At 33.5% G+C, this 144179-nt stretch overlaps 2 protein-coding genes across 2 annotated transcripts; both read left to right on the top strand.

The window, feature by feature from the left end:
• The first annotated feature begins 29159 nt into the window (after nucleotides 1–29159).
• On the top strand, nucleotides 29160–135039 carry LOC105208478 (uncharacterized). Its single transcript, XM_011178348.3, has 12 exons — nucleotides 29160–30278; nucleotides 69629–70088; nucleotides 79586–79691; nucleotides 94565–94796; nucleotides 95366–95513; nucleotides 108516–108695; nucleotides 115288–115427; nucleotides 115580–115787; nucleotides 129286–129501; nucleotides 129972–130204; nucleotides 133038–133176; nucleotides 134511–135039. The coding sequence occupies exons 2-12, from the start codon at nucleotides 69821–69823 to the stop codon at nucleotides 135029–135031; spliced, it is 2391 nt and encodes a 796-aa protein (XP_011176650.2). The 5' UTR covers nucleotides 29160–30278; nucleotides 69629–69820; the 3' UTR covers nucleotides 135032–135039.
• On the top strand, nucleotides 135032–142706 carry LOC105208479 (ras-interacting protein RIP3-like; the record flags this gene model as incomplete). The annotated part of the gene is made up of 2 exons (XM_011178349.3): nucleotides 135032–136109; nucleotides 136772–142706. A coding segment is annotated over one exon (1056 nt), but the record flags the coding sequence as incomplete, so codon positions are not given.
• Between the last annotated feature and the right edge of the window lie 1473 nt (nucleotides 142707–144179).

Raw genomic sequence — 144179 nt, 5'->3', positions numbered from 1 at the left:
ATAACTTTGAAGTTGTAGATAATTTCGTTTATCTGGGAACCAGCATTAACAACACCAACAATGTCAGCCTTGAAATCCAACGCAGAATCACTCTTGCCAACAGGTGCTACTTTGGACTGAGTAGGGAATTGAAAAGTAAAGTCCTCTCTCGACGAACCAAAATCAAACTCTATAAGTCGCTCATTATTCCCGTCCTGATGTATGGCGCTGAAGCGTGGACGATGACAACATCCGATGAGACGACTCTTGGGGTTTTCGAGAGAAAGGTTTTGCGTAAGATTTATGGTCCTCTAAACATTGGCAACGGCGAATACCGCAGACGATGGAACGATGAGCTGTACGATTTATACGACGACATTGACATAGTTCAGCGAATAAAAAGACAGCGGCTACGCTGGCTAGGTCATGTTGTACGGATGGAAGAAAACACTCCAGCTCTGAAAGTATTCGATGCAGTACCCGCTGGAGGAAGCCGCGGAGGAGGACGACCTCCACTCCGGTGAAAAGACCAAGTGCAAAGTGACCTGGCTTCACTTGGTGTTTCCAGTTGGCGCCAAAAAGCAAAAAGGAGGAATGAGTGGCGCGCTCTGGTGGATTCGGCTATAATCGCTTAAAGCGGTTCCTACGCCAAATATATATATATATATATGTTATATATATATATTATATGTTATTTTTGTTCAGAATTGTTTGACATTTCATCGTGGAAAGACTAACGCCCGAACAACTGTTGCGAATTGTTAAATTTTATAAATTCACGAAAAAAATTTAAAGAATGTGTTTCGTGCACTTCGCCAATTTATGATCAACATAATCGGACCACTGAGCCATCACCCATCTTGAGGCCCAGAATTCATTATTGGATAATATTCGACCGAATATACTGATTAGTCTACGTCCAGTACGCAGTGAAGAAAATATATCAGCCGTAACTGAGAGTGTACTCGAAGAACGTGGTGAATCGAATCGGCAGCAACTCGGACTGACATATGGAACGACTTGACGCATTTTACGTCGAGATATTAAATTGAAAACGTAATATACAACTTGTGCAAGAACTGAAGCCGCTCGACCTACCCAAGCGAAATCGCTTCGCTCTATGGGCTCTTGAAAAATCAAGAAGATCCGGCCTTTTCAAAGATTCAAAACCCGTCATTTCATCCAAAAAAAACAACGGTTTGGTGTGGTTTGTGGGCCGGTGGAATCTTCGAGAACATAACTGTCAATGTCGACCATTATCGCGCCATGATAACCGAATATTTGGTTCCAGCAAGACGGTGTCACTTCGATCCCGCTTCGATTCAGTCCTAGAAGCAAATCATCACGCGTTTCATTCGCCAGTTACCGGTCGAAATTGGACCCAACGGAAGGACCTTCTGAGATGTAGCCACGGCATATATTTGAAAGAGATATTTAAAATAAAATAAACGCCAAAGAATATTCTTTCGAATGATAATAAACATACCCTAATAAATTTGAATTGTATGTGTTTTTTTAAGTAGGGAACCTCGAAATTGATCACCCTTTATTACATGTACTTCAGATTATACCTGAATATAATATTATTATCTATGCTCTTTCAGGTGCTGTATTCGAAGGCATAACATTCCTTTAGATTATTATTTTTTTGAACTAAACTCATTTCAAAATTTTTAGGTACTTAAGACAATATATGCTTTGGCAGGATTATTAACGCTAGGTGAATGTTTTATATAGATAAAGGTAATAAGGGCACTACAGGGCATTATTTTTTTATTTCAGCCACACATTCAAATCGACTCACTTGTACTTTGCTAGCGGTGTTATGAACTTGAATGTTGCTGCAATGCACTACTTATTATCCACACAAAGTCTATCAAACTATCGTGGCTGTCAAAGTCAATGACGATGAACTGTAATACATTGAAACTTTACTGGCTGATGGCAAGTTGATGTGGTTGCATGCCGTTGCTACTCTAGCCATTTGCTGCAAAAAACCAAAGCAGCCGTTTTCCATACGATTATCACCACTAAAGTTAGCCCACATGGCAGCAGTGATACCGACCACTAAATGTGGTTAGGTCTAACGAAATTCCGGATGTTTGATCCGTTCTCCAACATTTTTCAAACGCAGCTCTTGTTGCTATTATTGTTGTTGCTGCCATTGGCTTGACTGCCACACTCGAGTAGCGCCCACAGTGTTGATCAGTGATTGCATTGATTTGCAGCGACTGCCCGTGAGGACAAAGTGACGTGACTGGAGAATTGTTGAGCTGAGGGTTACGGTTACGGCCATCGTACGCATCACAGCGCGTCATGTGCGTGCGGCTGTGCGTGCCTAAACCCATACTGATGTCAATTAAAAATTCCATTTGAATAGCGAAAAATCGGATTTTGTGGGCGCCACACAAACTGCTGCATGCGGCGCTGGATGTGCACTAGTGGGTAAAGCAAAAATTAAAATAAGCCACCAAACAGTTGAGCTTTCAATGGCGCATGTACTACGGGAGGCTGCTTTTAGTAACGGTAGTAAATTACTGGCATTGAAATCCATTTGCGCCCTATTGCTGCCGTAAACAAGCGCTCTAAGTGAGGTGATGCCGTTAGACGTAAGGGAATTGCTGCCTTTTCATAAGCCAACTATGCGTCCACCTTTGGTGTTTTATAATTTTTTTTTTCGGTATGAGTGTGCTTTTGACGTGTTGCAATGACTTCTAATGATACAGTTGCATTGAAATTACACCTTTGAAATTATATAACGGTATTTCTAGTTGATGCATTTAATAATGTTGCTGCCGAGACCAAATGTTGTAATATGTAGAACATTAATTTTAGAATGAAAATTTATGAGTTCTGGTTCCACTGCTCAGAAGCATCATTACCATTTCTCTGTGGGATTTTCTGAAGTTCGCTGAAAGTTTTGTAAAGTAAGGAATATATATATAATTCTCCCTTAAGTTTCAGCTATCAAGCTAATTTACTCTCACAAAAAAATACATAAAATCCAAAAAAATTATCTTTTGAAAACAGTCTAACATCTCATGACCTATACTCCTTCAACACCAAACATTTCCACTCGAATAAAGAACAGGAAATAGCGGAACGTTTTGAGACCTTCCGGCTTTATTGGTGTTTTGCGTTTAACCCTTTGACCCACCTCCCCCATACATTTCGAAGCGCAGTAAATGGTTATAGAGATCTATAGGAATTTTCAAAAAGGACGCTGCCAACCACGCCAGGGAGACAAAGGAGTGCCCTTAGTATCTAGAATATTGCTACAGCCAGCGCATCAATTGAAGCAGACCCAAATCAGTCTCCCAAAGGCCGTTCTCAAGCGTTGGGCATCTTAGTGACGTCGTTGTGGCGATGACGATGCCAGGGAGACAAAGGAGTGTCCTTAGTGTCGAGAATATTGCTTCGGATAGCGCATCAATTGAAGCACACCCAAGTCAGTCTCTCACACGTCGTTCTCAATGGTTGGACATCTCTGTAACGTCGTTGTGGCAAATTTTTCGAAAAGATCTTGACCTATATCCTTATAAGATCAAATTGACGCAAGAACCGAAGCCACTTGACTACCAGAATCGTCGTGTGTTCGTGAATTGGGCTGAGCAACAACCTGAAAATGATCCGGGTTTTTCCTCGAAAAATAGTCTTTTGTGATAAGGTTCATTTCTGGCTGAATGGATCATTCACCATTGAATATCGAAAAAATTACGATTGGCACGTACTTCTTTCGTGATGATCAAAACCGGTAAGTTAGTGTGAATGGGATTCGCTACCGCTCAAGTCTATGGTCTATGCCATCAAGCCAGCGACGATTGATGAACTTCGTACGAATATCGAAGTTGTTTAATTAAAATTGTCTTTTTTCTAATCCATAAAGAATAATAGATTTTTGTCTCATCTATTATATAGTTTGGATGTAGACTTATGAAACAATTTATAGCATAAAGGTTGCTCCGATAATATAAGTCCTTCGTCCAAATATTCCGAATGGTAATAAGAGGTGATGAAGTTCCACAAAAACTACCAATTAATATTTTGCCGGTCGCCTCTGCCGAGTTTAGAATACGATTAGTTTTGAAGGCCAGAAAAAACTATGATTTTGACTGAATTCGTTTGGTAAAGTCGGCGAAATCAACATCAAAATTATTCAAAAAAAAAATTAATATTAGCCGTATGAAATTAGTGCCTACAAAGAAGCCTACACCCGCTGCCACAAACGATTATGTATGGCTGTAAGCGTGGAAACCCTACATGCGCCCGTGGAAATTAGTACACCACACAGCCGCGTTTTTGTTATTATGCATTCGCACCGGAAACGGATACAAATGCGCCATCGTGCGTTCTAATGAAGCTAGGCATGCTTACAAACCGCACACAGCAATAAGCAACATCACACACACGCACAAACACACATACACAACTACCGTTCTCGTGCTTCTGCGTATGTAGAATGCTACAAATGTCTGCTTCGCAGCGGCGGCAACGCCACATTAACGCATGCAAATTTCGTTTGTGTCGGACGACGGGCGACACGAAATGCAATGCTGCTGCAAGCAGTTTCATTCACTTTGCAATTGCATGTATGCCGCGTAACGGTGCTTTGCTGATTTTGCCATTTCACGACTTGATTGTTTTGTTGTATTTTGATTTTTGTTGTTGCTGTTGCTGTTGCTGTTGCTGTTGCTGTTTTTGGCCTAACAACATAATAACCCACACTTTTGTGACATGCCCTATGTAATGTTACCATAACGGTTGTTATTGTTGTTGTTACAGTTGCTTAGTCAAAAATCACTGTTAAACTGTAACGTGCGCATTTTGTTCATTGTGAGTTTAATTTGCGATACGTCAGGAGCAGGATGTAGACTGCTGCTAAGCAGTGGGATTTGAGAGTTGCGTTGTGTTACAAATGATGGAAGTGGACGCAGGCTATAAAAACTGGCTAGCTTTTTTTCGTATAAAAAAGTTGAACAAAAGCTGTTGATTTAATCTTTTGATCATGATCCCTCCATCGATCAATATAAACATATATAGTTATAGACTTTAGATCTCAGCAGCTACTCGTGAGTATTAAGTGTGCTTTTATCTACATACCTTTCAACCTTATTTTTCTACAATAAACTTACTTCAAAACGTAAGTATCCGTATCTTTCCTCATATACGAACCTACCGTTGGAACTTTGTTGTCTCAGTTCTTTAAGTGACAAGCCCTCCATCCTATATTTAACACTGATTCCGAATTCATCTATTGTAGAAATCAAAAAAATAATATAAAATAACTTTTAAAAGTTAGTGGCTACAATTCTTCGTTCTAAGATCGCTAATTTTTGGTAAAATGGTAAAAAGGAGAGTTCTTCAATTTCTAATGATACTAGCTGTGGCACATCACAAAATATCGAAGTATGACTCCAATTTCAACACGTCAAATAATGAGTTATGATTGCATTTGGTGATATTTGAATAATTATATATCTAGTTTAGACTACCGGAATAGTGTTGTGAGACATCTATTAAGAGTCGGCAGAACTGTTTAGAACTGCATAATCAGTTCTAATGCTTTCTGAATTAGATATTTAGCTAGCATTTAGAATAAAAGGGTTGTTAGCAACCTTTTAGAGACCGTACTTGCCTTTAGACTGGAGAATAACGAAGGTAGATGTCACAAAATTTTTCCATGTCAGAATAAGTTTGCTAAGCTTAACGGAAACATGTTCCTTCGGGAGTATAAATATTATTAAGGTTTACTGACTATTTCATAAATGTTTTATTTATGCTTAATAAAATAAGCAAGTAAGGAAAGGCTAAGTTCGGGGGAAACCGAACATTTTATACTCTCGCAATTTATTTATTTAACTTTATTTATATTATATGGTACACAATTTGACCCTCATATTCGTCATATATATTGTACTAGCAGACCCGGCCACACGTTTTTGTGGCTAAGGTATACATTAAATTAAGTTGGTCCAATCTTGGCTTCGGCGACGATATTGATTACTCGAGGTTGATTTATGTTACGCAGCATGATTACAACTCACACTACTTTTAATTGCAAAGTACAGGCAATTTTAAATAGTTTGGGATAATTGACCAGGATGACCCTGGTTAGTAGCTGTGTCAACTCTCTTGGACCGAAATTCTAAATTGTCGCATTAAGATCAAAGAGATCCTTGTTTTTTACCACCAATATAGGTCATTCAATCAGTCATATATGGTTATCATATTGAGGTTTCATGTCAGGAAACCTTCTCTTTCGAGTCAATGAAGTGAAAGAAATCTGTTGGAAATGCTATTAATCCATCGAGGTGTCAACTGCCAACTATTTCTACAATCGCAATTTGGTATGCAAAAACACTCATATGTTAGTTGTTAATTGGCGATTCTTTATGTGTCGCCACAAATTAAATGATTTTAGGCATGCGATTAGCCCGTCAGTAACAGTTGATCCAGGAATAATTGGAAGAGTCTGGCGAAAAACACCTACTAACAGAATCCTGGCTCCACCAAAAACGTTCATCGACAATCAAGATCTTTTAAAGTCCTGTGCAGTACCTCCAACGACTTCTTGAATATTTGGAAAATTTTCGTTAAAGCGCTATTTTTGACGATTTTGCTGACTGGTGTTTCGTTCATTTGCAATTTAGGAGTGAAAATGAGTGAAATTGGTTCTGGAATTACATCAGCCCTCATATACTATATATGATGATCTTCTATTGGACTTTATGTCGAATATATAGGTAAAATTGTGTGTTATCTTAATAAAATTACATCAATAAATTGTGAGAGTATAAAATGTTCGGTTGGACCCGAACTTAGCCTTTCCTTATTTGTTACAAATTGTTTTGGGCTATCGACACAACCTTATACAATTGAACAATAACAAAAATATTTTAACAAAGCAACAATGACAACCTTCAAATTATAATTTTTTGTTTTCTCTTTTATATTTTTTTTTATCATTTTTATATCATATTATTATCACTTTGTTATATCTTCAATCGTTTTCGCAGCATTCGCGATTAAAGAAAGTTTTTTGGTATTTTTTTTACATTATCGGAGTTTTGGTAAGGAACCCCATTTTTTTTTAACTAAATATAGCCTATGTCACTCAGGGATAGTATAGGTTTCCAACGATGAAAGAATTTTTCAAATCGGTTCAGTAGTTTCGGAGCCTATTCGACACAAACAAACAAAAAAACAAACATTTCCTCTTTATAATATTAGTATAGATAAAGTCCATTAAAGTTGGGAACCATAATATTGGTTAGAGCACCGAGGTCCTCATGTTCGATATATGAGGCCTTGAAAACCTATAGTCCGATTTTGGTAATTTTTATAATGTGGCTGCCACACTATAAACAAAGTTCTGCACCGATGTCTTCACTAGTGCTTACTTTATATATTGTAAAGTAAACGATTCAGATCGTCTTCAAAGTTCTGGTATATAGGAAGTAGGCGAATTGGCCTATTTTCACAACATATCATTGGGATGTAACGAAACTATTACAAACCAAGTTTCATTGAAATCGGTCGAGTTGTTCCTGAGATTTGGTTTTTGACCCCTAAGTGGGAGATGCCACGCCCATTTTCCATTTTGTAAAAAAATCTAAGTGCAGCTTCTACCTGCCATTTTGTATGTGAAATTTAGTGTTTCTGACGTTTTTCGTAGTGAGTTAACCCACTTTTAGTAATTTTCAACCTAACTTTCGTATGGGAGGTGGGCGTGGTTATTATCCGATTTCTTTAATTTTTGGACTGTATTAAGAAGTGGCTAAAAAAACGACTGCAAAAGGTTTGGTTTATATAGCTTTATTGGTTTCCGAGATATGTACAAAATACCTTTTTGGGGTTGGGGCCACGCCCACCTCCCGAAAAAAATTACATCCAAATATGCCCCTTCATAGTGCGATCCTTCATACCAAATTTTATTTCCATAGCTTTATTTATGGCTTAGTCATGGCACTTTATGTGTTTTCGGTTTTCGCCATTTTGTGGGCGTGGCAGTGGTCCGATTTTGCTCATTTTCGAAAGCAGACAGACATTCGGATTTGAACTGCACTCTTCACCCTGATCACTTTGGTATATATAACCCTATATCTAACTCGTTTAGTTTTGGGTGTTACAAACAACCGTTATGTGAACAAAACTATAATACTCTCTAGCAACTTTGTTACGAGAGTATAAAAATAAAATACATGTAATATGGAAACTAATTAGGTATAGTTCAACGAATGATATCACAGCTTTAATGGTAAGTAGGATACGTTATGCTAATACCTAATCCAAATTCTGCTGTTCTAAAATGGCGAGATCATTCGATACAAAGCTATTGATTTTTTCGGCATTGAAAGGAATATTTTCAGCTAAATTTAAAATAACTTCGTAACTTCGAAGTCGTAGATAATTTCGTATATCAGGGAACCAGCATCAACAATACCAGAATCACTCTGCCCTATCTCGACGAACCAAAATCAAACTCTACAAGTCGCTTATCATTCACGTCCTGCTTTATGGTGCAGAAGCTTGGACGATGTCAACATCAGATGAGACGACTCTAGGAGTTTTCGAGAGACAATGGAACGTTGAGCTGTACCAGCTCATGTTGTTCGATTGGCCGAAAACACTTCAGCTCTGAAAGTGTTCGATGCAGTACCGGCCGGAGGAAGCCGAGGAAGGGGAAGGTCTCCACTCCATTGGAGAGACCAGGTGGAGAGCGACCCGGTTACACTTGGGATCACCAACTGGCGTCGAACTGCGAACGAAAGAGAGATGTGGCTACAACCGGCTACAACGGTTTCAACGCCAATCACAAACATACAGATTCTAAAAAAAAAATTTTGTTTACACCAAAAAAAACTTCGGAGGTGCCAAAAATTAATGAGTTTCTCAACTGCTGCAATGATTATGGTAGAAAGTGTAGATAAGTAGGAGTGCAGGCCACATAGTTTATGAGCTCAATTAGCACTAGATGTGCCATTTTGAAGCAGTAATTGTAGACCCTTATGATTCTGCTATCACGTTTCATCTTTTCGTACAAAGCATTTTATGCTTTCGATGAAGCGCTTATATCCGATATGCTTTTAGTAGACATCCAATTAAGGTTTGATGCCTGCTGAATTCCAAGTACCCCGTGTAGGGTCTGCGATGAAATAAGAATTGACATTCAACTTCGAAATGGTACTCAGTTGTGAAATACAGAAAATATTTGGAATGTCGGCGAACTTCGCAAAAAAAAAATAGAGGCCTAAGTTTGTAAGTTGGGATCGAGTGCTTCTATCTCTAGAATATATGAATATGTAATCAGTTATAGGATTGTGTCTACTTATAAGGTCAGAAACTTATTGAAAGCATTTTTTTCGACTTGCGTACATACAGTTTAATGTAGATAAACGTAGCTCACAGGATCAACCCGCGCATACTTTATGATATTTTCATATTATACATCTTTGTATTGTGTGAATTATTAGCAATTCTTTACATGATTTTACGCATCACTTTTAAAAAAGCGGGTTTTAAAATTAAATTTTTAATTATTTTAAAACTTTTCGTATTTAAATATGAATTTGTAGATACTACATTTTTTTGTAATCCATAGCGCTTTCTACAAATCACGATTCTTAAAACTAGGATTATCACATAATCCTTTATAGATATTTACTCATCAAAATATCAATAAATTTCTTCGTTAGTATTTTCCTACAAATCTCATGATGGCTTCTTTATTACTTATGTAGTGTATGTTTGACTAATACACCTTTCTAAATAGGCGCCTACCACAACTGTCCACCATATGTGATTCGCATGTGCAACACATGCAACCAAAATGTGACAATTATGCGCAAACAAACATGCAGCGGACGAACAACTCATACGCATGCGCCTAGCAAAGTCACAAATAACAAATCAATGAGTAACATTTTCCGGAAATTGAAAATTGTTTGCATAAAAATAATGCAAATAACAAAAATTCACCATTTGGAAAGAATTTATTTTTCCTTTAATCCCACAAACAATTTGTCATGCAACGCAAATGGAGTTGTACAAATAAACAAACAAACAGCCATACAAGCAGCTAAATGCACATGTTGCTGATAACGAAGGTGTGTGTGTGTGTGTGCGCAGAAACAAAATCAGCTTACAACAGCTAAAGATAAATATAAAATAGCGCAATTGATCGATAAGCAAAATGTTTACAGGCGATAATCTGCACATGCAGACAATCATACAAACACACATGTGAATTGCCGCATGCCAATGCTTTAGGTGCGCGTGCAACAAAGCCGACCGACCATCCATCCATCAGGCGGGCAGTCAGTCAATCAGACGCTTGATCGCTGAACGCTGGTCGTTGAATGGTTTCGTTGAAGTGATCATTGCATCCGTCCGGTAACTGACGAGCTGATTTGGTTGGCTAACTGACTTGCTGAAGTGACTACCCTGTAGGAAATTTTACTAGATGAGCGCTGGGTCGAGTCTTGATCACTAAGATTCAGTGTTAAACAGTGTTTGAGGTCCTTTTTATGTTTGAAAATAACATTTCGGAGACTGCGTATAATCAATTCTTCAATGATATAGTTTTGGATTATATATACAGTGATCTCCGCTTAGATTTAAGTGCAAATAATCGAAATCAAAAGTTCTTAGATTAGAAGTTCTTTTCTTAGATACTTTGGCCAGCTTCTTCACTTATTTGTAGTTATCAGAAGTTTTGAGACTATCCATGTCTGTTTCTGACCGATGTTTCTACTCTCTAACACTTGTCGAATCGAACAAACTATAAGACCAAGCGGTTGTACCTCTTTATTGAGGTGTCCATCCTCTTTTGAATCGAATTTGACTTCCCTACTTTATTGTTGAGTTTAAAGCTATAGCTCGCCAAAGATAGCGAGCAAAAAATTGACTAATCGAAGACGGCTATTATCAGCTCTAACTTATCCTCTCCCTACAGGGCACCATTACTCACATCGCATATGCATTCCCACATGGCTTCACTCACTCACTCACTCATTCATTCATCATCGCCTTAATGCCGGCGGCTATTTGCATTGCGCATGCGCAACAACAATAAACGTAGCGGCACAACGAAGGCGTTGCGTCGCCAATCGCAAGTGCGTTTGCAGCCGTTCGCTGTGCGCACAGTTTGTTTACATTTACTCATAACTTTATCAGCGGTTGCATTTTAAAAATTGTTTCCTTTTTTCCACCTTTGAAGTGTTTACTTTACTTTAAGAGTTCGTTTTTGTTTCTTCATAGCAATCATAAATAAATATTGGAAATGTTAGAACATATTTTTCTTGCTTTTAATATAAAAGTTATGCATTGCTTGTTGTTGTTGTATGCACTGTTATATATATTGAATATTGTACAGACATTTGTTGTACTTATCGATCGCCTAGATAGCATTTATGAGTGGTTAGACAAACATGCAGTCTGTCAATATAGCAAGTCAGTCACCCGCTTACAAGCAGGCAGTTGCGTTCTTGTCGTTCTTTGAGGGATTGGTGTCGATGATTGAGGTGTTGACGTGACAGCTTGGAGGTCACCGACGTTTGTGATAAGATTTCCTATTTGCAATCTATATGCCGCCATGGTGTATTAGTTGAAGCGGTATGGCTTTAACTTGATCTGGACTTTAACTCAACCCCGAAGAATGTCAACTTTGATTTCTCTTATAACTATCGTCTTTTAGTAAAAGCAATCATTCCTTCAAAACCTGGAAAACTAAGAAAGGAGAGACTGAAAAGGATACGGGTATGACTTTGCGTTTCCACTATCCCACTCGAGCTATGCCAACGATCCTCAATAAGAACTAAATATTATATCGATGTTGTCTGTTTAAAAAAATTGTTTTCCAAAATAGCCTGGAAAATTGGTTTTAAAGGTTATGGGTATAAAAATCAGTTTTAAGACCCATGTTGCGTTCTCGATATAATATTTATACTCTCGCAAAAAAAGTTGCTAAAGAGAGTATTATAGTTTTGTCCACATAACGGTTGTTTGTAAGTCCTAAAACTAAACGAGTTAGATATAGGGTTATATATACCAAAGTGATCAGGGTGACGAGTAAAGTTCAAATCCGGCTGTCTGTCCGCCCGTGCAAGCTGGAACTTGAGTAAAAATTGAGATATCTTGACGAAACTTGGCACAAATATTCCTTGGCACCATAAGAAGATCAAGTTCGAAAATGGGCAGACCATTGCCACGCCCACAAAATGGCGAAAACCAAAAACACATAAAGTGTCATAACTAAGCCATAAATGAAGATATAAAAGTAAAATTTGGAATAAAGGATAGCACTAGGAGTGGGCATATTTGGATGTCATTTTTTTGGGGAAGTGGGCGTGGCCCCGCCCACAAATCGGTTATTTGTATTTAACTCGCAAACTAATAAAGCTATATAAACCAAACTTTCTGCAGTCGGTTCTCTTACATACCCCACCACACACCATGAAAATAGTTGAAATCGGATAATAACCACGCCCACCTCCCATACAAAGGTTAGGTTGAAAATTACTGAATGTGGGTTAACTAACTAACGAAAAACGTCAGAAACACTAAATTTTGCAGAAGAAATAGCAGAAGGGAGCTATACTCAGATTTTTTTACAACATTTAAAATGGGCGTGGCATCGCCCACTTATGGGTCAAAAACCATATCTCAGAAACTTCTCGACCGATTCGAATGAAATTTGGTATATATTATTTTTCTGACACCCTGATAACACGGACAAAAAATGGGCACAATCGGTTCACAACCACTACTACTTTCCTTATAACTCAATTTTGAAATCCATCTTATTCCTTCACTTTATAATGTAAACATAAGGAACCAATGAAGATTACGGAATAAAACCTTACACAATTAGTGCATATCATCTCTGGCTTCACTTGTGAAAAAATTGTCGAAAACGGACCATAACTTTTCAAGGATCCAGATATCGAACATGTTGAACTCAGCGCCTAAGGATAAATTTTAACCGCAAATATGTGTAAATCTCTCAGATATCTCAATTTAATTCAGAGGAAATTGTTTTCTTCTAATAGTGTGTCTCTGTTCCAAAAATTATTAAACTCGGGCCATAACATTTCCATATACCTCATTGTAGGTTTTTCAAAAGTATCTTCTCCTAGCTCCCATATACCTAATTATAGGTTTTTCAAAAATACGGTAAGCTTTATTCCGCATATATGTATTGGTTAAATTTCTTCAATAAATTGCAAGAGTATAAAATGTTCGGTTGCACCCGAACTTAGCCTTTCCTTACTTGTTTTTTCGTCAAATCATGCGGCGCCCACACATCAAGCTTGTTTGTGTATCCAGCCTTCTGCAGATTTTTTAAAATTGTTTGGTGACTAACTCCCATCTCCTGGGCGATATCACGAGATGCCACATGCCGGCCTAACACGAAGTTTTCCATGATTTGATCGGTATTAGTCGTCACAGCTCTTCCGTTGGCTGGCTTATCCATGGTGTCCTTTTCACTCTACTCGCGCTCTGTCGAAACCATTCCTCCACAGTTCGAAGTGATAGAGTACCATCCCCCAAAACATCATTAATCTCACGCAACGTTTCTCTAGCGGATTTGCCTTTAACAACGGAAAACTTTAAAATAGCGGAAATTTCGTTTGTTTACACGTCTATAACTGTTGATCGCAATATCCAAACTAATCATGCATAGCGTTGTTTTGTAGGTTATGTCAAGACCTTTCAAAGATGTATTGTATTGCCAGATAGGAGCCCTGTAGTGTTTTATACATAGCCGCAAAATTCAAAAGACAAAAAGGCCAACCTATATAAATCTAATTACTGAGGTTGCAATATAATTTAAACCACAGTGAACTCGCTAGTGAATAGTTTAGATTTTAACTGGGTCAGTCATTTCCACACATATTCTTATATGAATAATCATAACTAAATTTTTTCCCAACCATCCGAACCATGCAAATCCAATCTATTTCCATTTCGCCATCGCAATTAGCTGGCACAGTATGCAACATGGCTAAACGTCCATTCACTTAGTTGCAACATCACTTCTTTTTCATTCATTTTTCATAATTTTCCATTTGCCAACACATGCAACTACAACTTCGCGCCAACTAACGGCAAAACTATGTACACCCACAACGGAGCTAATATCAACATCGATATTACTAATAGTTATAAACGGCATAACCCACAACACCAGCTAGCCATTACAACCGCTAACGTTGGTGTCGTCGTCGCCACCGCAGTTGCTTGCAGTTATATTTAATGAAAATGTGCCCCATGCTAGGCCACAAATTAATTATGCGCTCATTAAAGTTTCGAGTGTAAACAAAACTAAAAAGCGAACATTCGGCCAATAACAACACTAACAAGAACAACAAAAACATTTTATAAATGTTAAGCAGTGTATTAAAGACAACAAAAAAGCAAAACAAAAAAAATGTAAACAAAAGTTTAAACGAAATACCTACAACGATAGCTTACAACAAGAACTAACATAAATATACACTCGTGCAGTAATCATAAATGCAACAACAATGCAACGAGCAGTTTATTGGCCTAAGTTGAGAATTGTTGCATCACGAACATACTGGTGAAGATTATGTTAGATATCGAACAGTGAATTGAATATGAATTGGAAAAAAATAATGATTTCGTAAAATGAATTTGGTATTAACTTGCTTTGTGTTCTATTTAGTTTATCTAAACATGTTAGAATAATAAGTATGTAATGGCAAATTAATTATATTTTAAGTCGATCTAATTTTATTCTACTTAAAATATACTACCGGTACTACCTTGCATAATATCGATATTAGACGACTTTCAATGTAACACAAATAATTTTTTGATTGTAATTTGAGAAACATTTAGTCTTTCCTGGAATTAGAGAAAAGCAAGGTACATGAAATAGACTTCAGTATACAGGGATCGTCAGTAAAAATTAGTCTATAGAGACCATAAGACAATCTCAAGAAGATAGGAATCCTAAGAACTCAATTTTTCTAAAAAGCCCAACTGGACATATGTGAGACTCTCTTTTCAAAACGATCGCTGGTAAAAAATTAAAACCCTCTTCCACATTCCGCACACAATCTTTTCAGATATAGTAAGACATAAAATTTATTCCAAATAAAAATAAGTTCATAAGATTCAGCTATCTTAAAAAGAGAGGAATCATTAGAACTCATCTTAGTCATCGACCAGACCCTCTTATTCATAACGATCCCTAAAACTGTCATACCACATTGGACACACAACCTCTTTAGATCCCGTAAAATGCCAAGTTTATTCGTAGTAATAATGGGCCGTAGAGTCCATCTGCGACCTTCAACTTATCAGGAACAAGAACTTATAATTTGTACAAAAATAATCTTCCTGAGAGACAACATCCATTGAGTATAAAGACTCTCATGTGGAACCCTCAGTAAAAACCAAAATATGTCGGTTTTTCTCTGTGAAAATTCAATATTATTTACCGCATATACACTCCTAGCACTTGTACAGTCGTCAGATCCTTCTGGCCTAAGGTAAATCGGGATCCACGCTGTAGGGTTAAACATTTTACCGGATTCCAGCTGCAGAAGTTGCATGGATGAGGATGAGGTGGAATCATCTTATCACTTTCTTCTGGAATGTCTCGCCTTTGCGAGATCAAGAAAAATATTTCTCCGATCTCACTTTTACAAACGAGCACGCGAAATAGCGAATATAGAAGTTAAAAATCTCTGCGAATTTGTAGTCGGTTCAGGCCTACATGTGTTTCCCTTTGGGAAACTGCCTTACAACCTAATATCATATGTTATAAAATAACTGCCGTATCGCTCCAAATTATAAAGCTATAAATTCTAAGTTTTACTCGTGAAGTAGATCCCCCACTTTTATTACTCTGAAAGCTTCCATTAAAAAGGAGAACGTTTGGAAAACAAAATCAAAAGTTTCAAGCTGAGTATTCCGATCTCTGCATATGCAGAAAGATCTCTTTTGGACAGTTTTGAGCGTTTTATGATGCTAAAAATCTCCTAATATATCAGAAAGACTCTTACGATTCAGCAAAGCATTTGGAATCTGTTACAAAATTCTTGAGTCGGCTAATGTAAATTCTAGCCAATTCGCTAGGTTCGTCAAAGGTGATACTACCGAGGACTTTCAACTTCAGTCTGGCAAAAGCTGGACATTAGTAGAGGATTAGGTGATTCCACATCGCCTTGCTCCAAACAACTTTGCCATCTGCATTTAATTGGATCCATAGATTCACCTCATGTGTACCTAATGGTCAATGTTCAGTAAGTAGGTTTACGTCGCACCGAAATAGTCCTTACTGAGAGGAAGCAGTTCGAAGGACCTTTTTCGCTCCACTCATCTTCATCATAGATATGAACCTATTTGACACGGCTAGATTGGTGTTGGAGTATTTTTGCCTTCGATTGATTCTAAGCGTCCTCAGATCAGAATTTGTTTTCTTTTCATTGCACTTTTAGTACAGTCTACATACTAAATTTATTGTACCCTTGTAACAAATATATTTTCTCGTTGCTAATATTTGGCTTGGCAGAAAGGCTTCATTAATTAGTCTTCATAATTAACATTTGGGGCTTAAGCTCTCTTCCACCGCATACCAATTTTCAAACATTTTTGTTTTTAATATTTCAGTAAAAAAAAAACTCAAATTAACGCGCCACAGACCGAATTGTTAATAATTTATTATGAATTTAATTCGTTTTTTATTCATGAGCACAATTTGAACCCCTTCTCCCAAGTAGCGACTACACAAAGAGACTTCCCCCCGAAGTCCACACGCACTTTTCTTGCAAAATGTTCAAAATTCTAAAACGCCACCGAAATGTCAATTGTACAAATATAAATGCTGCCACAGCCAATATAATGCCATTCATAAGCCATACCGAGCACAGCAACAACAACAAACGAGTTCCATTAAAAAGTTATTGTCAAATTCATGCGAAAAATTTCGCTTTCAATTCACCGACAAACACACACAGAACTCTGTAGCGTACAACGAACATGCTTAGTCCATTTAAAGCGGCGCCGCACCCCTTCCTCCGCCAACAAATGCTATAGAATCTCATAAATATTCGGTATTTGTAGGTGCTCATAAATAGCTGCAGACAGCAGTGTGCGTATATCGAGTGTGTAGGTGAGGTTGCGGGTAGAGGCGCATACTTTAAAATCTGCACAAGCGCTTGAATTCGAGATTAATGATTTCATAAAGCGTGCCAGCAAGGGAAGGCGTTTGAGGATGGCGTGGTGTGTAGAACATAGGTGACTTTGAAGGGTAAGGAGGCGCTGCTTGTAGCTTGCTTGATAATATACATGTGTGTATGTATGGATGTGTTTGAAGAATGTGGTAACTGACATTGGCATTGCCATGAATTTCGCAAAAAAAAAATTACAAATTTTTATGTAATAAATTTTTTAACATCAAAAAGTTATATTTTTTGTTTTCTGTTTTTTCATGCTTACAACCAGCGCACGTGCTCGTTGTGCCAACAATTTTATATAAAAAATACAAGTAAGTATATCTGTAGCCATATGCGTGTGTTTTTGGTTCGCAAGAACGGTTATGTGATTGCCTGACGGTCCGTCGTCATTGTCAACCTCAAGCCGTAGAGTGCCATAGCTCATGTGAAGCCCATGGAGCACGCGCACATATACATACATCTTCTCTCCTTCCACCATCAGATTCCACACTAGATATTATTCTCAGCACGTACGCACACATATCAATTGTTACTGTATGCTGGCACATTCAACAGTTTCTGGCGGCGCAGCACAATTCGTTTATGCATCTGTTTAATTCACTTTCAACGCTGGCTGGATTCACTTAGTGCAGCACACCACCACCGCCACCACCCGCGCTGTCCACACACAACAGCGCACCGTCTATAAGAATGCATGATTGGCTGGCTGACTGGTGTAAGTAAGTATCTTGTAGATTGTAGACGAAATTAAGTTGATAAGATGTCAATATAGGCTGTAGCGCTGCTCCTGCTTCCTTTTAACCTACCTACTACGCAACAACAATAACAACAACTACCACTATCGTTGACAGCAGCATGGCAACAAGGATGTGTTGTTGTATTTCTTTTTTTTTTCTGTGATTATTTAACTAACATTATTTATGATAAGCCGTCAACGTGCCACTGTCTTTCAAGCCGTAAGCGTAGCTCTTAAGGTTTCTGTGTACGTGTATGTATAGCGCTTATGAAAGTGAATCTGTTTATGGTTTCGTATGCAGAAAAATAAGAAAATAAATACATACAAAATATAAATATCAAAAAATACAAAAAAAATATGTAAAGTTGTGCTGTAGCAAATTTTGCCATCGCCTTTTTAAAATGCATAACCGTCTTTCAACAAATGCGCACAATTCGCTTGTTTTCCTTACTACAATGCTGATAGCACTGGGAAACTGGTAGCAGGCTCAGCAAATAAGTGTACCCTGCAGGAATGTTGGACCTTTTGACTGTCTTAAAGTACCTTCTCAATTTCTTTTTTAAAACAAATAAAATTAATAATCGATAAAACTATTCTAAATCCAAAATCATATTCGGTAGACCCAACAATTCTGGTTTTTTTCTTATCTAAAATTACAACTTTAGCGAAAGTGTTCTAACATCATCATCAATATAGCACTGGGTATCAGTTTTGGCCGCGTCCATAAGCCTTCGCCAGTCGTCTCTGCATTGCGTACGACGACGACAGTTGGTGATTTCAAACTTCGCCTTTTCTTCATCGGCCGCCAGTGGGTACCGTATTGTATATTTGACGCGCTGGAGTGTTTTGTTCTATTCGACTCGTCATTCCAACGAATCCGGTACTCACCTGCTCCCATGCGTAGCGGACAATAAATATTCCGGAGGAGTTTTTTCTAGACCGCTCTTAAGGAGTGGTCATCATCCGTGCATCCGCGCCATACATCAGGACGGTTATAATGAGTGACTTATAGAGCATTACTCTGATTTTGCGAAGAGGGCTCTGCTTTCCAATAACCTGCTGAGCTCGTGATAGCACCTGTTAGGAAGAGTAATCCTCCAATTTATTGATATGATTCTCTCAAAAGTAAGTCCGACAAGAAAGATTCAAATGCAGTACTAGATCTGAAAATGGAGCTACAAGTTTTTATCGGGGTAATCAAAATGATATATTAAATAGAGTACAACCAATAAGCGAATTCTTCAACGATCGTCCTGTGCGACTTTCTATCACATTTTATAAGGGTTCGCTTAAACATAATGCTCGATATTCTATATAGCTGTTTGTGTTGACAACATTCATTCAACAGTTTGGTTTGGTCTTAAAAGATTGAAATTTTTTAAAAACAAAAAAGCTTCGATCAGAATTATTATATATTCTAAAAGCTGTATAGATTTCATTAAAATCTTCTGAGCGGTTTTCGAGTTACAGTTGTCACCAGTTCAAAAATATAGTTTTGAGAAAAAACTAAAACTTACCCGAGCCTTTTGGAGTGCCCGAACGCTCTTAGTTATTTATCGAATAATTCGAAAAGTAATTATCGGATCAACTTCAAATTTTCGGAGAATATTTTAAAAATATTACACTTAGGGGAAAAGCAAAATAGTGATGTTTTGAAAGTCCTGAGTAGTAATCATGGCGTCAATGTTTCTACCTATTGCTATTTCAGAATAACATTTTTCAACTTTTAAGATTTCCTAGTGGGTTATAATTTGAAATATGCGCATACATTTATTCGATAAGTTTATGTACTTTAATGTTGACAGCTGTCAATAGGTTAGTTGATTTAGGTGCGAATGTGTTCCAATCTGCTACATAAACAAATTTGGCAGCAAATTAATAAAGAAATATTTTTATTAGCGATAAATAATTTTCGTTATTTTATCTAAAATACAACTTCATTCAATTATGTAATGCAAATGTAGTTATTGGTACAAGATTATCTTATTTAATATTTAACAAGATTTCTCATTTGTTTCAGGGTGGTCGTTTTATAAGTAGCTACAAGTATTACCTTTGAATCCCTTCTTAACTCTCTTAGGTTTCTTTGATAAATTTTTTCTTAAATTTAAAACTTTAAAACTTATGAAAAACTGTTGTTCCCACAGCTTCTTGTCAGAAATAGGTGCAATAATTACGGATCCTTTACAGCCTGTGTGATAACTTTCCGATATTTAATAATTGCGTATGCTGAAAACTTCACAATTCTACTGACCCTCGTCCTTCAATTCAACAACATGGAGTTCACTTACGCTGAAATCCGCTAGAGAAACGTTCCGTGAGATTAATGGTGTTTTGGGGGACTCTATCACTACGAAATGCGGAGGAATCGTTTTGACGATTCAGAGCGGGTGAAAACGACACCATGGATAAGCCAGCAGGCGGGAGCTGTGACGACGAATACCGATCAAATCATGGAAAACATCGAGTTAGACCGGTATGTGGCATCCTCGCCCAGGAGATGGGAGTTAGTCACCAAACCACTTTAAACCATCTGCAGAAGGCTGGATACACAAAAAAGGCGACGAAAAATGGATCACTTACGACAATATCAAGCGAAAACGGTCGTGGTCGAAGGCCGATGAATCGTCCCAAACAATGGCTAAGCCGGGATTGACGGTCAGAAAGGTTTTGCTGTGGGTTTGATGGGATTGGCTAAACTCGTCCATCTACTGCGAACAACTGGACTGCTTGAAGCAGGCGATCGACTAAAAGAGTCCAGATTTGGTCAACAGGAAAGGTGTAGTGTTCCATCAGGACAACGCCAGGTCACACACTTCGTTGATGACTCTTCAGAAGCTACGGAAGCTCGGAAGGTATCTTCGTATCCACCATATAGCCTGTCGCGCTATGATAACCACCTGTTCCTGTCCAAGAGGACACCCTTGGTGGTATAAATTTGAACTAAAACGAGGCTTGAGAAAAGTGGCTGTCCGAGTTCTTCGCAAATAAGGAGGGGCTTCTACGAGGGGGGTATTATGAAATTGCCATCAAGATTGAAACAGAACGAAACGGCGCATATTGGAACTAAATCCAAAAAGCGGAATTCTCTTTTCGTTATACGACAACATAGACATAGTCCAGCTAATAAATAGACAGCGGCTACGCTGGCTAGGTCATGTTGTTCGAATGGATGAAAACACTCCAGCTTTGAAAGTGTTGAATGCAGTACCCGCTGGTGGATGAGGGAGACCTCCACTCCGTTGGAAAGACCAGGTGGAAAGCGACATGTTTCACTAGGTATTTCTAGTTAGTCTTGGTCTGATCAATGATAAAGTATTCGTTAAAAACGATTAAAATTATACTATATGCCATATTAGGCAATTATCTACTGAGTGCCCGACTACCACGTCGTGAGTTTTTGTAATAGGGGAAAAAAAAGATTTCGAATGAATGGGCTTTCAAATACTAACATTCATTTTACGATCGCTTTAATCTAGCAGAGTCCTCCATTTGTCATATAGGCACCCGCACCAATCAAAAACCTTTTCCTCCATTAACTAGCAGAGCTCATATTTATAACGGGTGATTTTTTTGAGGTTAGGATTTTCATGCATTAGTATTTGACAGATCACGTGGGATTTCAGACATGGTGTCAAAGAGAAAGATGCTCAGTATGCTTTGACATTTCATCATGAATAGACTTACTAACGAGCTAACGTCGAATTTTCAGTGAATGGGCCCTAGAAAAGTTGGCAGAAAATCCGCTTTTTTATCGACAAATTTTGTTCAGCGATGAGGCTCATTTCTGGTTGAATGGCTACGTAAATAAGCAAAATTGCCGCATTTGGGGTGAAGAGCAACCAGAAGCCGTTCAAGAACTGCCCATGCATCCCGAAAAATGCACTGTTTGGTGTGGTTTGTACGCTGGTGGAATCATTGGACCGTATTTTTTCAAAGATGCTGTTGGACGCAACGTTACGGTGAATGGCGATCGCTATCGTTCGATGCTAACAAACTTTTTGTTGCCAAAAATGGAAGAACTGAACTTGGTTGACATGTGGTTTCAACAAGATGGCGCTACATGCCACACAGCTCGCGATTCTATGGCCATTTTGAGGGAAAACTTCGGAGAACAATTCATCTCAAGAAATGGACCCGTAAGTTGGCCACCAAGATCATGCGATTTAACGCCTTTAGACTATTTTTTGTGGGGCTACGTCAAGCCTAAAGTCTACAGAAATAAGCCAGCAACTATTCCAGCTTTGGAAGACAACATTTCCGAAGAAATTCGGGCTATTCCGGCCGAAATGCTCGAAAAAGTTGCCCAAAATTGGACTTTCCGAATGGACCACCTAAGACGCAGCCGCGGTCAACATTTAAATGAAATTATCTTCAAAAAGTAAATGTCATGAACCAATCTAACGTTTCAAATAAAGAACCGATGAGATTTTGCAAATTTTATGCGTTTTTTTTTTAAAAAAAGTTATCAAGCTCTTAAAAAATCACCCTTTACTATTTATATATTTTATGAATTTACTTTACAATTAAAGTATACAAAGACATTCCTCAAATAAGTCCAGCTATTTCCAAGGAGTGTAATATTTATATTTACACACAGTATCAGCTATGAGTCTATATATCTATACTATATTTCTGAAGTATTTGTGCTTGTGTCCAATTATTGCTCACTCTATTGACTCATATAATCAATAATATCCACAATTTATTGTGTGTATATCTCGTGTTGAATATGATTTTTTATGATTGCAACGCAATGCAGTTGTCACCAGATATGACACATTCAATGGTTGCCACTTCAAAATAACAAAAACAAAACTAAAAACAAACAACAAAAAAGTGCTCACATATTATTTATTACAATGTCATAAATTGGGAGAAACAAAAAAACAAAAACAATTTTTATGTATGAAAAATGTAGCGAAAGAAAACAATTTGAAGAACTGTTGCGGGTGATGGTGTGGCAAACGTAATAAATTTCAAAGCGTTGTGTATAAATTAAAGTGAAACAACAACAAAAAAAGATAACTAAAGAATTTTACAACATTTTCATTTGGAAAATTGAAACCCAAAAAAGAAATATGAATTTTTTTTAACGAAAAATACAATATGATTTTATCGCCACATTTAGACGATACACGAACAACAACAATAACAGTGCAACAGCAAAATGCATTCCACACACGCCACTTCAACGCATACAAGCAACTGGCTATGCCCAGTGGGACACTTTAAACATTTTCACGCTTATCACACCATAAAAATGCAGCAACAACAAAAACAGTTAAGCATTTAATAACATTTAAAAGCCGACATAATTTTATCGGCGTAAAAAATTCTTAAAAAGTAATACCTTCAACATATACATATGTTTGTGTATAGATAATTATGCAACGCGTCGAGACCAACTGATCTTACAAGGCGACAGCGGGCGAGCGCGCATCCGCGTGCGGCAGCTGACATGCGCGACGCACTTAAGTGCCTCTAATCCGCACTAATGCGGACGCCTTTATGACAAGAAGCGCCACAAGCGCGCAAGGCGGCGTAGAGCGGCAAAGCAGACGACCGACGCGTTAGTTGCCACGCGGCCGCGGCTGTGGTGATCTTCAGTCGACCGGTTGGGCGACCAGTTGGCCCCAATGGCTAAGTAGATGAGTGAGTGGCTGAATCGATGACTGCCTCGTCGGCTGACTAACAGCTTACCTACATATATGGCGCTCGCGGTGAAGCTGTTAAATACAACGCGCTTTGGTGAACGCGCTGATAAGCGCGTGTGAGCGCACAAAATTCACACGCGTCGCAACAACCGGTTGCCGCTATTTATCGGCATTTAACGCTAAACTCATACACGACACATGCATATAAGTATACTCAACAACACTTCACACTTACCCACCAGTGAGTTGGAGCCGCGTCCGCTTAGCGGCTCCCATATGCTACGCGTTGCGCTGCATTGCCTTTGCGCACGCACTTCATCGCTTGTGCCTGATTGACTCAAATCTTGATTAATGCGCTTGCTTTGCACAACGATTATCGGCTGTTCATCAGCGCATTGCTTGTCGCGCGCACACACATACACACCATTCACCATTGGTCCGCCATCTCGTTTGTGTGTCAGTGGTTGGTGGCATGCATAATGTTGTTGCTTTTGTTTTTGCTGTTGTTTCTTTTTAGTTTAGTGGCAGCAGCTGCAGCGTACAGTGGTGGGCTCGTCGCTCGAATCGATGGCCAAAGTTGTTGACAGTCAAATGGGACAATATTGTGACAGGCGCAGATCAATCTGTGCGATTAAGATTTATGAGATCAGCGCGTGTATATATAAATGTATATATAGTTTATAAGTGGGCAACATGTTGCTGTTGCTTTAGTATAGTTTATTGCATTCGCCTGCAGTTTGCAAGCTATTAAAACAGTATTTATTTTCATTGCAGCCGTAGACATGTTGTCTCACTGCGTTTATTAGAAAGTCTTCCACTTGGCACGCATTCTTTAAAGTGGGGCAGCTCATATTTTATTTGGATTTTGGTTGGCGTTATTCGTAATTTGGGAATAGCATGTCACCTGTGGCTGTACGAGTAAAACATCAAAATTGTATGGCAATTTGTCGAAGTTATTTCGCAAGAAAGCCATAAAATATGAGGTCTATGTTAGGTTAGGTTCAGAATTTAGTTGGATATATTTACTTCTACTAACTTTCTAGTAACCAGAGTTCGGATTTCTCATTTTATAATTCAGGTTAGATTTAAGACTCCTTAAGGCTCGTGTTCTGTCCCCAACCAGATTTTGGGATCTCTCATTGAAACAAGCGATTCTTCATAGGTATATCGCGGAATGTAGTACAACTGTTTGAATTTTTTTCCAGAGTACGAAGTCGACTGAATTGATGGAACTTAATTTGGAATACAAGTTTTAACATATATTTCAGAGATCATCTAAAAATGCAATCTTATTTGGAGGTACTTTCAAACTTAAACAGATCTCTATTAACTGACATGAATCACAAATCATGAAGTTTGCTTTAATTTGTATCAGATAAGGTCCTTCTTTTCATGTGGGCTTCTGGATTTATGTATTATTTCAGACTTTAAACTATTCATTTTACTAGAGGAGCATACTTCTTTGCCTGGGATTGACAGGTCAGCGATGTTGATCTCCTTAACTCGACAATAAATTCATTCAATCATTCATTCAGTTGTTATAAATCTCAATAGGAAACAACATATATGAAATTTTTTTCTCTAAAAGTGACAGTTGCTTTGCTCCCTAAAATCTTCCAAACTACCAAAGCTATATAAACCAAACTTTCTGGACACATTTCCGTGTGGTATTAAATACATCATGAATATGGGAGATCTCGCAGAAGAAATATTGAAAACTACTAAATATATCAATATATAAATCGAGAAGCAATGAAGATAATCGTCAGATTAAAACTGTGTACAATTACCGCATTGGAGGTGTGTTATCGGCCATTCAAAAATTGTCGAAATCCGACTATAACTTTTCAAGATCAAAGATATCGAATCTGGCTAATTTGTTACCGAAAATATCTGTAAACTCTAAAAATTTTATAAAAAATCACAGCTAAAATTTTTCTCCTAATACTGTGAATTAAAATAGCAGTATAACTTCCCCTAGCTACCATATACCTAAACACGATCGGTTAACAACGATGAGTTTCTATCGTATAACTCGATTCATATATTAGCAAAATTAAGGGATAATATCATATTGGATATAGTAAAATAGTAAAAGAGTTAAAATCAGTCCTGGAAATACCATACCAGCTCATATACGATGTACAATGGGTTCGAATATATGGATCAAATTGTATCTTCTTTTAATAAAATTAAATAAATAACTTGCGGGAGTATAAAATGTTCGGTTACAACCAAACTTAGCTCTTCTTTTCATATTTTATTTGTAGCATACCTTTCTTCTATATAAGTATGGTTGTACTGATTTTCGCTTTGGTCTCTCAAGTTGTGTTTCTTCGTAATTATTACACATTTTCAACTTAAGACTTCAGTTCGTAAATTGTCGAGACAAAAAAATGGTCAGAATTTCGGCATTCTGTCACAAATATTTTTGTTTTAATTTTTTGTTGATTCGTATTGGGGCTAGGAATGAAGAATTCGTATATAAAGAAATATAAATTCAATTTCGCGACTTTTTTAGCATAGTGCTGGCTCAACTTGCGTTCTCCACCCTGGAAAATCAAAAACAAGTTGAACGGAGGTACTTTGGGTAGCAACTTAACAATCTTGTACTATTCGGAAATTGATTTCGATGGTGGACGCGTGCTATTCAAGAAATCATGTTCCGACCAAAGCCATCAACTCTTTTTTCTAATAGACCTTAGGTTAGGTTTAAATGGTTCTACAATCCTAGCCTTAAAAGTTCTTTATCCTTACGTTATTATCTAGATAGAACTCCTCTGTGGATAGGCACCCAAACTAATCGTGAAGATCTAACAGGTATCGACTGAAAGTGAGGGTAGAGGGTAGTCTCGCGCGCATAGTCAGAGAGCACTCAATCCCAGAGTGATTCGTCACTTCATTGAAGGATGTTATGTACATAGACCTTAGTTCATATTTAAAAAGTTGTTAATAGTGATACCTTTGAGCCCTCAATTATTTTTTTCTGTGCCTTCTTTGATAAAGCGTATAACATTTTCACCAGTTATAACTTGCTATGGTTCTTGGTTCCACCTTTTACGTTACTCGTTATTATCTTCGACTGCTCCAAAGATTTCAAAGATTGACATGATTCTGCTCCATAACTTTATATGGATGATTATGAGCAGTTTTGATTTGAACAACCTGATTAGAGACGCCTTTCGATGCCTTACTCTATATACTACAATTAAAGTATTGAAAATGAAATAAAATGTACTGATTAGAAAAAATTTAACGAAAGTTTAAATAAACCAATAAAAAAATTCACAGACTTTCTGTTGAATGCGCAACAGGAAAACACTTTATCTAGCAGAGTAATACGCAACTTTATTTGAGTGGCATTTATCTTACGCTGTTTCTCACGATTCCAAAATGTTTCTACTGCAAAAAGAGAGAAACTTAACGAAGATAACTCTTATACGACGGATAGATAACGGATTTTAAAGTCAAAATGTTGTCGTTTAAAGAAAAACTATATTGAAGTGGCTGTTAGCTTACAGTGAGGTTAGTAATGACTTAACAGTGCATGAAAATGTTAAGTACTTCTGTCGCTAGCATTGCTGTATGAAAGGCAGATGAGGTTAAATTGAAACATTTGATGTTTTAGAAAATTTATTAGTGGATATGCTCACTTAATTACCTATACTTAAATATTAATATTCTTTAAATCCACATATATGGTGCACTGAACTGATCATTTAATATTTAGTAACTAAAAAATTTAACTGTAAAACTAAATTTAGTGACTTTATATTTTATATAATTTATATTCTTTTTTACCGCATAAACACTGCTATTGGCATTAGTTCTATCTCATACAGCCCAGACTAAATTTAACAGCTGTAGGTGAAAGATTATGTCTTATGTTATTAAATGTTAAGCATGGCTAACTTAACATTCATATCAAATACTGCACTGTTTACAACACAGCTAGGGAGTTAAAGCACTGTAAGCAGAATATATACCTCCAAATTTAACTGTAAATAAAAACTAGAGAATCAGCAACATTTTATTTACTGCTGTAAGCCATCTAGTTAAATAGACGCTGCAAATAACGCACAGTTGCTGTAATATCAGAATTTTCGTTAAAATTATTTTCGTTATGCTCTCTGTTTTGGTTGCTCAAAAAATGCAGCTGAGCACGCATGCAACAGCATCGTACCTGTGCGGCTAACTACATACATATGTAAGAGTATATGTAAACACACTGTTGTGATTACTCATACGCTGTAATGGAGAGCAAACATTTCCGGAAAATTGTGTGAACACAACGCAACAATTCCAATAGGAATACATTTGTATTAATACGCTCACGCTCTTCCGCTCCAATTGCAGTGAAAATAATCCAACCAACTGCATTTACGCTCCACACGAATTGATATACAAGTGGTGCTCTCAAGCGCCCGGGAGCGCTATGGTGCGTTGTGCTGCGCATCAGCGCCTTGAACGACAACAGTCAACCACCAACAACACTCGTAGTAGAACAGTAATCCCTTTAACAGCAACGACGACGGTGTCGTCACCAGCCACCACCATCATCGTGCAATAATTTACGTTCAGCATTTGTCTGTATGTGTGTACGAGTGTACACATCGAAGGGCCATCGTGCAACTGTAGCGTAACTGTGCAACGAATGGTCGCACAGTCGCAGCCGAACACTCTACGGAGTCAGAACAAATTTTGTAGAAAGCGCGCATAAACGTCTTGTAGTACCGCGAAGTAAAAGCCGAACGTACGTTTGTTTGTGTGCTACGTGGTGTGCCGTCAAAACAACGGTACTTTTTGTGGATTATTAATTTTCGTGTACAACAACTCAATGCAGAAAATCTGAAGTTGTTGTGGTGTTTTCCAAACATTTTTGTTTTCGGTTTTCTCGTGCGCGTTTTGGATCGTACTCTGTGCGGATGTGTGCGTGTACTTCCGTCACATATCGCAGTTGACGACGCGTCGCGCAAAACGAACTTTGCATATTTCGACGTAGGATTTCCGCAAACAACGCGCGTACATTTTTCTGTGTGTGTGTGGGCAAACTGAAATGATAAATGGAAATGTTTTGCGAAAATCACATAACTAAATATAAGTAAAAGTGTTTGAAGTTGAAAAATAAGTGAAAAATTCGTTTTCGAAGACCAAAGCAGTGTTTGAAATCATTGAATTGGAACTTAAATGAAAAATGCTAAGGCAGCTAAAATACGTTGAGACTACGACGACGTTGTTAGTGGGCGCAACGTTAGGAAGCAACAAATGTGTTGGATAATAGATTTGTTTTGGAAGAAAGAAATTTTGAAAGTGCTGAGGCGATTTCAAAGCTAATATACGCAATATAGTGAGAATTTCTAGTGTGGAAAAAATTAAAAAAAGTGTATAAAATTATAAAAATAATTTTATTAAACATAAAATTATTTTATTATAAAAATAATTTTATTAAACAAAAATTCAAAGTGTTATATGAAAAAAAAAAAATAACATAAACAAAAATTGAAATACTGAAACTAAATAACAACAATTGCTGTCATTAAGTACTAAAAAAATATTGCAAATCTAATCGAAGAATGCTAAAAAAATATTTTATTTCAAAATAATCCAGATCTCGCATATTGAATTATGCATTTTACTGTTACTTTCTGTGATGAGTTTAAGTTTTGAAATAATTTCGACGAAAAAACCTAATAAATAACTACGAAAAGCAATTTATTTAGTGAAAAAAAAAAAATTATTGGAAATTTTGTTATATAGAAAAAAATGGAAATTGTGTTATATATGAAAAAATAAAAAGAAACAAAACGAAAAACAAATAAAGTAAAACTCGAAACACCAAAATAAAATAAAATCTAACTGTGAGTCTGTAATACAGTTACAAGCACATATCAAGCAAAAAATAAAAATAAAAAGATAGTATTAAACGGCAAGTGAAGAAAACAGATTTTTCTAATAAAAATAAAAGCAAGAAAACAACAACAAAATAAAAATAATTAAATTATATTAAATAATAACAGAAATAACTCACTTAACAGTAAGCAATCTATGCAGCTTTTACAACAAAAATTAAAAATAAAAAACCAACAACAAAAATACACTGCGCTTTGTATAACTAAACTGCTGTGACAAAAATTTGTGGCATTTATTTTTAAAACTAAAGCAAAAATTGTTTCCATACAGTAAATAATAAATTTGCAAAAACAACAGATACAACACCTAGTTCAACGAAATACAAAAAAAAAAATTCAAAAAATTTTCAACCCACTTACAGCAACTCACAAAAGTGTGTGCACCGCGCAATTTGTTTATGCGCTTGCTAGTAAATTTACGTGTTTAAGCAATTAAAGCCAACTTAAAGCCGCGCACACCACAAGCCTGCCGCGTTGTAACCAACCAAACAGCAGTGCATATCTGTGAAATTGCTTCATTTTTAATTTACCAACTGCCGGCAAAAAGTTAAACACGCAAGCGTGTTAAATTTTTTTTTGTTTTTATCATCAATAAATAAATAAGTGTGTGTTTAATTGTTGTTGTTTGTGTAGAACTTTTGCACCGCATGCATTTTTAATAGATTTTTACACTTCAACTGCTGCAAAGTGCAAACGTGTGGATTCAATAACGATTACTTGCTGTGTCTGTGTAAATAAGTTGAAATTTGGCGCACAACAACAAAAAAATAACAACAATACGTTACAGGTGAGTGGTGATTTTTGTATTAAATATACTTATGGTTTATGATGTATGGAGCTCATCTACCCACTGGCATACTTAAAATGCATATAAATTATTTTTAATTAATTAAAAGAAGATTGGTCTTTATTGGTGCAGAAATCTTGAAATGTTGGTTTGTTGGTCAGAACTTTGTGCATATGTATGTAATCACAGATTCGTGTATGAAGTGATTCAAAAAGATTCATATAGTTGTGTATTGTGATCTTCAAAAAGTTTGTTTCTTTTAGCGTCAAGTTGATTGGTTGTGAAATGAGTTGTTTAGTAATTAGCAAATAAATTTGATATTTGTTTTTCTCAATATTACAAAATCAAATGTCTTGTAATTCGCTAATTAAAAAATAATAAAATTTTTTTTCTGACCTTGCCGAATGTAGGACATCTTTCTTCGCTGATATCGAAAATATATACACATCTCGCGCGTTTTTTGAATTTTGATGAGGCATGACAAGTTATCCAATAAATAAATCCAATTAGTGAATTCTCTTGACATAAATTTCAATCTGTAAATACAAATAGTTTTCAATATTCATATTTCGAATACATATTCGAAAGCAGATTTTATGTATTAATTAAAAAATTATTAATGTTAGTGGTGACCTACCTTTCTAACTTCAAATAAATTATAGAATATTTTGACGAAATTTCAAAAATTTATCATACGCTAGATTTAACACTGAGTTTAGAATAAATTATAATATAGCTTTTGAATTATTTGATTAAAATTTTATTGATGTATTTAATATGAAATGATGATGAACTTTTTTCAAGTATTTCGTAACAAAAATTTTAGTGAATTGTATGAAAAATACAAGGCCTGTTCAAATAGTAAAGTGAATTTTCAAATTTCACAATATCAGTTTATTTACCTAAAAATTAGACATGTTTTGCGTGTTCGGCGATTTTCTGCTGTTTTTTGACCTTGGCTCCACTGGACGATGTCATAACCATACACCCATAATTTGTCACCGAAACAAAAGTCAAATTGTCCCATTAGATACATTTATAGCTCTTATTCCAATACTTATTGGATCTTTTACAAAATTAGAGTCGTTTTTTCAAAATATTATTTAATATATAAAAAGATTTAATATTTTTCTAATGCCATGTAAACAATTTTCAATAAAATGTTGAAAATAAATTTTTGGTAGACAATGAAATATAGGTTCATAGCTGCTTAAAATTATATAAGAATTAAAATGGCGGCATACTGTTATTTTAGTTATGTTCTCCAATACTCTTTTTCCTCAGATTTTATCAGTGCAATATATTTTGTAAAATGTCGAAGCTCATAGATATTTCAGAAAAAATTATCATCGCGCGGTAGGTAATAGTTTGAAATCTCCCAGACAGAAAAAGCCAAATTTCTTGTATTTTATAAATTGATCTTTAACTAGTAAATTGAAAGCTATAATTATATATCTGAAAAAAAAATACAAAATAAATTATAATTAAATAAAGAAAGGGTTTGCCATTCGTGAAATAATGTCAAGAATTTCAGTTTAATATTACTTATTTTAATTACACATATTTTAAACGGAAGCTTGTCAAAACTAAAACAAAATAAATATTTAATGTTCTCTCATCCTGATTTATAGAGTCAATATAATTTAAAAATGTTAAAACCTTACCAGGATAAGCTCATATAGTAATTATAAAATATTTCAAATAATATTAGTACCTTAAATTTTTGAATTTCAATATGAGTAAATTGTAGATTTTTCCTCAAATAAATTTAAATATTTTATAGTAAAAAAAAGTTAACTAGACTAAAAAATAGCATATTGTAAGGCAAGGTATACCGCAACTGATTTGACTGCAAAAAATAAGTGTGATTCAATAATTTTTCTCCAGTTGCTCAGGAGGGAAAAGACGTTCAATTTTATGGGTAAGAATTAGTTTCGCTAAACTATCAATACAATTCATATGGACAGTGAAAGAAATTCCATACATTTGTGGAAGAAATAGTATTCCCATATTTCATACAAAATTAGTTAAAAAATAGATAATAACGGTTGCACTCAAAATTTATTTAAATGACAAACAACTAAAAGTCGAAAATATATTTTTTAAGCTTTCCTAAGGTTTTTGAAGATGATTCAAAACAATGTTTAGCTTCACACTTGCGACATCATTTTTTTAAAATCATAAGTCAAATAGTTTTTTTTTTTTTTAATTTAGCTGTTATTTAATTCCGTATTAATTTATATTAATATTTTTATCTACTTTCAAAAATCATCAACAACTTTAAAAATACAAAGTCAGTTCCCATTACCATTGCTCTTGCTATTTTTTTAAGAAAAGTATCCCCATTCACTGCTCCATACCTGCACAATTTATTTCGCACAAAAAAAACAAATTACCTCCACTCAATACATTTCATATTTATGCCTGCAAAAGAAGCCTCCTCAACAGCACTATCTTTAGCAAATTATCTGCGAAAAAAAGCATTTAAACTACAAATTATGCATGTACATGACACCGTTGACTGTCTAAGCGGAAAATCTTTGGCAGATGTACATTTAAGATTTGTTGACTAAACGTTGATGCCTACGCATTGACATCGCCGCTTGACCTGCTTAATGATGAAAGAATGATAGATAGCAACAAAACATAAGCAAACAACAACAAAATCTACCATCCCAAGCATATGCATGCGTATGCCACATTTATCTGATCGGACGCTACGCACAAATTAAGCGAAATTACAAAGGCATCATAAATGCCGCCGTGGCGCTCCCTGTACCGTGCCGCCACCGTTGCAGCAGCGAACGCATTAATTTCTTTATGTGTCCACTGTGTCTGCCAGTCACCTTGCCGCATTCATTACAGCCGAAATGGGCGCACATTTGAACGCATTTAATTCCTGTTTTTTGTTTTGTTTTGCGCTTCATTTGCGTTCACTTCATTTGTGCGCTCGCCTCTACTACTTTGCTTTATCAAATACAAGCAATCTTGTTGCGGCTGCTGTGTAGCCCGAAAATTGTCCAACTTGAAATTTATTTATTAATTTCTGCTTCTTCTTCTTCTTCCTTGCGCTTACTCAAGTTGGCCATACCACTTGCCACGACCCAGCACTGTCGCGTTAACTTTTTAAGTTTATTGCTGAAAAAATTATGAGCAGGTAATTATGTGAAAAATTATGTTTGACAATTAAAATTCTTCACATTTCCGTCTGCCATTGCCATGTGCTTGCATATGCTTGACTATGGTCGGTTTGGTTTGGCATATGGCACTCAGCGCTTTGATCTTCTAATGTCGTCGTTTTGGGTCGCAGTGACGACAAGTGACAGTAAAGAGCGTGTGGCAAGCAGTTAATAGCATAGTGTAGTAGAGTCCACCATGTGGCAGCCACAAGCAATTGTAAGTGCCCCCCTCATTTTGGCGTTTATTGCTTTTTTCCCAAGACTTTGCTGCGATTTTTTATTTCAGTTTTTTTTTAATACAAACATACACCCATTTTCCACTTGCTCTCCACCGTTTCAATCACTTTTGGTATGCTTGGCATTTATGTGTGGCTGGCATTTGACGTTCGCTGCTTTCTTAGCATATTCTGTTTGTTTGCTTATTTCTTGTTGTTATTATCAAAACAGATTTTGCTCTATAAAACAGTGTTGAAATCTCGTAATTTTCATCTTGATTTCAGTCAGTTAGCGTGAAATTTATTGATGATTTGATTTGCTCTTCATGCTGTATAATGATTTTTCAATTTCGTTTAACGGTAATTTTTTGCTGTTTTGGGTTTATTTCGTTTCGCAGAAGTTCTTTTAAGACAGTTTATGAAAATTTGGATTTTATTTTTTGTTTGTAAATGAGTGTTGTTGGTGTGGTGGATGTTTTAAGTGACTGAAATTTCTAATTAAATCGTTAGGCCGTTTCTAGATCGGGTATAAATTCAATTATAATTATATATAGTTATGTTTTAATTCATACTATTGATTTTAAAATTCATTTATTTTTGGAGAATATGGTTTAAATTTGGTTTAACTGAACCTTTTAAAAACATGTAACTTTACATACTTAATTGGATATTAAAATCAGCACTAAATAAAAAAAAAATATTTTTTTTTGCAATTACTGCTGCCTATTGTTCGGAAAAAATTGTTAACTTAAAGTATTTAAACAATTTGCCTATTTTTTTTTACGAATTGAATCAACTAGTAAATCCTCCAACTCAATGCATGTTAAAAAGTGGTTAATTGAGTTAATTAATGAGCTTTCTGAAGCGCTTTTCATTACATTAAACACAATCAGCGAGTAAGAAATGTTTCTTCTACTAAAACAAAAAAAATTATTATACATATGTGTATAAATTTTTTTAATGTCAATGCAAATAAACACTTGAGTGCCACATATTAATAGAGATAGAGCCTCAAATGCATAATTTTCGACTTCACCGCTTATTATCTTAAGTCATTTATGATGTTTATATTAAGTTCAAAATGTTCTACACTTTATATGATTTACATTTATATTTACCGCAGATTTATGATCGCTTATATCTTATTTAAAGTATAAAGGAAAGATAGAGTTGTAACAAATCTTCAAATAGTAATATATTGCCTAAGCGCCCGTAAAACTTAGTAAATCATTTCAAAACCTAAAATTTACAAAGCATTTAAACTCTTTAAATTAAACTGTTTTATTTGTCTAACTTAGAGAGTGAAAAACTTAAAAAAATGGTTGGGTTTTAAATGAAAAACATATTTATTTTATTTTTATTTTATTTTATTTTATTTTATTTTATTTTTTTTTATTTTATTTTATTTTATATTATTATTATTTTATTATATTTTTTTTTATTTTATTTTATTTTCTTTCAGTTTATTTTCTTTTATTTTATTTTATTTTATTTTATTTTATTTTATTTTATTTTATTTTATTTTATTTTATTTTATTTTATTTTATTTTATTTTATTTTATTTTATTTTATTTTATTTTATTTTATTTTATTTTATTTTATTTTATTTTGTTTTATTTTATTTTATTTTATTTTATTTTATTTTATTTTATTTTATTTTATTTTATTTTATTTTATTTTATTTTATTTTCTTTCAGTTTATTTTCTTTTATTTTATTTTATTTTATTTTATTTTATTTTATTTTATTTTATTTTATTTTATTTTATTTTATTTTTTTCTATTATATTTTATTTTATTTTATTTTATTTTATTTTATTTTATTTTATTTTATTTTATTTTATTTTATTTTATTTTATTTTATTTTATTTTATTTTATTTTATTTTATTTTATTTTATTTTATTTTATTTTATTTTATTTTATTTTATTTTATTTTATTTTATTTTATTTTATTTTATTTTATTTTATTTTATTTTATTTTATTTTATTTTATTTTATTTTATTTTATTTTATTTTATTTTATTTTATTTTATTTTATTTTATTTTATTTTATTTTATTTTATTTATTTTATTTTATTTTATTTACATACCCCACATCTCCACTTTTTTGTTTAGAATAAAACCAAGTCAGATGCGCTTGTGCGGAAAATTCGTTCCGCCGCTAAACGCGTGGCATTGAAGTGGCTAATAAATAACAACAACATGGTTCACTAATACCCAACAACCGCAGAGAGACTCGATATGCAAAACACAGACTCGACCATGGCTTTCATGCGCAATATTAAATTCTCTGTTTTTTGCCTGTTTGCCGGGAAATATTTGAAAAATATTAAAGCCAAAATTTGGAACAAACACAGCGTTTCGTTTGGGCACTGTTGGCTGGTCGACAACAACTTTTCCAAAGTTGCTTTCCATTTATTTTACAATTTTCTTGTAAACTAAATCTGTATCTGTTCTACTTTCCAAGTAGACCACTTTTGCTTTCAACCTCACACCCAAAGGGTAGCGCATATTAAAATGAGCACAAAATTACACTCAAAGCTTTTCTCCTGGCCTGTAAACAGCTTCCTGCGCCTTCTTCGCCCAATTTCTTTATTTATATTTTTTTCACATTCTCACTGCATTGTCATACGCTGTGCTGCTGCCGGCGTCGCCAACCTTCACGCCTTACTTGCTAATGAAGTTGACGCGCAATCAGCGCAGCGCGTGCATGTGCTTTTTGTCGCTGTGATTTTTGTTGATACATTTCCAGTTTGTTTACTTTTAAAGCAAAAGCAAAAAAATACAGTTAACAAAAAGCACAAGACAGATTTTCCACAAACGTGCCGGGCTCTTATATGTGTGATACAGCGCTTCTTCAACAGCTTGCTAGCTGAAAACAGTTGGAGCATCACTTACAACTGTTATGTTATGGTGGTAAATATGTACATACATATGTTTGTATATTGTTTGTATGTATTTTGTTAAAAAGTATGTTTTCAGTTATGGCAACTTCTGCTACTTATCTGCACTTCGCGTCTGCTCGTACGTCTCTAGGCCATGCCTAGTGGATGCTGAGTGTTTGTTTGTATGTGCATACATATGTAACTGCTATCTCCTGCCTGCTCACTGATATCTGCCCTGCATTTAATTTATGTCAACTGGCATATAAATTGTCCGTTGTTGTTTTTTACTTTTTTTCTGTTGCCCAAATAGGTTTTTTAATTTCTTATGTGATTTTCACATTGAAAATTGGTGTCTTTTCCATCAAATAGTTTTGGTTTTCTGTAGCTCATTATAATGATGATAATTTCAAGTTTTACTTTTGATATAAAAATATTTTCAATTTAAATTAAAAAATCTACATACATATATTGAAATTAGAAAGATTTATTCTTCAAAGTCCCAATTTTTTTTTAAATAATATTTAAAAAAATAAGTTCAAAATTAAAAAAAAAAAAATATCAAAAAAATACTTTATTAATATCAACGATTGTTAAATACAAAATTTATGAAAAATAATTAATTAATTTTGAATTTTTAGAATTTAATGATTTATTTTAAGGTAAATTTTGCAAAAAAATACAAAAAATTTTAAATAGGTTTATCTTATGAAATAATTTTAATTAATATAAATGAATATAGATGTAGATGTTTGCTTTATATTAAAAGTAAATATTTTTCAAGATTATTTTGAAAATTTGAATACTGAAAAAATATTTTCTCCATAAAAAAAAATCGATAAATATATTTGGAACATTTTTTAAAATCTTCTCCAAATCTTCTTCTCAATATAAAAATAAAATAAATCATTAAATTACAATAATGAATATTAAAAAAATTAATTAAATAATAGAAAAATAATTACAATAAAATAGTAAAAAAATAATAAAATTTTCTTAAAGAAACTAATTTTTTTTATTTAAATATATAACGGTACTCAGATCTTAAATTTGTTAAAATTCTATATAAGCTTGAACAAAAATTTTATTTATTCCACCTATTTGTTATTGTATTTGTTACTTTAAAAACGATTTCGGAAAGTATTTTGTACCTTCCTATACTATTCTCTTATACACTACCTTATTGTTGTTAGTGTAACATTTGTTATATTGCATATGTTACACGTTACGCCTATCATAATTTTCGACATTTATAATTAATTAGCGCACAAAATGTGCCAGCAGCATCAATTACAATCAACAGGAATACGTAGAAGTGAAGAAACGAAATTTACAGTGCATGTGAAAAGTAGTGGGAACTCTCCTTATAGTTTAAGAAATTTTATTTGAAGAGATTTATTCTTGATTTATTTGTAGATAGAAACACTGATTGAAAAATTTTCCAAAAAATAAAACAACAACAACAAAGCGAATTTAACATAAAACGACTAAATATATAATATTGAGGTGAAGGTAAAAAATGTTATGAAGCTAACTTAGTTGGATTTATCAGATAGATATATAATATTGAGGTGAACATTAAGAAATATTATTAAGCTAATGTAGTTGGACTTATCAGATAGATATTTCTAAGTAAATTAATAAAAATAATAAGTAATATTAAAAGAATAATTTTTGAAAATTTTTTTTTGACTCCTACATCCATAGGGTATATTACAGCACTCCATAATATTAAAACTATTTTTAAAATTAAAAAAAATAAATTAAAATTATACATTTAACATATCCGAATAATTTTCTTGAACACTGTTGCGATAAAAATCTCAGCCACAAGTTCTACAGAACACAGCAGTTGACAAGTGCAACTTCCTACCCTCACTCATCTGACTCCACCTTGTTGGCCGACTGTCACAAATGATTTCATTCCTTCCTTCTTAACTGCGCTTGCCGCACAAGCCGCTCACCTTTGTCGTTGCTACTTTACGCGCCACATGTGGCCGCCTGCATGACTGGCGCTACGCACGTACTAACACACGTACAGCTATTTGGCACACATACAGGTGCAGTGCGCCGTTGTCACTATCATCAACACGACAATTGTTCGTTGCACTGCGTTGCTGGTGCTGCTGCCACCTCCAACGCTGCGCACAAATAAATCTGCATGCGTCTGACGTTGTCGTACGTTTGCCAGGCACACACACACATACTTATGTAACTTATTGTTTCTCCGTGTGTATGTGTGTTCAGGTACATATTTGCTTTGCTGCTGTTGTTGTACAGCATGCTATATCGCTATTGGTATCTTCAGCTCTGCAGTTGGGCTGCGCATTGCGGAGATTTTTCTCCTCAAATCATTTTATATGCATTGTGAATTTGTTGTTGCTTTTTATATATCTTGATTGTTGTCATATGTTTTGTTGTTGTTTTTATTTTTATGCTGCACACGTTTTTTTATTTTTTAACTTTGTTGTTTTCTTACCTCCATTTCAGTTGTCTTTACCTTTGCACCTTTTGCGCTGCCACTTTGTTTGTTGTAGTTGTTGCGTTTAAGTTTATTACCTTTATATTTGCTTGTTTATTATCGTCATTTCGCTTGGGTGCTTGTAAATTTTTCATCTACTTCTACATGGCATTGCTTCTACTGCTGGCTGGCCTTATTTCTATGTTTATGTGTGTGTGTTCTGGTTCTTTCATGTTTTCATTTTTTTTGTCTTTTATCTAATTTTTATGCATTTGTTAGTTTGTTAGCGCAATTCTCTGTGTAATTTTGTGTTTTGTGAAAAATCTCCATTGCCTGCCTGTTGAAGGAAAATTAATTTTAATTGCCGGTGTAGGTTGTAGGCTCTAGCGCTCATATTCTTTTTATGCTCTTAATATATATGGTGCGCTTAATTAGTTGGCGCCACATTAGCGTACACAAACAACATCATACAACCATACTATTCTTCATAGGTTTTGTTTTGTAATTTGTCTTATCACTTTTTTTCTAAATTTTTTATGTTTTATTTGTTTACCTTTCGACTTTATTGCTTTTCATTTATTTTAGCTTTAATTTTGTATTTAACTCTTTCGAAATGCAACGTCGATTCTTTTATATGCGCCAACAATACCGCTAGTTTGGCTTATTGACAAATTGCATCGTGTTGCAAGCATTGTTTGCCGCTTAACTGTTGCAACACGTATGCTAATAAGCAAACTGTATGAGTTATAGTGTTGTATGTTGGAGTGAAAAAATAACTTAATCGCCGCTTTAAATCTGTGTAAATAGTTAAATATTTGTTCAAATTAAATCTTCTATTGTACGTCAAAGCGTGACGATTTACTTAGCGCAATTAATTTTGTATTGTTGGTAATAAGCGTGACAGTTTGTTTAGTGAAAAGCATGGGATTGTGTAAAAAAAAAAAATAATTTGTATATATCACTTTAATTATTTATTTTATATGCACTAAGCCCAAAAATATAATAAAATAAAATTAAATTAAATAAAATAAAATAAAGAGAAATGAAATGAAATGATATGAAATAAAAGAGAATAGAATAAAATAAAATTAAATAAAATAGAATATAATAGATTAAAATAAAATAAAATTAAGTTAAATTAAAATAAATAAAATAAAATAAAATAAAATAAAATAAAATAAAATAAAATAAAATAAAATAAAATAAAATAAAATAAAACAAAATAAAATAAAATAAAATAAAATAATAATTAAATAAATATACACTTTTAAATTAACAATCTTGGTAAGAAAATTTAGCAATGCAAAATATTATATTTTTTATTAAATTGTTCAAATTTTGAAGTTTTTTTAAGTATATTTTTGTATATCAGAAATGTCCAACTAAAAGCCTATTGAGAAACTTCCACCCTTTCCCTGAAAACCAGTCAAATTACGCAAAAGCTTACGAGGCATAACTACTTGAAAGTTATAATTCGCTTTTGCTATAATTACGCACTTTAGCTAAACACTAATTAAGTGTATTACTAAATTAACCGCAAATATTGTTGCGCCTGAGTGACCATATTTCATTGGCTAATGCTGTAGCAACACCCAATAAAGACATAGACGCCCTTAAATTATAGAATTGTTATAATATGCTTATGTAATCATGAACATTAACAGTTTTGTTTAAGTTTTTAATAAGCTGTGTCTAAAAAAACCACAAAACCACACACATATACACAAACAAAGACAATTTGTGCGCTTATTGTTGTAAAAGCTATTGTGAGCGGAAATCTCATTTTTCAGCTACTTTCAAGCAGTCATAACCAGCAATTAACCCCGGGGCACAAACGTACTTAAGTGTACTAGAGTGTGTGTTTGTATTCTCTGGGGCACATATGATTCCTGCATGCAGTTATTTGTTAGTCATTCTGTGTGCTTGTTGTTGGCTTCCCCCACAAATTGTTAGCTTGTTCCAGTTCAAAGAATTTCATAAAGCCCATTGTCGTTGTACCAACAAAAAAAAAATTACCAAAAATAAGCCAAAGCACATACTACAAGTACAAACCATATAGGGCTTGAAATAATTAGGCTCAGTAATGATATTTTGACCATAAATAGCATTGCCACAAATGCGTTGCATTAACAAATATGTTGAAAGTTAATTCGTATGCAGTCAGCGTAACAATGGCCACACAAAATGAAAAATGATGAATGAATAAAAATTTTGTTTTTAGTGAAGAAGAATAATGAAAATAAGCTTTGGCGAAGAGAATATAATATTCTCGTTATTAGTGTGGAAATACATATGTATCTCAAATATTTATGTTTAATGCTTTAATTTTTAATTCTTCTCAAATAGTGGAAATTTTTTAGGTTAATAGCAAAATAATCGGATTGGTAGTCTTATGGAAGAAGATTCTTCGTAATTCCTAAGGTTTCAAAAACTTTTCGAAAGTTGAAGCATACCTTTAGGTGTCGGTTGTTTTTGAAAATTGTTTGGAAAACCTTATTTTTAAGTCTAATAGCGAAATAACTGTACTGTGAAACTTCAGATAAAATATTCTTAGTAATTTTTGAACTTTTAAACATTTTTCGAAAATAATAAGCATATCTTTAGGCGATGGTTTTATATAAATTTGTTGAAAAAACCAATTTTAAAGTATAATAGCGAAATAACGGCACTGTGAAACTTCAGATAAAAGATTCTTAGTAATATTCGCACTTTTAAATATTTTTCGAAAATATGAAGCATGCCTTTAGGCGTTGGTTTTTTCATAAATATATTGAAAGATTGCAGTTCTTAACCGAATATCGTAGTCACTATATTGTAAAACGTAAGATGAAAGATCTCTAATAATTTTCGGACTTATAAATATCTTACTAAAATATGAAGCATACCTTTAGGTGCTGATTTTTTATAAAGGCTTTGAAAGAACGTATTGATAAGCACGATTAAATCTTGTAGTAAATTTTTTTTATTTACTACTTCAGTACTATTACTTTTCGCAGCTTTAAGGGGTCTAAAAAGGAGTTTAAATTTTTAGCATACTTTTAATTTCTTTAAAAAGCGAGTCACATTAATTCGAAACCTTTTCTTTATTTTTCACATTTCACTTCTCACAGCTGATTGACTGCATTTCCTGTATATATATATAACTTTACAGCTCAACCCCTTGTTAGCCGCTAATATGCTTGCCTGATTACTTGCCGCTTAAGTGACTTGATCGCACTTGATTGATTTGCAAAAACAACACACAGCAGTTTAAAGAATGCAGAAAACCATTGTAATGAAGCGAAAAACATTTACCAGCTTACCCAAAATCACCCGCTGTGCAATGCGATCCCAGCAATTTTCATCGGAAATACTTTCGCTGAAAACATTTTCAAGCAGCACAGCGCGGCCGCTTTCTTTTGTGCTCCTCGCCACTGGAAAATTTGCTTTCGGCTTCACATTTCAACGCCTCTTAAACGGATTTCATTTCTGTGTTTTTTGTTTTTTTTTTTTTTTTTGCTTTTGAGTTTTTGCTTGCTACCGCCTTTGTCCACTTGAGTGACGCTGTGCTGAGCACTGCTTGCACAATATATCATTTCCTCTGTATGAGCAGTAGACATTCGGCATATTACTGATCAAGTATCTACATATCTGTATAGTTAACACGCTTGAGTGCCGCAACTGGCTGACACTGAGAGGATGTGCCGTTGGTCGAGCCTGGTAATTTGCGCTACGCTCACACTTGAATCGCAAGTTACGTCTATTATATATAATATTTAGTCGCCATGATTTGATTGGTTCTTTCGACGCACTGCGGCTTCAAGTGCCTGTGGCGGCGTCTGGTGGCTCTTGACAAACTGTGGTCTATTGGCGACACTGTCGTCGCCACTGCCTCTGTTGGTAATTGACTAATGATGTTCATTGTTTTGTGATGCGTTAAATATTTTCTCACATTAACATTTACTGTTACGTGATGATGATCTGTGTTCATCTATTAATAAATTTGTACATATGGATATATTTGAAATTTGTTATTGAAAGAATTAAGGAAAATTGTCGAAAGTCCTTGAAAAAGATTGTAGACTTGGTATATATATATATGAACATTTAAAAATGAATTATTTAACTTTTTTATACACAACAAAGGCCGAGAGTTTAAGATTTAAAATAGAGCGTAATAAAGAATTTTAGCCAATTATTCAATAGAGAATCATTCGTTAAAATTTCGAAATGTTTCTCTAATTTTTAAATACATCATATGATCAACTTGGCATCATAAACGAGAGTAAGTAATGGGGTGTCATTCAGAACTTGAACTTATAATTGATATTACGGTTTGGGATCCCTTCTGTATAGAACCAATATCAGTGCAATATCTCACTTCCTTATATCATAATATGTTCATGAATCACTGATATCACTTTTTAAAATTGTGTAAAAAATGTCAACAAATTAATTAATTTAGTATATCGGAAGTGGGCAATGGAACTCTTCGTCCTCAGCAAGGTTAATTCTTCCCTAGTCATAGGAGTACTATCTAACCATTGTCCCATCAGGAACATTTTTTCGGAGGATGAGGTAGAAATTTCCCAACATTTCCTTTTAGAATGCCCCACCTTTGCGAGATCTAGGCAACAATTCCTTGGATCTCACTTTTTTGGCCAATCTCGAATTGGATCAGATCTAGAAGTAAAAAACCTCTGCAGATTTGTGGTAGGTTGAAGGTGCTTTGTCGATTCTATAATTTAAGTGAGGAAGTTAAATTTTTTGGAATCACAAAGGACTGTCCTTACTAGTCTAAATGTGTTTTTTGTTTTAGGGAACAGCCTTCTGGTCTGTTCAATGGAAAAATTTCTTTGACTGACTATAAACTTTGGTTGTCCATTCTTCGGGCAGCTTTGGTAGCATTTAGTTTTCGTAAAATATTTTTAATTTTTTTTATTACCGTTATTTGTATATTTAAAATGCTGCATCCGTTATAAAATACTAAATTTCTTGCGCCTTACCTTGTCATAATTTGAAAGAAAGTGTTTTAGAGAAACATCTCAAGGATTCAAAGTTTCTCAATATGATATCAAAGAGATCCATCAGTCATTCGGAGGTCATTATAAGTAGTATAACCAAACAGATCAAAATCAAAATAACTTCGGAAAATAGGATGATTAACTCGTCCAGACATCAAACAAAGGCGGAAGTCATTCTCTGTTCTCACCACAATCGGGTCAAGAAAAAAACATAACAACAGCATTATTCAAATATTTTTATCAGTACCATAAGAACAAAATGGTCCTTAATAAACTAACCCTGAGATTCATTCAGATAAATGAGTTGATTTTGAAGATATACATATGTTTTTACCTGAAAATACCCAGAGCCAAGACAATAATAACCTTTACTACTGAACTATACTTAGTTAGTTATTATATTCTAAAATTTTAATATTTTTTTCTTTGTATCATCTCACAATTCAAATCACGATTTATATAAATACTTACCACTCTGCCACGTGGCAACTCTAGGTCTTACGTATTCTTTTGACTATATTAAGTATTAAAGCTTTTATAACGCTATCCTCATAACAACTATAATACCATTAATATTCGCAAATGAGGCAGCTATATAACTGTATACATGCATATAGACACACACACATACATATATGCTTGATATACATATAAAGCATTGTGTGCATTTATTAACACCAGTTAAAGCATTAGAGAATGTTACATTATGCCATTTCCTCTCTGCTAATAAGAACCTGCAACATTTGCCAACAACAACAATAACAGCAACATATGACTTTATTATATTTAGATATGCATTTATAAATACGCATGCTAGCAAGTTCAAATGCAGTTACATATATATCTACATATCTACATATATGTAAATATGTCTAACTATATTAATATGTGCAACATAGCGTGTGTTGGGCATATAATTAACTAGTGCGAACCAATGTATGCCGTGTGTGCGTTTGTGTTCCAGTCGAAGAAAGCAACATTGCCACAAAGTCGAAGTGGGCAGCCAATGCGTCAATATACAGCTAACTCAGAGAAAATAAAGAAAAATAAAAGCAACAACAACAAGCTATTTAAGTCCAATAAAGTATAGAGTTGCAGTGGCACACAAAGCGGGAAACGCTATGAACTTCATAGACGATTTCATTTCCGGCTGGCGTGGACGCATGAAATGCTTGAGTTGCATATGCAAACATGCAACATATGTATGTATATTTGAGTATATGTAGAAAAAGAAATGCATAAATGTGCGCAATATATTGAATGCCAACAGTGTATTTACATACAAAACATTTCTTGAGACTAGCCGAGACCGAGTTCCCCTCTACTTTGCTTGACACCGCCGCTGCCCAGCCCATTTTTTCCACTACAAACATTGACTTTGTCCACACATTCTTCTTTATTGTTATTGTTGTTGTATTTATTATAATTATTACTTTGCCTGTTTAGTATATATCTTCTGCGCACATGACTTTGCGCACCCGCCCTAATGCAGTAAATTTTGAATTTTATTATGCAAACTTGATTTAGCTGCATAAATGTTTTATGGGCACAGACAGCTCTCTGCTTTTGTACATGTACATATGTATGTGTGCACTTTATTGTATAACTTAACTTTATTAATATAATTTTTTCATTATTCTTCCCTACACTTTTGTTGTATGTCCCGTCTTATGTGCTATTCTTCAGCTATAACTCAATCATGCTGGCTATTCGACGTACTTTAATTAGTTGCCTCGTATGTTGATGAAGTGTACAATTCTGAGGTCAAGCAGTGATTGACAATAAGCGAGCGCGAAGCTCAACTCACTTTATATGTTTTTGTAGTGTACATATGTTAATGTGTGTAGACTTAAATGCAAGTAGAGATTCACTAGCAAATGCTAAATAGGTAAAGAGTCTAGCATACGAGTATGCTTGTCAGTTTCAGTGTTTACGCCCCTAGAAGCAGGCCACAACGGTCATGCAGCATGGCAATGGGCAAACAAAATTTTTGCTTAAAGGCATAACTTCACTTTATTGGCATATTTCGACGCCCTAACTAACGCATAGCTTGTAGTTGTGTAGTGGATTTTGTGTATCTACATTAGGGTGGTTCGGAAGTCAAGGAATAAAATATTTTGAATGGAAACTCATATTCTATGAATTCGATATAACTTCTAATGCTGATTTTTGTTCAAATTTTATCAGTTTCTAATGTGAAGGTCAAAGGTCAGACTACTTTAACAGTCTTTAAACTTGCTAAAATTGTTGAAAATATTAAGGAGTATTGATTTTGATTCGATAGAACCTTTAATACGTATTTTAGTTTCAATTTGATCACTTTCTAATGTGCAGGTCAAAGGTCAGGCTACTTTAACAGTCTTTAAACGAGATAAAGTCTTAGAAAATATTAAGGAGTATTGATTTTGATTCGATACAACATCTAATACCGACTTTTGTTTCAATTTAATCAGTTTCTATTGCGTAGGTCAAAGGTCAGGCTACTTTAACAGTCTTTAAACGAAATAAATTTTATGAAAACATTAAGGAGATTCGATTCAGCTTCTAATACCGACTTTTGTTTCAATTTGATCACTTTCTAATGTGGAGGTCAAAGGTCATGCTATTTTAACAGTCTTTAAACGAAATAAATGCTATGAAAATATTAAGGATTATTGATTTGGGGCATTGAGGTAAGAAAGAGTTTATTTTCTCTTCTATCTTTCTTCTTCATCTTCACTTTTTCTTCTTTTCGAAGCAAAAAATCTTCCATATAATTTTTAAAGAACCACCCTAATGTAGCTAAATATACGCAATCATATGTAAATTTGTAAACATGTTGAATTGTCTGCACTTTGATTTCTACACCATTGCCTTTTCTAGTATCTTTTGTGTTTGTTATTTGTTGAGAGTTTAGCTTGGCTTCCTTCCTGCACTGCTGCATTACATTGCTGCCCGTAGTCAGTGCAAACATTAACACAACTCTACAAATATGCACAGCGTTTGTGTACATGCCACTCGTTTGTGCTAACGTTGCCGTCCAGTTTCAATTCATGTCAATTTTCACTGCCTGGCCAGCACATCGCTGTCTTTGTTGATGTATTGCGTTTGATAGGCGCGCCCAGCAAGTAGTGTTGTTATTGTTATATCTTGATATATGTATATATTTTTGTGTAATGTGCGCTGTGCAGTGAAGCGATTTTTGCTTGCTGCATTTTACGCTACAATGGGCGTGAGAAAAAATTTGCTTTCTATATTGTATTCATAACTATTTTGTATGATCTTAAAATGTATTTGCAATTTTGAAGAGATTTCAAATCATGTGAGAAGGAAATCGCTTGTGATTTTTATATTGTTCCTTACAGATTTTTAACATTTTTGTGTGTTGTTTTGTTATTTAAGAGTTTTAATTTCTTCTTGGAAACACATGCTTTAATCTTTTGTTTGTTAAAAATATTTCAGAAATATTTTCTTCCATTTGGTATCTTACTCTATTTGTGCTTTATTATTTTGCCAAAAATCTCATAAGATTTTTTGAAATAATATTATACTTATTTACCGTTTATTTTTACCCTTCCAACATTACACTTTAAACCAGCTTCAACAATGCTGCTGAATCTATTTTATATAATGGCTGCATGTTCTATTGACCAGTCGCTTAGTGATAGCTTCATTTAAAATCAAGTTAGTGACAATTTCTGTTAAACTTTGATATTTGTTGAGTCTATATATTTATTGTCATATTTTTTCTAATAAAATAACAGATTCAATGAGATTTCAGATTTAATTTCACGAAAAAGATATAATATAACTTTTTCTTAAAATTTTTTAGTATTATAATTATGAATTGTTGTTGGATTAGTTTGGGGTATGCTTTCCCAGTCTATACATAATTAGAAAACTACTACTTTTTTATAATACTCAAGGTATATTAGGTTCAAGATCCCTTCAAATTAGTAAACAAGTTATTTGAAATGTCCCGTTTTTTAGTGTGCTTCAATTGGAGTATCAAAAAGACTCTGAAAATAAATTGAAATCTACTCAGTTAGTGAAAAGTTTCCACATTTTTCTTATGAAGAAAAAAATACCAAATAAAAATCACTTTAACTCTATATATGCGCCTCAAGTTAGACTACAAAGAACTTTTGTTTTTAAATTATCAAAGCAATGCTCTTACTATCACTAAATATATTGCAGGCAGTGAGATTATACGCTTTAATTTTATTAATACATCTTAAAATTTATATTTATATCAATTTGTTAATAAAATATTTGATTCAAGCCTTTGTGGCGCCTAAAGGTATGCTTCTTTCAAGTACTACAAGTACTACAAATACTTTAAATATTAAAATTTAAACTAATTGTCTATAAAGGCGTTGAAAATGACAGTATTTAGTAATAATTTCAATATTTTTGAGCTTACGTGTCATATGAAGTTTACATGTCATATGAAGCTTCTCTGTATTCCACACCTAAATCCTAGTGCGTTATCTCATATAAAAATTATTTCAACGGAAATTAGAATCCATTAATTTAGTTGCTACCTCAGTCACTCTGAGTATAAAAAATAGTTGAACTCGTATAAAATAAAATATAAAACTATTTATATAAATTATTTCTCTCCTTCCTTATCCACCTCCTACAATATGCCACGTGGCTATAATTAAAATGGAGTAACCTTTATAAAATCCAATTAATAAACAGCAAATATGTCTTAACAAAAAACCATTATTCATGCAACAAATCTTATCACACTAGCAATTACTCCAAAGTCTAAAATAATTACTGCAACATTACATTTTTAATAAACTAAAAAGAAATTCTCTCTTCTACTTTCAGGTATAATATGCGTTCGTATTTATCAATGTTCGTGCATTTAATCATAGCCAATTTACATTTTATATGTGAATAAACATACTTGAGTAAGTGCCATACACATTTCTATATTTATTTATATGTTTGTATGTATGTATGTACATATGTATATTCCAAGCTGTATTGCGCTTTAATTACAATTGCGTTCGACACACTATAGCAATAGTAACAACAAAAAGCCTGCCATATACTAAGTATGTATGAGGGGCGTAAGGGCGAAAGCGTATAATGTGCGCCCACTATTTCTATATATAGGCCTATATATGTATGTATATGGATGTATGTATTATATATATCTGCCATCAGCGCTTCTATCTGAGAACAATTAATTTCCTTTGTAATTCATCATGCTGAGCATTTTTGTTGATAGCGCGCAGCACTTGAATATTATAATTTTTTTTTTTCTTCGTTCGATGTTTATTTATGTAGTGTAAGTAGTTATTGTGTTTGTGTGTGTTGTTGTGTTAAAAAAAAAAAAACAAAATACTATACAAAAAAGAAAAGGAAACAATTCGGGAAAAATGAAAGCGCAACATGCAAAGCTATTTTTCAAAGCAAACATATACATACATACATATATAATATATACATATATGAATAAGTCAGTATATATGTATATAGTAGGCTGCATACTTAATATATTTTTCCTATTAAGTGCCGTCATTAATAGCATTTTTTTCGTATAAAAAATTTAAAATATTTCACTGTTTACTTTACTACGAAATTACCATAAAGGAGAGGGTTGTTAAGCAGCGTAATAACCCATCATACGCTCACTTTTGTTGCTCTAATCACCTACTCATCCACTCGTCTGCTCGCTGGCAGTCGACAAAACTTCTCAGACAAGCATTGTTAACCGCAGCCGAACCTACCAGGTGTTAAAAAGTGTGCTAAAGTGTTGGCGACGCGCTGCTGCGGGGGTTGAGGGTGCGTAGCACTACTACAAAAATGCTGGTTGTATAGGGAAAAATGCGCGTTAACAAAAACAAATTTTTACAACAAACATTCTTTTTTTTCTGTTTGTCACTTTTTAAAATGCGCGCTAGCGTCACTTTGTTTTCGCTTCAAGTCCTTGCTGTGCCACGTCCTTTCGCCTATCTTCCCAACTGCCTGCGCTTGCTTTTTCTTGTCAACTCTAACTGTCCTACATAAGTAATGAAAGGCTGATCATTTATTAAAAGCAAAATTTTGTAGAGCAGCAACAACAGCAACAACAACAACAATATAGAAGCATTCTTGAGCAGCGTGTAGAAAATTGTTGAAAAAGCGCGCAAAGCGCTTCATAATTATAATAAATTAGATTACTCAGTGTTCTTTTTCGCTTTTTTCAGCATACTCATTTTCTACTATTTACTCTCGAAAAAATGTCGCTTTTACCCACTTTCGGCTCCGCTGCTTCGGTATTACCAATTTCCATTTTAGCATATTTTCGTTTATTGAAGCACTTTAATATTATTTTTGTTAATTACATTTTTGTCACATTTCCAGTTAAGGGTTAATAGGCAAAATGAAGAATAATGAGTTTTCTGTGCTAATTGGTTGACCATTGGGGGTTGTACTTTATCGAACAATTGGGTCATACATATATACAGTATATATAGTATATATGTAAGAAAGGATATTTTGTGCATAAAAGACAAGCATGCATTAGCGGGTCTCAGCGCTCATTAGGCCGTAAGTAAGCTGTTATATTTATTGATTAAACACTTTGTTTTATTAGTTGATGGAAAGCATAATTATTAGGGAAATTTCGTGGCTACAGTAAGAACAAAAGTTGAAGGTTATGTATTTCTTGTTTTTTTTTTAAGATAAGATATGCTTTAAAATTGATACAAAGTTCACCTTAAACAACAAACTGGGAGATTTTTGTAGCACAACAATTTTATGCTCTAAGGATCAGAGTAAGTGATTCAAGAATCTTAGAGTACCGTCAGATTTTTTGGACTCAAAAGCTTATTAATCTAACTCTTGACTTCAAAAATAACAATATTTAATGGTTTTAGCGATTTCTTGAGATGGTAGAAACATTTGTAAACTATATGTGTCATTTTGAGGTATTGCCTTCGGTTTGGTTTGATAACTATTTTGAAAATGTCTGATCGATTTTTGATATTTTGGGAATATTATTTCACAAAATACATTACGAACACCTTATATTGTCTACTAGTTTTGAATTTAGTCCATATGTACTGTCAAAAAGTTCGCTAAAGCTTGCAAGTGCAGCAAAATGTGGTCTGGAACTTGTCTTAGATGAAGTTTTAGGTATTAAATTTTTCCAATTAAGTCTTTAATTGGATTTATACATATTTAATCACCGTTTTATACTAGTAAATTTACCTTCTTAACTACCGATTTTTATCAATCGATCCCGAAAAGTTCCGGTTCCAGCTTAAGGCCTATCTAGGCGCGTTTGCTACTGAAATATAAACATATCCAAGTAGGTTTGGACGAATGTTTGTGATTGAACATTATACTTGGCTGCATAATTAATCGGGTTTGAATATTTGGGGGATCCCGTAATTACGGGATTGACTTTACTTATATAAAAAATTGTTTATATAAAGAAATTAGTTTGAAAAATAATATGCACATGAGTATTTTTTGCATTTAAAAAAAAAAATCTTAAATACGGTACTAATATCGCTAGCTCATACTTACATAAGTATCAATTTCATTGTATATATATATTTTAAATATATAATGTATATGAAGTCTACGAATTCCAACTATTATGTATTCAAGCAACAACATATTTAACATAAATTCTACATAAACTTATTAAATCTTAAAAATGTTGACAGATATTATTTAATTCCTTTTCCTTTTTATGTCTCACGTGTCTACAACATTTTTGAAAAAATATTTTTTTCTTACCATTTTTGAATTTCAAATTCTTTCATTGAATACAAATTAATAGCATTGCCTCACATTTGATAAGCGCGTTGGTGTTGTTAGTACTTTTTGTTTTTGTTATTACTTATTGTTGTTCTTTTTTCATTATCGTCACTGCCTACATTACTCATAACGCATAATTTCCTTAATTGCTACCGGTAAATAAAAAGAAATGTGAAAAAAATTCAGATTCATAAAATATTTTTTCATGTTGCCAACTGATGCCGTATTGTTTAACAAGCTAACAACAACAACAATAATTCCGGTAATAACTATTATACTTATAAATAGGCAACTACTGACGAAACCAATTTAAATTTCCTTTGACGCTTGAATTGTTTCGAAAATGAAATTCTAAAAAACCAAATGTATTAAACGTGACACCTGTGGGCGTTGCTGCACGGCATAGAAAAATAGAAAGGAAACGCAGTTTAATATTTTTCGGCGATCCGCCTCTACCACCGCAGCAAACTCATGCCACTTAAACCGTAATAATATGCATGCAGCACCACTTCAATTATGCCGACATGAAATATAAAAAGCAGCGGCCAGCTGCTGTCATATGCGGCTTCATGCCGAGCGCGCACACTCTTTGGTGACATCTTGCAACACGATCAGGCACATACATACGTACGTTTCATATGTAGCAGTTTCAAACCACGTACATTTTGTCGCGAGCCACTGTTATAATATGTTTGATACTGTCCGCTCGATGCGCTTCCTCGCTTTAACTGTCTTTCCTCCACTTAGTGTTGTTGTTGTTTTTTAGGCGCTTCGTGTGTATGCAATAAAGTTTAATCAAGCGTGTCTAATTTGTGGGTACCAACACTATTTTACTATTTTATTTAAGTAACCGAAACAATAACAAAAAACAAGTTTTCTTTTCTATTTTCCTCACTTTGCCTGCACTGCCTCATATTCGTGCTCCATTGCACTCTACTTGTATGCTGCCCCAAATACAACCAAAGTGCACATTTTGAAAGCGGCCTGTCTACTATCTATTTCGATTACAAAATATTTGTGTTGATGTTCATTTAATTTAATTGAATTAAGGGCATGTAAGATTCCTCTATTCATCAAGCCTATATGGTTGTTTAGTGGATATGCAGTGCGATGTGGCAAGTATGGGTGGTAAGGGTCAATTGAAATCTTTGAAAGTAAAAAGGTTGAGATTTTGTGGTTTGTAGATATGGTTGTTGAGTCATATTTATGGGTATTTATAGCTCTTCGATGGTAACTATTAAAAAAATATAAAATATAAAAAAATTAAAAATGTTTCAGTATTGAAAACTTCGGTATTTTTTAATATGTATGTTCCCAGTTAAAATATAATTTTAAAATAATTATAACAAAAAGCGAGTTTTTTTCGTTCAAATATTATTCGTTCGTTCGATAATCTGTTTCCATCTAGACGGCAACTTCATAATACCCCTCCCTCGTAGAAGCCTCCGTCGCTATTTGCGAAGAACTCGGTCAACCACTTTTCACAAGCCTCTTTTGAGTTCAACATTGCACTACCAAGGGTGTTCGCCATGGACAGGAACAGGTGATAATCACTTGGCGCTATGTCCGTGCTATATGGTGGATGCGATAAAATCTCCCATCCGACCTGCCGTAGCTTCTGCCGAGTCATCAACGAAATGTGTGGTCTGGCGTTGTCCTGGTGGAACACTACACCCTTCCTGTTGGCCAATTCTGGACGCTTCTGGTCGATTGCCTGTTTCAAGAAGTCCAGTTTCTCACAGTAGTTGGTGTATTAAGCGCCTGGCCATATGGAAACAGCTCATAGTGGATGATTCCCTTCCAATCCCATCAAACACACAGCAATTACTTCCTGGCCGTCAATCCCGGCATGGCCACTGTTTGGGACGATTCACCGCCGTTAGACCACGACCGTTTCTGCTTGATATTGTCGTATGTGATCCATTTTTTGTCGCCAGTCACCATCCGCTTGAAAAATGGGTCGAGTTCGTTCCGTTTCAGCAGCTTATTGCAGGCGTTGATTCGATCCAGAAGTTTTTTTTTTGCCTCAAATGATGCGGCACCCAAACATTAAGCTTTTTTGTGTATCCAGCCTTCTGCAGATGGTCTAAAATGGTTTGGGGACTAACTACCATCTCCTGGGAGATGTCACGAGATGCCACATGCCGGTCTAACGGGATGTTTTCCATGATATGAAGATAATTCGTCGTCACAGGTCTTCCTCCGGCTGGCTTATCCATGTTGGCCGGTTCTCTAGCTGATTTTCCTTTAACGAAGGAAAACCTTAAAATAGCGCGAATTTCGGCGTTAATGAACTCCATGTTTACACGTCTATAACTGTTGAACACAATATCCAAACTAATCAAGCGCAGCGTCGTTTTGTAGGTTTTGTCAAGATCTTTCAAAGATGTATGATATTGCCAGAGCTACGAGCTCTGTAGCGCTTTATACATAGCCATGGAATTCAAAAGATCAAAAGGCAGAATGGGGATATTTGACAACCTAATATATCAGACACATGTCGCTTTCAAACATTTGCATTTTATTAACATATTTGTTGTTGTAATAAATACGTTTCATTTTTGTTGCAGCAACTCATCATAATTTTCAATGCAGTGGCACGTTGCGCAAAGCATTAAAAATGACAAATATAATTTTTATATTTCCAGCATTTACATTTCAATACTGCTGCCTTTAGTTTTTATGCATATTCTTACATAAATTTTACATTTTCCAGTTACAAATGTATTTCCTTTAAAAAACTGCGCATCTTGAAGTTGCAAGTCCTAAATACCAATGTGCTACCCTCTGCCACTTCCGTTTTTATAGCGTAAAATAGCAGAAATTATATGCGCTTTATTGACATTTTTATAACTATCATATAAAAATGTGCGCCGCACACACACACATACATGGACCTATATGTATAAGTATATATGCCAAGCGCACTCCTTCGCTGACACACATATCTAAATGCCTATAAATTTTCATACCGTCACACATTACGCCAGCCACATCATTGTATGGCGCGCGTTTCGTCGTTACTCGCCTTGCACCGCTGCTTGTTGTTGCAATTGTTATTGTTGCTTACGGCCAGTAGGCATTTATGGTCATTAAAATTGCGCTGTAATTCATTGCTTTAGCCTTTCAGCGTTTACTCCTTATGTGACAGCACAGCACATTTACAGCATAAAACCTTTCAACATTTTGTTGTTGTTGTTGTTACTTAGTGCACTGTTGTTTTTTATTGTTAATACACCGATACATATATTATTAAAGTGTGTTTTGTTGTTGTCCATAAAAATGTCGCAAAACGCATAAATGTTTAGTAGTTAACATTTTGCTGGTGTAACGACTGCAAAAGATATATTAGTCACATACATATATACTCGTACATATGTTTTATGCCTCTCTCACTCCCGTTCGTGTAATGAGTTATTGGCAGGATGTTTGTTGTATTTGCTTGTAGGTAGCGTACATGAGATGCCTTACATATAAAATCTTTCAATCAGTTGCTGAAAATAAATTTATTGCTACTTTTTCGGCGGAACTGATCTTGCAACGGTACTTTGTAATATATCATGTGTCGCTTTTTAGTGAGATAATGTGGAAAATATGGGGAAGGTGATACTATCTATGCGTGTTTTATTGCTTTTTAATTTATGCTATGAAGTTGAAGGGTCGTAAGTATCGTAGAATTATAATTTGCTTTCAAAATGCAAACTCTCAGGAGAACCCAACCTCAAAAATTTTTTTAATGCAAAAAAATTCACAAAAATTTTTTTTAGTATTTTTCGAATTTTTTACCGTTATTTGTGAAGCACGATGCCATAATTTTCATCAGATAGCTTTTATTATATTAATCATCATTTCTAAGAACTTGGTAACGGTTTCAGGCTCTATTGTTCGAAGGTCTTGTTAGGTATTCACCTTAAAGGCTAGACTGTTTTATGAGTAGTTCATTAACCAAAGATATATAACTTCCCATATTAAGTTTCAAATTCAGAAATCCGCAATATTTTGGTTATAATATGAACTATGTGGCGTTTTCTTAAAGAAATCGCATATGATCCAAGTGCTTATCTTTTTACATGAAATCTGAAATTGTCTATATCAGGCTTCATCTTTGTTAGAGAAGTATTTTCCAGAAGCGTTTTCCAAGTATATAGTTCCATATTTCCGATCATGACTTTGAAAAATGAAAAACTCTTGGAAGAATGAGGCACTAGTCAATGTTTCCACATTTAAGCCCTGTAAAGACCAAGAAATCAGGTAGATGGAATCTTCATGTTATCATTCAGCATGTAAAAAGTATTTAAAATGATTGGAAACCCAAAATTACAAACTAAGTCTCTCAAAAGTTAGAATACCAATCATGTGATTCCATCTTAATAACTTCTATTCTTCCATCTCATTAAATTTAATTTCCATTTAGGAATGAGTTTAGTTTTTCAATACTATATATAAACACTCTTGGGAGTATAAGACACTAATCGTTTTTGATTAATTTTGAAAAAAAATTTAAAAAATATATATTAAAAGAGAAAAAATATTTTGTAAAAAATTAAAATTAGAAAAATATTTTTATTTATAATAGAAAAATAATACTTTTTTTAGAAAAAATATTTTTTTTTGGTAAAATAATACTTTTTTTTAGAAAAATATTACTTTTATTTTGTATAATATTGTTTTTGGAAAAAATGTGTTTTTTTTTTAATAATTTTCGAAAAAAAAGTGTTTTAAATTTTTTTAAATAAATTTACTTAATTTTTTAATAAAAAAATATTTTTTCTAATCACAATTTGTTTTCAAAAATATTCAATATTAAATACCAACACTTTTCCGGCATGAAAGGGTTGGAATTGTGAGTCCACAACATGAGATTGCAGGGAGCAATAACAACAGTAACAACAGTAGTCACATCAAAAGCACAAGAATAAGGGTAATTCGATAAGAGGAGTGGGCGATCGAACACAATACCACATATGTTCCAAAATTCCACACACACATACCCACAAAATACATACACACACACATGAAAGACAGTAGATTGTGTGGGCGCCAAGCCAATAGAAGCCCCAACAGTTGCATTGTACTGCTGCTGCTAACAATAATTATTGTACTTATTGTTGTATTTACAACAATGTCTTGGAACATTGTTGTTGTTGTTATTGCCAGCAAACGCGCTTGCTGTGCATGACAACGCGAAATATGCTTTTGATATGTTGCTGCTGCTACAGCGCTGCTGCTGCGCATAGCGGTCGTGATTGACAGTGCGGCAAAGGTGGGGAACACACATATTCATACTTCCAACAGCCTCACACTCTACACACTTATGCCTGCGAACGTTTAACTCGATTTTCGTGGCGTTGCAAAAGACAGCACCGTGTGGGTGTTATTGCGCTCTGTATAAGGTATGTTCACATGTCGTTGTGTGTGTTAGAATTTCGTTTTTTTTATTTTTGTTTAATTCTTCACCCACTTCCATCTTACCTCGCCCGAACGCAAGGTGCTGCCTTTGAATTGAATTCCTTTCATTTTCAGCGCGTACGACAGCCAGCAGGTGTGCTGGATATTGTTACGCGCTCGCATTGTGCTGCATTTGGTTTTTGTTGTATGGCGCCACGTGAGCGCGTGCGTATGTGCGCCTTTTTCGCCGTGAAACTTGTGCTCTGTGCTGTCTAACTTCAAAGTTGGCGTGCAATTTCGTTGAAGCGTTGGTGAAATAAGCAAAAAGTTGTTTGGGAATTTGCGAGAAATTGATATTTACCACAGCATGTAAGAAGGGTTATATGTAGGTGTGTGTATATGGGAGATCGAAAAAAATATATATTCATGTTAAAGTTTAGAATTTAGAAAAAAATGCTAGGAGAAAAATTAGAATAAAACTATTTTTCTTTAATATTTAATTTTTTCACTTCTAAAAATTGGTCGGTTTCAACGAATCATGTTATTAGAATCAGTATTAGTTTATCGAATACAAAAATTATCGCTTATTGAAAAAATATGAACTTTTGGAACCGGCAGATGGCGCTGGTGGCGAATTAGTCTCAATATTTCCACGAATTTCTTTCACATTTTAATCATCAATCTTAGAAAATTAAATAATATTGAACCCTAAAAGTGACTTCTTTACTAAAATCAGAATTCTTTAAATTCACTTTCATTTTACATATAAAAGTAACGTAAATTTTTCGTTTCGGGTTGAGAGCATTAGCTACATAAATATAATCGTCACACCTATATAAAATTATTTTCTAAGTATTATTGAGTCCTCTTTGGAAAGAAAAAATATTTATAAGCCGATAGATGGCGCTGATAATCAAATCAGACGATGTTGTAAGTCGTTTAAACAATTTTCTTAATTTTTTATTGGATCGCCAATTTAACAAAATGATTGATGGCTTTCAATGCAATCGCTGTCGACCTAAATATAAAAAAAAAAAATTGGGTTGTATTAGAAAATTGTGGAAGAACCCTATTAAGGTCTCAATTAAGCTAAAATGTTTGAAAAAAATCAAATATAATTTTTTAGACAAAAAACTCCTAAAACTGCTTTACAAATATAAAAAACCAAGACAGCCACTTTTAATTTAGCCCCAAAGGATTTCCCTGCACAGCATAACCATTGTCCAACCGCATGTAATATCTCGTCTACGACTGGCAGTCTGTGCATATTTGCTCATATTTCACAGGACGATGACGACACAGTGTGGCAGCGTTCCCCAACAGACGACATTTGCATCATTACCGTTTCTTTTTTGTTGCTTTGCACACACTGCTGCCGTTATTTTTACTTCAATTGCACTTGGGGGAGCCGCAGCAAATCATGCTTACACACACATCTACTACGTAGTATATATATGTATGTATATAAGTGCGCCCCAATCGCCATACATTTTGGCATTTTGGCGACACGACGCCATACATCATAGCGCATCTATCGTATTTCCGCTATAAAAGTCCAACGTCGCCGGTTGCTGTGATTTCGTAGCGACTGACTGCCGTTGCACGTCGAGGAAGCACTTGTGAGCGAAGCAAAAAAAAAACACAAAAAATATTATCGCTGGGAAAAAATTGTGAATTTTTTGTGCGTTTTTTTCCTGCCACTTCCGGTTTCCTGTTGTACGTCGTTTACCGTGTCGTCATTGAACACTTTTCCCTGTAACTTTGTGTTTTTTTTTTTGGTTACCTTACTTGTTAATGTGTGTAGTTGTTGCTAATATGCGCATTTTCGTTGTTACTGTTGTTGTTGTTGTTGCTATTTTTGTTTTTCCCGCCGCTACTTTAGTCTAGTTACGACTCTCACTCTTCATTTGCATATTTCATTGCATTCAAATTTGCACACATACATACATACCTACAAAAAGGCAAACTAAACAGCCGCAATAATGGCAAATCGCTGCATGCAACACTGTAAATTTCGTTTCGTTGTTGCTGCTATATACTATAATTTGCGTATAGTGCAGTGTAAAGTGCTAAACTATTGAGTTTTCGCATATCCAGTGACACAAACACTAGCAGGCATATACTGAAATTAGGTGAATTCAAGTAGGTGGCAACACTGGTGGCATTCTCGTGCCAGCTACAGTGCTGATTAGGTTTTGTAGTGGCTGTAAAAAAAAATTGTTTCAGAAAATAAATATTTTTTTATATTTTTCGTAATTTTTATTTTAAAATATTGGAGTTATATAAAACATAATTAGCTCCTGCGATGAACCACTATTAATTTTATATAAAATTTTACAATTTTTTGGCTCATGAATTTTAATTTTATTAGGAAATGATATTTTTGAAGATTCAAAGTAATATTTTTTGGTCAGAAAATATGACTCGCTAGTAGAATTAAACATTTTTGAGAATCTTGGGTTGGAAAAAAAAAATATTTTTGAACTTAAAAAATTAATTTCGTCATAAAAATTCTCATTTTATGCTTTAAAAATTATAATCGCAAGTAAAATTAATTAATTTCACTTAAAAAAATATATTTCGCACGAGAAAAATTTTATTTTGTGAACAATATAAACTAATGTCCTGCGCGAAAAAAATCTCGGCGAAAAAAGTATATCTCGCAAGCAAAAATATTTATTTTCTGAAAAAAAAAAAAAGATTTTTGCAGATAAAAAATAAAATTTGCGTGTAAAAAAATATTTCCCGCGCAACCTCATCGCTTCACTCACTCCTATTTTTGTATATTTTTTTTTTTAATTTTGTTTAAATATTTATATTTTCCACACCACTGTAACATGCTCCTACCAACCCCTTTTCGATTATTAGGTTTTCTGCAATTGTGTCGGCAAAAGCAAAATCTAAACGGCGTAGAAATTCAATATCGTGCGCCCTGGTGTATGCTAATGAATACCCACTTCGACTAGCAACAACAGCGCAAATTGCCACACAAACACACACACACTCATGAGCAAACATCAAGCGCACAATTCAAGTGCCAAAATGAAGCGAAATTATTCAAGCACATAACCCACACCTCAACTCACATACTACCGCTGCTGTTACTAAATGGCACAGTATAGTAAAAAAATACAATGCAGTCAGTTGAGTAAGTAGTGCTACATATACTAATGTAGTTGTGTGTGTATCGCTGCATGATTTGTGGGTGTGTTTTGTTGGGTGTGTTTTGTTGGGTTTGCAGTTGCGGTTGTTGCGCTTAAGTAGTTTGTGATTTCCACCAACCAGTCACATACATATACACTACTATACGTGGCATGACGCGCTGTGGCGGCTAAAACTGTGCTAGCTGCGACGACAAATCCATCCTTTGCTTGACTCCTTTGGTATTTATTCATTCATTTCGCACTTACGTTGTGCTAACACTTGCACAAACACACACACTTAAGCAATTTTCCATAGTGAAAAATCACTTGCTTACATATATTTATGCAAATTTTCGCTTGTCCTCCGCCACTTACTCGCTTGTATTTGTATGTGTGTGTGTATGTCTGTGTGCGCGTTTCGTATGCAATTTTCTTCTAGTCGCTGGTATTTTTTTCTGCTGAAATTGCAATTTTTAGCCCTTCCAAGAAGACATTTTACTTGTTTCCTTTTCTTTGATTTTGCTTTTCATTTTTTTTTTTTTTTTTGTTGTTTTCTTTTTTCTCTTCCCTTTTTACTCTCTGCTTTGTTAAAATACTGGCAATAAAAGCGGAATTTAACGCTAAATTAGAGTTTAAAATACGCTGTAGTGTGAATTTTAATTCTTATTGCTATATAAGCTGGTAAAAGTTTTGTTGAGCTGACTGTGTTGTAAGAGAGATAGAGAGAAAGGAAGAGAGCGCGTTCTTATAAATTGGTTTGTGTCTGTGTCAAGTCTGAGTGGAAAATGGATTTAAGTTGAAAGTGCTTTTATAAATATATTATAGGCAGTCTCTTCTTAAAACAACAACAATTAAGTTCAATTAAATGCGCTTTTCTTAAGGAAAGCTTTGTAAACTACTATTGTGAAGAATTTAGGAAAGAAATTATTTTTATATAGAATAACTCAGACCGTCAGCAATTTTTTTTTTTCTTTTCTGTACAAAAAATTCCACTGGCTTGAATTTAGGATTACTAAAGCCTAAATTTCAATCTTTTTTAAACTCTTCTCCTAGTTCAAGAACTTTTGAATGGATCTAGTGCGAAGCGAAACCCATTCTATCATTGCTTTTCATCCCCGAATATGATTTTGTCTCTTCTATACCAACTAAATTTCATCTGTATGCTCAAAACCGTCAGTCCTTTTTGGATAAATTCATTTCATAAGCTCATATCTCAGTTTTTATTATGAAGTCTAAAGAAATATATTTCCTAACCTTTCTAAACTCTTTGAAGTACAGAAATTCAATAAATACACTGTCATATAACAAGCACTCGAAAACAATTCCAATGTTACCCCTGTTCTTCTGAACTCAGTAGCTTTGTTCCCAGCTTTTCCTAGCTAAAGGAAAGATCCAATGAAAGATGAAGTTCCAATCCCTTTTGCTTACGTTCCAACCCCTTTTTAGTAAAACTGCGAGATTTGTTTATTAAATTACAACTGTGAAGCAAAAGTGTCAGTTCAGATTATTTCGTAATAGATTTAAGTACAGCTTAAACCTTTAGGGTTGCTTTTTTGCACCCTTTCATCTAGATAGAAATCCTACGCACTTATGTCACTATTTCATTTAATATAAACATGAATTTATGCATAATAAATATGAATTGAATTTTTGCATGACTTTCACAACAAATCCCACTTGAATGTCATTTTGACAGCTGTCAAAATACAATACAATACAAAACTGTGACCCACGCACACATGTCACTGAAGCTGTCAAAGCTGTCAGAAATTCGCAAAACTATTTTATTTGTGAGAGAGTGAGTAAGAGAAAATGAGAAAGGGTGTTTGGCGAAAGATGCCACGAAACAAAGACGCAATTAAATGCTGAAGAATAGTGCAGAAATTATGAGAATGCGTAAAAAGCATGAGCAATGTAACCCTGATTTTTGAACAAGTGAAAAAAATATGTTAGGGTTGCATGAAAAATTAAATGATTGTGTTGCAAATTTTTGCAAATCCCGTTGAAAGTCTCTAAAAATAGTTTGAGTTATGGAAATTTATGTGAAGGAAATTTATGAAATTATTGCACGCATGTTGCAAATTCATTAAATTTCTTGTGCTCGACTAAATGTCACTTTAGACAGTTCGCATGACAAGTGCGCATAACAAACTTGTGCGTTAGCTGTCAGTGAAAAGCGGAAAATTCATATAAGCGCTTGACAGGCATTTATGTGTCAGACAAAGTGCGACGAAGCAGACTTTCTTCATTTACGACATTATTTAGTGCCGTCCTACGCATTATATACATAAAAAATACTTTGTCAACAAATGAAAGTTTCGAATTTTTCAAAATTTCTATTTATTTATTTTAATGTTGTTGATTTTGTGGTTGCTCGTTCAACGCACTCGACGCTGTTTTTTGTTGTCACATTACACATTTTACATATGTACATATAAACTTTAATGTTTGCGGTACATATTTACAAACAATCAGTTACCTTCTTCCTCTATTTATTTACCGGTTGTATGCAACTGTCAATGCAAACTAGCATACAACTGTCAAATGCGCGCACACTGTTCACTGCCCTCTGCATACTGAGCGGCGCACCCACTCTCACCCGCTACACAACTGTCAATTGTTTGCGTGGGTGCCGAAAGTGGAGCAATCGCTATTTGTCGGCAGCCACATGAGTTCTATTGTGCATACTTTTTTCTCTCCACAAATGCGACGTCGGCAACTTGAGGCTAGCTGTCGCTTACATATATGTATGCAGCCTACAAGCACATCAAGTGGTTAATTGATCAATTTAATTTGACACTCAGCTGTTGCTTCTATTTTATTTTACTACTACTTTGGCGATAAACGTTAAATGTGCGCCTTTTACTACTCAACACTTGCGCTCACACTTGATTGCTGATTGCCGACAGTCGGCAGTTTGTAGGCAGTCGTAAACTCTATTCATATATGCCTCAAACACACATACTCTCCTCGTTGCAACATAATAATAATAATGACTGTCATGTTGATGTTTACTGACAGCTGACAGTTATCAATTGTTGATTCAATTGGTAGTTATGCAAATTGTCATCAGTAATTCAGTCATTCAGTCAGTGAGTTAGTCAGCCAAATGCACTTGAGCACCCAGCTTACACTCGCTCGCACAGAGCGTCGCTATGCGTCAAACAGCGTAAATATTTTTCACTTCGCTTGTCAACATTTCGGCGAAAATGTAAAGATTTATCTGCAGCCGACATTCCGCTTCCAATTAATGATTTTTTCGTTGTTTTGTGGAATTCTCAGAATTTTGCTTTTTCTGAAATCTCTTTCTGCGCTTCGCTTCGCCACTTAATAAGGAAGTTTGTTTGCATTGTGCCCTGTTAAAATTGTTTAGTTTATCACAGATTTATTTTTTGATTATCTACTTCAGATTTATTATTATTAGGGTGACTAAGTTATTTTTTCATGGTTACTTCCTTATTAAGTTTTATGACTAATATTGTTAAAGGCTTTATAAGTTTGTGTGCGTCAATATTGCATTAAACTAATTTAAGACCTGGGAGTGCGAGAGAAGATGAAATTTGTGAGTAATCTTAAATTTTATTAGTCTTATGTGTTTATATTAGTATTTGACAGAGGAAATTTGGATAAAATGATTTTATGTTAAAGCTTTCACCAATAAAGCTCTTGTGAAACTTTCATTTAAAAAGCTCAAATATTCTTTGAGAAGTAAATTAATTAAATTGAGCAATTTTTTGGAACATAAGACTACACAACTATTTCGATATTCGAGAAATTCTTATGAAAGCTTCTGCTTTCTGCATTGTTAAAAGCTTGTGTATTTCCAATAGCCAAAAAACAAATTTTTGTGTTCTGTTATATTATCATCTCATTATTAAAATCATATAAACTAAAAGTTGTGCATATTGCCTCTGAGCTTTCGAGTGATCAAAGTCAATTTGGAGCTTTTATTACACTTTGCAAGCTTTCGAAATTTATTTCAATTTCTTTTTTCTTAAAGGCTTGTAAATTATTCTTTTTTGCTCACTTCATGTTGTCATTTAAGGGTTTTTTGAAAGTTCGTGCTTTCATGCGTTGCCAACAAGCTTTCACCATAAAAAGATTAGCAAGCTTTAAACTTTTTCAAATAAAGTCTATATTTTCTAAGCACAGAAAAGTTTCCTTAAGTCAAAAGTTATAAACGAAAGCTTTTAATAATTAATAAGAGAGCTTTCGAAGATCCAAAGCACTTTCACTATAATAATATAATTAATTTCTAAGCTTTTGCAAATGAAATTCAAATATTCCAAGCTGAAAAAAACCTTTCTTAAGTCAAAAGTTCAATTAGAGAGCTTTCGATTAAACGAAGCTTTAAGCTTTAACGTTTTATTTCGAAATAAAACAGTTTTCAAATATTTTCTGTTAGCAATTAGCTGTAAGTTGCCTCTTCTCAACATTATTCTCCTGTTAGACCGACTTATGGCAAGCCATAGACCACCCAGTGCGTTTTAAGCCAACATATATTGATTAATTTTAGAAAAAAAACGGCATTTTTAATGAAGAGTGACATTAACAGCTAAGCGCTTAGCTGATGAGTTGCGCTGACTTGCAGATAAACAGGATTTACAACCGGCTTGCAAAACTAATGTCAAGCTTAAGCTATTAAGAGAAAGGTAGAAATTTATAAAAAAACTGAAGATAAAATCGCAGCAGGGAATTACCAACTGCAGAACAAATGCGAAAAAACGTTGATGACAGTTGTAAGCGCAAATAGCCTGCAATGGAAGAACAACAGACTGGTCAAAAGTCCACTGGAGGCGACATGCAGCTGGTGCCGTCAACAGGCGACAGCGAAAAGCGGCACACCTGACATGGAAAAATACAAACAGAAAGAGCAGCTTGTGGCGGAGACAAGCGGAAAATCAACAAATGCTTTAAAAGCCGCCGGCAGCAGCTACAAAGTGATGCATTCAGCTTATATATATTTGTATGTGTGTTTGCAGGGAAGGCCGTTGCCAATGCCGCGCGTTGTTGCAAGTATGCCGCACAATGTGATGAAAAAAGAATTTAAACACCAACAACTAGCAACCGCAAGCGACAAAGCAACGCCGCTAAACATGTTGCACGCGCCGCCACAGCACCATAGAGTAGCGGCCAAACAGACTTGCGGCTAGTGCCGTTTACAGCAAAACGCCAGTATTTGCGACACGGTCGCTGCCGCCTGGGTATCATTAATAATTTAACCCATTTTTGTGCGAAAATACATTAAAAAAACTCTGTGAAAATGTAGCACACGCGCAACTGGCTATGCGTTGCATGGTCGGCAATGTTGCAACATGCGCAGCCGCAAAAATAATCATCTATAAATTATAGAAAATTGAAAAGTCGCGATGTGATAGCCGAGTTGGTGTATGCGGCAAGTAGTACCGTAGCGCATGCAACAAAGTGGCACACTCACGGCTAGTTGCACAGTCGTGGCAGTGTAATAAATGTCTGCATGTTACCTTTTATCGCTGCAATACTTTTCAACTTAAAGCCTTTGCATTTACCGCACTTTTATTTATTTACTGCCTTTAAACGTGTGGCAAGCGTAAAAAAGGTAGAAAAAAACAACAACTATAAGGTGCATAAAGTACGTTGCAACGCTGGCTGGCAATATATTGTATTTATAAACGTGCCATTATAAATAGTTCCACGCTCGCCACACTTGCAACACCCTCCAAGTGCAACACTATCGAACCATCTGCCTTTTGTGCACTAGTCACACGCTTTACGCCACCTTACTGCATGCCAATACGGTCGGGCTGTCTCAACTTTCAAAGCTAAAAACGCCGACACGAGTCGCCCTGGCAGGTAAAATAGTCAACAGCAAATAGGGACAGATCAACGCAAACTAGCATTAGCAAGCGCAAAATGCCTACTCAGCCTACTAGGCAAAGGCGGAACTTTAACTAAAACTCCACTAAATTGCAACGGCACTATACGAAATCCTCCACTCATGCTCAGCGACAGGCTCACCAGCAGCTGCACTCGAAGATGTAACTGTGATACGACACGACCATCACTTCAGACGTGTGGCAGCGCTGCACACTTTGTCAAGCAAGCGGGAAAAAATGGCGAAACGATAAAAGGAAAGGAAAATCGGCACAAAATACTGATGGCACCGATTGAATGGCTATGCTGCAAGCATTGTTGACAATCCACCTCAACGTTGCAACTCTTGCTGTGCCTTCAGCGTCTGCAGCTTGAGGCCATAGTTCGTCTAAACTGCAATTGCTTGGGATGCGCGCTAAGCACGGTCCTTACAAACGGTCTTTCGTTGTTCCTGTTTTTGCTGTTGCTGCTGCCGTTGTAGGCTCTCGTTTCCAGTTGGAAAGTTGCAATTAAACGAAGAATTATTGACAGTACTTTGTTCCATCACTTGCCACTTTTTTCTGCAGCTTCAGTTTTAGCTGCTGCGCCGTGCTTTGCTCACGTTTGCTGGAGGATGCACAAAAAAGGCCAACAACAATGGAATGTGCAAAGTTTTGTTGTTAATTTATTGACTGGGAATCTAGTAATTTCGTAGTTGTTGGTATGCACGTTTCTCTTTATTAGAAAATTGCTGTGAAAGGCAGCACATGAAATATGTTGAGAAGTTTGGGGTTAAGTGAGGTTAGGTTGGAGGTTGCGTTGATTTTGAGAGGAATAAGTAGGAAGTATATAATTCGAAGCTAAAGTCGGGAATCATATGCTTAATAGCACGATGATATATCTAGGAATACTCACATCAGATTACCAGAGATAGAACTTTCAAATTCAAACCTTCATATAAAGTAATGAAATGAAAAGGAAAATCGAGGGTCTTTGGCATAGCAAAGACAATGCTAAAGCTACGTAAATCCGATAATCTATACTCTAGAAAGATCCTAGGTTTACATATTTGTGTTTTACATTGTGACTACAGTTATTTATAATTTTTATCACTCCTGTTATGTAGTTCACGGCGCTGAAAGCTTTAAGCTTCAAAGCTTTTTTATTATCTTTTCTGAATTACAAATTATAAAATTTAAAGATTACACTTATCCTTTCGGTTTATAAAAGCATTTTTAAAAGAGCTTTTGAAACTTGTAGCAAAATATTTTTTATTGATATTGTCATTTACCAGTATTTTGCAGATTACTGGAGCTTGCATGCTTTGCCTAAGAGCTTTCACTAAAAAATAATAATTAATATTTAAGCTTTTTTTAAGCTTTTAAATGAGAATTCCTATTAATACATTTAACAAAAAGTGGTTCTATTCTTATGAATTCTTAAATGCCAGTTTTAACGGTAAAAATTTCGAGAGAATTTCTTCAATTCAAAAAATTTCTCATTTACACCAGCAAGCCTAAACTAAATGAGCTCTCCAAATTCAATAGAGTTATCTAGAAAGCAGAAATGCACGTTGTTGTTGTTGTAACTACTGCACACACCAATTTAGTCTTCGCTTGAAACCGCTCAACCTTAATGCACTATGCTAATTGCTAACGCCCTAGAAATGGCGCTAACCAACACTTTAGATTGTTGGGCCTACAAAATAGCATACAAACACAAGCACCGCTATACACGTGTATATATTTACTGTAACAAAACCTGCCATTAGAAAGTTCAATTAAGCCGCCACACATTGTAGAAAAGGAAACATGTTTGATGAGTAGCAGCAAGCGTAAAGCCTATATAGCCAGCAGCAGCAGATGGTGGCGGGTAACGCGAGGGCCGTTGCCTATTATGGAGCATAATGAATATGTGTATGAGGAAGTATATAAGGCTATAGGCACATATATATGTAACTGTGTGTATGTGCGGGTGTGTGCATTTGTGGCATGTGGCAATTTCATGCAATTTTCATTCATGCTGACGTTGCGCTTTTCATTCAACTTCATTTTACTACCATACACGCTGACTGGCGCTCCCGATGTACCACAAAAAATCTTACCACGGCGCATAAAAGCTTCCGAGTTTACCTAAGAGTTCAACTCACAACATTTTTTTGTATTTTTCCTAGCCATTTTCTTAGCTTTAGCAAATTTCATAGAATTTTTTTCTTTCAAATTTTCGTTGCGCCTTTAACCCAACAGCAAGCTGGCGAAAAGCGCCTACATTGCCTGACGCGTCGCTTTTATTTAGCTGGCCTGTTCTATACAGTGGTTGCAACATTTTTTCTAGCTGCTGCTACTGTTGCACTCTTTTCTAAATACAGCTAAAGCAAACATGCCTATTGAAATCGGGAAGAAAAGTGGTACGAACCGCTCACCGCTACCGTAAGCACACCACGAACATCGTACAACCGGCAGCTAACCTGGTTTGTTGCCATTTTCAAGTCATTTGTGTTGCTGAGTGAATAGGTTACGCTGGCCGCAACGGCTCCAATTTAGTGCATAGCCAAGTGAGGCAGTCCGCCAACATTACACGGCGCGTCAGTCACACAGTGCAGTCAGCCGCTTGGGATATACATATGTATGTATGTATTGAGGCAGGTACTAAGCGCCATCAACATCTGACCAACATGTTGCAACATTTACAAATACACACAGTTGCAAGCATATAAATTGTAGCTGAAAGCAGTTTACTGTGTGTTGGTGTTGCTCTGCTTTAATTTCGCTCTTGCAACAACAACAAAAAATTACTAAAAAATTAACAGCTACAGCTACAGCAACAGCAAGCAGCAAACAACTAAAACTAGTAGCCATGCTTGACGGTAATAAAATGTTGACGTGGAAAAGTGGATGTGGCAAAATAGAGAAATGTAGGCTAAAAGAATGATTTTGTTGCAGAAAAGAAGAAAAAAGAAAAATAAAAAAACTTAAAAAAAAAAATAAATCGAAAATAGCACAGCGTTGCAAGTGAAGAAAATAGCAATAAGTCTTGTAAAAAGTACACAAACCAGCATGAACTCGAGTAAATATGGCTAAATTAAATTGCGAAAATAATAGGCAAAGAAAATTAAAGGCAAAATGTAGCAGCAATAAATATGTCATAAAAGCAGTGTGCTTGCAACAAAAAGCGACTGCAAAGTTGCAAATGGGTCTGGTTGCAATTTTTCGCTGTAATTTGTCGATAATTAGATACTTGACCCACGTAAAAATACAACAAGAATTTGTCAAGCAGCGCTTTTAGGCGCGGCAAAAGCTTTAAGCTCATTAAAAGCTTAAAAACTCACAAAAAGCTCACAAAAAGCTTAAAGCTCACTAAAAGCTTAAAAGCTCCCCTCAAATGAAAACTTCAATTTTATATTTAATTAAGTATTTCCTATGAAAAATCATAAAATTTATTTTTTTTTTCTTATAAAAGCAAAAAACTAACCACAAAAATATATTTTCTCTCATTTCAGCAAACCACAAAAATCGACACTGCCTATTTTCATTTATAACTACTAAAGTTTTTGCAACGAAACTAGCGAAATATTAAGTAACAAAAGGCTAAGACACTGTGAAACCAAGAATATCTATCCAATTCTAAAATATAATCTACACTTTAAACTAAAACCCACTCGAAAAGTAACAACAAAAACAAAAAAACAAATATGCTTACTACTACAAGCCACACGACAACAACTACAACTAAAAGCACACTAAGTAGTAGAAATTCAAATTCAAAGTCTCATCATCACCACCTCCACCAACAACAACACAGCTCACACCCGCGCCACAGCAACTCTAACTCTAACACCCGCAAAATGTTCTCCCAACAGTGCCTTTCTTCCCACAACTACAACTATCGACTACTACAAATCGCTCTACTGTGCACAGTGGCGCTACAGTTGGTGCCGTTGGCGTACAGCTTCGATGTTGGTGAGTACTAATTGTTTTATATTTTAATTAAATAAAAATACTAAAAAGAAAATAATTTAAATTAAAAAAAAATTAAATTCTAAGTTAAAACAAATGAAAAAAAATTAAAAAGTATATAATTAATTAATTAGACAAAAATACCTTTTAACTGTTTATCAGTATTATTTTATCTTATTAATTTTTTATTTACGTTTCATTTTTTTAAATTAATTAATTATTTCAAAATATTTTAATAAAATTTTGAAATCTACGTTTTAACAAAAAAAAATATTATAAAAATTAAACTGAAAAAATTTAAATTTTTGAATAAAAAAAAAATAAATTTAAATTTCAAAAACAATAAATTCTAAGTAAAATAAATAAAAAATAAATAATAATTAATTATTATAATAAAATAAAAAAAATTCAAAATATATAATTAATTGGGTAGGAAAAAGTAATACCTTTTAACTGATTATGAGTATACATATTAATTTTTTTTTTAATTTACAAATATTTTTTTTTTAAATAAATTGATAATTTCAAAATATTTTTTTAATATTTTACTGATTTAAATATTTTCTGAAAAAAAAATTATTAAAAAAATTAAATTAGAAAACAAAATTTATAGAAATAATTGTATATTAAAAAATAAATTTTCTAAAACTAAAAATTTTTAAATTTAAATTTTATTAATAGGCTATAAAAAATATTTTAAAAAAGTTTCCAAAAAATAATTACATATTTTATTTTTGAAAATGGTTGTTTTTTGTCATTAAATTTTAAAAAATGTTAAATTTTAAATAGTTTTAAATTAAAAAAATACTATGATTTTTATAAATCTTTTTTAAATATTTTTTTATAAAAACCAATATTATTTTCGGAAACTGTATCTCAAAAGTACACAATAAGATTTCCAGAAAAAATATCAAGAAGCGTCTCAAAAATATTTATTTATATTTTTTACTGAAAATATTTATAATTACATACATATATGCTAAAAATTATAAATTATTTTTTACTACATTTTTGATAGATTTTCATTAAATTTTGTTATATTCCATACCTCTGCTCTTCAACTACTTTAATATACTTTAATTTCTTTAAAATAAACGAAAAACCCTGCGAAAGACTGCCTGTAGACAGCACCTCTACCCAGTAGTAGTGGTAGACAGCACCTCAAGTCCATTGACCGCAACAAGGTGTGTGTACAACAACAATAACACCAACATAAATTCTGGCTAAAGCAGCTATAAAAAATCACCACTCTAATAGAGTTGACTTACAGTGGTGCGGTGGAGATGGAGAGAGAGGCTGAAAATCAGCAACGCATGCACATTAATTTTAACTCTTTGCCGACACGTCGCCGCAGCGGTGTGCCAGCCTGCCACATGCAGGATGCAGCGATGTGTCTGAAAATAACACACAGCAGGCAGCAGAATGTTGCAGCATCACTACAGCAGCTTCCTTGTGCACACTCCTTTGCTGGAGCGGGAGCTGCACCCCTTCTCTCCCCGCACTTTTCCGCTTACATACACAATTATTATTATTGTGCTACTCCACCACGGCGTTTGGTCTTTGGCTGCCAATCCAATCAACAGGAAACCAATCATGCCACCAAATAGTTTAGCCGCACAGTGGGTGCACACAACAGCCAACAGCTGCGTCATAGCGGTGCGTCATTAATTGACATTGAAGCGTAGCAACAGAAATGAACGCAGAATTTCAAGAAACGTGTGTATTAATGCGCCTTTCCTTTATATACTATATGTATGTATTGAAGCTTTAAATGCAAAATGCTTTACGGCAAGTTAAAGTGGCAGGCATGTACGCCTCTGTTTGGTGCGGTCACAGTGGGGTGGGGAGCGATTAGAAGTGGGTAAATTTTTTTTTAAATTTTTGGGGAATTTTTAAATGATTTAAAAAAAAATTAAAATTCATAATTTTTTGAAATATCAATATTTTATGAATTTTAATTCATAAACTAAATTTTTTAAAACTAAAAATCTTAAAATTTTGAAAAACAAAGAAAAATGATACACACTGTATTTCAAATTTAATCAAAATTTTCCTAAATTTCATTAACTGAGTGCAAATAAGATATTTGTTTTTTTTTTTCGAAAAAAATTCTTTGAATAAATAAAGATTTTTTTCTTAAAAAAAGTACTTAAAATTGGAAAACATTTAAGTAAAACAGGCTAGTATAGCTTGGTGAAATATATCTTTAATATCTCACTAAATATTTCACCAGACAATAAGCTCAGAAATCTCATTTCCATTAACCTATTGATTTATCACCAACTATTTACCCACACCACACCATTATGCACCACTAGGGTTGCCTAGCCTAGCCTAGCCGCACTGGGCATTCCTAGCCGCCGCGTCTGGGCACAGTGGCCGTCAAGAAGCTCGTGCGTAGAAAACGCGCACCGCGGGTGGTTTATTGTTGGCAAAAATGTGGCCACAACCAATTCCTGTGGAGCGCGCAACCACTGAGTCAAGCAGCAGCCCGAAAGGATGCTCCAACTTACTCCGAACATACATACAAATATATATTTAATAGCTGAGTCTTTGCAGTACACCGCGTTGTATGCCGCCCGTGGTTCGAATCCAACTAAAATATCCGTCAGTCTTACTCCTTTGTTAAATGTTCTCCTTCGTGCTACACATAGTGGCCGTGCTTTAATGAGCACGTTGTACAATTTTATGCTTCGATTTAATTGAAAAAGCGTTTTTAGTACCATTTTTACATGCATTAATTTTTACCTACACAATTCCGCTTTTGGTAATTTTCTCTTACTTTATTATTATTTCTGCGCTTGCTTAATTGTTTTCTGTCATTCACACATCATTTACGCGCCAGGTCCAGTCGTGTGCTCATGTCGTCTTTTGTTGAATAAAATCTCAGTTATGGTCAATTTGCGATTTCATGTAAACAAAATGGTGAAATTATTTAATATTTACATATTGTTGTCTTTGTAAATAAGCATGTAGGCGTAAAGTAAATAGTTTGTTAATTATTTTTTCACATTATTTATTTAGTAAATATTTTGTTTTTTGATAACTGAGACTTGTTGTAATTAAGGTTGATGTGTTTACTTACACTTGTTGTAGTGTGTACAGAAAGTGGTGCTGCTGTTTTTGAATCGAAGTTTATTTCCTACAGTGTTAAATTTATGGCATATAATAGACTAATACCCTGCTCAATTTTTAACCGCATTTTCAAAACATTTTTGTCATACATTCTGACGTTATTTCGTGTCAAAGTTTGGGTATTTCAAGTTTTGTAGGAAACACTTTATATCAACAAACTATAGTTATTTAGCATTAACCGTTTAAAACTCCAAATTATAAGTCGATTTAACCTTAAAGGCGAAAAGAGATACTCTAGCTAACAACTTTTTATTCCAAAAATATCAAAAATATGTCGAACTATAATATACCGAAGCATAATCATTTAAGAGATACTCTGGCTAACAGCTGCTTATATCAAAAATGTCGAAAATATGTCGAACAATATTAAACCGGAGCAAAATAATTTCAGTTTTATGACTAGAGCTCAGAGATACACAATTTTTTTAAATAATTAATACTAGCTTCAGCTCAAATTAGTATTACATGGTAGGTCTTCACACATTACAACTTATTCAAAAATATGTGAACAGGCCCGCGAAATGAACATGAAATTCTTTAAAATATGCCAAAACTAAAGATTTTTGATCCATTTGAAACTTTCATGCTTAGATTACGATTCTCAAGATCAAAGAACGTCGACTTTCTGCTATTTTCTGAAGATATCGACATTGAATATATTTGCAAAGTTTTAAGAATATTTTTTTGCAATAAATTTTGGGTTTTTGGGACAATTTTTGAGATTTTATACCATAAAAGTCAATATACAGATACAAAAATGGTTGAATGGTTATATAAGTTTTTATAATTCTATTTTGATAATTTGATTAGTTGTGATCTTCTGGGATTGTATAACCTCGAGATGTAAAATACGAAAGATGAGTAAAATTCAATTATTTATAATCGTGTTAAGCAGCTTAACACTCAGCAAACTCATATTCATTATTCCCACATCGATAACAAATAAAGCAAAATCAGTAAGTTAAACGAACGTACTGAAAATGAAGTACTGATCATCAAACGATCGCTTCCTTATTACAAGAAGATAATAGAAAATTGTGTGCCACAGCAAAATACTCAATCAATTTCACTTCTTCTAAGTCGCAAGCACGTATGCAATTTCTGCACAGTAAAATAAAATAGAATAATATAATGTAAAACAACTGAAATTGCTCATAAATCAGACGCTCCCTGACGAGTTGTCTTGCTTGTGCACATTTTTTTCGCTTGACTACCACAATGTAATGTACGAGTATTTAATTAGATTCGTCGCCGCATTTGCGCACTACTCAAATGACTTATTTCTCAACATAACTGTGATTTATAACAATTTATGCCATATAGGGGAGTCTCCAATGCATAGACAATGGCGCAAGTAGACAGCAAAGCTAGCAACGCATCTAAAACAAGTTGAGTTAGCAGCAACAAAAAATCATCCATCATTTTGTCTATTTACGCTATGAAATCACTTCATCATCTGCGTTGCAGTCGCTTGACGCTTGATGTGATCGTGGTTTGTGTGCTGCGCAGGCGCATTGTGTTGCGTACGCGCGTTTGTGCTAGCATGCGTGTGTGTGCTTGTGAGCGCATGTGGCATTCCAAATCACTGATTGTTTCACTTTTTTTTGCATTTCATTTTCGATCAATCTCATTTTCATTTTTACTCACGCATACATAAAAGCGCTGCGTCGCGATTCCATTGATTTGGCTTGGTTAGCTACACCCTGGGGGAGTTGCCTGTCGCGCTGTCTGTCTGTCCAAATGTCTGGCTGTCGCCTGGGAAGGCACATTGCTACTGGCAAAAAAAAACCTTGTGCACTGCTTGACTGGTCGCCGCTACTGGCTTGCTGGCGATAGGCGCGCCAAAGCTCCGCAATGCGTTTGCGTATGTGGCATGTGGCGGGAAGTTCGCTTAAATTTATTACCTTCTCCGCTTATTGTTGATATGCAACGATTTGTTGCATAAACGCATAACTACATAGGCGTTGCTTAAGTGCGTGATTTACTTTCGCATTGTCGACTCACTCACACGCACACCTCTCCGCCCTACCGCCTGCCTTAGTAGTTGTTGGAGACGACCGCAACTCGGAATCAATTCAATGCCGACGCATCGGAATCAAGTCGGCAACGTAAACGCCGTCAATTTTTTATATTAACTTGTTGTTGTTGTTATTGTTTTTTTGTGCCGTCACTCAGCGTTGAATTCATTTAGAACAAATGCGGAGTCAGTGTAACAATAAAAATGCATTTGTAGCAAGCGCATATCGGTAAGGCAGAGCGGAAGGTCCGCAAAAAGCCGACTTGCAACACAAGTCATTTTGTGGTTTATAAATAAATTTTCAACTGACATCGAACAATTCTTTTACGCCGCGACGCATACTATGTACGCGTTTGTCTGGTTGTTGCCACAACTTCCCACAAGCTTGACGGTGGCAAGTTGAAAGTATGCAAAGCGGCAACTTGCAACATAACAAGCATGCACGCATATGATTTGCATGCAGTTGCATATTGTTGTTGTTACATATTTACCTCTTTATTGTTGTTGTTATTGTTTTTTTCAAGCACTTTTTTGCTTTGTTGTTCTCACATATGCTTGAATAATATGCTTGCTGATATGTGGCATTTGAATCTGAAGTGGCAGGCATCAGTGCCACAGCCGAGGCATTATGTGTAGCGCCGTGCTTTGCTGACAAGAATAGCAAGAACAACAATACTGAAAACTACAACAGCAATCGCCAACAGTGGCAGTGATGCATTCATTTGGAAAATTCGTGTTACATTGCTTGGCTTGCTTGTCTTGGTCCGCACTGACGTGGTCTTCATTCGTAAAGGGCCTCACTCACACATACACAGACATACCTGTCTATGCTTACTTACCTGTACTCATGCTTGCTAGCGCGTGTTCTACTCCATGAATAATTTGTTATTTGTCACAATGTAAAATGGCACACAGCTGCTTGCTTACATACATACAGCGACAACAACAAGGTATACCAGAAAATAACAACAAATTGCAATTGACTTTTATTGAGTTGAGTTAAAAGTTGGTGAAATCGTTAATTTAAGTGCACATAATTTGTGGGAGGGAAGTATATAATACATATATTTAGGGCAGACTAAATATATACATAGATAAGAATAAATACTCAATGCAGATGGTATATAGTAAATGATTCCAAGTTTGATAGAAAGCTAAGAATATATAAAGATAGAAACAAAATTTTTAAATATTCATCAAATGTCTTTAAATCGACAGATATATCAAGTAGTTGCTCCGAAGTACAGATATAGACAAACGTTCCCGCAAGAATCGAATCTAATCGACAACCTCGGAATTTTTACGGACAATGAGCTCCCTACTCGGCAACATTCCTCAAATTATTTACCGAAGGTTTTCTGTCCGAAAAATAATAAGAAGAAGAACAAACATTTAGAAAGTTTAAGTTTAGATTGAATAGTTGACATACCTTTCAATGCAGACACCTATTGAGTCAATATGTAATGATTAAAGCAGTCATGCGTATTCTTGCGGTCTACTACTAAACGGGATGGATTTAAGTTTATTCTAAAATGATATCCGATAATCTAACTTTGCGAATATTTTGATTGGATGTGGCCTTTTTATTCGGTTTCATTGACAACGAGCTCATTTTGGATCCCTAATTAAAGTTGTTTCACAAAAGTTTCAGTTATTTTACTTTTGTGCTGTCTCTTAGCTAATAAAATGATGGCAGAACTCTGATTGGACGAGTTTTTCAATTATGCCACCAAACAGCCGTGACATGTCTTTTGTCACCTAAATTCTTAGATTTCAATAGAGTAGACTTCTGCGAAAAACTCTGTAGTAGTTTTATGAGATATAGATAAGAATCAGTTAAAAATACCTTTGATAGCTTTTAGCACTTTTTTGAAGGTTTATAATACTTCTACAACAGCTTAAGTCGATAAACATTTGAACTATGCCTATACCATATTTTAAGGTGTAACAATACATACAAAGACACTTTACATACTATAGAAATCGCTATTGTTTATGAAACCTGACCTATTCAAATCCTTTTCAAAACTCTAAATATCGTTATTTTTAAATAAATCGATAGCAAAAATGTATCGATAACATTTATATAACTATCGATAGTAAGTTTTCGATATATTAAATCGATTTTTAGCACTGTTTGGTAAAACAAACTCTGCAGCTTAAAATTTCACTTACAAATACCGTTGCTGCACAACAACATCATCCCAAATCGCGGTGAATTTAAAGACAGACCTGAAATATAGATTTTTATGGAAATTATCGATATTTTTTTGCGAATAACAAATGAAGATTATAATAACGTTTCTTAGAAAAGTTCTATGTATCATTAAACTAACTTTTGAGGTTATATCATTATTTCTGGGATACCAAAAAATCCAAAATAGCACTATTTCTGTTATAGAGAGGCAATACTTGGGCGATACAATTATTAACTGAGTTATTATTTTCTATAAAAGCTCCTCGTATAATATATTACTAAAAAAAATTACCACATACTCCATGGACGGCTGTGTCATTCACAGATTTATGAGCACCTGAATGTTTAAAAAGAATGCAATTCTTCATTATGACTAATTTTCCTCACCAACTCAAGTACTTAATTATTAAAAAATAATCCTTTCTGGCCACGCTCAAGCTAAAGCCCTTAATAATATTATAACAACACCTCCGCTTAGCAGTTGGCGTACATTAATTGAAAAATTGCATAGCAATGTAGCGCTATCTATTTTTTTGGGGAAGTGGGTGACAAATGTGAAAGCACAACTCATTAAAAATTTGACACGAAAATTTATTAAAACCCCCCCAAAAAAACGTAAAAATAATGAACGACGAATGAGAGCAAACAAAGATACATGCTGCAAGTACAAGGAAAGACTAAAATAGCAAGCGAGACAAGCGTTGCAGCTAAAGTTGGTCACACGAAGATGCAGCGGCAGACATGCATTGCGCAGAAGATAGAGCTGCATGGGAATGGCTGTCGCGTGCAAAGCAGAGCATTCATTTACATTGAACAAACTTGTGTAAAAAACGAAGAAGAAAATGAAATGTCATGAACAAAAACGGGGCACACTGAAATGATAATTCACTTATTTTTTATTTGCTTATATGTGAGCAAGTGAGCTGCAACACCATGTTGCAACTTGCAAGACGGACTAAAAAAATGCAAGCGCGTTAATTAAAAAAATCTGCACCTACACAACTGCAGAGTTGAATTCAAAATGAAATAAATAATTGAAAATTTGCTGTAAATTGGCAGCAACAAGCGCGAAAAGTGGTTGCCACATATATATAATTGAATTTTTTTATAGTTTATATGGAACTCTGCATCATTGATATTAACCCCGCTGGCGGAGGGCCGACTATAAAATGCTTTCCTGTTTGCTACATGCAACACTTCCTCAGCGGAGACACTCAAAAGCATACAAAGCATAGTCTCCAGGCCTCCCTGCTTGTTTGTCTACCGCCAACGACCTTTAGTGTCTTGCAGCCTGTCAGACGCTTAGTTGCCACTTCTTTATTTACTGTTTAATTTTATTTCCTTTTGATGCAGCGTCATGCGAAAAAATCACGCGAATACCGCCGCTAAACAGTGGCTGACAACGAATGTGCGCCAGCAGCAGACTCCACCCACCAGTTTGGGATCATCAATGCGGCCAGCGTTGCCTTCAATTGAACTATGCGGTTGCAATGTCTCACCCCACAATATCAAAAAAAAGCAACAAAAATGTACTTCACTGCAACGCCATCTTTGTGCGCTACTCTCAAATTTCGTGCAACTCCCATCAACGCTGTGTCTGTGCAACACTGTTTAGCGCGCATCAGTTGTTTTGATGTATGCATTTGACAGACTGTGTGTCTTTTTTTATGATTGAAGTGACACAAATGTGTTTTTTGTTTGTTGTCATGTTGCTGTGGTTCTTTTGTGTGTCTCCTTTTTTAAAAATATTTATTTTTGTTTTGTTTTTTTGGAACTTGCACTTGGTGTTTTTGTTTGTTGTTTATTAATAATTACATATTTTTTGTAAATGACAGCTACTAATGAGCTTTCAAAAATGCGTACAAATAGAGTAAAGTGCTGTCAAGTTTTGTGGTTTTAGTAGAGGGTTTTGTTTGTTGTGCTTTTTTTTTGTTTTGTTTTGAAGCGTAATTTATTAATTTTTCTTGGGAAAAATAGTGTTTTTAATTTTTAAGCAGTAAGTAATAGAAAAAAAAGTGAGGATTTAAAAGAAAAAATATATATTTTTTTTTTATTTCGAAATGTACTTTTACAAATAAGGAACCCTATAAACGCATTTAACAAATAATTAATTAATTAATTAATTTTTAAAATATTTATTTTTCCTTGCAGCAACATGTCATCAACCACTGGGCATGGAGTCTGGTGCAATTACAGATGCTCAAATAACTGCCAGTTCAGCGCATGATACCGGCTTCGTTGGGCCACAACATGCAAGGTAAGAAATATATTTGAAATAAATTTAAGCCAGTACAAAATGCTTTTATATATATTTTTTTTTTTGGAAGAAAAGGTTTTCCCAAATTTTTTTTTGACAATTTTCTAATTCAAACCCATTTTTTATCATGGCATAATATTATTAGCTATTTAATAATAACTTTGTTAAGTGTTTGGCTAATGAACCTGTTAACCCTAATGAACCTGAACCGAAATTATCATGTGTTATATCCTTCCTCGTTCTACGATCTCACCATAAATTGTTTTTTATTGGAACTCTCATTTCGTAGTAGTTGGTTCCTCATTACTCCCTATTATTTGATACCTTTTTCTTAAATATTGTCCTCAGTTTAAAACTGATCTTATCTCAACCGTAATTAGCTTTATACCGATTTCATCAAATGACAGAATACTTAGCCAAAACACATACCCTTTCTTATCAATTAATTTAATATATTGTCAACTAAGAACCATACCACCTATATTACTAGGCTTAACCCTGCTTCCAAAAATATCCATATGTAAATAATTTGTTGCTTAAAATTTGCTAAACAAAACTATTTATTTGTCGGTGAAGAGACGTAATGTTACATGATATTTCATTTGATTTGTTTTGTGAAATATACCATTCTTTCCGATGGTTCAAAACTGAATGGAATTTCTGATTAATTATCAAAACATAGTCCATAAATAGTGCAGTCTAAGATCTATCAGAACTACACACCATGTAAGTATGATAATGATATATGGGAGAGGCACAGATAAAAGAGTCCTTCGTGTGAGTAAACCAAAAGCTAACCGATAGTTACGTCTTTTTAAATTTAATCTAACCTATAATTTAATCAGACCTATATCTGTGTATAGATAACCCAAAAATTTCTATCGAGCAATGAACCTTGAATGTAAATACAGTATTTGAGAACCGACTTGGCACTAACGACTAAAAGTTTTAAACGACTTTATTGATTTTATTTCCCTCCGTACTATAAAATATGATAAAAACACCTGAAACATTATACAAACTTCAAGTCAGCGCTTTGAACTCATCTCAAATTGCAAAAAGGAGATAATTGGAAAGAATAGCTGTAAACACACTTGAATTTTACCCGCTCTGGCGTGCTTAGTAATTAAGCAGCTGCTTTGTATAATTTACCATAGCAACTTTTACAAAGTTATACTAGACTAATTAAAATCATTAAACGACCTGGGAAATGTAGTTAAAAAGCAAGGAAAATATAAATAAACCCATTTAAGAGCAGCGCAACACAAAAGGAAGTGTACAAAAGGAAGCGCGCAAGGAATACAAAAAAGTGAAGAGTAGCCCAACGATATCGGCTACAAAAAGGCAAAAAACTCTTTAATATTGTAAAGTATTAACACCTGACAGGGCAACAGGAAGAACAAGATAAAGTGCAGGTAACGGGGTTGTAGGCGCTACGTGCCGTACTCACACTCGCACCGTAGGACCACAGCAAAGGTGAGTTTGCGGTAAAAACAAAAAGCAAAAAAAAAAACGAACCGGAAGTGTCAATGAATAAGGCACGCGGCAACAATATGCGCCGACACTAAGAAAATTAAATGAAAAGACGATCCAAAAAAAAAAAAATTAATGAAATTGAAATTAAAAAGTAAGTAAGAAGCAGACGCAAAGTACATACTTCAAGTAGAAAAAGGGTAGTGGAAAAGTGGCGGCAAAGAAGAAAAGTGGAAAAGTAATTTAATTGCTAATTTCAGTTGAAGTACACACGCTGTGGCAACCACCCAAGTTCATTACGGTGTACATTGCGGTCGACAAAGTTATAATGTTGTTGCTGTTTCATTTGTTGTAAATTTACACAACATTAAGAAAAGCAACACTTTTCGAGAGAGCGCGTGAAAACGAAAATGTAACAAAAACAAAGGTTGAAATTGAAATTGATACTATAACAAACGTTTGGCGGCAATTAAATATTTATTTGAACCGATAGGTAGCTAATTTAAATGGAAGTAGCGTTTGGGTTGAGTGGTGAGTAAGGATGGGGTTTATTTTCTAAATGCGTAAATTAAAAAAATGTGAATTTTGAAAGCACATAATATGTGGAACAATTGCTGCCATGCGTTTAATAGCTTTAAGATGACAGGACAGCTAAGTTCTGTCATGTATAGCAAAGACAATGAAAACAAAAAATTATCTGAACGTATCAAAAATTGAACCACCTTTGATGAGGACTTAATAGTGTGAGGAGATCTCGGACCCGTTGGTGTCATAATGGGCCTTCCTATGTGCGTCGACAGACAATCACTTAACCTACCCTAACCTAACCTCAAACAAAATTATACAAAACAGAGAGATTTGAAAAAGAAATTTCAAAACTTTTTGCTACCAATTCCGATTACCTCAAAAAATATATTAAATAACCAACAGATAGGCGTCAAAAGCAAGCTTTCAACTTTAATCCATTTAAAATTTTCTTTATCATTTATTTATATATTTTTACACAGATAAAAAACTGTATAATAATCCAAAAAATATAGATAAAACTAGACAAAAATATTTTCACGCTTTTTATATGCACTCCCATCACTTATTAACCCACAGCTGTGTTATGCAGATCACATGCTTTTCTCTCTTTATACCAAATAAAAAAATTCATATTTATTGTGGTATAAATTTCCATATTTCTAGCAACTAATACAATTCAGATTATACAAAATAGTCAATTTGAAAGCAAAACTCATTTAACTGCCGAAATTTATGGGCTTGTTGAAATTTTATAAAAAGGTATCGACATATTTGTGCACTAATTTATCAATAAATTTTCGCCTAATAAAAATGTTTGAAGATAATAAAAGAAAACTAAAAGAAAGGTGAATAGTATAATGAGAAAATAAATTAATAAAAATAATAATGGGTTACCGAGATAGGCAAAAGGAAGAAACATTGGATATACATATGTATATGCTGGTATTATGCAGCTGTAATATGGTTGAAGTATTGAAAAAAAACAAAAACAAGATATATTATTACATAATTTTTTTTTTGGTCTCAATTTTGAATCTATTCTATCCAGCTTTATACGTTTCATTATGTAAAAAGTTAGTTTAGAGTTGCATGTTATAACTCAAAGAGAGTTGCCATATTTTTTGCACTATAGACTAACCTTTAGATTTAAAAATTTTACTGTCCAAGTTTCCTTCAACAATTCAAAAATTGAAATAAAATCAATGTATTCTATTGGCTTGGCTATAAAAGGTAAATATTTGATTGGACGAATATCTTATCCTATTTGTAATGTTTCTCCAGAAATCTCTTAACTATAGTGATTATTTTCCTGGAAAAAAAATGCTCTGAACTTAACTCGAGAAGTCCTAATTGCTCAGTAATGTCTTTTGGTTTTAACTGGAAACGGAGACCGAACCAAGGATCGGCCAAGGATGGACTCCAAAACGCTGCAGTAGTACTGTCTTAGGATAGAATATACGTAAATAAAATTCGCTTTCGGAATGTTCCGAAGACCCTTATCGCTATGCAATGATTTGAAAAGTTGAAGAATAACTCTATAAATTTGAAAATGTTTTCAAAATTTCAATTACTACTTTCCAATGAAAAAAAAATTGGTATAAATAATTTCAAAGCTTGGATAACTAATGATTTATCTGAGAAATATTTAAGCAACAAATCCCTGTCCTTTCCGTGTTCATTAAGCATGGATTTAGCTTTGGTCCTAGCGGCTTTAGAACACTTAAGTGTTGTTGCTTACAAACTCAAAGGTCCGCATATGAAGCGAAAAAAATACCTCAATAAGGTTCACATCCAACTGTTTTCAACGATTAGGGCGGAGGTCTAATATGTCTATATATAACTCTGGAAAAAATATGATTAATTTTCTGCATCAAATTTTGAAATTTTCGAAAATAAAATCGTCTTACTGTGATTCAATTCTCACAGCAAGTAACACTGAGGTCATTACCCACCAGTTGAGTTGTAAATATTTTCTGAACTATTATTCCACATAAATACCCCATAAATACCAATAAAAATGTTCCAAAGTCAAAATAGAGTAAGTTTCGCTATTAAAAATTACTCAAAGCTGCTCTGCATATCAAAATCAGCGCCAACAACACGCAATGACGTTGGAGCGTCATTAAAAAAAAAAAACTCGAGACAAAAATGCAAATACTCATCACCGAAATTGCTCGACAGGAAACGATAGCATGGCAAATCAAAAATTGTGATAAACACACACAGACACACTGCTTACTTAAATACTTGCACGTTATTTATCGGCATGCAGCACTGGTATAAAGCGTACAGCGTAAATGTTGATCGCCAGTCTTTAGTGCCAGTCTGGTTAGTTTCAGCTGCCAGACATGCGGGCATAGACACACCCAGACAATACCATATATCATAGTATGCGATATACATATGTATGTGTGTTTATGCTTTTTATTAGCTCAAACGTGATTTTTCGTTGACAAAAATTATGTTGGCAATTAAATATTTTGTGGTGCACCAACTACGACAGGCATAATTGTGCATGCGTGCAGACAAAAACAGCAACTATGCCAGAAAAAAATGTGCTGGTCTAGGCTAATTGCATGTGTGAATAGACGCTTTAATGAACACAAAAAAAAAAATAGGAAAATACAAAAAAATAACAACAACAAAACTCAACAATATTAAAAACTCAACAACAACAAAATACATTGATTATCCACAGTATTATGTACAGTAGCACTGAAAAAAATCACAACCTCACACATTGCTTTTGAGTAATTTATGCTTGTGGCATTTTCAGTGGCGAAAAATCACTACAACAATTCGTCTACTGCAATTTTTATGACACTTTATTATTACTAACTACCTTTTCGTTGCTATTGTTGTTGTTGTTGTTTCGTACTTTGACAGTAAACGCATTTTCAATTTCCGTCCATAATAATAATAATCTCTGCCGCTGCCAGCACTTGACTGCGCCGGCTGTCTAGTATGTGTGCGCGTAATAAAAATGTTCTTAGTTTTTATTACTTCGGGTTTTTGAGATTTGCAATTATATTTTAAATGCTTAAACTGCAATTACCACGAATTTGGGGATAAGTTTCTTTTTATGGCCTTCGTGGCGTCGCTTAAACGTTGTGGATATTCGGTAGTACTTAAACAGTTTACAAATTTTTGTATTTTCGGAATTTATGTGGAGCATAAAATAACTTGAAATATTGCGTAGTTAAAAAACAAGTTTTTCAATTATTATTTTCGGTTTCGAATTGACGTTGTTGCGACATTCGACCGACCTACAGTTCGTATTACGTTTCTTCTGACGCTTGCATTACATTATGATTACTAAATGTAATCGTAAGTTATGAAAAGTATTTAAATTGTAAAATAGTAAAAAATATTTCATTGAAGAAGAGGATTTTTGTTATAAGCTGATATTTAGATTACCAAGAGGAGTATTTTCAAGTATTCCAGTATTCAAAAGAACTCCTGAGGTAATTACTAAAATTTTAATAATTATTTGGATATCTATTTATGGCACTTAAGCTATTATTTTGATTTTTGGAAATTTTCTACGCTTCGCTGTGCTCCCTCTTAGTGCTTTAACAATTTTTTGCCAGTTACTTGTTCGCTTTGTCAAGCTGTACTTTTAAATCTGACAGTTCGTTCGTGCTTTTCTCGTTTATTGTGCTTTAGAGACCTCGCCGTCAGTCACTTATGATGTCTAATAAACTAAGCTAGATCTCATATGAGTCTTTAAAGTAGGAAAATTCTTATTTTGTGTTTCTAGGTAATCAAAAAGAGCTTTGAGCTTAAAGCTCCGAGTTTAAAGCAACTCAACTAGAAACTAAGTTTTTAAACACATTGCAAAGTTTTAGTAACTCATCATTAACTGCTTAAATATATTTTTGGTCTTTCCGGAATATAATGGCTTTATTGTTCAAAAATACTTTAAAGCTTAAAGCTTTAAATCTCCTGACACAGCATTTGAAGGCCGATATAAATTGATCCAATAAATTTTTGGATTTAGCTTAATTGAGAAAAAGCTCCAAAACTTTAAAAGCTCGCATTTTTCAAACGCTTTTATTCCAACAACAACAACTTCACCAAAAATACCTATAAAGCCAAATTTTCAACCTTATTAACAAAAGCTTCTAAAATAATATTTCACATTTGACTATAATATCATTTAATGTTACTTCCTCTTTGTTCTCTCTTTTTACTACGACCTCAAATTTAAATTTTAATCTAAATTTTTTTTTACAAAGAAAGCGCAGGAAATTAGACAGTAATGCAAAATTGATACAGTGCTAATATAAAAAAGATTCTCGCTTAATAAAACTGAATGAAAAGATCATGAAGAAAGACAAAAGACAGCAGAGCTGTGCCAAGGAGCTTCTATACAATACTAGTGCTTATTGGAATACAAAAAGTCATATTCAAAAGACCTTTAAAAATAGAATACAATTGTTTTACTACAAGCAGCATTCATTACTTTTATTGTTAGGGGATTTGTTGCAGTAATTCGAGGGATGCTTTTCCACAATTTGTTTCATTTAATACTCTTTTCTTCAGTGTAACAAAAACATGGTAATTAATAGCGCTACACAATGCTGTACCGCAAGAATTAGAAAACAGCTAGAATGTAGTAAGAATATGCGAGTGGAAAGCATAATTCAAAGATCTTTTTTTGTTTTGATGAAGCTTGACCAGATTTCTGCAAGAAACAATAAGCAATATGGTTAAGAAAAAATATTTCATATTAAAAAATAACATTCTTCTGCTTTTAATTTATTAACTCGCAGTACAAACAAACACACTTTCACTATTTGTTAGTGGCCTTCTGTTTCTTAGCTGTCTACAGCCACTTTGATATACCTGCAATTAAAATGAAAAAAAAAAAAAAATATTACAAATCGCCTTGCAACAAAGGCAATAAAATAAGTTAATGTGCAGAAATGCTACAGATATTTACAAAAACAAATCGCCGCAAGGCACTCAGAATTGCCCATAAAAGCGAAGAGCCAAGCGACCACCAATAGGCGCCGCAGCAGCTACTTTAGCTTTACGCTGGGCAAATGCAGTTCAGGTATTATAAAATTGTACTATAAACTGCATTTTGCCTCAATAGTGCTCTGTGTGCAAGCAACAGATGCCCAGGGCGTTCAGCAGACCCGCTGCTGTTCCACGTCGCTTATTTACTTCGCTGCGCTGTGCTGTCTTTGGCTTTCTTCATCTTTAATATTTTCTCTCCAATATTTCATACATACATACATACATATATTAATGACTCTTTAGGCGGTTGCCTTTGTAGTCTTTAGCAATTACACGTGGTTTTCTTTGCTTCGATTTGTGTACAAGACGCGTATTTCTTCATTATTTCGTAAGCGTTTTGATAGCATGCCGTTTTGATTTTTCTTTATGCTTCCGTATCGTAAGCAATTCAAGTGCATCTGGTCAAGTTGTTGTTGACATACGAATTGTTGGGTGTTAATGAGGCATGTAGTGTGGTCGGAGTGCATTTGAATATGTAAGGGGTGTTAGAGGAAGGAAATATTATGGAAAATTTAAAATTTTTAATATTATATATTGACATATTTGCTGTGGGGTTATATTTGAAAATCTTAAACCTATTTTCTAATTAATTTTTTTAATATTTATATATTTATAGAAAAAAAAGATTTATAATTTTTTTATTTTTATTTTTATTATTTTTTTAATAAGACATTTTTTTAATATTAATATTTGAAAATATTTATTTTTCCTTTTGTAAAAAATAAATTATATTTTTCAGTGAAAGCGTTAAACATGTTTTAATATACACTCATTTTTTATTACATTTGGTTTCCAAGAAATTGCTTCCCAAAACCCTTAAGCATCAAAAACTACGTTTTTCTCATAATTTGCAGCATAATGAAGCAATTATAAATAAATTAAGCTAGACATTAACATTTTCAAAATCCGATTTCAATCTTTATTCTTTGCATTTGCTTTGTAAATCGCTGGTAAAGCGCTCTTTTTGTGTGTAAATGAAATGCATAATTATGTATTGATATATGCAAACAAATAAATTGATTAAATAATAATTATGTATGGTTGATGTAATAACAAAATAAGACGAAAAAATAATATTTTTTCTACTACTGCTTGTGGCTCTACGCGCTTCGACGCAACTGAGGCCAAGACAAGCGAATATAATAAACACACAAATTTTTAACACACACACACACATTTTGAAAAGCCAAATTTTATTTAAAATTCACATAGTTTTGTAATTACGTATGCACAATAGCACTTGTGTCTCTATAATTAAATGCTGATGAGCACCTAAGCTGGCGCGCATTTGAGTATAATAGTTTTTTAATTTACGCCTCAAGACGTTGTGGTTTTATTATTTATTTGTTATTATTATGATTTGTGCTTTTTTGTTATTTTAATTACATATTTTGGCATAAAGTGTGTGTATAAAGCCGAAAAATTTCTTGATTGGTGTTGGCTAAATACTTAGATAATTGAGTCGTATTGTGTTTCGCTTGTGGTCACTGATTTTAATGATTTCATTATTTTCATTTCATTTTATTTTATTTTATTTTATTTTATTTTATTTTATTTTATTTTATTTTATTTCATTTTATTTTATTTTATTTTATTTTATTTTATTTTATTTTATTTTATTTTATTTTATTTTATTTTATTTTATTTTATTTTATTTTATTTTATTTTATTTTATTTTATTTTATTTTATTTTATTTTATGTTATTTTATTTTATTTATTTTATTTTATTATATTTTATTTTATTTTATTTTATGTTATTTTATTTTATTTATTTTATTTTATTATATTATATTTTATTTTATTTTATTTTATTTTAATTTATTTTATTTTATTTTATTTTATTTTATGTTATTTTATTTTATTTTATTATATTATATTTTATTTTATTTTATTTTATGTTATTTTATTTTATGTTATTTTATTTTATTTTATTTTATTTTATTTTATTTTATTTTTTTTATTTTATTTTATTTCATATTATTTTATTTTATTGTATATCTTCGCAAAAATAAACAACCTTTTAAAGCTTTCCCCTCAACACATTAAACTCTTTTAATTTTTCATGACTGTTATGGTAAATATAAACATTTTTATAACCAGCCGTTGTAAAAAAGAAACTTTTTCAATTAAGTTAAGCCATAAAAATCGAACTTTTTTACAACTCAGCAACTTAATCTGCATAAAATTGGCAAACAGCAGTCGAACAAATTTTGTTGTTTTTTTTTCTTTTACGAAACTTCAAATCAATAAAAGGTTAGGAAACAACAGCTTTTGAACTGGTAGACAGCATTAAACAAAAATATTGTTATTTGCTGCTGTTGTTGGTTGCTGCGGTTGAATGGCAGTGTATTTATTTTGTTTTATTTTTTATTATTATTATTATTTTTTAATTTTATAGCTATTCATTATTATGCTGCTTCACTAGCGACCACTTTGCATTATTGCAATTGCCTGCAACTGAATTTGATGATATGCTGTGTGGCATGCCACGGCTGGCAGTTGGATATTTTTATAGAAATATATGCTTTTATCTAAATATATGTTTACATATATATTTATTTGTGCATGCTAGCCATCATTGCTGTTGTTTTTATTGTATTCACCAACAGTAATTGCTAACTTTTGGTCCATCACTGCTGGCAAACAATCTTCACTTCGGCATTTTATTTGTTGCCTATGTGCATGAATATGCGCTTTTCACATAAAAATCACTAGAAATGCTAATAAATTGTGATAACACCTCGCCCCTCGCTGTCTGTTTACATACTTCATACATTTTAATTATTATTATTGCTCAAGTCAACAAACTGAAAAAATGCAGCTACTGTGTAGAGTTGTTTTTTATTTTATTTTTTGTTGTTTTTTCTGTATTTTTTTTTTGCTTTTCAACGAATGAATGTTGCCCTTTACTATTTCAACTTCAATTTCCACTTCAACTGTCACCAACTCCATGCCGTACAAATAATGTCACGACTTAATGTGGCCGCAACATTGACAATGACACAATTGATGTTGCTGCAACATGCTGAAACCGCAACAAAATCAAGTATGCGCTAGCTACTGCTAGTCGTATAATTTTCTTTATATAATTTTTTGTTGCAATTTATTTTTGTTGTTTTTACATTTCATTTTGTTTGCATTTTTTGTTTTTGTTGTTTTTTATTTTAATATTTCTTCTTATTTTTGTGGTATTTTTTCTGCTTCTCCTCTTTGTTGTCACTTCTTTATGCGCATTCAGACAGCGCTACCGTGCATCCTTTGCCTGCGCGCTCTTACTCTCATCCATCCCATCAACATTTCCAACTACTTGCATGCCACATCCGTCGTAATGCTGCTACTTGCTTCACTGATTTTACTCCATTTTTACGAGTATACGCCATGCCATTTGGCAGTGGCGCAAAATTTAATGTACTGTCAATGTGCAGCGTACACAAACTACTGTTGTTGTTGTTGTATTTGTTGCTTTTAAATATTTTAAGTATGCAGTAATTTGAAGTAGCCGTTGAGCACTACATACTATCATACTTATAGCACTCAACTTGACTACTACTCACTACCACTTTGCTCACATCGTCTGCTATGCGTTGTGCATCAACTAGTTCAGTTCAGTTCAGTTAATATGAAATACCAACAACATCAACTGTCATTAAGCTAATCTCGGGTAATTCGATAACAGCAGTCGGTATACGTTTTCCGACATTCATTTACGGGATACCTGCGGTGAAAAGCTTCTTCCTTTGCATAGTCTATGGCACGCCACTCTAACTCTTCTTCGCTTTTGTTTTTTGAAATCTGCTTTGTCTCCGACTTCGTCTTTTTTGCATTTTAATTTTTATGGCAGTAATATTGTAATGAACTTGCTAGTCTCCTTAGTCTGTCAGGTATCTCCATATGTTTTTCGGTTTCTACCACAGTAGTTTGGCTTTAGTGTCGTTTAACTCCGTCCAACCGCTAACGATTAGCCCAACTCCGGCCAGAGTCCACTCCACTTCCATTTATATTGTATTTACATATGTACAATAATGTTTGCACTTCACTTCCTTTACTGTTTGTAATAAACGCTATTTGCACTCGCTGCTAATTTCTTCGTTTGGCATTGAACGTCTTCGCTTTACAGTCGAGAAGCCTTATAAGGCAGCCGCGATAAGGTGGAGGATTTTTAAGTTTTGTAAATGAGGCTTTTAAGGCAGCGCATCTATTAGCTGAGTGTGCGGTAGACTCATCCTGAGAAAATGTTAATGGAGTTGAAAAACAAAGCAACAATTAGCTATGAAGAAAAATATGAGAAAAGTTCATAAGTGGATTTGTAAAATTATGAGCGGAAGTGCTCAAACTACCTCAAGAATTATGAGGGGAGTGTTTAAATGTATTAATTATTAAGCACTCTGACGTATTTTTTGCACATTTCGTTCATATTATTTTGCGTACAATACCAATTCTCATGTGGTTTATATTAAAATTAGCATATTACCAAGCGTGTCAATTGGCTTAGTGATATGAAACGCATAATAATATTTTAAACTATCATTTGAAGGCAAGTTTTATGTCGACAGCTGACAAAATGCTATTAATATAGTTAGAAAATTTATTGAGAAGGCTTAAAGTAAGAATATTGAAGATTTTTAAGAAATAATTCCAAGATTGATAGAGTAGGCTTTTTCTTTGAAGTTATTCAAAAATGAAAGCGTAGCTTTATTAGTAAGAAATAATTCGAAGATTGATGGCGCGTATTTATAACTAGTATGTTTGTATCACTCACGGAAATGGGATTACAAGTTCAAAAGTTGTGCGCCAAATGCAAATAGTCACTTCAGCTGTCATAAATTACTTTCAAAAAATTATTAATTCTTTGTAGCATAAAGACACCCACTTATTTCTTAAATAACATGACTCACTTCCGGTAAATCCTCGTACAAGAAAATGCTTTATTTCTATAAACTCTGTATAACCAAAAAAGTACCGGTATTTAGCTCCCTTCATACACTCGTATAAATATTTGTGGGCTTAAAAAGTAATTAGCAAATACCGCGTTCCCCTAGCTTGAATACTGACGAATAAGCAGATAAGTTGTCAATCAATACATTTCAAAGCGGCAGGAAGTTGACTGTTGAGCTCATTGATAAAATGTTGCATACTGGAATGTGTAATAAAATGATAAGTAATAGATATATGTATAAGCATTGGTAAATATTGATTTACTTGTCGATAAAGACGAAAATGTGGAATATACTAATTGCGATAAGAGGATTACTCGGCAATTAGGGTTGAATATACGTTGAATAATTTTTTAACTCAGGAGATAATTATTTATATTTTTTATAAAAAAAAAAACTGCAGGATTTTCGAAAGTCTATTGATATATTTATGGATTAATAATTAATAATTAATGAATTTATTAATATTTATTAATTTTGAAATTATAATATTAGAAATAAATTATCAAAAAGTTCAACGTATTATAACTCCAGTACTTTAGCTACTGATTAAGTACTTGTTGGTAACATATAAATTCAACGTGAAGATACTCGCTGCCACTGGCTAAACTACATTTACAAATTTCGCATAACAACTTCCATGCATGAAAAAGTAAATTTTTAACATCAATAAAATGCACACAGGTTAGCACTGAAAGGGTGGCCAGGAGCTGTGTGGTGGGTGTTTAGTTCGAAATAAGCATAAAAACCGCCAATCGACTTATAGGTAAATGCGTTGTAGCCACAAATGTTGGCAATTAAGCGTACACGCACATGGTGTTGCCGTATTTGTAACCCCACTGTGATTAAATACAAGCAGGCAGTAGTTAGAGGTTAACTAGTGGGGTGACCAGTTGTATTAAATATGTTTACAAAATTTTTTGGAAGATTTTAGTTTGGAATCATTACAGGGTAATGCTTTTGTAATGGTATTTGGATTGGTCATGGTTATAGTCATGTTGATTGGTAAAGGTGTTTTTAATAGTAATGGTATTGGTACTGGTATTGCTTATTGTAACGGGGAATGGTAATTATACAGTATTATAATGAAGAGGTGTTAGCACTATAGTTGCCAGTAATAATGCTACAAGTTATGATTATTTAATTTGATACATGTAATGGTTTTCATTGCTTGGCAATCATAAATATATTGGAACGACGCGTTAATAATGGTAATGAAAGTATTGATTTTAGTGTGAGTAATAGGTTTTAGTACTGAGTACTCGAGAAAAAACTGGTAATGGTGCTTGTAATGAAAATAGTATTGGTAATGCATTATATGTTTATAGTATATTCTAAATATCAGAGGTAATAAAGGAACATAATTGGTAATCATATAAGTACTGGTATTGGTAGTATGTAAAAGTAATGGTAATCGTATTGCTAATTTTGGCGTTAAGAGTAAATTTATTGTAATTATTGTAATGCAATTGTACAATATTCTGCGATTTTTATATGTAAAGGTAATCTATAATAACGGATAGTTATGAGAAAGCTCTGCTCATTATTTAAACATTGCTAACCACTCTTTGCTTGTCTACATCCGATCTCCACTGGCTTATTATGGCATTTACAATGTGCATGTTAATCTGCCATACCCTATCACCAGCTCAACTACTTTTCATTTAACGCTAATCCCGTGAACCACGCTGCGGTTTTTTTTTAGGATATCAATAACGCCATGCTGGAGCCAAACAACCGTGGCCGTAGCACATAATTTAAATTAATCCTTAATTACGTAGACAACATCCTGCTGCTACTTACTGGTCGCTTGTCTCACTGCCGATGTTGGCTTAACGAACTTATCAGAAAGATGGTGAGACTGCATAGGCCGGTAGAAGAGGCTACGGCTACAGATGCACACACACATACATCTGCATAAATGCGGAGAAGCGCTCCACCAATTTGCTGTGAATACCGCGTTAACCGCATTTAGTTAAGCCAAGCCACTTGAAATTGAAACATTCGCGAGTTCACATACTTGTTTGTGTTGTTTTTGTTGTTGTTGACGCATGCGTTTTACGCCCGAAAGCGCCAAATGCCAAACTCTGTGTGGTGCCGTCATTTAAACTCAATTAATTTATAGTATATGCGCGCATATACATATAGATATTCTTTATTATTGCCGCCGCTTTTAGGTTTACAGTAAGCAATCAACGACGACTACGCATAACTACAGCTGTCGCTGTCGGCGTTGTAAGTTGCACGTAGCGTGTATTAAAATGTCAGAACAATGTGCTGCATGCCACAAATTTTACGACGACAACAGCGAATTGCATGCATTCAATAACAAACGGTGTGTTGTTGTTGGGTCTTTGAGACTTCGATTATGATATTTTGCAACATTTAGTTAGTTGTTTTTGTTGTTGCAGCTATTATAGAGTAGCCGTTCATTACATGCTAACTACTAGCGCTGCTTCCTCTTACTACCATAGTCGCTAGCAGACTCCGCCATTGCAATCAACAATAAAAAATGCAATGGGCGGGCGTCCCGGCGGCAGTGGCGTCGATAGCGGTAGCTAGTCGCTTTGCAATTGCTACTGTGCGCATATTTTATAGCAGCGGCAACGGTAGCCAGCCAACAACGGATGCTTATCAATGGCCAACAATCAGCCGACAGCCAAAGCGTTGCCGCTACTCACAGGCAACCAAAGCAACAACAATGGAGGCTTTGAAGCAGATACCCACACAGTGTAGCTGCGGCGGTTTGTGCAAATTTTAATTAACGCACAGATTTTATTTCAACAACTTTTCCCGCCTTTTTTCTCTGCCTTTTTTCGGCATTATTTTGGCTTCCTTTAAATGCTTACATCTTTATTCCTTTTTCCACTTGAAGCGCTTAATTTATAAATGATCTCTCTTTTTTCTTTCAGACTGAAAACCGATAATAATGGTGGCGCTTGGTGTCCCAAACACATGGTCTCGAATGCGTTGAAAGATTACCTGCAGGTCGACTTGCTGTCGACGCATGTCATTACGGCGATACGTACGCAGGGTCGCTATGGCAAGGGTCAAGGTCAAGAGTATACGGAGGCTTATGTGCTGGAGTACTGGCGACCGGGTTTCACCAAATGGCAACGTTGGAAGAATACACAAGGAAAGGAGGTGAGTGTTGATTATTATACCTGATGGTAGATAGATTCAGAAGCTGTGTTCCCCTTTAAAAGAAATTTAATTTCATGAAAAATTAATATTTTAGCTCGTTAAAAATATCGTTGTATAATAAAGTCAGCCTAAACTTTGAAGAGTATTTTCCAAGGACTGAATGAATATTTAAGATGTAATTTTTAGTATACTCAATACAAGTTTACTTCAGAAAGACCATAGATTTAAAAAAATAAAATAAATTACACATTTTAACCCCTACAAAAGCTTTCACTATCTTGTAGCTTCGTGAAGCTTTCACTTTTACGAATCTCTTCATGCTACAGCTTTCCGAATAGCTTCATTTCCTTTTAGAAACTAGTTACATATTACACTATACTCGTTTAGATCTAGTATTTTTGACAAAATGTCCCGGACCGTTTGCTTATTAACGCTTCGATCTTTGATAAAGCATTCACTTTTAATAAGCACTTCATGTGTGAGCTTTCAATAAAGCTTCATTTCTATTTAACTTTTGGAACTTAACAGACACTTTAACATATTTTCTTTTCTTTCAATTTCTTCCATAGATCCTTTCCGGCAACATCAATACCTACAGTGAGGTGGAGAACTTGTTACAACCGATAATTTTTGCTTCGAAAATACGTATCTATCCATATGGCCAATACGATAGGACGGTGTGTCTACGTGCTGAAATTGTCGGTTGTCCATGGGAAGGTGAGTCAAATTTTAATGATTTTAAATTTGTTATATAAAATCTACTTTAAGATATAAATTTTAGTACCACAAACCTATAATAACTGTTTTACGAACTAGACCAACGCGACTTTCGACAAGATAAAAATCGGCATACTGATTCTGAAAGATAATACTTCTTTGGATTTTATAAAGAGATTATTAGTCGAATTCTAGTACCTCAGAATACAACATTTGAAAATCGGTGGAATTTGAAATGGTCAGAAATATAGCTGAACTTTTACATTGGTTCTTGTCTTAGGCTCTAATGATTTAGAAGCTGATTATTGGATATTTTGGGACCTAAACGGCTGACTGATTTATTTGCCGGCCATAATCCTTATATATCTCTCGATCCTCTACATATGAGATACCTTGATTTCGGATTTGTGTCAAAGTAAGATCTGAAGTAGAGGCTCAATGAACTATTTAATATTTTAATGCCTCAATTTCGGTTTTACCTTAAACAATTGTACCACACATTGTATTAGTAACCACCTCACTACGACCAATGCGCCAAAATGGCGCCAATAATGCGAACATTCGAGACATTAAACGCTATCAGAGCGCCTTTCGTGTACTTAATAAAATTGTAATTTAAGTCGTTAAGGGGCAGTAAAAGCAAACAGAGCACCAAAAAAATAAAAACAAAAGCAGCAAAAGTACTTGAGCCAACAAAGGCAAAGGTTAGGCTGATTGCCTTGTGCTGTAGAGCGGTGAGGGTGTCGACGATGGCAAGCAGTGCATATTTGCTGTGATCCACGTGTACGGGGCAGACATTCGTAGACGTGCAACGCACTCGAAAATCGCGTGCAGACAGTTAACGACGACGCCCAAACATGAATGTCTATACACCGCTGTAGTTGCTTTTGTTTTTTTTTGCCAACATATGTCAATTTCAACATTTATTTGTTTATTGTTGTTGTGGTTGGAGACCTTTTGTTGCTGCTGACTGCTAGCATACTAACGACGCCATCATGTGATTGTTGCATGCAATTTTTTTTGTGGAAAAAAGTATTGAAAAATAAAGCAATAACAATAACAAGTTCGTCTCAAGCAAGTGCCACAAAATATGACTGCAACACAAATTGCCGACAAACAATAGGCAGCTGTGCACTTGCTACCGAATAAAAAAGTGCATACTTGCGTGCTTTCTGCTGTCAAACGAGCGCAAATTTGCTAATGTCTAGCATGCTTTAGGGCGCAGTAACCTATGCATACGGTTTTGTGTGTATATATCTATGCTTATTTTGAAAAATGATTGCAATATAATGATTACACAGCGAAAAAGTGCGCAAAGTGAACAATTTCAGCGAAAACAACAACAGTAAAGGGTTGAGCAGTTACTACGGGAGTTTATGTAAAGACAAAATATGCACGAGAAAAAGCTCAACATTGGTGTAATAGTAGGCGTAACTCGTTTCCGCAGTGATGACACGGAAAAAGCATTTAACAAGCGGCATAAAATGTCTTTACATTTATGGGGTTGGGTTGGCAAGGTGTTCCATACCCATTTTAAGTATTCGCGCATAAAAGTATGCAACACAACATATGTCAACATTCGGCGGTAATGCGCGAATGAAGGGTAAAGCTTTGTAGTTTCGTCTTTTTTATTTTGTGTGTCGGCATTTGTTGTACTTTGTTTTTTTTTTTTAATTTTTTATAAGTACTCCAGTTTTTGGTGTGGTTGCCACCCTTACTTGTACTACTTTCATTTCTACATATAGATACTGATATACATATGTGAGCTTACATATTTTCAAACCTAAATATTCTTCATATGTACCTATATACATATGTATAAGCCTCTGTATTCCATCATTAAATATTTTCGCTTTTATTCTCATTGGAGTGGGTCAACTTACATTGAGTCCGGAAATTATATTTGGGTGTGCAACATTTCATATGCAAATTAATCAAGATAAAATGATTTTGTACTATTTCATAACCAACTCATATGCGCATAGGCATTTCTTCTTACCGCTCAGCTGAACAGTCATACAAATAATTTTCATATATATATATATATCAACTTTCTTTTGAATCTATATTACACTTGATATATACATTTCACGAATGAAAAATCATTATTTTGAATGTTGCTTTCATTACCAACAAATGTGAGCAGAGGAAGTGACGAGTTAAGTTTAACCATGGACAAAGACATAGAGAGGCCCTGTAGGAAATCAAGTAATTCTTAGGGGAAGGATGAGTTTTTGAACTAAATTCTGTGCCTCCTTTTATTATTTTTGGAGCCTTACAGTACTCTAATATAATAGAAAAATTTAAAATTTCTTCACAACAAGAATAACTATTTTTCCTTACAGGGATGGTATACACTTTACTACTGACTAAAATATCAATTTCTCTATTTTAAAGTATTTTTTAATAACTATTATGCTCTGAAAACTCAGTGGTATGCTTTGCATTTAAGTAAATTCAAGATTTCATTAACAGCTTTCACTACCTACGGGATCTGTATGCACTTTGATACGAATATACACTTTGATAATGAATATAATCCTCTACTCTGAAGTACATTTTTTTAATATCTAGCATGACTGCAGTCACACATTTTCCATATAATCTCCTACCCACCAATCAACACTCCAGCAAGGATTATTACATCGCACCCACACTCAATCCTCTTCAAATATAATTATCACATTCTACCCACCACAAAACCTTGTTGCATACCGCTAATATACTTCTAATGAAAATAACAACAAAAAATTCGTCCCCATTTAAGCTTATTTCCACTTAAGTCATTGTGGTTTTTCTTATGAATTTTTCATTTACTCACTCAAAAATTTACGAGTTATTTAGACGAATGTAAGTTTGTTGTTGCCAGAAGGGTTAAAATTGAGTGTATGCAAATTTTAGTATTCATTTGTCATAAAGTTAATTAAAGCGAGTAAAAATTCAGTGCTGCATTTGGTATTAAATGAGATTTTTTTATATTATGGGAGTCGAAATAGTAGCTGATGAGGTGGAAAAAATAAAATGTCAAATATGTGGAATTTGTGATTTTTTTGTTTAATTTTTTTTTTAATATATGTATTTAAAAATTTTTTTTATAAGAATTCAATATTTTTTCTCAATGGAATTTTAATGAATTCTTCAATTATTGAAATATATCAAAATCAGATTTGTCAATTTAAGCAATTAAGTTTATTACTTCAGAGATTTAAATTAAGGAACATTTTTTTCCCAGCTAAAGTCACAATTTAGCCCAAAAAATACCTCAATCAATCACGAAAAGTTATAGTAAGAATGCAGTATTTGGCAATACAATCAATTGAAAATGGGTGTCAAAGTTCAGCCGCAACCAAAAATATTTATTTCTACTTAATTTGCTATGCGATAGACACAATAAAGCTTGGGCGTTTATCACTTGTGCAATCAATTAACCTTTTCCCAGCTAAATGTCAGACAATTAAAATGAATAATCAAACTAATGGATAAGCGAAGGTGGAAAATATATGTAAATTTAATTTCAAAAATATTTTAATGTTATTGGAGTGAGGAATTCTAAATGGTAGAATAAGTCTGTCATAAGTCGAAATGATAATTTTAAAATTCCATTTTTGATTTTTGACGACGAAGAAAAAATATAATAAAAAATCCCAGAATTAATATCGTTATACATATCTAAATATAAGAACCATTGTCTTTCCGTTGAAGCCTTTTCCGATAACTTTTATTTCCCAGACTTCTTTCCTGGTTAAAATAAATCAAAAGTTATCGAACAAAAAATGCCAAAAAATATATTAATATCTCTCAAAATGCAATCATCAATAACAGGCACTTTCAGTGCACATTTTGAGCCACGTTTATGTAACTTAACTTAACAAAAACAATAACAAGCCAAGCTTGTGTTGCATGACAAATGAAATAGCAACAATAACAACATGCTACATTAACAACAGTTGTAAACAACATTAAAGCGACATAAAGTGCAGCTTAGCTGAACGCCACTAAGCAATGCGAAGATGTGTACAGAGATACATGCGTTTGGCCATAAGTAACCATGCATATATGGTTTTGTGTGAAACTACAGTGGCGAGCAGTAAAAGTGCATACTAACAAATAAAATTTTAGAAAAATTTGCAAAACTTTTTTGTAGTATGCGCCTAACAAAACCCAATATTCGATATATAAAAAATAAGATTTTGAAAAAAACTAAAATTATAAATTTTTTTCGAACCTCTAAAAAAATAAATATATTTTTTTATTTTAAAAATGTAAAATTGATTTTAAAAATAAAAATAAAAATTTTAATTTTTATTTTTAAAAAGCTTAATAAAATAATATTTTTTTTTAATTTCTCTGCCACTTTTCTTCACATCCGTGTATTTTTTGACTCCCTCCGTCAAGCACACACTGCAAGCGCTTGCATGCATTATTGCTGAGTGCCTGGCAACATTTAACGTTTGGCTTATCGCCACCAATGCGTCTTATGCGCTCCAGACGACTGTGATTATGATGATGTTTTACAATTTTGCTTGCTGTTATTATATTTGCTTATTTGTTTATTGACCATTGCGCTTGCCAGTCACACACAGTGAAGCGGCGCAGAGTTGAAGCGTGAAAAGGCTTTTAATATGTTAAAAGGTGGAGAAAAAATTAAAAAAAATTGAAAAAAAATGCGCACGCTTATCGCCGCATATAATTGTATGCATACAACAGCAACGACAATAAAATAATAACAACAACAACAAAAAGCAACGCCAGCTAGACAAAAATAATGTGTCCATTTGAGTTGGTCTGTGCGCTTGGGTGCGCCTTGCGCGGCCTCGTAGACAGCGCCAGCTTGAGCCACTTACCTTTACTTATAGTTTTTTATCATGCTTCCCTTTCCGCGCGCTTTGTGCGCCGCCCACTTTGCATAGCTTACTTAATTCTCACATTAATCTTTTTTCTCTCCGTTTTTCTTTCTTCTTTGCCTTTGGCGCACTTTTGCCCTCCACTCAAGCAAGATTTTCCTTGTCTTTTTGCGCTCGCTGCAGTTGCATGCCACAAGGCGCTCAAGTGGCTTTGCATGTTGACCTTAGCGTTATTTATTATGACCCTCAAAACATATTAGCTATTGCATTTCTGTGCTTTATTGCATATTTTTTGTGTTTGTAAAGATAATGTTTTCATAAACTGCCTGCATAAGCTTTCAGTGTGAGGTGTGTCAGCAAGATTTCTTTAGAATTTTAGCGTGCGTGTTTGGTTTATGGATTTTTAAAATTTTCGATGCCTCATTACTTTCTATAATTCTTCATTTTTTCACCTCCACATATGTCTTTATATAAGTGCAACCTCCTGCTCCAACAACCCACATTAATTATGGATTCACCCTTACCCTTGCCACTCAAGACACATGTTTCTCACACTTTCTCTTTAGTGTTCAATTTCTTTACACAATAACCCAAAATAATCATAATAATGCCACAAAACCCTCAAAGTCTTGCGCTCATCTGGAAGTTGCGTGTATTTCCATTTCAATTTTTCAGATAATTTATGATTGCAATTTGTTAACAATTAGTAATGCCTTAACGTGGTTGCATGTAATTACGCTAGTTGTTATTTCTGTTAATGCACTTTTCAAGAAAAGCCCTCTCTCTCCCCTATTTAAGTGTACTAAAATAAACACACACAACCGAGATAGTTTTGAACGCTGACATTTGAACGTAGATTTATGAGTTGTAATTAAATTCGTTTGATTTAATACAATACTTTTCCATTCTTGTGAGGTAGTGATGAATGCACACACACACCCACACAAATACCTGCTCAGAGAATAAGCCGCGTTTGCTCTGTAATGCATTTGGGCTTGGTAGTCATTATCATCATTATATTATTATTGATATTTGTTGATTTGAGCACTCTTTTTCATTCAATCAGCCTTTATTTTATCACAAAGTGCTAAATATAAAATAAAAAAAAATTTCCCTTATTAGGGATATTTTAAAATGAGCTTACAAATGAAAAATATGTGTTTGTATATATTATTTATTGAGCAAAAACAGTTAAACAATGTGAAAAGAAAATTACCCTTTATGGGAAATTTAATTATTTTTGGGTAATTTTAGTTCAATAAAAAAATATATCAGGATCAGAATTTTCGGAAATATCAAGTTTTTTGTTTGGAACGCTTACCATTTTTGGGGAAATTTAATTTTTTTGGGTAATTTTAGTAATTTGAGCACTATTTTTCATTCATTCTGACATAGTTTTATCACAAAGTGCTAAAAATACAAAAAAAAACAAATTTCCCTTATTAGAATGAGCTTACAAATGAAAAATATGTGTTTGTATACATTATTTATTGAGCAAACACAGTTAAACAATGAGAAAAGAAAATTACCCTTTATGGGAAATTTAATTATTTTTGGGTAATTTTAGTAATTCAAAAAATATATGGTTATCAGGATCAGAATTTAGGGAAATGACAAGGAACGCTTACACTTTTTGGGAAATTTATTAGGTCTACAACTTTGCTTCCGCCGTTTTCCAATAGATGTCTCTAGGATAGGATCAAGCACTGGTCGATTAAATAGATTTTTTTTTTTGGTAATTTTAGTAATTCAAAAAATGTATGATTAATCATGATCAGAATTTACGGAAATAGCAAGTCTTTTTTTATTTATAATTCCGGATTTTTCATTAATAAAAATATACATACAAATTCCTTTGTGTCTATGTTATTAAACAAAATAATTATCTCTTAAGGACTTTACGTTGCCAGGTGTTAAAACTACCTAAACCACACACATATTTTATCTCCCAAAATATTAATCCATTATAATAACTGCGAATATGCGCGCATACAAGCAATTAAATGAAAATTCCGTCTATATTTTAGTCACCTGTGTGTTAATTAAAAACGTAAATAATAGATATGACCAATGTGGCGGCTTAATGACATTATGACCTAATACATGTGCCATATTAACCGTACGCAATGTGAAATTATGTATTGAAAATGCAGCAAATATTTTCACGTTACACAAAAGCGAAAAACCTGTACAATAACAACAATCCATGAAAATTGGGAACTGCGTAATTATCCTAACGCACAAATATGCTCGCATGTATGCACACCTAATGAGCGCCATTTATAATATCCTGTGCCATAGGGGATAACATATGAGCGCATAATATTACACAGAACGCACAGTATTTATACGCACATTACTCCATATGTATGTATGTTGGCACATGCAATGTTGTATTTACACATAAATTATGTATTTGTTAGTTGGTAGCAAGCGAAAATTTCACTCAATTTCAATGAACGCCGGAAATTTTCGAAAATCCCAATACGTCGAAATGTAATCGCACACGTGTCCACGCGCCTAAAACATATCTACATTTTTAATCATGCATCATGCCATATATTCATGCGTGTTGAGTACACTGTGGGCTAAAATTACTAATCGCGCGCACAAAGGGACATTGTTATACTCAAAGCTTCATCAGAATTCTTATTAAATATGTTGTTGCTGTTGTTGTTGTGCATTTGTACTTTTTCTTTATCATTAATGTTATTGCATTGTATGGCTACACTGGTTGGTTCGTTGATATAAAATTTCATGTAATTACCAAAAATCACATAATTACGCTTAATGGTAGATGTATGCTGCTAGTCTGCGTGTTTTGAAATAAACCGAAAAGTTCAAAATAAAAAGTTCAAGTAAGTACTTATCATTATAAATTAACTACCGAACTCTGGTCATGTCATGACCAAGGACTCCCTTCTTTGCTCTTGAACTTTTAGTTGATACCATTAGGTCAAAGGTACTTTAACAAACTATCAAAATTACCTCTCTCTGGCTCAATTGTAACATATTTTCAGTACCGTTACTTATACAGGAACGTATAGATTTCCTTACTAGAAATATCCTTGTTAAAGAAAGGAGTCCGAACTAAATTTATAACTCGTTAAAAATATAATAGCGGTATTATCAAGTAAACTACCTCAAACTCGAGACCCAACTAAACACATTTGATTCATAAACAGTGGTACAGTACTACCTTTTACCAAAATCAAGGGAAATATAGAGCAATAGAAATATATTCAATATGATTTAGACTACAGATTTTATACTTTACAATGTGTTTCTTAAAGGTTGGTTGTTCATTCCTTTGGTATATAAATCGTAGAAAAAAATCACTAAACATACCTAAAATTACTTCAATATAAGTTAATGAGAGATGAGTTAATACTGAGATCTTTGAAATCAACGAGAGAGATCAATTCACCTATCGAATTATTGGTACTGTCATTAATAGTCTTTTCACACAGTAGCTAATTGATCAATTAACCGGCATCTGCTCGATTAATAGCTTTTTCACACAGAAGCTAATTGATCAATTAACCGCCCTCTGCTCGATTAAAACGCTGATTGAGATCAATTTACTATACAAAATAAAAATCTACATTCCTTTATAATTGAACTTCAATCGACTTGAAAATGAAATGCAATTTTGCGACAAAAACCGAATTTGTTATTACATACATATACGTTCTTTGCGAGTTGTTGTTCACACACACGACGGTAGCTAAGAAAATACCAATCAGCTGATGAAACTTACCAACTTCTTATGAAAAGCAAAAAACAAAAATGTATAACAGCTGAATAGCCGGCAGTGTGAAGGGCAAAAGCTGGTTTCTCAATCAAAATTTTAATTGATCAATTAATTTGGCTGTGTGAAAAGGCTATATATACTATATATATATATTGTTGATCCCAATCAATTTTTGTGGAATCTGTAGTCATCTTGACAGCTCTGAGACAGGTTACATGGAAGCCGATTAATTTTGAAGAACAACGGCGGACAGTTTCGACTGTTTTGAAAAAATGCAATATTCATACAGATTTTGTGGGACCCAGCCGATCAAAAATCTCTCAGATACATATATATACAGATGAACTTCCATTACTCGAACTCTTGAATTGATGATAGAAGCCAAAATTTAACATCCGTAACTCGGAAGTCTCTTTAACTCGCTTTAACTCGAAGTTTTTTTTTGTATTATGGCGATTTGAGTTAGCTAAGTTCAACTGTAGTTCCATCTGTAATTAAGGTGATAGACCTCCGATGGATATGAATAAATAACTGTTATTCTCTTGTGCACAGCTTTGAGGATGGTTATTTAAGGAAATTTTGTGGATTTTTTTCTTAATTTTCAAAAGTTCATTATAACCTAAAATTTAGCTATGTAAGTTGTAATACGAATAATTGTTGTAATAATTTTATTACCCTGATATATTCATATGTACATATTTTCAACAGCCATAAAATACTATTCATAAAGCATTCAAAAGTATTTCACAAATTTTACAATTTCATTGCACATGCAATAAAATAAATTACACCAAAAAACATATACTTACCTATACATACATACATATGTTCGGATATTAATTCAACAAATATTATTGCAAGCATTGTCATAAAATCAGCAGTAAATGCGTGGAATAAATAAATTATAATCAGCAATCCCTTCACGGACAATTGTGTGTGTATTGCACTTACTTATGAATTTATATAGCACATAAGTACACTCATATATAGATCTGTACTCATAAATATGCACATTGAGCATTCATGCTAAATGAACGGAAGTCAGAATTATTTATGCGATTTTCCTGTGGAAATTATTTATGAAAATTGCAAACATACTGTACTTGACCGCGAGAATTAAAAGCATAAATACATACATATGTATGCAGGCGGAAGCAAATATATATGTTCATACATAAAAGCACCCACACATGCAATAAACTTAACAAAATAAAACGTATGGCAGATTAAAATGTTGTGAAATATTAAATGCGCCATGTTGCAATGATAATATATTCATATATATTATACATAAATATATGCATATTAAACTGCCTGCGTCGGCATTACGCATTACTTCCTACATGACGGGCATCTGTCGCTGATGAGCATTGAAGCTGGCAGCTTGTAAACATATCCTGTATTATTGAAAGCGCAGGATATTCAAGGAAATAATATGTTTTATATATTATTTATTTAAATTTGCAGTGCACAAGCCAGTAAATGTGCATTATGCATATTTTGTAGTAGAGTAGTAGCAGAAAGCGAAAGCTTTACGAGTATTTGTCTGCAATTTAAGTGACTGGGTTTTAAGTACTTTAAATTGAACTGTAGGCAGCCTAAATATCACAAATAGGTCAGTGAAGATGATTTTTTTTTGCAAAAACAAAAATTTCCCTTAAGGGGATATTTTCAAATTGTTAATTTTTTTGCAATTTTTAATGCAAATAGCAGTGTTTAAGTTTTTTAAAGCATAAAAAATAAATTACCCTTGGGGGAAATTTTCTGTGACTACAATTTTTTAGTGTTTCTTAAGCATTTCTGTCATAAAAATATGATTTCCTGATGTCGGTACACTTTTTCATCAATAAAAATATTTAAAGTCTATTTATTAGCGCAGTTTTTCTTGCTTAAATTGAATTGTATGTAGCACAAAAATCACAATTAGGTCCGTAAAGATGATTTTTCAGCGAAAACAAAAATTTCCCATTAGGGGATATTTTGAAAATGTTAAAATATTTGCAATTTTTAATGCAAATAGCGGTGTTTAAGTATTCTACAGCATAAAAAATAAATTACCCTTTGGGGGAAATTTTTTATGTTAATAATTTTTTAGTGTTTTTTTACGCCAGTATTATATTACTGCCACAAAAATAGGATTTCCATATGTCGGCATATGTTTTCCTCAAAAAAAAAAAAAAAAAAATTAAGTGTTTTTATAAGCACTATGAGCTTAAGAATTTAATTCCACAATCATACAGTAGCAACTACCGATTTATTTTTTAAACGTGTAGTTAGCAAAAATTCACTTTCCATATAATATTCGCGCGACTGTCAGCACAGCTGTATTTGCACAGATATACTACACGTATATAGATATGTATGTATGTGTGTATTGTTGGCAACACGCGTTCGACTTTGCGTTTACAACATGTCTACTGTCTTTACAAATATATAAGTAGATGTTGTTGCTGTAACTGCCTTGTAGTTATTATTACTGGTTGTCATTGTTGCCGTGAGCACACTGCCATGGTCATTGCTGTTGTTTTAGCGCGCGCACTGTCATTTTCATGTTAGCATGCGATTTTATTGCGTGTCAACATGCAGAATGGCAGCATTCACATGGCACATTCCCTTTAAAACCCACCAATATTTTTTTGTTTTTGTTTTTGCTGCTTTCTTTAAATATTGGCATGCTGCTCTATGCTGTTGGAGCCACAACTAGCGCGCGCCACTATCAGCTGTTGTTGTTGTTGCTGCTTCAGTAATTGTTATAGTTGTTGGTGCGGTGGCGCACTGTCATGTCTGTTGGCGTACGCGCGCTGCAGCGAAACAAATGAGCGGCTTTTGTTGTTCCTGTCGGCAATGCCGTCGTCATCATCAACATTGTCATGGTTGTTGGGTGTATACATGTGTATAAAATTGTTATTGTCTTTTGACTGCTAACGCTGTTGGTGGCATTTCGTTGTTAGTGCTTGTTTTTGTTGCTGCTGCTGCTTCATACTTTAACGCCATTTAACCCCTTGTAACATGCGTGAATGCTATATTTTTCGGTTATGCAACAAAAGACTGACAACCGACAAAAAGTAGAAAAAATAAAATATAGTAAAACAGCGTTAAGAATACTCACAAAAATGTAACTGTAAATATAGATACACGTTTGTAGCTATTAAGCGTGTAAGTGCCCACATTTCACTGCTGTTTGTGGGTGTTGCATGACATACCGCATTGCCTTATTGTGGCGCGTATGTACTTTCCGCCAGCACCATACAAAGGAAATGAACAAAATGGAAATTCATGTCGTTGCTGATGTTGGTTTTAAAACAGAAATTTGTACAATTTACGCTTTGTTAAATAAATACGTAATACTTTGTTGAGCTATGTATTTCAGGACTTCGGGATATAACATTTAATTTAACAACATTAAAGCTTTAAAATACAATTTTAATTAATTTGTGTGAGTTAATGCAGTAAGAAAAGCATAATTCCGTATAATAACAGCAAAAGAAAAAAATTACCCCTAGGGAAATTTTTTATTTTGCTGTTATATTATTATCTTTTGCGTCTAAATATCAACAAAATGTCTAAATTTGTAAAATAAGGTCAATTTAAAAATTACCCTAAAGGGTATTTTTTTAGTGAAGCATTTATTTGATATGCTAGCTTATATAGTAGTCATGAGATTTAGTATTCACAAAATATTTTAGTTTCAAACGGAATTATGAAGAATAAATATTCTAAAAAGCCACTTTCTTTAAATTCATGTTCCAAAGTAATATTTATTCTCTATTCCTCAATACCTTCTTAAATCATATTCTTTAAGAAATTCTCCCCCTAAACAACCAAAGCATACCACTTCACAGATTCTGTGTGGCAGCCATAGTAGTGCTTCCACGAAAATACCCGCTAAATTATCAATTTTAAATACGCAGAAATTTTAGTAATTTAATATGGTTTATGAAAAATCATCCCCAGCTGCAAATGCATATAACGAGGCGTACAAACAAACTTCTATAAATGTACCCACATATTTAGTGTGGCAAGTAGTATCCGCTAGCAGTGAAAGCAATATCTCATCAGTCGTTTGTCTTCGTCAGCAACGCGTCCCCTACACACACATGTTTACATACATATATTAAAGACAAGTCTCAATGTCTACTATTACGCGCTTGTCTCATGCCTCACTGGCATAACCGAAAAACAGCAATATAAACTATGACCGAAAATGTGGTAAAACGACTGGTTGTTGCTGCTTGGTTGACTTACATGCGCGCCTTATTACTTACCATATACCACACTATATATTAAAGTATTTGCCGTTCTTAAACTTAAAGTTAAACACCCACATGTCTTTCATTTAAATTTAAATTTATGTTTACGCTTGTGCTAAATATTATGTGTGTTTTGTTTCTATTTCTTTTGCAGAGGGTATCGTATCGTATAGCATACCGAAAGGCGTACAACGTGGCATGGAAGTGGATTTGTCAGACAAGACTTATGATGGCTATGAGCAAGGTGATCGTTTTGTTGATGGATTGGGCCAACTGGTGGATGGTCAAAAGGGCAAGGATAATTTTCGCACTGACATACATGGATTTGGCAAAGGTGAGTTTGTTGTTTTAGATCAAGTAATGAGTTAAATAACAAATGAGAAAGGTAGATTTAGTTAAATGTTAGAGCATTTCAAAAGTACTTACATTTTAAAACAGTTTTAGGGAATTCTAAGCATATTTACATTTGAATTGCTCAAAAATAATACGATTAGAAAATAACCCGTTTTGGGAAATTTTTATTTGTGAATTAAAATTTGCTATATGGACGAATTTACATAGACCTTTGTATTTTATGACGTTTCGTATTTAAAATTTTATGTTTTGAAAATTTCCCTTGGGGGGTAATTATTATTTTTATGTGCTAAAGGCAGTCACTGTGTCCTTGAAGCTAAATTTTTATATATAGCTCAAAAATAATACGATTAGAAAATAACCCGTTTTGGGAAATTTTTATTTGTGGATAAAAATTTGCTATATGGACGAATTTACATAGATCTTAGTATTTTCTGACGTGTTGTGTTAAAAATTTATTGTTTTGAAAATTTCCCTTCGGGGGTAATTTTTATTTTCATATGCTAAAGGCAGTAACTATGTCCGTTAAACAAAATTTTTCTGTATAATAATGTTTGGTAAAATTTCCCTCGCGGTATTTTGTACTATTTTTGTGTGTTTTTAAAGGTTTTGATCAGCATTTACCTCTACATAGTATTTTCTTAATTTAACTCTTCGAAATATTTCATACTAGCTTTAACACAACTAGTTGTGCATCTACTAAACTTTTATTAAAGAAATTGGCCTTTCTCCATAACCTCTAAGCAATCACACTTTCTCAGCTTAATCTGCGAATTTCCCTTCACCAGTGAAGTCTGCACACAAAACTCAAATTAACTTAATTCAAGTGCATAAAAGCTGAAATACTTGAATAAATGAAATTGCACAAAGTTTGATGGAAACTGCTTACCTTAACCCAAATGTAATAATAAAAGCAACACCAGCAAACTAAAGCGCACAAATGCTAAATAAGCAACTACTATGAGACTTAAATTAAATAAATGGGTGATATACATGCATGTGTATGTATGTGTGCAACTAAGGCGAAAAACTGCTGATGCATTGCATATTTCTACGTAGCTTTTGGTAAATGTTGCCGCACATTTCACTTTTCTTTCGCACAAATTCATCAATTTTGGTTGCTTGTAGGACTATGTATGTACGTATATAAGAATTTATGTGTGTTTATATGTATATATATGTGTATTTGAGTAAGTATTTGTTTGCCTAAGAAATTCTGAAGGTTGCAGAAAATTGAAAGCATATTCATTGTAGCCAAAAAGCAGTTAAATGCAAATGGTTTTAGGGAGCGCAGACAGTTTAACAGTTATGAAAAGCGTATATATACATGCATACATACTTCATTAAAACTGATTAGTATCAAATAATTACAAAAGTTTAGCATAAGTTTAATGGAACTTTTTCGTGTCCATTTGCAATTCCTCTGCCTGTCCTTTGACAAACTCACTGTTGTGTAGATGTGTGTATGTATGTGAATTCGCTTGGTAGCAAAGTCAAAATTGCTCATACACTATCGCTCAATCGCTTGCGCTGTAATGGCATTGCGCCGGATATGATGTATGTATGTATATATATATTGCGACATTTAACCCGCCACTGACTGCCATTTGTTTTGCCAAAGAATATTTCGAATGCATTACAACAAAACGTATGGCCCAGCAGAACAATGCAGGAGAGTTAGTGCTATATATTATGCCTTCGACATTACGGAGTAGGCGCGAGCACTGAGAGATGCCAGTGAATTGTTGACTAAATTAAAAACTTTCACCAAACAAATAAATAATTTCCTCATCAATGAACAAAATAAATAAGTTTTTTAGTACGTGTCAAGCGGAATTTATATATACAAACAGCAATATATATGTATTTAAGCATATTTAGAACAATATTTGTGCGAAGGTATAATTTGCAAGCAGTCTTCAGTAGTAAGGAGACAATAAAGCGCAGATAAAGAGTACTGTAAAATATACTCAGCATGCATATTTCGATAATTTATGGCAACACTGGCATTCAATTGCAAGCGTATAACAGCAACAACATTCTCTATCTATATAAGCATAAAATAAACTACCACTTTCTCCATACTGCCACAACTACTACGCCTGCAACTTGGCTTGCGCCACCAATAGTCGACTCTTCCGCCAATGCGTGCTTTCCTTCACTCCACAACAACAAATATAGTATACTACTGTCATTATTGGTAGCTTGTTTACATGTCGTTTGCTCGCAGACAAACTCTCCTGAACACAATCGTCGCCGAAATCACATAAAAAGCAGCAGAAATAACCAAACTATGCGGAAATAAACTTCGCGCACATACCAATGCAAGCATATATTTATTTACATAGAAAACACCCATTTCTATATATTTATATTGATATGTTTGCTTCCGCATGCAAATAAATAAAATACCCTTGGCCAGTCGCCAATAATCGAAATTATTGAAAACTTTACATTTTAAGTAGAAAAGTTTCTCATTACTGCAGGATCCTGCAGCAGTTGGGGGCAGCCATTTTGCACACATACACATACATACATACATTTGCAAAAGTATTTGTAGTATGCGTTGTCGCTTCGTGGTCGTTGGCTTGCACAGAACTCTACTACTTATTGCCAATAATATGGGCAGAGATGTGAGACAAGGACTGCTAGTTTAAAGTGTAGACAGTCGCACACAGATACATACAGACACATAAAATCACTAAGGAACACCAGCAGACAGACAATAATACTAACTTACAGCTGTCTGTACAAATTGAGACGACGGCTGGTAGACCAAAATGTTTTAAGGTACGTAGTGGCTACGTAGTGCCAAGAGCGAACTCATAAACTCTGCTCATTTGATTGCAAAGGCGATTTGCCGCGCTGACTGGCTGAGCGTGGTGAGAGAGTGTAAGTGAGTAAAAGCTTAAATAAACTTCCGTGTTTCCGTTGCTAACTTTAATGCAAATAAAGTTGTTTAAAGTTTGCGAAAATTCAACTCGAAAGATGGAATGGTTGATTTTTTGGTATTTTGAGAGAAGCTGCAGACAGCGTCGTTTATTTTGGCTACGTCAATAACACCAACCCCAAAAATTATTAATATTTAGTTGAGGTCGAACATCTTACCTACCTCCAGTAGTCTAGTGTTACAGTACAAGAGTTCAGATCAGAGAAAAACAAGAGCTCTTTGATCAGATGGTTCACTGATTCTACGTACATAAGTATCCACACATACGTCGAATTAGTTAGATGGAAGGGACTACAAGGGAAGAACGGAATCATTATTTTTGTTCAATGCCTCCCATTATCAACCGTCCAATTCGACAACGAGAGTTGGGTCCACGCAATCGGAACGAACCCGTCTTATAATACGTCCAAGTATAGAAAACTCGACAGCAATCCTTAAAGTTATTTGCGGAATGTTTTCTACCGCTATAATAACAATAACCAGGTATCAGGTCAACTTGTCTTGCTGTCATAGTATCTAATATAGGACCTATATAATAGTTTAGGTTTCGAGCTATGTAAGACCTGTGACCGAGTAGAGAATAGTTATACGTAATAAGAATTTAGAGTTGTAGCAATGCTTATAATACTAGGCTATGTCATCAAAATACTAAATAGGAAGATCCAGTTCTCAACTGAATGACCACAGTTCAGGATTTCCGTCCGAGACTATGGAAAATACTGAAGGCTTTCCTCTTTTAGGCCTCTGGTAACCGCCTAGTTGTAATAACATATATTTGTATTAACCCCAAATTCAAATGTGACTAAAAGCATAGTTCATCGGTACCGAGAACTTTACAAAACCTGAATATAACTGTATATCAGAAGGGTCTCATACTTCAAAATGGCTTAGAATCCGTTAGAGGGGGCAGCACTTCGGTATCATAAGTTGGTAGGCCTAAAATAACCTCATAAGGCTTGGTGTACTAGAAACCTAGAATATGTTTTGCCAAAGCGTGGTTAAATAGCCCAGTTCTACAGTCGTTACTTTCTTAAGGAAAGGAAAACATAGGATATTTTACAATCCAATTAGTAAAATAGTTAGCATACCTCAAGAAGTGGCATCATTCTGCAGATTATAACTTCATACACAATTAAATAACAAACAAACCAAAAGTTCCACAACTGCTCAATTTCCAGCAAAAAAATTAAATCCAAACGCTTAACGCTTTAAGCTCAATAGCACAGTAACTGCGAACCCACAACTGGTATGCCGTACAGTGCAGTGTTGGCTTCAATGAACACAATGAAGTTAAGAATTTTTGGCGAACAAGCATTCTTGCGCCAATACACATTGAACTAAAGAGAGAGGGGCGCTGAAGGCGACTGCATGTTCGCATAATTTGTCCATTTTATGCGACCACAATCAGTGAGAGATGGCTGTGCTGCCACAGCCACCGGAAAGCTAAATGCCAATTCTGCCATGTGCCACAACTGCCTGCCGCATGCCGCAAGCAAAGACCGTCCGTCCATTCGTATGAATCGAACAAAAGACGCTTAAGCAAAAGTATGGCTGTAGGAAGCCGCATGGCATGCATTCTATGGCTGAATATTGAATTCTCCACTATTGATTTTCAATGAGAGACGCCGATTCGTTGTTATTATTATTATTGTTTTCTTTACGATTTTTTTTAGCTTTATTTGGCGCGCCAAGACGCGTTTATCAATAATTTGAATGCGACTATTTTTACTGTTGCTTATATACAGTGACGTCCACCCCGTCACGAATTGTTTGTTTTTGTTTTTGTATTTTTTCTTTGCTCCCCTTTTTATTAGCAAATACGCGGTATTTCCCCAATGTGGTACCCCGAAAAATTTTATTTCTTTTCTTCTGACTTTGCGACTTCACTTGTGTGACTGTCTGTTTGTATTTATAGATTTGTTGGTGTGCGCTTGATTTTTGGGGGGATTACATAAAAAAATATTTCCTTACGCGCCAACTTGTTCAGCGGTTCGAAAGTTATTATTGTTTCATGCAAGCGGACGAATAGTTTATTTATTTATTTATATTTTTTGGGGGAGCTCGCTTGTGAAGGATTTTCTATATAGCAGCAGTCCTACTATAATTTTTATGCGCTCAGTGGCGAGTACCGAGCTTTTCCATGCACACAAATCCATCACAATAGTCAAATTTCCTCTGCAGCGCATGTAACTCGGTACGCTCGTTATTATTATGCCTTGGCGCGTAAAAGTATGCAACGTTTTTATTACTTATTTGTTATGCTACCACATTTTTCGAAAATCATTGCTCTCAACCCCCAAAATATTTCAGTATTCCGCACTCTTGCTTTGTTCGTAGCACGAATCTTCACTGCTTTCTCTACTCTGTTGACTCTTAAGGCAAGCACTAACAGCAAAATACCTGGTGTCCTCACTGCCACTACACACACTTTTGTCGTCCGAAATTTAAGTTGTTGCCTCCGCCTAGTTAAATAAAGCTCGTTACACCCTTGTGTGTGTAAACAAGCAAGCAAGAAAGGTTTAAATGTCGTGACGCACTCGTCGTTTAGTAGCAGGCGTGTGCTAGCTATTTTCGTACGTACCCCAACCCACTGGCTTTTGGCTAACAAAAACTTCATTTATTCTCGTTTGACAGTTTGTTGCCATAGCCCCTTTGTTTGCTCCAGTTATTTAAGATTCCCCCGTTGCTGCTGCCGTGCACTTTGGTGGAAGGCAAATTATTTTCAGCTGTTCAGGCCCCTACTGTCGTGCTACTTTGCTTTTACCTATGCATATTTGTTTTTGTTTTGAATTTTACGTCGCGTCTAATGAGCGAGTAAGCAACGGTGCGTAACACAGGTGAGCCAACTGACAGCGCTTGTCGGTTGTGGGGGGGTGGTGGTGCAATGGTATTTTAGCCATAATATTTAACATGTGCTGGAATTTATGATTTCATTGAAAGTCATTGCCGCCAGCGGGTGGTTGGTACAATACCTTGTGCCGTTTGATGTAAAAATATTTAACCTCCTTTCTTGTTTTATTACAACACCAAGAAACAAAAAAACACAAAAGCAATAACAGCTTTCTTGTGTAATAATTCTTGGCGGCTGGCAGATTTCATGCACAAAATCCTTTGTTTGGAAGGCAAGTCGAGTATTAAATAATATTTTTAGCTCCAAATTTGAGGAATTTGCCGGGAGCGATTTGAGGCAGTTAATGAAAATTTATAGAACTTTAATTGCTGAAATTTTATGAATTCGTATTTTTGAAACCTAAAGTATATCGAAAATTGTTGAAATGTACAAAATATATGTTTAAAATCATTTAAAGATGTTCTCTTAAGCTTGCATGATTTTTCATAAAAGCTTAATGAAAGCTTCACGAAAACATCATCTCTATAAAGAATATATATATATTTCATATCATTTAAAGATGTTCTCTTAAGCTTGCATGAGCTTTTATTTTTATGAAAAGCGTAATGAAAGCTCCCAAATAGAAATTTGGCCGAAAGCTTCTTCTCTATTAATCTTAACGTTTCTAAAATCAGGTAGACTAGTAAAAAATAAATTTTCCAAAACTTTTAGTTATCTTTATTTTGAAAAATATTAATATTTAATGCTTTTCTTATTTTTTTCTAATTCCAGGCTACGAATGGATTGGCTGGCGCAATGATACACCCGATTTGAATGGCAAACCAGTTGAAATCGTTTTCGAATTCGATACAGTGCGAAATTTTAGTGCAATAATATTGCATACAAATAATATGTTCACCAAGGATGTGCAGGTAAGCGAAGCTACTAAGCATAATTTAACTTAAAATTTTAAATTTAAACAAAATTAAAGATTTTCTTAGTACTAAATTATCTAAATTTTATCACTTCTATCGCACTAAAATAAAAAAACTAATTCCATTCCATTATTTATACACAATGAAAGGTATTCGTGCGCGCTAAAGTCTTCTTTAGTATTGGTGGACGTCACTTCTCTGGCGAACCGGTGCAATTCTCTTATATGCCAGACACCGTAATGGATCACGCGCGCGATGTCACTATCAAATTACATCATCGCGTTGGTAGATATTTGAAAATCAATTTATATTTTGCTGTGAAATGGATTATGCTGTCGGAAATTTCATTTGTATCGGGTGAGTAGTTGAGCATATACAAATTGAATATATAATAAATAAAATAAAATAATTTTAAATCAAATAAATAAAATAAAATAAAACGAAATGAAATAAAATAAAATAAAATAAAATAAAATAAAATAAAATAAAATAAAATAAAATAAAATAAAATAAAATAAAATAAAATAAAATAAAATAAAATAAAATAAAATAAAATAAAATAAAATAAAATAAAATAAAATAAAATGAAATCAAATAAATAAAATAAAATAAAATAAATAAAATAAAATCAAATCAAATCAAATCAAATAAATAAAATAAAATAAAATAAAATAAAATAAAATAAAATAAAATAAAATAAAATAAAATAAAATAAAATAAAATAAAATAAAATAAAATAAAATAAAATAAAATAAAATAAAATAAAATAAAATAAAAAAAAATTATTAAAAAATAAAAAATAAAATAAAATAAAATAAAATAAAATAAAATACAATACAATAAAATAATATAAATAAAATAAAATAAAATAAAATAAAATAAAATAAAATAAAATGAAATCAAATAAATAAAATAAAATAAAATAAATAAAATAAAATCAAATCAAATCAAATCAAATAAATAAAATAAAATAAAATAAAATAAAATAAAATAAAATAAAATAAAATAAAATAAAATAAAATAAAATTAAATAATGTTTTATAATATAATATTATATAATATAATATTATATAATATAAAATAAAATATGTAGTTCTGCCGTTAAACAGAATTGGAACTTTGGGGTAATTTTATTTTTTTAGCACAACGTAATAGTAATAGGAATATAAAGAGAAATTCTTATTCTTATTTTAAAGATTTTTTCGAAATATCAATAAAAAGCGGATATGTTAATAAGAAAACTGTGCAATATAAAACTTATCACCAAATCCCAGCGCAGCTTGTTGCATTCACAAACCCAAACTAATAAATGTTTGCAATCGCCTACAATAAAGTATACCACAATTTCCCGCAAGTGTTGTGCATGCAAATAACGAATGCTTTTTGCAAGCAATGCACACACATATACATGAACACAAATGCTCACTCACTCTCGCGGACGCTTGGCAATACTCAAGCGGTAAGCGCCTTTGTGTTACTGCAATTGAAATCTGCTTTGGTCGAAATTTGGCATGCATGCAACATACGATTTTTGCTCTTGCTACATGGTGCAACTTATGCACCCGCAACACCAACAACAACAAAGTGTGTAAAACTCAATAAGTCGGACGCCTGTTGTAGACTACAAAAGCCAAATGGCGTGCATGCACACAAGTGTACACACATTAGTTGCATTATTAGTGTGAGTAAAAGCTTGTCAAGGGGTTACTTCTGCTGCTAGCAACATTTTTCCTCTGAAATTTCCGCCCACCCAGAGATTGAGGTAAAAGAGAGCAGCAACAACAACACAAGCGGAAAATAACGCTTGCACGTATTTGGATTTTTTTTCGGCATACATACTCCTACATAGATGAGCAGCATAGGTATATGCTGTAGTAAATATGGTTGCACTAGTGTGAGTGTGGGTCGGCAGCGTGCTTGTATGGTTGAGTGCATGGCAAGTAGAGTGCGCTTTCAAATGCATTTCGAATGGAAAATCATTTTCAGCTTCATTTCACTTTCAAGTGATGGCATAAGTACAGGCGCACGTACGCTGAACACACACACATACATATATATTTGTTTGTCTGTATATGCATATGTGCTCAAAAGTACTATATTTGCATGCAATGTATATTTGTTAGTGTTAATGCGATTGCTTTTGTACAGACACTAACACATACGCAAGTACACATTTGCAGTTAAAAGCCAAAGTTTCGAGTTCACCAACACAGTATGGTATACCACTTCTATATGTATACTCGTATGTGTGCCGCAGTGTCCATTGTCAGCCCAACAATCACAATCGAATTCATATTCATTTGTCGTTGAAATAAAATTGCGCATATATTTTTCCAACATTTTGGCCGACAACAATGAATGTCGTCAGCACACATGGCATTACATAGACATATGCATACATATGTAAGTATATTTTGGACTCATAGGTGGTGCTGTTGTGCAGTTGTACTTACTACTTGTATATTTATTCGTGCAAATACTTTGTAGGATATTACTGCATGTCCGGTGTGTTGTGCGGAAATGCAGGAAAGTCTGTAACAAGAAAGTTAGTGTAAATAATCTAGAAAGTGTAGCTGCAATAATATACTGCGGCTATTGTAGGCAAAATCACATAGGAGAAAGTCAATAATAAATTGTAGTGAAATGAAGGATGAATTGTAGAATATTTTTTTTTCGGTGCACAAAATTTTGAAAACTAATGGGTACACTAGTGTTTTTGGGAGAAAATATTTGAAATAAAATATTTATGGTGGAAATTATTATTTGAAATAACTGAAATAATTACCTAAAATACATATTAAGGGGACCAAAATATGATTATGTGTATAAAATCTATTCGATTTTTTTTTAGAAAAGCAACTAAAGGATTTCTTAATTTTAGTTAAGAGATTTATCAAGAAAATAATATACCATGCGTTAACTTGCCACTTTTAAAAGCAAACGATTATCTCCTGACAACCTTGTTAAAATAAGCACTCTTATTTTGATTTGTAAGCCTATAATTTTCGCCAAAATCTATTTGAATAGCTATTTCAGTGGAATTGAAAGTGCGGTTTTTGCTCATATGTAAATAATTAATGTAAATGTATCTATTTACATACTTAAGTCAATTTTATAAGACAAAAAATAATTTTCATTTTTTAAATTCCACACCTACGATGTCGCACGGCACCAATTTTAAGCAGTTACCAAAATCACAAATCTTCTGATTTTTGAACAAGGGTTTTTATACTCTCGCAACAAATGTTGCTAAAGAGAGTATTATAATTTTGTTCACATAACGGTTGTTTGTAACACCCAAAACTAAACGAGTTAGATATAGGGTTATATATACCAAAGTGATCAGGGTGAAGAGTGGAGTTCAAATCCGAATGTCTGTCTGTCCGTCCGTCTGTGCAAGCTGTAACTTGAGTAAAAATTAAGATATCTTGATGAAACTTGGCACACTTATTTCTTGGCACCATAGGAAGGTTGTTTTCGAAAATGAGCGAAATCGGACCACTGCCACGCCCACAAAATGGCGAAAACCGAAAACACATAAAGCGCCATAACTAAGCATAAAATGAAGGATCGCACTATGAAGGGGCATAATTGGATGTAATTTTTTTTTGGAGGTGGGCGTGGCCCCGCCCCCCTACTAAGTTTTATGTACATATCTCGCAAACCAATAGAGCTATATTAACCAAACTTTCTGCAGTCGTTTTTTTAGCCACTTTCTAATACATTCCAAAAATGAAAGAAATCGGATAATAACCACGCCCACCTCCCATACAAAAGTTAGGTTGAAAATTACTAAAAGTGGGTTAACTCATTAACGAAAAACGTCACAAACACTAAATTTCACATAAGAAATGGCAGATGAAAGCTGCACTCAGATTTTTTTACAAAATGGAAAATGGGCGTGGCGTCGCCCACTTATGGGTCAAAAACCATATCTCAGGAACTACTCGACCGATTTCAATGAAACTTGGTTTGTAATAGTTTCCTTACATCCCAATGATATGTTGTGAAAATAGGCCAAATCGCTTCACAACCACGCCTACTTCCTATATACCAGAACTTTGAAGACAATCTGAATCGTTTACTTTACAATATATAAAGTAAGTACTAGCGAAGATATCGGTGCAGAACTTTGCACAAATACTATGTTAATAGTGTGGCAGCCCCATTCTAAAAATCGCCGAAATCGGACCATAGGTTTTTAACGCCCCATATATCGAACACGAGAACCTCGGTGCTTCTAACCTAATATTATGGTTTCCAACTTTCAATGGACTTTATACAATATATATGACGAATATGTGGCTCAAATTGTGTATTATATAATATAAATAAAGTTAAATAAATAAATTGCGAGAGTATAAAATGTTCGGTTACACCCGAACTTAGCCCTTCCTTACTTGTTTTATTTTAATTGTATACAAATTTACTGTTTATACCCAAAATTTGGCGAGCTTGCTGCTTATATTTGCGATGCAGTGGGAACAAGTGTTGTTTTTTGATGTCGTACGGGACATTAAAATATAGGATAATAAGAGAGCAAAAACTTACAGTTATTTGCAATCGCATGCTTTTTTATGCATTTTATTTGGATCTTTGTACCCTTATAAAGGCTTTACACAAAGCAAAAAATTATACATGATATGTTTCTTTAACAATTTTGACGAAAAAAACAATTGCAGTAGAAAAATCGAAATGAGAAAAGTAGTTCCTATTCGACTTGGCTTTGGTATATCTCGTAATTGGTTATGAATTAATTTAAAATTAATTTAATATCAATAAATTTAGATATGTTCCTATGAAAACATGCAAAAACTTTGTAATTCTAATAATGTTTAATATTTTGTCTGTGGTAGACCTTCTGGCGGAAAATGCCCATGTATATTTTTTATTAAAAAGGAATCAAATGTCCATATTACATAAATTTCAAATTTTGAGAGAAAAAATTACCACATTTTCAGTTCACTGTGATTATTTGACAATTCAACTATAAAGCGCCATGCTAAGCATTTTAAATAATCAATAGCAAAAATCTCATTAATAGCCTTTTCGCACAGCCAAATTAATTGGTCTATTAAAATTTTAATTGAGCAACCAGTGTTTGCCTTTTGCACTGCCGGCTACTTGATAATCGATCAGCTGTTATACATTTTTGTTTTTGTTTTTCATGAATAAGTTGTTAAGTTTCAGGAGCTGATTGCTATTTTCTTATTTATATCATCAGTTTCAAATCATTTGACACTTAGGACTGACCCTTCATTAAACTTAACAAAACTGTTGAGCGAAATAAATATAAGTAATAAGTAAACAAGTGAGTAGCGGCTCCATAATCTCAGAATTATAAAAAATATTCTTCTTTGAGTCTGAATTTCAAAAATCATCTACAATATTCACTTGACTTGCTACCATGTTAAGTCAAAGTTTGAAAGTATAGCTGACTGCAAGTGATCTTATTTATCTTTCAAGCCATTCTTGAGCTCATTATAATCTCAAGCGAGTTTTCACTAACCATCATGCAACAATTCATTGCATTTATTAAAGATTCTAGTTTTTCAACATAGCTTCCCAAATATAGCTAATCGTATAAGTTGTCAAGACTCCACCTGCTGAAAACTTTGCCTTCCCTGAGGTACTGATTTAAGCTCTTTTCATTCTGCCTATAAAAATTACAAAAAATGTATGGAAAAAATTGTATTTCACAAAAAAAATTACTTTAATATTTTAGTAAATTCAGGTATAACCAAAAATTAATCTGTTTTATTTTATTGTTTTAAAATTTAACTAGTCGCAAAAATACGATAAGTTCCCAGTTTTATTGCTTTACATGAAAACATTTTTATATATTTTTAAGCAAAATTCAAATAAATGCAGATTTTTTACTTTATACCCTCACGTGAGTACAGCTGCATATACACGAATGCACCGCTAAGTGCATGATTAAATGCTAATTCATGCATACCTGTGCGTGCGTATAAGATTTGCACTGCTTTCTTTCCTAACCGTAATGCAGCACTACGCATTTGCATACATGCACATTTTAATTTAATGCGCATTTACAATTGAAAAGTTGAAAAAAAATGTAAATACTTGAAAATTTCGCATGTTAACGCATATGGAACTCAACTGTATTTGTATGTGTATGCGTGTCTGGGTAAGTGAAAAGTAAGCTACCGACTGTGACTTCGCACTTTTCACTCAACAACAATAACAACAAATCTGCACTGCACTACATCTCTGTAACTACATAATTACATTTGCACATAACTAGCTAAATACAAATACAATGCTAACTGCCATGACGCCTAGTGGTATGCAAATAAAAATGCATATGTATGCAGGTAAATGTAATGCATGCAAGCTAAACTTACAGTTTTGCGCTAAGGTAGTGCTATACTAAAAGCAGTCGCACACTCTTTAGGTGATGTGAACTTTTGTTTATATATACAGTCCTTATATACATATATGAGTATATATCCTCAGTTGCATTTTACGTTTGTGTATGACGGCATATGCAAATAAGCAAATGCAGTTAAACAAGAAAGTTGAAGGGCACATCAAGGTAACGCCAACAACAACAACAATAACATAACTTGCAACAAAAACAACTAGTTGAGTGATAGCAACAAAAATGCTAATGCTACAGTTGGCTTATTTAGCATAATAAAGTGTAGCGTCAGTTAAATGTTTAAAGGTTTTGTAGCTTAAAGGCAGAAAATAATTACAGTTTTGTTTAACTGTTAAATAATAAATAAATAAAGTAAAATTATAAAGCTGTAATTAATTGACAAACAAAATATGATATTGATCTAGTTGAATTTGATATAATAGAAAAAAATAAGAAAATTGTGAAATTGGAGATATTTTGAAGAAATTTCGGGTAATTTCAAAAACCGATCTTTAAAAATGTCATAATTGAACTTCTAATTCTAATTTGTCACTTAATTTATTATTAAGTCGCTTGTAGAATCGAATTTATTGGTGTTCCAAAAGTTCATATATTTTTACTATTTTATTTTACCTTCCTTCTTACCTACCTTGATTAAAAAAGCTTAAAAGCCTACAATCTCTAATATATTTTTTACCATTTTATTTCAAAAACACCAATTTTTGGCAGTTTACGAGCCTAGTAATAAACACTATTATCGATAATAATCAGTTATCGAAAAATCGTAATTTTGGGTTTCTAATGCTAATATTTAACATACTTTCACTATATATTGGTTTTAAGGACACTTGTGAAATCGAAATAATCGGTGTTCCATAACTTCATGATTTTGGTTAAAACTATATTTTAACATCTTCACTCAAAAAATCAGATATTTAAATTCGATCTTTAATTTCTTATACATTTTTTAACATTCTATACCAAAAATTTGTTGAGCGGTAATTGCCAAAATTGTCTTTTTGGGCCGTTTGTAGTCAGTTGTAGATTTCTTCCGAACCATAACATTCAATCCTAATAAAAGCTTTAAAAATTGATAAGAAACTTCATAAACATTTGTGAAAATAGTTACCTGTAGCATAAAACCTCTTAAACGCGTATAGCTAATAGCCAAAAAGTTTCACAAAAATCCAGCCTTACCCCAAAACCACATGAAAGCCACTCCGAACTCCACCCATAACTTTCTCCAGCATTTAACGCCTTTCATGCCGTAAGCATTAGCAAAAATCACACCACTTTGTCACAGTATTTAGTATTTTAGTATTTAAAACTTATCCAACCACATGCTGAGTCATTTGAGGCAGTGCCCAAAGGGAGCCTAAACAAGCAAAAGCCTCAGCCACGTAAAGTCTCCTTTGATTGCAGCAGCTCGTCGCATTGTCCTGCCAGCACTATCTGCCTGTGAACATCGACGCCTGTCTTTATGCTTACTACTTCCTGCCTTTTATACACTTTTATCCACCTACTAATCCTTTATGTACAACAAATTAGTCGAAGAAAAGTGAAAAGGTAAAAAGCAAAAGCTGTGTGTGTACTACAACTATGAAAAGATTGCGACAGCTGCTGGAGCACAGCAAAAATGAACTTGAGTGTGTATGTGTGTGTGATAATGCGTGCACACATTTTCTTTTGATCTGAAATTCTCAGATTATATGCTTTTTTTTCGCTGTCGCCCCAGTCTTCCACTATTAATTCCTGTTGTATTTGTAGATCCTGGCTTGGCTTTAGTGCAGGCCTACTGCTGCTGCATGAGCTATTGAAGTGTTGATAGAAGATACGCTTGTGTGGATAGGTCTGCTGCCGCTTTGTGGTTTCTATGTGCATTATCACGATCTAGATGTAGATATTTTGGGTAGACCAATTATGGGGAGTAAAGAAATGAGGGACTGTTGTTGGTTCTTTGAGTGGTGCATACAATATTTGAACCTTTTATGTCTACAAGACAGGAAGTTTGTTTACACATTCTAAAAATAAATTGTTGAAAAATATGCTTTAAATATTGTTATTTATTTAAGTATAGATTACTTATGACTAAGTTTACTTGATAAAAAGACTATAATTTTTGTCCAAAAGAAATAAAAAAAAAACAACAAATTTATGAACTTATGGAACACCGATTGTTTCTATGGAAATATTAATTTTTTTCGTAGAAAATTCGACAAAATTTGTTAGAAATATTTTAAGTCAAGAGTATAAGAGTATATCAAAAATATTTATATCCGAAAAAATCAGTAATAACCAATTTATTTAGACCAGTTTACCAATTAAGTAGATCTTTGTAGTTTTACCAAGAAGGTTATATTGAATCCAAGATCTAATTTGACTCATCTCCATGGTTGTTCTGAAACTAAATTTCCTGTAATCTGGTTAAACCGCATTAAATCTGTTCTGAAAATTGATGAGGTTTTAGATTTGTAAGTAAGTCCCCCATTGGCTTTTTAAGCCTCTTTGGTCTCTTCTATAAAATATCTCTAATTGGTTTACATTAACGTACTTCTGAGTTAGATTGACAGGCTTCGAGTTTATGATAATGATTGATCTATAGGGTCTGAAACAGCACTAATATAATTAAAAACGCATCATAATTATATTTATTCAGGTGGTTGAAATGCACCTCTCTTTATAATTAAATAAAGCCAAAACACCGGAACTTTTCATACCAAAGGAAGCCCTAGCCCTTCATGGCGCTGTCTATGAATAAAATTGTCATTTCAAAACTGAAATAGACAAAACCATTTGGGACAATTTGAGACAACACTTGAGGCAATTACCGCTCAACAAATTGTCACGCACAACATGGCAGCAGCCAGCAAGGATACTGGCTAGAAGTTATACGCATACTGGATATAGTAGCTATACATAATAGAGGAAAGAGCAGCTGCTGGTCTTTACCGCTGCGGGTTACATTCAAACATTGAACAATGCGTTCAGTACAGCAAGTAACAAAAGGATGGCAGAAGAATTTGTGTGCAGTAGCTGAGAAAAAGAGGGGAATCCTTTTAGTATTACATACTTCATATGGGTTATATGCTATTGTAGTGTGGAGGAACGTTGCTTTTAAATATAATAATGAGTATACTGCGACGCAATTGCCAAAAAATAAACACTTGAGAATTTCACAGTAGTGAAAAGAAAACAATAAATAAAATAGAATTAATAAAAAGCAAATAAAGGAGATAAACAATGAAATAGAAATGGAAGGAAAAAAATCACAGCAAAATCACTGCGAAATCACAAAGTAAATAAAGTGCTAAGGTAAATAGAGTGTTCAAGTGGCTGCTTGTAGAGGTGAAAAAAATGGCATAAAGGTAGCAGACAATTGTGGCATATGTGATCTAAAAGTGCTTGCAGCAAGTATTTAAACGCTTGAGTGCCGCAATTGTTATTGGAAAGAGACGCGTAGTTTTTTTTTGTATATTTTTTTTTTTAAAGGATATGTGTTAAAAAAATAAAAATAAATCGATTAATTCCTCTACCACGCATGAAATAAAGAATTTTTAAAGGCGGTACGCACAGTTGACTGCGAACTCAGCACACTTAACAACGCTGTCGCATGCTGGTAGGGGGCACAAACCGCAGCATTTGTGAATACAAAGCGAAAGAGTAAAGCAAATTAGTAGTTATAAGTGCAGGAGCACATTGAAAAAAGGAATAAAGGAATAAAAACATAAAAAAACAAAAAAAAATTGTGTTGTACGTAAAATAGTCGCACGACCTGTGATAAATAAAAAAATGCAAAAAAGAATTCGCTCCTGCCAACACAAAACAGCAGCCAAAGTAGTAAGTGCAACCACAACGCAAAAGCACACAAAATGCGTATATGCAGCAAGGATAAGAGAGCGGACAGCAAATCACAGTGCCTTTGTTGTGGTTTGGCAGCTCGACAAAAGCAAGGATACTACAGGGCTGCGTGAAAAAAGGACACGCTGCTGCGTTGCCTTGCACACAATTGGCGGAGCATGACGAAGCATTCATACACTCACACGCTTGCTTTTTTCGCGCTTGCAATGAGTTAAATGTGGCACGAAACATTTTAATTATTTTAAACGTTTTATAGCGGCAAAGAATAGCTCACACTCACAGTCATACACACACATACAAATGCGAGTCGACAAACAGAAAACTTAGTTTATGACATGCCTATTTAATAGTGCCAACAAAAGGAGTTGAAGTTGTAAAAAGAGTGAAAGGCAAGCAATTGCTGCTGCTGCTGCCTGCATTTGTGACGAGACAAAAGTGCCAAGATAGTGTCGCATGCACACAATGAAGTAGCCGAGCAACACATACATCAATCTACAGCCGCGCATTCAAAGATTTAATGCTATAGTAAAAGACAAAAGCTTTTGAGCACTCAGTTTAACAGTGTGTGCGTGCGTATTGAGTGTAGTCCTTTTAACAGGCGTTTGCGGCCGGAAATGAGGCACACGAAAATACACAGCTAGTTGCACACACACATTCACACATCTACTTACAATTGTATAATTCATAAAAGCAGTGCCACGCAGTCAGTTGTATGCCGTAAATGTAGGAAATCATATCTTTCCGTCGTCATAAAAAATCATAATTACGCCATTTACTTTGCTATAAGCGCGGCGCCCTTCATCAAAACGCCGTTAAAGGCTTCACCCTGCCCCGCCTTTATTGTTGTCCTAAACAAAGATATGCTTTTGAATAGGCAAAAAAGAAATCACTTTGCATTTACTTTTGCCTCTATTTGTCTGCTAATGCGTTTAGTGCGTTAAAACAGCCGTTAGTTTAGACTGTGAAATTTAGGGATTGTTCTATAGTGGCATTGATATTCATAGCTCAGGGTTTTGACAACTGTTTTGATTCACTTTGAGTGGAAAAAATAGAACTTTTCAGAAGTTTATTTATTATTTTTAGTATTCATAAAGTTACTTCAAAGCTTTATAGGTTGAAAAAAATCAAAACTAAGCTTTCCAAAGACAGGCTTGTTTTGGAGAATGTTTGAATCCTTTTTCCTCTTGAGGTACTCTCAAAAGATAACGTGCTTTTGAAGTTATGCGGAACATATTTTGTAAGCTTTTACAAAAGCTCTAAGGGAGAGCTTTAAAGTAATTTTCAAAGCTTACAGCCAGACCTAGAAAAGGTTAAGTCGAAGCTAAGAGCACATCTGTTAACAATATATTGCATATGAAATCTCAACAAGCCTCAAGTTAAATGGATAATAGCCTTTTCGCACAGCCAAATTAATTGATCAATTAAAATTTTAATCGAGAAACCAGTTTTTGCCCTTCGCACTGCCCGCTGCTCGATAATTGAACAGCTGTTATGCATTTTTGTTTTTGCTTTTCAAAAGAAGTTGGTAGGTTTCATCAGCTGATTGCTATTATATCCAGCTTCCAGCAGCGACATCTACCGTCAAGCAACACGCAGCCAATGAACGTATATGTAATTACAAATACGTTCTTTGTCGCAGGGTTACATCAACTCGATTATAATTCGATTAAAAATTAATGTTGAAAAATTAGATTTTTTATTTTGTATGGTAAATCGATCTAACTTAGCGCTTTAATCGACCAAAGGTCGGTTAATTGATCAATTAGCTCCAGTGCGAAAAGGATATAAGAAGCATAAGATATAAAAATGTGATTCTCGGCCGCAAGGAACCAATATTTTAGCTGAGAAATTACTATAAAATTTACCAAAATCATTAGAAGTCTCTTTCCTATTTAGAAATGTATCTGATATTTGAAATCCTTAAATGCATTTTATTGAAGCAAAAGTAGCAAGAATTATTGATTATCGGTATAGGGAGGCAAATCTCCAGCATCTGGATGGGTTCAGTGATGCTCGTGCCGTAATTCTTTTAGCTTCAAAGATATGACAGTACGTTTTACAATGCAAGTCAAGGGTTTACGCTGACACCTACTCCGTTTAATTGAACAATTAGAATAATTTTAATTCAATTATCTTATTTAACGTTCTTCTAACCTACATTCGATAACTCAGTAGTATAGTTATAGCTGGAGAGCTCGCAATTGTATGCACGAAAAATTAAGCAAGATAGATCTGTAATGATATTTAAGCTTGAAAAATTCGGAATAATAATATTATTTGATATCACAAGCCTCGCTTCAACTTTAACAAATTTTGTAATAATTCCTGGAATCAATCCCTGACATATGATCACTTCGAAGCGCAACACATATGTACTCACATAAGATAAATATTTAAAATTTAATTTCCATAAAGGTATTTCGCGGAATACAACAAACTTAAGGGTTGACCACAATATCCTTTTATTAACCACATCAAGAGCGCGCGAAACGCTTCATTATAAACAGGAAATTATGCCACCCAGTGGTGAGCGTGAACAGGAACAAACAAAAATGTATGGCAGCACAGCAACATGCATACATACGTTTACAGAGTATATAAGCCTGTATATATAGTACACATGTAGTTAAAATTGTATATATAAGTATGATATTAATTCAAGATGCGTGACAAAGCGACAGTTGACGTATGGAGATATTTCGCAACGCTTCAGTTACCGTTATAATGCATATATATTATATATACACATACAATGAAGCGCGTTGTCAGGTCCTCAAAGTGTAGCAAATTGAATTGCACCCTCGTAGGAAGCACAGTGCTTTCCAGGAAATACGCACAACGCATAACGCTTGAAGACATAATAATTCCGTAGCATTGAATAATGAAAAATAAAAACGAAAGATGAAAATGTTTGCGTTAAAAAAGTGGGGAAATTAAAAAATGTGAAAGTGAAACGAATGTGTTTCGTTGCGGAACTAAATGTTGAAATATGGCAAATGGCAGAACAAACAAAAACGCAAACGAAAATTAAAAAAGACGCAACTGTCAAAGAAAGTATCTTAAAGTGACTGCTGCTGGGCGGGAGTGTATATAATTATTTGTTGGTCCACGGTGTACTTTGAGCGCCTAAGGTGTGGGGTGTGGCGAAATGTTACGCTTTAATATTTAATTTCATAAAAGAAAAGTAAGATATTGATGCTTGTTTATTTGTGAGGAGAGGAGGGGTAGAGAGAGTGTGTTTGACCAGGTGTTGTTTGCAAGAAGAAGCCGAAGGTTGGGTAGCAAGTTTAACGGTAAATTTGATTTTGAAAAAGGTAGGTTACTGACAGCATCAGAATATAATAAGGTTCGAGGAATAGCAGAAATTAAATAATATGAAATATAAAAAAATAAATAAAAATAAATATTTAAATCAAATTTAATATAATATTAAATTAAAAAAAAAAAATAAATTTTACCAAAAAAGAATACCTTCAAATATAAACTATAATTTAAATAAACCCATAACATAACTCACAATGCTACTCAAGTAATTACTGTACTCACATTTTCGCACTTACACCACAGCAATTATCATTTTAACACTTTCAATGCATTTTCTTTACTTCACAGTACCGGCCGTGGGAAATTTCACAGATGAGTCCGAGCAACGTGCCACATTGCCACAGGACACACGCGAATATCCATTACAAAGTAATGACTATCATCATGGACAAAAGAATGGCATGGGCAAGATGGGCACAATGAATGGCGGTGGTGGCGGCATGAATGATGGCGGCATGGGTGCGGCAGCGGGCGCTGGCCTCGGCTATAACAATGGACCGCAATGTAAGTGACACTGAAAGTACTATATACAAACAACAAGAATGTAAGATAAAATTGTATAAAAAATTAACAGCAGGCAATTGCAGTAGTTAATGATAAAGAAGGCGGTGGAAAAAAAGAAAAAAATAATAAATGCAAAAAGGTGCAGTTAGTAGCTGCAAGAGTTAAAAAGCATTTTCATATAACAATTAAGTGTGCGCTGAGCAAATAATTGAAAACATTATTTTCCCTTTAAATATTTATCTTTAATTTAATGACATGAAAGGGTGGCGCAAATTGCAAGACACAGACATGCATACAAACTGACTTGCATATATATACAATTTCATATAAAATACCTCTAGTATATATATTCCACTGCAAAATTTCCCCCTTTGCGCCAACAACAAATTACCGCTTTTCATTTACTACAAACATGACTACATTTATATATATTTACATTGTGTATTTTTATCCATTTATTTGCTACACAGTAATTGCCCCACGTCCCATCGATCAGGAACCATCGGAGAAATTCTCAATTGGTATTGTTATTGTTATTCTAACGGTGATAATTATTTTCCTCGTTGGCGCCATATTCTGCATTGTAACGCGTACGAAGCGTGCACGCGGCAGCAATGTCCTGGACGCATTCCAATATAGCTTCAATCCGAATACATTGGGCGGCAATGTGGATAAACATCGACCGAATGGCGGTGGCATTAAGGTAAGTGCTCACGTATGCACGTTTATACTACACTAGTAATATGCGCGTATGTCGCACAAATATGTATATGGTATATACATACATATTTATATATACACACGGCTTAATAGATTTATTGGAGCTCTTCTGGCTTTGCTAGATTCGGATCTCTAGTATTTACTTTATAGGAATGCGGTCATTTAATTTGATTGAATCTAATAATTTATGTTTTTTATAATTTAAATGAAATTAAATTAATTAAAATGACACAATTTTGATTGTACTCAATTAAAAATTTAATGAATGAATGAATGAATTAATTAAAATTAGTCATTTCATTAAAATTATATCGTAAATTAAATTGCTTTTAAATAACTTAGAAACTGAACTTAATTGAATTCAATTAAACTAAATTAAATACAATTAATTTTAATTAAATTGAAATGCCTTCGATCAAAATAATTTGATTGATATAACTAAAACAAATTAATTTAAAACAAATTGCTTAGATTAAATTAAGTTGATAATTTTAATATAAATTCAGTTGACCAAGCAGCATTTAAATTAAGTTGATTAACACAAAATTGAATTTAACTAAATTAAATTCGAGGCCTTAATTAAAATAAATTAAATTGAATAAATCAATAAAAATTAAGTTGCAAACGCTATGTTTAATTAAATTGAATTAGTTAATTTGAATCAATTAAATCAAGTTTATTTAATAAATATAAATTAAGTTAAATAATTAATTGAAATTAAATTTAATAATACTAAATTGAATTCAATTACACAAGCTCTTAATAAAATTAACTAATTTAAATTTGACGACTTGAAATGAATCAAGTTGAATTAATTAAAATAATTAAATTGAATAAATCAATAAAAATTAAGTTGAAAACGCTATGTTTAATTAAATTGAATTAGTTAATTTGAATCAATTAAACCAAGTTTATTTAATAAATATAAATTAAGTTAAATAATTGAATTGAAATTAAATTTAATAATACTAAATTGAATTCAATTACACAAGCTCTTAATAAAATTAACTAATTTAAATTTGACGACTTGAAATGAATCAAGTTGAATTAATTAAAATAATTAAATTGAATAAATCAATAAAAATTAAGTTGAAAACGCTATGTTTAATTAAATTGAATTAGTTAATTTGAATCAATTAAACCAAGTTTATTTAATAAATATAAATTAAGTTAAATAATTGAATTGAAATTAAATTTAATAATACTAAATTGAATTCAATTACACAAGCTCTTAATAAAATTAACTAATTTAAATTTGACGACTTGAAGTGAATCAAGTTGAATTAATTAAAATAAATTAAATTGAGTAAATCAATAAAAATTAAGATGACAAACACTAAGTTTAATTAAATTAAATTAGTTAATTTGAATCAATTAAATCAAGTTTATTTAAGATTAATTCAAGTTGAAATTTAATAATACTAAATTGAATTCAATTAATTTTAATTAAATTGAAACAACTTAAATCAAATGAAATAATTAAACTATGACAAATATGTTAAATGTAATAAATTGAATTGAATTAAATTAATGAATTTGGTTCAAATGAGAAATTATTGAATTTTATTAAATTGAAATTAATTAGATCAAATTAAGATAAAAACTTATTAAAAATTAAACCAAAGCTTAATTAAATTTAAATTAAGTTAATTATATTGAATTAAATTAAGTAATTTAAATATTAAATTGAATTCAATCAAATTGAATTACTTAGATCACATAAAATCAGATTTAATTAAATTGAAGCTAATTAGATCAAATTAAAATGAATTAACTCTTAAAATTTAAACAAAGGCTTAATTAAATTTAGATTAAGTTAATTAAATTGAATTAAATTAAATAATTTGAATATACTTACTAATTAAGTTGAATTTAAAAAATATATATTTTTTATTAATTAAATCTGTATCCATTATTTTAATATATTTTATTTTTTATGCATTTAATGCATTATTTTAATATTAATTTTTTTTATAACTTTTTTAAATTTAATTTGTAAAGTTCAGTAATTTCTTTTATCAAGTTTTTTATTTGCGTACAGTTTAAGTTTTTTTTCTCCATTTCATTTTATTTCGAAGCATTTCAGCTATTTCCATACATATCAACTACTCTGTACCCTCTGCTTCATACGGCTTCCTGCCCCATTTCATTTCTATGTTCTATTTTCTTTATTACCACTCTTGTTGCGCTAGTTATTAAGTAGCGCTTTTAGTTCGGGGCACTCGTGGTTGCGCGTATATGGCCAGCTCGTTTTACCCTCCAACAATTTAGCGCTTCTCAGCAAAGAGTATACTTTACTTTAATGCATTTTAGTGGCTTTATATTGTCATCTTTTTTGCTTTCCTGTTGTACCACGTTGCACTACTTAAGCTCAGTACGCAGGATTAAGCACTACATTAGCTTCAAAGTCCAAAGTTAGTTAATGGCAATATTGTAAAAGTAAAAAATGACAACAAGAAAGTGTGTAATGTTCGTACAACGTTTGAGAATTTTTTATGACGGATTGGAATTGTTGAAGAGATTAGCTGCTGGCGCATTGATTCACTACATTCTTGTGCCAATTCCATGGTGAAGCTTTGTAATGCTCGATGGAAATACCTCTGAATTCTTCTGGCTGAAATGTTTATTTAATTTTAGATTAGTTTTGTTGTTATAAAATACGATCTAATTATTAAAATATTTAAAAATATTTTATCGATTTCTATATTTTATTTTGAAATAAGTAATTACTCTTTCCAAACAATTTTTGATTAAAAATAAATATTTCAATATTCTTTACAATAACCCTTCTTCCTTATTCTTCTTCTTCTACATAGGCCAGCGTAGATGATAATGACTCGATTGGCAAGAATAGTCTCTATCACGAGCCATTCAATGTGAATATGTATACCAGCGGCGTTAACGGATATGCGGCCGTAAATGATTTACAATGTAATATGACGCCCGACTATACAGGTATGTAAAGCATATATATGCAATAATATACAACTTCCAACACAACAACAACTACAAATAAGGTATATGAGTACAAACTAAACGGCAAAAGTAGAGTCTAAACAGCAGGAAAATCGTAGAACCGCAAGCACCACAATTGGGTTGCTTGGTCGGTTACTTTGGTGGAGTAATAAGTGGTCAAAACAAGTGATAGGGGGTTACGTAATGTGTCAGCACTACGAAAAAGGGGAGGATATATTGAAAGTAAAGTAGAGTAAAGTGCGGAAAATAATTAAATGGAAATGGTAAGGAATGCGAGTGAAAGGCAAAAGTGATGGTAATGGCAACATGCGCCAGCTGGGGAAGCCGCAAAGTGCGTTAATAAGGTGTTGGGTTAACATACGTAATGCATATATGGGTGTCTTAAATATATGAAAATGTATATACAGCACTTTGCCATGTGCCTTTGGACACTTTGTGCTGCCAGAGTTGCCACCTAGGTTTATTTTTTTTAATTCTACAGAATTAAATTTATTGATCACATCCATCAACTGTATAAAAGCTCTTTTGAGAACGAAAACTATATTGCCAACTACTCCTGAAATCCGAATATTTCCTATATAATATTCTTTTCCTATCCTTCTTCTTCTTCTCTGGGGGATTCAGACCTTTTAATTAAAAAGATAATTGTTATATATTTCTGAGTTGGGATACATATCGAGATACAAAAATACTAGCGAAATAGTGTCCTTAGAAAAATCTCGAGATCACATTGAAGCCTAATCTCATACATTGAATTGGTATAATCGTGTGAGGTAACATCCCTTACGGTTCATTAAAATCTCCGTCTCTAATTCTATGTTTTCAAACCTATTTAGAGACAAGCATATCTAAAAAGTAATGGATTCCTTTTCTTTTTATACCTGTCCGCTCTTTTAAAGGAAGGAAAACGGTATTAAGACTGTACTAAGTGTTGTCGGGGGTTGACAATCTAGAAGAAGTTACGAAACATAGAATCCCAATTTTTTTATTTTTAACACACATTGGCAACCCTTTTATTTTAATTGTATCGTTTAGAAGCGGGAAGTGCCAATATGAATCAAAGTAAACTTGAGTCTGTATACGGAAATAACATCGTACACCTTTAAGAGAATACCAGTTACTTAGAGACAAATGATTAAGCACAAGGAATTACACTTACCCAGGCTAAAACCTTTCCTTTGTTTGTGAACTACATATTTACTCATCTCCATTTTGTACACATTATATCCGTCTCATCCACTGTCATTCAATTAACTGTACCTTTTATACGCACCTTCATTAATCTCCTGCCTGCTTGCGTCTTTTTTTACCAGATGTACCCGAAGGCGGCTATGCTGTGCCACACATGCAGGATTACATGCCCGCCACAAAGATGTCAATGTCCGGTGGCGGTGTTGTCGGCGGTTATGTGAATGTGCGTCGCACACCACCACCGCCGTTGAGCGCGATCTTTCCCCGACCACCGTCGGTGCCGCCTCCACCTATGGAGAAGTATTACGCCACCACAGCGATATTCAAGCCAATCAAGGGACCAACGAGCGGCAGCAATTGCGGCACGGTGGGCAGCAACAGCGGCGGCGGCAGCAGCACACATAAACCCGGCAGCAGCGTCGGTAAGTGTGGCAGCAATAGCGGCATTAGCAGCAGCAGTGAACACAATAACTACGATGACGGTATGGGCACGATGAATTCACAGTCAACGGCGCCAATGTTGAATGCCTACAATGCTGGCGGCGGCGGTGGCGGTAATAGCGGTGTTGGTGTTGGCATTGACTCAATGCAATTCCAGCGCGCTAGAACCTATAACTTCCGCAGCTATCCCGACAATCTTTAGTTTGAAACATTGACGTTGCGCGGTGGTGTGGGCAGCGAAGCGGACAGCGGCGGCGGCGGTGGCGTGAATGTTGACAGCGGCGATGTTGATGCTGAGGTGGTTGGCATTAATGGCGGTAATCGTTTGGAATGCGTCAGTGGTAGTGTTGTTGGTGGACAGAAATATATGCGTACCGGTTTGATCAGCACAATGCCGAAGAAACAACAGTTGCAACAGCTGCAACAACAACAGCAACATCTTGGTATCGGCGGCACGATGTTGGCAACAACGAAACCGAAGTACAGCTTAACGCTGCTGAATGTGAAAAATCATCAACACAACAACAATAATAGCAGCAATATTAATAACAACAACAACAGCGGTAGCATGGGTTCTGGTGGTGTTGGCAACTGTCAGTTGCATCCGCACCGCAAATCACCACATCCGCATCTACAGCCACAATACGCTTACTACCAACAACAGCAGCAGCAACAACAACAACAACAATTGCTACAACATCAACATTTACCACAAAGCAAACGCGAACAGCAGCGACAACAATTGTCACAATCATACTATCACCCGCCGCCACCACCACGTCATCAGTTACGTGTTTTGCGGCTATCGTCAGCACCCACGGGCACGCCAGAGCTCACAACAACAAAAGCAACAGCAAATGGTGCAGCACGACGTGGTGATGGTGGCGATAGAAGTAGTGGTGAATACACACCACGCAACTCTGCGCACATCGAGCCAACGCTTGCATTGACACCCACCACACCAACAACAGCAACAACACCAAATACCAACGATTGTAATAAGCATTTAGTTGGCACAAATACAGTGGAGTGTGATGATAATAGTAGCAGTGATGCATCGGCAACACCGTTAAGAGAAGTTGCAGCTGGCGCAGCAACAGCAACAAAAATTAATACAACAGCAACACGAGCAACAACGCAAATAGCTGAAACACCGACCGCGAGCCCAATGTCAAATGTTTTACATGGAAAAGAGCAACAACAACAACAAATATTACAATTACAACAACAAAAAGCAAATAGGCTGTGGTATCATTGATGAAAAAACCAATAGATTTGAGGTGAGTTGAGAAATTTTGTAGTAGTAGTAATTAGTTCCAAAGAATGGAAAATAATGGAAGACTCTCTACAACAGAATTCTCCATTTCCATAAAACTTCTAGAGACCGTAGCTTTATTTGAAAAATCATATTTTTTATAATTATCTAAGAACTCGAAATATGTTTATATGAGCTCTCCAGGTCATATAAAGATAATAAAATGTTTCAAGTAACTACTTATATTTCTGGTTCTTCAGTTCATTTAACCCTTGACAGACTTTTCTAATAAAATTGTGTGCCCCACTATTAGATCAATCATTTGTACGCCTCTTGAGTTTTTTTCTATCAAATTTCCTGTTAAGTGTTCCGGAGTTATGTAGGTCGTAATACCTGAATATATGAAACATGACATCATTTATTATGAGAACATAGAGAGAAAATTCATAAATGTTATACGGAACACCATAATGATATTTTCAATAAATCGGAAAATAGGTTTATTTTAAATTAATTTCAAAATCTCTATTCAAAATTTAAATCAAAGTTAAAGTAGAATTCAAAGGAAATCTTGTGAAAGATCTGCTCATCACTGTCAATAAGTGATGAATTAAAACTCAAATTTTAAGACTATTTTCTCGAAATTGAGATTTTAAACGATATTCTTTTTCTTCACTCTACTTTCAGCGCTTATCTCTCTTTCAACGCAAAGACAGCAGATTGAAAGCAATACGCCAGTGAATTTTACAATTAGTACATAGCAGACTTAGAAACATCACAAACCATAGATCAAACAAAAAAGGAGGCAGTGAATGCGAAGGAAACAACAAAACATATGTAAGTTATAAGCCGAAACCGATGAGAAAACTCGAAGACAACCACAACAAAAAAATAGAAAACAACCGACAACTATAGTAACAACATAAAGTACGTACAACAACAATCGAAGAAATAATGAAAATGCGTGCGAAAAGCGGTAAAGGAAATTTTGTAGCGAACAAACGCCCACTGAACAAAAAAAAAACAACAGATAGACACACACACAAGCAAATATGTAGCTCAAAACCGTTAGAAACCTAAAATCACACCGAAGAAAAAAATGTGTAGAAAGCAAACGAAAAAGTAAGGGTTAGAAGCGCAAAAGTGAATTAAAACTGAAATGCCAACGAAATTGAAGAATTACGCATAGAAAGTAGCCAGCAAAGCAAATAAGTAAGTGTTGCACTAGGAAAAATTGCAAAAGCAATCACTGAAGTGCACGAAAACGTAAGCGAAGTGTACGAAAAAATGCAAAACGAAAAATTTACTTGTAAATATTTAGTAGCAAACAGAGTCGTGAGTGATTTGTAAAATTAAAAAAAAAACAAAAGAAAAATATTTCAAAGCAAAATATTAGCAATATTTAGAACGACTCGCTTGCGCTTTTTTGGTTGCACACTTTATGTTACGTAATGATTTTGTTTTAGCTAAATTTTAACGAGCATAAGATACTACCGAATTTAAATAAGAGCAGTAAATGTATAAGCAAATGTTATGCATAAACAATTAATGAGAGTAATAAGTAAAAGTAAAATCATTTAATATACAGTAATTGAAAAAGCAAAAATGAAAACAAAAGTGATTTAGCGCACTCAAACACTATTACAGGTAAGATTTTAGATAATACTATACACCGAACGGCATACATAAATTAATATACGTATATACAGTAAAGCGTGAAATAAAAGCAGTAATGCTGAAAATTAATAGAAAAGCATTAAGAGTAATATTGAAATAATAATGAAACACACCATTTTAAGAAATTAAAGAAATGGAAAATATGAAAATTAAAAATCTTTTCAAAAACTTAAAATTATCTTCAACGCGACTTTTGCAAAAAAAAAAAAAATAATGATGACTGGAAACCGATTTAAACTGAGATTTAATAAGAAATTGTAATAGAAACCCCCAATCTCATTTTTTCGGACTGCATTCCCTTCTCTCTACAAAATGTTCATTCAAAAAATCTGTATTCGAAAAATTGAAAACCTCAATAATACAGTATCGAAGTTCCTAACATTTATCCGCAATTCAAAACTGCTCAAGTTTAGCATTCGAAAAAATTAAACAAAGATTTTGAGAGTTTCAAGTATTGAAAAAAGTTCGTATGTAGGTTTCTTCAAAATATTTTGTGATCTGAATTATTTTACTTAAAATATTTTTCAAATTTGTAGACTTACCAAAATTTAAAAAAAAAAATCTTCTTATCCACTTTTTCATTTGGACTATATTAAATGAAAAACAAAAAAATTAAACTCTCCAAAAATTTCGTGAAGTGATTTTGATAAAAAACTATATAATTTTTAAAAACTGATTTCAAAAAGTTTGGCTTTAAAACACTGGAACTGAAAATTTTGAAACTCTCCAAAAAAATTATTGTGGACTTTTAGTAATATCAAAAAGTATTTTTGACAAATAGATTTGAAATTTTTTCGACGAAGATTTTGAGGGCTTTAAATGTTTTAATAAGTCCTTACGTAGATTTTCTGCATATATCTGCTGAGCTGAATTATAACTGCGGTATTTCGAATGTTTAAGATTTTTTTTGAATTTTGTAGACTTCCTAAAGTCCAAAAATTTTAAAATTTCTCTGTAATTTACTAATGTTTATTTGATCAAAATTGATTCAAAAAAAGAATGAAACTCTCCAAGAAAGTCTGCAAAATTTTCTATGTAGTAGATTTGTCAAAAAAAATATGTAACTTTTAAAAACTAATTTCAGATAATTTTACTTTGAAAAATTGGAAACGTAAATTTTGAAACTCTCCAAAACAGTAGCATGGACTTTCAATAATATGAAAAATATATTTTTGGCAAATAAATTTGAAAATGTTTTGAATAACTTATACTCAAAATTGATTAAATCAAAAACAAAAAATTAAACTCTCCAAAAATTTCGTGAAGTGAACTTGATAAAAAAAATATATAATTTTTAACAACTGATTTCAGAAAGTTTGGCTTTAAAAAACTCGGTAAAAGAAAATTTTGGAACTCTCCAAAAAAATTATTGTAGTCTTTCAATAATATCAAACATTTTTATTTTAAAAACAAATTTTAAAATGTTCTGAATAACTGTCACATAACTTTCTAAACCAAATAGCATAAAAGTCGTCAAAAAGTCTACAAAATATTGTTTTTTCTTCAAAAACTCGTTAATTTTTCCGCAAAAATTAAACAACAGTTTTTTTTTTTGTATTACACCGTTTTTAATATACACATAAAGATCATAATAATAACAATCTCCAAAATCGGTCAGTTGTTCTAAAAAGCAAAACACTTAAAAACAACATAAATCGTTCGAAAAAAAATATACAATACGCGAAATCTAGCAAATAAGGTTGTACATTTCCTGTATTTACAAGTCACATTTTTATATAAACCGAACTACTGCACTGTATATAAACCTACATATATATACATTTGTACATCTGACTACATTGAAGAAAATTAGCACTTACGAAAACTTACTTAGAAAACGCATGCTAAAACTGTCTGAAAATACCTTTGAGAGTGTCCTTGCTGCATTAGAGCCCCTTAACGTACATACATACATAAATAGTATACATAACTATATACGCAAGTATAGAGAAATTTCAAAATAATAAAAAAAGACTAAAAAACAAATCGCACACAATGAGCAAAATTGCAAAGTTTCCTTTCCGTATACACTTGACACACACTGTAAATAATTAAAATCTAAGCGCGTTAGTTGAAAGTGAATTTAGAAGTATTGAAATATTAAGAGTATAAGACGCTTAAACTATTGTTAAAAACGAAGAAAATTGCATGAAACATACACTGTGTACCAAAAGTATGCGTGTTGTGTTTTCATCGATGATTTGTGATTAAAAATTATAAAAAAGTAAAAAAGAAAAAAATATGAAAATAAAATTTAAATTTAAATTATTAATTTAAATAACTATTTTTTTATTATATTTGTAACATAGTTAGTTTCTTCTAAGTATTTTTTACGTTTGAAATAACTTATAAAATTTTTATGAAATATTTTTTTTTTGTTATTTTTTTTCAAAAATTACACATAAATAAGCAGTAAGTACGAATTTTATGTTGAGAGTGAATTGCGAGTAAAAAAAAAATATGCATGTTCCTTTGCTTCGAACAGCTGGAAAGAAAAAAAATATTACACAAAATTTCAAATAGTGTGGCAACGCCGCCAAAAATTTCTAAATGGCAGCAATAGCGCTTTGTAAACAAGTAACTGTAGTTTGAATATTTAAGCGTAGCGACAAGCTTAATCTTAAGTGAATTTTTACATAATTGTAGACGAAAAAAAAAGTAGCAAGCAACAATAGATTTGGTTTAAGTGAAATTCATGAAATATTTTAATGCTGAAATTGTAAAAGCAATAGATTTAGAAATATGAACTGAAAGCATGCAAAAGCTCACAATGGTACATAATAGACTACAATGAAACAGTTCACACACACACAGACGCAGTAAAATAGTATGCGTTAAAATTCATAGGTTTACAGTAGAACAAAATTGATATATAAGCGAAAAGCAAAACAGTTGTAAGTGTAGATTTTTAAAATGCGTACGCAAGTAATTTTAAAACACTATAAAAATAGTAAAAATATGGCAATGTAGCTTGCTTGATACTTAAGTTGGAGTTTCGAATTAAAAATATATATTTTTTCAAAATTTTTATTTTTCCAAAAATATTTTCATTTTTGAAACTCTACACAATATTTTTTCCATATAAATTGCATACAGTTAATGAAAATTAACAAAGTAACTGTTCGAAAGTAATATATTCAAAAATTCCAAACTCTAAAAATTTTTGTTCATATATAAAAACTCTCCAAAAATCTAAAAATAATTTCGGAACTCTACAATTTGTTTTACATAAAAGAAAATTACTTGTTATATAAAAAAATGGCTTTCCACATAACTCTCCAATTTTTTTTGTATCTTTTCAACAGTGTTATGAACTTGAACATGCTATAAAAATATTTTCACTGTAGTCTACACCTTCTAAAAACAAATTTTATTTTAAAAGTACCAAACGCGCTCGCTTGTACACTTTCCACGCTTCTTTGAAAATAATTCAAACTCTCCAAGCATACTAAAAATGCGAAAAAATTAATATATTTGTATTTTCATTTTTAAATTTTAAAATTTTTATATTTTGTATGAAAAAAAAATGTTCTTTAAAAAATACTTATTTCACGCTAAAATTAGCGATTTCTTTTTTCTAAAAATCCAGTTCCTCTCAATATTTTTTTTTTCCAATTTTTTATTTCAAAACCAATGCCTATCACTTGATAATAATTTAGTAATAGTTTATATATAGAGATATAAACATACCTACATACATATATACAATTCAACCAACTCACAAGACTTGTAAAAATTAGCCATTAAGTTGTATTTGTAAACTGTAAAAAAAGTTATTAAAATAAATATGATAAGAAAAATTGCGTATTTAATTATATTTATATTTATATGTATGTATATTTTAGAGTTTTCACACACTGTGTACACTGTAAAAAAATTGTATATTTCAAAGTAACTACTAAAAATTAAGAAAATGAAAAACCAATTTGTATAGCAAGCTTCTAGAACTGAGAAAAAGTAAAAAAAAAAATATTTTTAAATTTTTATGATTTTTTTTACCTAAAAAAAGTTTTTATATTTTTTTTTATTTATTTTTTTGTTTTTAAATTTTATACTTAAGTATTTTTTGTAGCACTTTTTTATCACAAATTTATTTTATTTTTATTTTTTTTGTGAAAAATCAATTTATTTTAATTTTTTCTCTTCATTTCTCCCATACTTTTCAATAAATTATACACCCTGTAGTACCTCCGCTTTAACCGCCTCTCATATGCAAGCGTAGTATAAATTAAATATTCAACAATATTAAACTTGTTAGTGTAGTTTAATTTTTTTAATAAAATAAAAAACAACAATTTTCATAAAAAAAAAATAAAAACATAATTGTTTTTGCTTTTTTTCAACATTTTTTGTTGTGCATTCAATTAATGAAGATATATTATGTAACATGTTTAAACATTAGCAGAGTATAAATTTTACTATTAATTACATATTTAATATTTAATTGACAGCAAACATGAAGAAAAGCAAAAGCAAAAATAAAAAACAAAAGAAATGAATAAATAATTGTAGAACACAGCGGAAGTGTAGCAAACACATATACAAATCAGTATATATGTATGTAAGTGAAAATAAAAACAAAAAAAAAAAACAATACGAATTAAGTGAATTGAAAATGTATTGCAAAAAACAATCGATTTAGCGCAAAGTGAAAGTAAGCATAATAAATTATTATTACTATTACTATTATATAATAAACTAGTAGCATAAAATTAATGGATAAACTGTAATAATTACAATTAATAATAATTAATTTAATATTGTATTGTTTAAGCAAACTAAATACGTTATACACATATACACACACATATATAGTAATAATGCAGAAGAAAAAATACACAAAAAAAGAAAAAGAACGAAAAAAAAACACAAACAAATTTAAGTAAATGAATAAACTCTATGCATAATGTAATGAAAATTAATTTAATTAAAATGATGGAAAACACTTATGAATGTTTAAATACCGAAGCGTTGCGGAAAAAAACCACAAAACCACCATACAAACATACACACATACATATACACGAAATAAAGACTCATGTGAGTAATAAGAAATGCAAATAAAACTAAAAAAAAATATATAAAATTTAATAAAAACGGTCTTTTGTTTGTATAAGGAGGGGCGGTAGTTGGATATATGTATATTCAACTAAACACATGTGTATAGTTGCATGTATACATATATATATGACATGAGTTTAAGCAAAGTTCTCCTAAACATACCACTTCTCTTGATACCACATTGGAAAATTTGCTCTGGCAAGTTTAATATTAAACCTGAACAGCACTGGTTTTATAGTGCAATATGGAAGCTGAAATTTTATTCTTTTACGAGAACAAAATATCGCCGTGAAATGTTTAATAGAACCTATTTTTAGTTGGCTTCACTCTTTTTATGGAGGTATTCAAATGACAACTATATAATATAAATCTGCTAGAATACAACCCTCAATCAATGTAACATCGAAATTTTGCCTTTAATGCAACCGACTGTATCGTTGTATTTCTCAATGAATATCATTTTTATTGGCTTTACAAAATTTTATTTGCAAACGAAATCTTATCTTCAAAGCCTCAATTGGCTAATGCACCATGTTATCTAATCAATATTGTCTCAGCAATTTAAAAAAAACTTTACTGCTCGCCATGAAAATTGTCGATCGTCAAGGTAACTTCCATTTTTATTATGTAAAAAAAATATATAATAACCATTTTAATTCCAAATCTTTTGCCATCTTTCGGACACGTTCAAAAAAATGTTAATCTTTGCAGGAAAAACCTGGTCTAAGTGGCTTTTGACGTCCTGATTTAAGGTGAATATTCGCCCAACCAAAAAATTTTGCAAATACCGCGAAAGTTATAGTTCGAAGCTACCAAATCTGGAGAATATGGTAGGTGCGATAGCATATTCAATTCAAGCCGCAAAAGCTTTTGGCGAGTCATTCAACTTGTATGAGGTCCCGCATTATCATGCTGGAACACTACACCTTTTCTATTGATCAATTCTGTCCTCTTTGGTTATAGTGCAACACACAACTTCTCCAGCTGATCACAACACACTGCAGGATTAAGTGTGATATTGTCGGGGAAAAACTCAACATAAACTATCCGTTTGAAATCGCTACAAACAGACCACATAAACTTTTCTTGGTGACTATCGGACTTCGAAATGGTTTGAGCTGATTCATCTGTTTTAGCTTCTCTTGCGCTTACATTCTTGTAACCAACCCAGTTATTGTTGTCTGTAACAATGCTCTTCAAAAATTGATGACTTCTCTGGTGATGTGATGAAGCTTATTTCGGTCTGTATGAACATGGGAACCCATACTATGTCAAGCTTCATACACGTTTCATGTTCTTATGAACGGTCGCACAAATTTATTCTTTCAGCAATCTGTCGAGTTATTATTCACCAATT

Source organism: Zeugodacus cucurbitae, chromosome 3 (genome assembly GCF_028554725.1).
Source record: "Zeugodacus cucurbitae isolate PBARC_wt_2022May chromosome 3, idZeuCucr1.2, whole genome shotgun sequence".
Classification (NCBI taxonomy): Eukaryota; Metazoa; Arthropoda; class Insecta; order Diptera; family Tephritidae; genus Zeugodacus; species Zeugodacus cucurbitae.
This window is presented reverse-complemented; position numbering and strand designations above follow the sequence as displayed.

Bases quoted from the DNA above. Each gene is read 5' to 3' on its own strand.
- LOC105208478 (XM_011178348.3), top strand. From the start codon at position 69,821: ATGCTTACTACTACAAGCCACACGACAACAACTACAACTAAAAGCACA. The intron at 108,696-115,287 runs GTGAGTTTGTTG...TTCTAATTCCAG, and splicing joins CATACATGGATTTGGCAAAG to GCTACGAATGGATTGGCTGG. The intron at 129,502-129,971 runs GTAAGTGACACT...TTTGCTACACAG, and splicing joins CTATAACAATGGACCGCAAT to TAATTGCCCCACGTCCCATC.